Source organism: Triticum aestivum, chromosome 2A (assembly GCF_018294505.1).
Source record: "Triticum aestivum cultivar Chinese Spring chromosome 2A, IWGSC CS RefSeq v2.1, whole genome shotgun sequence".
In the NCBI taxonomy this organism is placed as follows: Eukaryota; Viridiplantae; Streptophyta; class Magnoliopsida; order Poales; family Poaceae; genus Triticum; species Triticum aestivum.
This window is the reverse complement of record NC_057797.1, coordinates 486,649,726-486,793,904: the sequence shown is the minus strand read 5'-3', so window position 1 is coordinate 486,793,904 and position 144,179 is coordinate 486,649,726.

The window sequence follows — 144,179 nt, the reverse complement described above, 5'->3', positions numbered from 1 at the left end:
TGGTCCTCCGGATTTTCTCCGGATTCATCTGCAACATCTATTGTTAGATCTGCAGCCACACCGCACACTATATGGTAACCATCATTCTTTAAAGTAAATGTTACCAGCGGGTGACTTTTTCGGTTCCTGCAATGCGGCAATAGCGGCCCGCAGTTGGGTCTTGCATTCCTCTAGCTCCTGTGATAGCCTAGTATTCTTCTCTGTAAGAACCCGCACAATAAAGATGATCCTTAAATCAATTCTGCTAACTGTTTCAAGTCTCAGGGGCTACTGATACATATAAATCGTCAGATTTACTTACCCGTACATCCTTTACATACTGATCCGTGGCTCTGGCTAGACCATCTTGAGTAGCTCGGAGGTACGCCTCTCCAGAATTGAAGGCATCAAATGCCTCTGGTGAGAAACAGGCGTCACAGAGTACGGCCCGGCGGCGCCTATGATTCATGGCGCTTTCCACTTCTGAGTTTGTAGCGGATAATCTATCAGCATCCTCTGTAGGGGGATTATCCGGCGCCCGCCCCATATCGGCTTCCGCCTCTATGTCCGGTCCTGGTACCCTACTGGTGGAAGCGTGATTAGTGACATCGCCGGACATATTCCGACGAATGTTTTTTCTGTTAAAGAAACATGGGCGTCGTTACATTTCGAGAAAGACGACAACCACGGAGAGGGGTTTTTTTATACCTTTGCGTCGGCGTCTCCGTCCTGACCGCCTTCCTTTTTGTCCTACCTGGCCTCGGTGCCTCTTGTTGGCGAGTTGATGCGGGTTCGGCAGGGCGTCCCGAATGCCTTCCCTGTAAAAATGCCAAATGTATATGGTGGGTGAAGTGTATAAAAGGGGATCCTAATTTTTGGAGTTGGGATTTTTGGTTTTTCTTACGTGCGATGCAGGGAGCAGTCCGGGATAGTCGGCCGTAATGGCCACCATGGCATCATCGCAGCTTAACTGATAGAACTGCCGGTCTATCAGCTCCACGAATATAACCAGATCTTCTTCAAGTCCGGAGTCGAGGGCCCGGTCAGGGTCCTCTAGTTGTGGAGAAGGGCTGCTGACCTCCTTTATGGCTTTTCGCAGTTCCTGCCGCAAAGTGGCAAGGTGAATACTTACGACAAAGAATGCGGGAAAAATGGGAGTAAGGAGATATAACTTACCCAGCTTGGAGGATTGTACATGGAGAATCCATCCCGTGGCTTGATGCGGGTAAACTCCTCTTTGTAGGATCGAAAGTATGTCTAGAGGGGGGTGATTAGACTACTTGACCAAATAAAAATCTAGCCTTTTCCCAATTTTAGTTCTTGGCAGATTTTAGCTATCTTAGCACAAGTCAAGCAATCTTCACACAATTCAAGCAAGCATGCAAAAGAGTATATGAGCAGCGGAAAGTAAAGCATGCAACTTGCAAGAATGTAAAGGGAAGGGTTTGGAGGATTCAAACGCAATTGGAGACACAGATGTTTTTGTCGTGGTTCCGATAGGTGGTGCTATCGTACATCCACGTTGATGGAGACTTCAACCCATGGAGGGTAACGGTTGCGTGAGTCCACGGAGGGCTCCACCCATGAAGGGTCCACGAAGAAGCAACCTTGTCTATTCCATCATGGCCGTCGCCCACGAAGGACTTGCCTCACTAGTGGTAGATCTTCATGAAGTAGGCGATCTCCTTGTCCTTACAAACTCCTTGGTTCAACTCCACAATCTTGTCGGAGGCTCCCAAGTGACACCTAGCCAATCTAGGAGACACCACTCTCCAAGAAGTAACAAATGGTGTGTTGATGATGAACTCCTTGCTCTTGTGCTTAAAATGATAGTCTCCCCAACACTCAACTCTCTCTCACAGGATTTGGATTTGGTGGAAAGAAGATTTGAGTGGAAAGCAACTTGGGGAAGGCTAGAGATCAAGATTCATATGGTTGGAATGGAATATCTTGACCTTGACACAAGTGTAGGTGGTTCTCTCTCGAAAATGGTTATTGGAAGTGTAGGTATGTTGTGATGGCTCTCTCCACGAATGAAGAGTGGGTGGAGGGGTATATATAGCCTCCACATAGAATCTAACCATTACACACAATTTGCCAAACTCGGTGGGACTGAATGGTTAAACTCGGTCGGACCGATTCAGCAAACCTAGTGACCGTTAGGATTTTCGGTGGGACTGAGATGCAACTCGGTAGGACCGATATGGTTAGGGTTAGGGCATAACGTAATCTCGGTTTGACCATTACACAAACTCGGTGGAACCGATTTTGGTAATAAGCTAACCAGAGAGTTGGTCAGGTAAACTTGGTGGGACCGATTCGCTCATCTCGGTGAGACCGAAATGTTACAAAAGGGAAACATAGAGTTTACATTGCAATCTTGGTGGGACCGATCGCTCACCTCGGTAAGACCAAAACGTTATGAAGGGAAATAGAGAGATTACAATCCCATCTCGGTGAGACCGAGATCCCTATCGGTGAAACCAATTTGCCTAGGGTTTGTGGCAGTAGCTATGACATTTGAAACTTGGTGGCGCCAGATAGATAGAATCGGTGGGGCCGAGTTTGACTTTTGGTTTAGGTCATATGTGGATGTGGGAAGGTAGTTGAGGGTTTTGGAGCATATTACTAAGCACTTTGAGCAAGCAAGCCATTAAGCAACACCTCATCCCTCCTTGATAGTATTGGCTTTTCCTATAGACTCAATGTGATCTTGGATCACCAAAATATAAAATGTAGAGTCTTGATCTTGAAGCTTGAGCCAAACTTTTTGTCCTTAGAGTTTTGAGGGATCCACTTTCCTCATCCATGCCATGCCATTCATTGAGCTTTTCCTGAAATATTAATCTTGGAATAATGTTAGCTCAATGAGCTATAAGTTGTTAGGAATTACCAAAACCACCCAGGGATAGTTGGACTTTCACTCTTCCTCTCCCTTGAAAAATTCAGACATAATTTTCTCTAAAGCGGCAGCATTGTCCGGACCCTTACACCCGTAGCGGGTGGCATTATCCGCCCCATTAAAACACCACAAGGGGTGCCCACGATATTGAAGTGGTTGCACTCCCCGCATTATGCAAATCGACATAACTTCGATTACTGTCAATCCTGATTGAGCCAGTGCTTTAATCCGGTTCATCAGATAGAGGACTTCTCCATTGTCTTCCACCTGGGGGCTCCGTGGGCGCCAACTTCGGCGTTTCTTCAGAGGAGCATTGTTGAAATCAGGAAGACCCCGCCGAACAGGGTCCGGATAGGGAACGTCCTCCATATAAAACCATTCTGAAGGCCAGTCTTCGGTCGATTTCTTCGGGGTACCGGACAGGTATCCGATACCGGCGATGCGCCATATTTTGGCTCCGCCCACTTGATAAAGTGACCCCCTCTGTGTGTGAGGGACGAGGCAAAATAGCCTTTTCCACAGCTCGAAGTGAGCCTCGCAGCCCAGGAACAACTCGCAGAGAGCAACATAGCCGGTGATATGTACAATGGAGTGAGGGGTGAAATTGTGTAATTGGAGGCCGTAGAACTCCAGGAGCCCATGGAGGAACGGATGAATTGGAAATCCGAGTCCCCTTAATAAATAGGGAACAAGGCAGACCCGTTCCCCCATAGAGGGATAGGGAAAGCTCTTCGCTTGCTCCCCGCCATTGTAGGTGGCAAGCCTGGCTCGAACGGGCACCATATACGCCGGAGGGAGAAATCCCTTAGTCTGCAGTTCGACTAATCAACTATGCGGGACTAAACACCTCTCCCAATCACCGGGCTTAGGGCTATGGGGGCGGGAGGAGGGGCTGCGGAGGTCGGCCATGCTGGAATGGATCTTTCCGGAACATGCTCTGATGGATTCTCGCTGGGGGAGGATGGTATGGATCGGATCTAAGGATCCCCATCCCTTTAATAGACAATTTATTTATCTGGCTAGGGAGGCGAATGTAAAAACGCCCTAGAGCCTCGTATTCATTCGACGCATGGGAGAAAGCCCTTGTTGGGCACAAAAGCCAAGAGGTCCAAACATTTATGGGACTGGACACTGCTTTTCAAACGTTCGAAAGATGGAGAAGAACCCGCCTTGCAATGCCGAAGACAACACTGCACGCCGGACTCATCGTCATTGAAGTCTGGTTCGGGGGCTACTGAGGGAGTCCTGGATTAGGGGGTATCCGGACAACCGGATTATATCCTTTGGCCGGACTGTTGGACTATGAAGATACAAGATTGAAGACTTTGTCTCATGTCCGGATGGGACTCTAATTTGCGTGGAAGGCAAGCTAGGAAATACGGATATGTATATCTCCTCCTTTGTAACCGACCTTGTGTAACCCTATCCCCCTCCGGTGTCTATATAAACTGGAGGGTTTTAGTCCATAGGACAACATACAATCATACCATAGGCTAGCTTCTAGGGTTTAGCCTCTCCAATCTCGTGGTAGTTCAACTCTTGTAATACTCATATCATCAAGAATAAATCAAGCAGGACGTAGGGTTTTACCTCCATCAAGAGGGCCTGAACCTGGGTAAAACATCGTGTCCCCTGCCGCCTGTTACCATCCGCCTTAGATGCATAGTTCGGGACCCCCTACCCGAGATCCGCCGGTTTTGACACCGACAGGGCACGATATCCATACTCAATTGAGCCGGCCTCAGGGCCCCAGCCTGCATCGTCGATGTAGAGCTTGCCGCGACGACTCTTGATCATCCGGCCCATGGCGTATCCCTTGATCCCTTCGAAGTAGCCCTCTAAGAACTTGAAACCATCATGTGATAGCCCCATGGTGGGTGCCAACTGTCATGGAATTGTCACGACAGATGTCCTAGTGTGAGGACTTAGTCGTGGAGCCATCGCAACGAGATTAGCTTAAAGGGGTTAATCAGGTCAAAGGACACGAGGAGTTTATACTAGTTTGGCCCCATGCGGTGAAGATAAAAGCCTAATCCACTTGGAGGTGGTATTGCTAGGGTTTCGATGACCAGGCAGCGAATATGCTTAACCTGGCTCTCGATATGTTGTTTCCTGTCCCTAAACCACCGTCGGGTCATCCCTTTATATACACAGATTGACCCCCGGTGGTTCACAGATTCCCTGCCAGCTCATAAACAAGTCCGGATCGGTATCTACTCTTTCCTATCTTACAATACAAGTCATACTCATATGGCGGTTTACATTTATGGGCCCTAATCCGTCTTCGGGCTTTAGGCCTTCTTATTAAGTCTCCTTCGTAAGTCGCCATCCTCTTATGTCTTCATGGGCTTCAATACTAGTAAATCATCATGAGCATAACCCGGCCCCTCCTGGGCGGTTTATACTTAATAGTTGTATCCCCAACAACCATCCATATTGCACTTGTAGCACCATCTCTTCACCGAACTAGTGCACCTATACAATTTACCATTGTATTGGGTGTGTTGGGGACACAAGAGACTCTTTGTTATTTGGTTGCAGGGTTGTTTGAGAGAGACCATCTTCATCGTACGCCTCCCATGGATTGATAAACCTTAGGTCATCCACTTGAGGGAAATTTGCTACTGTCCTACAAACCTCTGCACTTTGAGGCCCAACAACGTCTACAAGAAGAAGGTTGTGTAGTAGACACCACCACTCTGCCTAGCACGTGAGAAGAAGACGAAGGAGATGGCCAACTCAGCTTGCCAGTGGGCCCTCGGTCCCACCCGTCATCCTCTTGCTGCGCTGGCCGGTCCCGCCCATTGGGTTAAGTGGAGGCGTACTTCCCGAGTGTGCCAACCCTTTGATGGAAGCGTAATGGGAGAAATATGCCTACTACGTGACCCCGCACTGTGCAGTTGGGCTTGGCCCATATGCATAGTAGCAGCAACGGCAGTTTCAGCCCAGGACGGACCAGCGCAGCAGTGCACCTCTTCTTTTATCAGTGGATTTTCTGGCAAGGACCTGTAGGTAAATATAATATTTGCACAAAAGTCCCTGGCCGGAGAACCCTTATATCTTTTTGATCCCAACTCGAAATGAGGTGATTCCAAAGCCCACTTCTTCGTCTTGTCGAGCCCGTTCTGTTGGTATCATTCTCACCATGTGTTAACATTCTGAAAATTACCATTATACCCTTGCCCTTAATCAGCCCTCTCCGAGAGAGAAAGATTTTCGGTGGTTCGTTTCGCGAGTTTCTCGCATTTTCTCCTAATGAATCCTTCCACCTCAGGCAAGCCACACCCTCTATTTGTAGGATTGCAATGCAGTGACATGCTTTAAATTATTTGAACTTGTTTAAAATATTGTTTTAGCTACTTGTGATTTGTTCATGGCATTTCTCGGAGTATTGTTTGATCTTGCTATTGCCAAGATATTGTTTGGAGTTCTAGGTTTAATATTTTGCATCTTATGTGCATGACATGTTGCCTTTGGATTCTTAGTGGCTAATACGATTTTTTTTCATGATGGTATTATGGTTTGGAGTATTACTTTGGATATCACGTTGCCATTGGATTATTAGTGGCTAGTGTTATTTTCATCATGATGCTAGTTGATGTTATGTTTTGGAGTATGATTTAAGAGATGATGCTTGCATGTGGATCTTAGCTAGATAGGTTGTTATTGCTATTGGAGTAGTAATATTATTGTTCTTGGATTCATCATGATCGTAGTGTTAGGCTATCCTCGAAGTATTTTTGGTATGATGATATTATACTTTGGAATAGTTGTTGGATATTTCTATGACTTGAATTACAGGTTGATAGATGATATTGGAGTATCTATTGTCATTGTTATATTTTGGGGATAAATTCCGTCATTAAGTTGGTTAGGTGCCACTGAACCGGGCTTTTCCAGTGCAACCACATTTGCCTTTTATGGGGAAGGCCCTAATGCGGTCTATTGTCCACTAGTAGGAAAAGGCTAATTAGTGGCGCACCTGTTTTTGCCATTAATGGCGCACTACAGGTGCGCCACTATTATCACACCACTAGTAACAAATACTAATGGCGCACTATAGGTAAGCCATTACTATCTGTGATAGTAATGGCGAACCTATAGTGCGCCATTAGTATGCGTAGAAGTGCGCCATTACTATCTGACTTAGTAATGGTGCACCACATAGAAGTGCGCCATTACTAACAATTTTTTTTCAGAATTTTTTTTACAATTTTTTTTCATATTTTTTTCGCTTTTTTCTTAATCTCGGGTCAATATACTTAATCTCAAGTCAAATTGCACTAAGTGGTCAAACTTCCCGGAGGGTCACCCATCCTCACACTACTCCAGCCCAAGAACGCTTAACTTCGTAGTTCTATCCAACCCTAGCACCACCTCACTTAATAGGCACTTGTTGATATATCTATCATATCAATCCTATTAATCCTTGTTGATGTCTAGGACTTTGTTCATGTTCATGAGTGTGATGAAATTTTGAAAAAATATTTCAAACTTCCCGGTCATATTACGTATCATATTTTGAAAAACATTTCCAAAAAAATTTGAAACCAATTTTTTTCTGTTACTAGTGGAGCAACTAGCAAATGGTGCGCCACTAGTAAGTTTGAATTATTTTCCATTCTCCCCCTCTAGATCTTAAAAGCCCCGTATCTTTCGTTCTATTAGTTTTTTGTGGATTCTGAAAATCTTGAATAGGGTCCCCCCCTAGTTCAATTCGGATGTAACTTTTCGAGTAGATGATTTTTCATATAAAAAACTTTTTAACCCGAGTTTGTATGCAAAAAGTTATGCCCATTTTACTAAATTCTAGAGAGATTTTGCAAATAAAGTCGAAATTCATATTTGTAAATTTTCCTAACAACTAGACCACATATCACGTGGGAAACTTATTTTCTTTTTTTTGACATTTCCATCATTTTCTTTTATTTTTTTAAAACTAAAATGGCGGTCCACGGGGGGGGGGGGGATTTGATCAAAGCTACCAATGGCGCACCACCTACCAATGCGCCATTAGTAACCCTGGTTACTAATGGCACACCTATTACATGGTGCACCATTACTAGTTTTGCAAAAAAAATATGTTAGTAGTGGCGTACCGTGGTTGTGGTGCGCCATTACTAGTTTGAACTAGTAATGGCGCACTATACCCTGGTGCGCCATTACTAGTTTTTTAAAAAAAGTAAAAAAATCGTTAGTAGTGGCGCACAGAGTGTGTGGTGCGCCATTACTATGCCCTGGTGCGCCATTACTAGTTTTGGAAAAATAAAAAAAGATAAATTTGTTAGTAGTGGCGCACTGTGGGTGTGGTGCGCCACTAGTAATGAGGACACTAATGGTGCACCTGTATCTGGTGCACCACTGCTATATAGCAGTGGCGCACCACATACATGGTGCGCCATTAATGTCCATATTAGCTATAGCCCTTTTCCTAGTAGTGGTCATGCCTCTCGCCAGTGCCTCCAACGAGAGAAGGTTATGGGCATGCAGTACTCTGACCCGGTAAGCAGACATAACCTTTTGTGCCCGTAGTTGGATAGGGCCCTTTTTGTCCCTTTTTGGGACCATTTTTGTTTTGCCATGACGGTGGCCGTCGATGCCTTTGGTAGGCACGGTGCCACCCATGACTTAGCCCAGAAGGGAGTTGGTCGGAGTGGCCGGGAGAGTGTCATGGTAGTAGATCAGTTTTGTCGGAACGCCGTTGGTCCACCCGAATGGTAGTGCGAGGCCATGGTTTCCGTGGTGTGGGTAAAGTGCGCTACCTCTGCAGAGTGTGTGTGCTTATTCTATCAATAGTCGCGTCCTCGGTCATGGGCATAAGTTCATACTAGGTCACACCGTTCAATCAACACTCACATGACGGAATGACTTTAGATGATTTATATGTTGATATTGTGAGCACTAACAGTTTAGCAGGATGTTGATGATGTTGTTGGATGATCTCGAGGATGATCAGTATGTTTGTGATGTGGTAACGAGGTGATCATGTGGATGTTTTGATCATGAGGTGACCAGGTGGATCATGAGGTAATCGAGATGGTATATTGCTTGGCTGGATAGCCAAGAGTGAGATGGTTATTGAGATCTGAGATGTTGGTTTATCAGTATTGTAGTAGTTTCATATCAGGTTTAGTAGTTGCTTTCTTATCATAGTAGTTGATAATTAATTAACCTGCTAACGCTATGTTGTTGTCTTGCCTTGATGCTTTCAGTTGTTGTGAGCTTGCAAGTACATTTAATGTACTGACCTGGCGTGTCATGCCAGGTTGCAAGTGATGCCATGTTTGATTGATTGCTTGTCGAGGTTTCCACGCGTGCGATCTAGATCGTGTCCCAACCAGAGTCCCTATGGAGTGGCCTTCACCACCTTCATTGTTGTTCCACTTCTAGATGTATTCCGCTGCTACGAGTTGTTCCGCTACTAGCATAGAGCAAGTGTAGTATCGCAGGCGTAGTGTCGTCGTGCTGATGTACTTCTTTGTAACATCAGACCCATGTATTTATTATCCTTTGTAATAAGATCTGATTTATTCTATGTCAAGCAGTGTCGTATTCTAGAAGACTTCTCCCTGATCTTTGGGCTAGAATACGGGGCGTTTTGGTTTCTCTGAGCCGGGGTGCCACAGGCTTGGTATTAGAGCAGGTCTGGCTATAGGACGCCCTAGTCAGCGCGAGCGGTAGAAACCGGTAGTATAGAGTCTTCATTATTTGTTGCATTTGGTTGCTGCATTTTTTTGTTGCATAGCATGCACATAGTTTTATTTGTTGCTAACGGTTTATTTGGTGAGTGTAGTTGGCATCGGTTCGGATCCACTACAGCTCAACCCCTGCATTTCACCAGTTTTCTTTTCCTGTCTGTTCTTCGGTGTTTGGTGTCATTTCTATCCCAATAGAGTGATGCCAAGTGATCCCGACACTATTTGCAGAAATGGTGCTCAGGTATCGCACCGATATATTTATTTGAGCCCCACCTATTGTTTCGGTGATGGACATGCTTCTATCGAGGATCATCGTTTTTATCTTGTCGTGTTGGCAACCCTTAATGATCTTAGTAATCAAGAAAGGGCAATGCCAACAGACTTAGTTTTCCCTGCTATCCTATTCATTGGATGGGTATGGATCCCTTCCATCTACTTGATAATAATGTGGTCGCGACATTCGTGTCCCGCTACATAGTTATCGAGTACATCCTCGCCTCTGAGCTAGTCCAGGTTCCTATTTGGCTAAGCCAACAACTGGTGTAGCGATGTTTACACCAATTCTTCCACACATTGATTCGTCCTCGTGCACACCGGCACAACATGATAGATCATAGAACCGGAGATCCCGCGAGATTTGTGTGCTTAAGTAGGCATGCATATTGTGTGACTAGCAGCAATATGTGACATTGTTTGTGTGTGACTTGATTGTTGTGTGCTTTTGTTTAGTTGAGTTTTCTTTTGCTTCTTTCTTTTTGGGCCCTCGGTGTTACCTTATTTACCCTTATGGAAGTTGCTCATCCTCCGACACCGGACTCGAAGAAGCAGTAAGGATTTGAAATATTGTGAAGAAGCTGAGCTGAACATTATGGTCTGCCCAGTCAATTGCATTATCGTATTAATATCTGCTCAGGATACCAATGGTGTCTTGGATTGAATATCAGCATCGAGTCTACATCAGTACAAAATTGTCACAATAGTAATGATCAAGCCAGCAGGAAGACAAGTCAGTTGCAAGACCAACGGAATATTTCCTGTCAAAGGTATGGATCGTATACAAAGTTTTGGATCAACAATGAATGATGCTTGAAATATGTTATACTCCGAAAGAAAGTCATGATGTGCTATGATCAAGGAAGACAGTCAAACAAATTTTCTCATGCAAGTAATCAGCTACAGAATATTATGGGTATGAGTATGGTGTTCAGTCTGCATATCACAAGTGTGAAGCTTTGGATATGAGAAACTCAGTCTTCCTCCACACACCATCAGAAGAATCCTATGATGCAAGGACCCTCAAATTTTCTCAGTATGAAATACGGACAGATTCCGGTCCAAGATACCCTGTCTTTCTCAGCAAGATACCTTAGTAAAAGCTTCTGACAGATGGAAATGAATCTTTCCCAACATGCAACCTGAGGAGAAGCTTCTCAGATACAGAACCCAGACTTCTTCAGCACGCTACCCAGACAAAAGCTTCGAGTAGAAGCTAATGAGTCTTCCTCAGCAAGCTACTCGGATGGCTTCCCTCATAAGCCACTCAGTCTGCATCAGTACCACACTATTGCACCATCCTCAGAGATTATACGGTGAGTTGGCAGTATATGACCGCAGAGTTCAAGGATTAGATTTGCAATAATTATTGTCAAAAGTACAAATCAGTCAAGGCATATGTCTGCTTCGGAAATCAAGTGTTCGACTACAGATCTTTCCATCTATACGGTGAGAATACATCCTCGGACATGCAAGTTACTCGGATAGCTTTCAACCCATGACACCTTGCCTTCTTCAATACGACACCGCTTGTCACATTCAGTATTGCAACAAGATATGACACAATAAGTAGGTTGTATATGACAGTGCACTTCAAGGATCAAATTTGCAATAATTTTGTCAGAGGTATAATTCAGTCAAAATGGCCACGACCAAGGATCATGTGTTTGGTGGCACATTCACTACAAAAAATACACTTCCGTGATGATACGTGTTTCTCATAGTAGGTCACGTTTTTTGTCATGCATGTATATCCATGATGATTTTCTGACAGAATCAAGATAGTCAAAGATGTGTTGTCGTAGAAGTGTTCCACGACATTACTAAAATTATCATCATAGAAGTGTTCACTTCCATGACGATAAATGTCGCGTCATGGAAGTGCTTTCATCAAGGGTAACCGACACGTGGCATCCACCGTAACGGGTCGCCGTTAAGCTATTGGGTCCGGTTTTGGATCCGATAACCCGCTAACAGCCACGACCAATGACGATTTTCCACGTGTAAAATTCTCATTGGCCGACGAAACCACGTGTCAGCTCCGCCTTGGCACAGGTGTCACTCATCCAATGGGCGAGATGCGCCTATGATATGTCGACATGTGGACCGGCCCAACAATGGGCCGTTCAGGTTAAAAGGTCGGGCCTGTCAAAATAAGTGGGCCGACCCATTAGCTGCCTACTTGAGTCAGGCCCATTACAAGCACGGCCCATACAAGTTACACAGAATCTGCCCATCAAAGGCCCATTCTACATTTAACAATTTCCAGCCCATCATTAGTTTTAGCCCATTAACGGCCCACTGTGTCTTTGGGCCCAATTGCGGCCCGAGCTTCTTTCGGCCTGTTAGCGGCCCATCGTCAGTCCAAGCCCGTTAACGGCCCAGAACGTCTTTCAAACTTTTCTCGGCCCATTCTGTAGTTGGGCCAATTCTAGCCCGCTGTGACTTTAGGCCTGTACTCGGCCCATTCGGTAAATGGGCCAACTCCTAGCTCATTTTGTCTCTCGGCCTATTAACGGCCTGCACAATAGTTGGGCCTTTGACTTTAGGTCCATTAGGGGCCCATGTTCCGTGGGGCATCATTTCAGCCCAGCACGACGTTCGGCCTGTTAAAATCCGAGTTTGCAAATTGGGCCTCCTCTGCCCCATAACACTTTCGGCCTCTTACTAGCCCGTAAAGTAAAAGGGACGAGACAAAATTGACATCTATATCAGCCTGCTAGAGGTCCGCGGGCCTTTTCCATTTGTACGGCCCTATCGAGCTTTTGTCCTGTTAACGGCGTGCTAAGAGTCGTTGTTACGGTGGGCCACATCATTTGGGATCCACTTAATATTATTTTGACCAGCCCAATTAGGGCCCGCTTTGACTACACATGTTTGTTCATTTGTATGGTGTCCAGGAAATGTTTGGGCGTGTTGACCCCCATTTCAATGATATAGCATATTCAAGAATTATCCTACTCTATACTATCGCCTCTAAAAAACATACACTATACAATAAAAAGACTAAGGCATAGGAACGTAGAATAATCTTACACTATACAATAAAGAAATTACAGCTGAATATACCCACTAGGCATTATAGTTCGGCACCAGTGATAATAAAGCGTCCACAAACAACAAATTACATACACTAGACAAATAAAGCTCATACATCATGGACACGCATCAACATAACTTACCATTTGAACTATAATTTCTTCAGAAAATAGGATTGGCCGGATTCAGATAGCACAAATTTCAGTCTGCAAAATCTCTAATTCCTTCGTAGTTACCTCAGTGTCTCGTTTCATTTTTTGGCTCCTGCATCTAATACCTGCATGTCCAGTCTCAACTTGTTGATTGTTATGTTGAGAATCATGTGCATGTTGTCTTGCCACCTCTAGTTGATGCTCGAGAACATCAGCACATTCCAATTCCAATCCATAATCATTCGGTAATGGCCATGCTACACTGCTCACAGATCTTTGTGTTGATGTCACTTCATCCTAAAATGTTTCACTCATGAATCGGGACCCATGGGGGCATCGGTCCTAGTTCGTGAGGCCAGGGGGGAGGCCGGGCCTCGGGGGCCATTGGTCCCGGTTCGTCTGGCCCCTTTGGTCCTGGTTCCAGACACGAACCGAGACCAATGGGTCTCGCTCCTGGCCCACAACCATTGGTCCTAGTTGGTGGCTGGAACCAGGACCAAACGGTGTCCTTTAGTTCCGGTTCCAGCCACGAACCGGGACCAAAGCGATGCCTATATATACCCCCTTGCCCGCGAGCAGAGCAGTGGAGTGCTCTGTTTTTTTGGCCGGCCGTGGGAGAGCTTTGTGGTGCTCTAGCTCACCTCCTATGCACATGATGTGTTTGATGAAATGCTCGAACCACACTTAAGCTTTCTCCTATCGAAGCTCCTTGTCCAAGCTCAATTGTCCTCAAGATTTGTATAGGTTTGGCGGTCCGTCCTGTCCCGTCCCCGTCCTTACCGCCGTCGATCGCCCGCGCCGATCATGTCGCCGGCACCACCGTGGTGAGCCTCTTGATCTTATCTTCTTTCTAAAAGAAAAAAGTTCTTACTTGTATGATTTATATATATATATATATATATATATATTTGTGTAATTTTCTTACTTTTATTATTGTTTGTTATTATATAGTGCGATGGTTTTGGTATCTGCCTTCGTCGGCCCTCGTCCTCTCTATGATTCGGATGTCATATATATATTATCTTTTATAACTATTTGTTTCATTTAGTGTTGATGAAAATTATGCTGACAAACGTGACATAGTGTATGTGAACAGAAAATTCCAACTGACCCTATTGTCGAGAGGTTAAATTTAGTTGAAGAAGAAAACAATTACTTAAAGGAAAAATTGAAAAAATTTGAGGAGGAGAAGATAATATTGGAGTTGCATGTTGCGTATGTCGTTGATGATCACAAGATCAAGATGGATGCAATGCGCTTGAAGATTAGAAATATTAGAAAATATGCCATTTATATTGAGGCTTGATATCATTATGCCATTGGATAAATTGTTACCTTCACTACAAGAAAAATACACTTCCGTGATGATACGTGTTTGTCACAGTAGGTCATGTTTTCTGTCATGCATGTACATCCATGACGATTTTATGACAAAATCAAGATAGTCATACCTATGCTATCGTAGAAGTGTTCCATGACATTACCAAAATTAGCATCATGGAAATGTCCACTTCCATGACGATAAATCGCACGTCACAAAAGTGCTTTCATCAAGGGTGACCGACACGTGGCATCCACCGTAACGGGTCGCCGTTAAGCTATCGGGTCCGGTTTGCGATCCGATAACCTGTTAACAGCCCAGACCAATGGGAAATTTCCACGTGTAAAATTCTGATTTGCCGGAGGAAACACGTGTCAGCTCGTTGCTACCTCTTGAGCACTGTGTTGGTTTTCCCTTGAAGAGGAAAGAGTGATGCAGCAAAGTAGCGTAAGTATTTCCCTCCATTTTTGACAACCAAGGTATCAATCCAGTAGGAGGCCACGCACGAGTCCCTCGCACCTACACAAACAAATAAAATCCTCGCAACCAACGCAATAAAGGGGTTCTCAATCCCTTTGCGGTCACTTACAAAACTGAGATATGATAGATATGATAATATAATATTTTTGGTATTTTTATGATAAAGATGCAAAGTAAAGAAAGCAAAATAAACAGAAAAGGAAATAGCTTCTTGACGGAAGATTAATATGATGGAAACTAGACCCGGGGGCCATAGGTTTCACTAGTGGTTTCTCTCGAAAGCATAAGTATTACGGTGGGTAAACAAATTACTGTTGAGCAATTGACAGAATTGATCATAGTTATGAGAATATCTAGGTATGATCATGTAAATAGGCATCACGTCCAAGACAAGTAAACCAACTCCTGCCTACATCTACTACTATTACTCCACGCATCGACCGCTATCCAGCATGCATCTAGAGTATTAAGTTCAAAAGAACAGAGTAATGCTTTAAGCAAGATGACATGATGTAGAGGCATAAATTCATGCAATATGAAATAAACCCCATCTTGTTATCCTCGATGGCAACAATACAATACGTGCCTTGCCGCCCCTACTGTCACTGGGAAAGGACACCGCAAGATTGAACCCAAAGCTAAGCACTTCTCCCGTTGCAAGAAAGATCAATCTAGTAGGCCAAACCAAACTGATAATTCGAAGAGACTTGCAAAGATAACCAATCATACATAAAAGAATTCAGAGAAGATTCAAATATTGTTCATAGATAAACTTGATTATAGACCCACAATTCATCTGTCTCAACAAACACACCGCAAAAGAAGATTACATCGAATAGATCTCCACAAGAGAGGGGGAGAACTTTGTATTGACATACAAAAAGAGAGAAGAAGCCATCTAGCTAATAACTATGGACCCAACGGTCCGAAGTAAACTACTCACACTTCATCGGGGAGGCTATGGTGTTGATGTAGAAGCCCTCCACGATCGATGGCCCCTCCGGCGGGGCTTCGGAAAAGGCCCCAAGATGGGATCTCACGGATACAGAAAGTTACGATGGTGGAATTAGGGTTTTGGCTCCATATCTGGTAGTATGGGGGTACATAGGTATATATTGGAGAAAGAAGTACGTCGGTGGAGCAACGTGGGCCCCACGAGGGTGGAGGGCGCGCCTGGTGGTAGGCGCGCCCCCCTACCTCGTGCCCTCCTGGTTTCTTTCTTGATGTAGGGTCCAAGTCCTTTGGATCATGTTCATTCCGAAAATCACGTTCCCGAAGGTTTCATTCCGTTTGGACTTTGTTTGATATTATTTTTCTGCAAACTCTAAAATAGGAAAAAAACAGCAATTCTGGGCTGGGCCTCCGGTTAATAGGTTAGTCCCAAAAATAATATAAAAGTGTATAATAAATCCCAATAATGTCCAAAACAGGATATAATATAGCATGGAACAATAAAAAATTATAGATACGTTGGAGACATATCAAGCATCCCCAAGCTTAATTCCTGCTCGTCCTCGAGTAGGTAAATGATAAAAATAGAATTTTTGATGTGGAATGCTACTTGGCATAATTTAGATCCGAAAGATTCAAGACAAAAGTTCAATATTGACATAGAAATAATAATACTTCAAGCATACTAACTAACCAATTATGTCTCTTCAAAATAACATGGCCAAAGAAAGTTATCCCTACAAAATCATATAGTCTGGCTATGCTCCATCTTCACCACACAAAGTAATTAAATCATGGACAACCCCGATGACAAGCCAAGCAATTGTTTCATACTTTTGGTGTTGTCAAACTTTTTCAATCTTCACGGAATACATGAGCGTGAGCCATGGATATAACACTATATGTGGAATAGAATGGTGATTGTGGAGAAGACAAAAAGGGAGAAGATAGTCTCACATCAACTGGGCGTATCAACGGGCTATGGAGATGCCCATTAATAGATATCAATGTGAGTGAGTAGGGATTGCCATGCAATGGATGCACTAGAGCTATAGGTATATGAAAGCTCAACAAAAAGAACTAAGTAGGTGTGCATCCAACTTGCTTGCTCATGAAGACCTAGGGCATTTTGAGGAAGCCCATTATTGGAATATACAAGCCAAGTTCTATAATGAAAAATTCCCACTAGTATATGAAAGTGATAACATAGTAGACTCTCTATCATGAAGATCATGGTGCTAATTTGAAGCACAAGTGTGGAAAAGGATAGTAGTATTGTCCCTTTATATATTTTTGGGCCTTTCTTTTTTTTATTTTTTTGGGACAATACTCTATGAATGATGATCATCACACTTCTATTTATTTACAACTCAATGATTACAACTCGATACTAGAACAAAGTATGACTCTATATGAATGCCTCCGGCGGTATACCGGGATAGCAATGATGCATGAGTGACTTGTACGAAAGAATTATGAACGGTGTCTTTGCCACAACTAAAATGTCAACTACATGATCATGCAAAGCAATATGACAATGATGGAGCATGTCATAATAAAAGGAACATTGGAAAGTTGCATGACAATATATCTCGGAATGGCTATGGAAATGCTATGGTAGGTAGGTATGGTGGCTGTTTTGAGGAAGGTATATGGTGGGTGTATGATACCAGTGAAAGGTGCGTGGTACTAGAGAGGCTATCAATGGTGGAAGGGTGAGAGTGCGTATAATCCATGGACTCAACATTAGTCATAAAGAACTCACATACTTATTGCAAAAATCTATTAGTTATCGAAGAAAAGTACTACGCGCATGCTCCTAGGTGGATAGATTAGTAGGAAAAGACCATCGCTCGTCCCCGACCGCCACTCATAAGGAAGACAATCAATAAATAATTCATGCTCCAACTTCTTTACATAACTGTTCACCATACGTGCATGCTACGGGAATCACAAACTTCAACACAAGCATTTCTCAAATTCATAACTACTCAACTAGCACGACTCTAATATCACCATCTCCATATCTCAAAACAATTATCAAGTATCAAACTTCTCATAGTATTCAACACACTCATAAGAAAACAATTATTAATCTTGAATGCTTAACATAATTAATGCAAATTACCACGATGTTTTGTAGGACTCTCAAAATAATCTATATGAAGCATGAGAGAACAATAGTTTCTATGAAACAAATCCACCAATGTGCCCTAAAAGATATAAGTGAAGCACTAGAGCAAAAACTATATAACTCAAAAGATATAGGTGAAGCACATAGAGTATTCTAACAATTTCCGAATCATGTGTGTCTCTCTCAAAAGGTGTGTACAGCAAGGATGATTGTGGAAAACTAACAAATAAATACTCAAATAATACAAGACGCTCCAAGCAAAATACAGCTGCAAGTAAAGTTACCGATGGAAGTAGACGAAAGAGGGGATGCCTTCCGGGGCATCACCAAGCTTGGGCTTTTAGGTGTCCTTAGATTATCTTGGGGTGACATGGGAATCCCCAAGATTAGGATCTTGCCACTCCTTGTCCATAATCCATAAATCTTTTCACCCAGAACTTGAAAACTTCACAACACAAAACTTAAAGTAGAAAATCTCATGAGCTCCGTTAGCGAAAGAAAATAAAAGATCACTTCAAGGTACTGTAATGAACTCATTATTTGTTTATATTGGTGTTAAACCTACTGTCTTCCAACTTCTCTATGGTTTATAAACTATTTTACTAGCCATAGATTCATCAAAATAAGCAAACAAAACACGACAAACAAAATCTGTCAAAAACAGAACAGTATGTAGTAATTTGTAGCTAACGCAAGTTCTGGAACCCCAAAAATTCGAAAATAAATTTATGTACATGAGGAATTTATCTATTAATCACCTTCAAAAATAATTAACTGAATATCAATTTTCAAAAAAAATGGCAGCAATTCTCGTGAGCGCTAAAGTTTCTGTTTTTTACAGCAAGATTAAAAAGACTTTCCCCAAGTCTTCCCAACGGTTCTACTTGGAACAAACACTAATTAAACACAAAAAACACAACCAAAAAAGAGGCTAGATAAATTATTTATTACTAAACAGGAGCAAAATGCAAGGAATAAAAATAAACTTGGGTTGCCTCCCAACAAGCGCTATCGTTTAACGCCCCTAGCTAGGCATAAAAGCAAGGATAGATCTAGGTATTGCCATCTTTGTAGGCAATCCATAAGTGGCTCTCATAATAGATTCATATGGTAATTTAATTTTATTTCTAGGGAAGTGTTCCATGCCTTTCCTTAACGGAAATTGGAATCTAATATTCCCTTACTTCATATCAATAATTGCACCAATCGTTCTAAGGAAAGGTCTACCAAGAATAATAGGACATGAAGGATTGCAATCTATGTCACGAACAATAAAATCGACGGGCACATAATTACTATTTGCAACAATAAGAACATCATTAATTCTTCCCATAGGTTTCTTAATAGTTGAATCCACAAGGTGCAAGTTTAAAGAGCAATCATCAAAATCACGGAAACCTAGCAAATCACACAGTCTTTGGAATCGTGGAAACACTAGCACCCAAATCACACAAAGCATAGCATCCATGATCTTTAATTTTAATTTTAATAGTAGTTTCCCACTCATCATAAAGTTTTGTAGGGATAGAAACTTCCAACTCAAGTTTTTCTTTATAAGATTGCATCAAAGCATCAACGATATGTTTGGTAAAGGCTTTATTTTGACTATAAGCATGAGGAGAATTTAGCATGGATTGCAATAAGGAAATACAATCTATTAAAGATAAATTATCATAATTAAATTCCTTGAGATCCAAAATAGTGGGTTCATTGATATTTAAAGTTTTGACTTCTTCAATCCCACTTTTAACAATTTTAGCATCAAGATCCAAAGACTCCGAATTTTTGGAATGTCTTCTAGGTAAAGGTGGATCATATTCAGTACCATCATTATCAAGATTCATATTGAAAACCAAAGATTTAATAGGGGACACATCAATAACTTTTAGATCTTCATCTTTATTATCATGGAAACTAGAAGAACACGCTTTTATAAAGCATTCTTTCTTAGCACGCATCCTAGCGGTTCTTTCTTTGCACTCATCAATGGAAATTCTCGTGGTTTTGAGAGACTCATTGATATCATGCTTAGGTGAAATAAATCTAAGTTTCAAAGAATCAATATCAAGAGAAATTCTATCAACGTTCCTATCCAACTCATCAATCTTAAGCATTTTTTCTTCAATCAAAGCATTGAAATTCTTTTGCAAAGTAATAAATTCTTTAATATTAGATTCAAAATCAGAGGGTATATTGTTAAAATTTCCATAAGAATTGTTGTAGGAATTAGCATAATTATTAGAGGAATTACTAGGATACGGCCTAGGATTAAAGTTTCCTCTATACGCGTTGTTACCAAAATTATTCCTACCAACAAAATTCACATCCATAGATTCATTATTGTTCTCAATTAAAGTAGACAAAGGCATATCATTAGGATCAGAAGAAATACTTTTATTAGCAAATAATTTCATAAGTTCATCCATCTTTCCACTCAAAACATTAATTTCTTCTATCGCATGCACTTTCTTATTAGTAGATCTTTTAGTGTGCCATTGAGAATAATTAACCATAATATTATCTAGGAGTTTAGTAGCTTCCCCTAAAATGATTTCCATAAAAGTGCCTCCCGCGGCCGAATCTAAAAGATTTCTAGAAGCAAAATTCAATCCAGCATAATTTTTTTGAATAATCATCCATAAATTCAAACCATGTGTAGGGCAATTACGTATCATTAATTTCATCCTCTCCCAAGCTTGTGCAACATGTTCATGGTCAAGTTGCTTAAAATTCATGATATCGTTTCTAAGAGAGATGATCTTAGAGGGAGGAAAATACTTAGAGATAAAAGCATCTTTGCACTTATTCCACGAATCAATACTATTTTTAGGCAAAGACGAAAACCAGGCTTTAGCACTATCTCTAAGCAAAAAAAGGAAATAGTTTCAATTTAAAAATATTATTGTCCACATCTTTCTTCTTTTTCTTATCACACAAATCAACAAAGTTGTTTAGATGAGTAGTGGCATCTTCACTAGGAAGGCCGGAAAACGGATCTTTCATGACAAGATCCAGCAAAGCAGCATTAATTTCACAAGATTCAACATCGGTAAGAGGAGCAATCGGAGTGCTAATAAAATCATTATTGTCGGTATTAGTAAAGTCACACAATTTGGTATTATCTTGATCCATCGTGACAAGCAAGCAATCCAACACACAAGCAAACAAGATACGGGCAAAAGGAGGCAAATAGAGAAAGAGAAGGAGGATGGAGAGAGAGGGCAAAAAAACGGCAAGGGTGAAGTGGGGAAGAGGAAAAGGAGAAGCAAATGGCAAATAATGTAATGCGGGAGATAAGGGTTTGTGATGGGTACTTGGTGTGTTGACTTTTGCGTAGACACGCCGGTAACGATGCCAGAAATCCTTCTTGCTACCTCTTGAGCACTGCGTTGGTTTTCACTTGAAGAGGAAAGGGTGATGCAGCAAGGTAGCGTAAGTATTTCCCTCAGTTTTTGAGAACCAAGGCATCAATCCAGTAGGAGGCCACGCACGAGTCCCTCGCACCTACACAAACAAATAAAATCCTCGCAACCAACGCAATAAAGGGGTTGTCAATCCCTTCACGGTCACTTACGAAAGTGAGATCTGATAGATATGATAAGGTAATTTTTTTGGTATTTTTATGATAAAGATGCAAAGTAAAGAAAGCAAAATAAACAGAAAAGGAAATAGATTGTTGACGGAAGATTAATATGATAGAAAATAGACCCGGGGGCCATAGGTTTCACTAGTGGCTTCTCTCGAAAGCATAAGTATTATGGTGGGTAAACAAATTACTGTTGAGCAATTGACAGAATTGAGCATAGTTATGAGAATATCTAGGTATGATCATGTATATAGGCATCACGTCTGAGACAAGTAGACCGACTCCTGCCTGCATCTACTACTATTACTCCACACATCGACCGCTATCCAGCATGCATCTAGAGTATTAAGTTCAAAAGAACAGAGTAATGCTTTAAGCAAGATGACATGATGTAGAGGTATAAACTCATGCAACATGAAATAAACCCCATCTTGTTATCCTCGATGGCAACAATACAATACGTGCCTTGCTGCCCCTACTGTAACTGGGAAAGGGCACCGCAAGATTAAACCCAAAGCTAAGCACTTCTCCCATTGCAAGAAAGATCAATCTAGAAGGCCAAACCAAACTGATAATTCAAAGAGACTTGCAAAGATAACCAATCATACATAAAAGAATTTAGAGAAGATTCAAATATTGTTCATAGATAAACTTGATCATAAACCCACAATGCATCAGTCTCAACAAACACACTGCAAAAGAAGATTACATCGAATAGATCTCCACAAGAGAGGGGGAGAACTTTGTATTGACATCCAAAAAGAGAGAAGAAGCCATCTAGCTAATAACTATGGACCAAAGGTCTGAAGTAAACTACTCACACTTCATTGGAGAGGCTATGGTGTTGATGTAGAAGCCCTCCGTGATCGATGCCCCCTCCGGCGGAGCTCCGGAAAAGGCCCCAAGATGGGATCTCACGGATACAGAAAGTTACGATGGTGGAATTAGGGTTTTGGCTCCGTATCTGGTAGTTTGGGGGTATGTAGGTATATATAGGAGGAAGAAGTACGTCGGTGGAGCAACGTGGGCCCCACGATGGTGCAGGGCGCGCCCCTTACCACGTGCCCTCTTTGTTGCTTTCTTGACGTAGGGTCCAAGTCCTCTGGATCATGTTCATTCCGAAAATCACGTTCCCGTAGGTTTCATTCCGTTTGGACTCCGTTTGATATTATTTTTCTGCGGAACTCTGAAATAGGCAAAAAAAATAGCAATTCTGGGCTGGGCCTCCGGTTAATAGGTAGTCCCAAAAATAATATAGAAGTGTATAATAAAGCCCAATAATGTCCAAAACAGGATATAATATAGCATGGAACAATCAAAAATTATAGATACATTGGAGACATATCACTCGTTAGTGGGTCAGATAGACACCTATGATATGTCGACATGTGCGATGGCCCACCACTGTCCCATTTAGCTTACAAACGCCGGCCCGTTTGACTTGGTCAAAAGTTAGCGGGCTAGCCCATGAAAATCCTGTTAACGGTGTCTTTGCTAATAGCCCATTTTACGGCCCGGTAACTCATGGCCCATTAGGGCGTACACGAAATCGGCCCAACAACGTCATGTGGGCCGTCGGATATAACACCAGCCCATTTCACTTTCGTCCCATGTATGGCGCACGAGGCCACGACATCTTTCGGCCCATATGAGGCCTTCGTATCTTTAGACCCTTTAGAGGCCCAGGTGACTCTAACCCATAATGAACAGTAAATTTCTTTGTACCCGTTAACCGCCCATGATTCACATGGGCCATTTCCAGCCTGTGTTAGCTTTCGGCCTACTGACGGCCCATACGTTCTTGGGCTCCTTTTCGACCCTCGATTACTTTCGTCCCGTTACTAGCCTGTTCCCCTAATGGGCCAAATTCTGCCCATGGCGAGAGTCGCCCGTTTCTGGCCTGTTAACCCGTTGCGTCGTTTCCAGCGCGTCCTATATTCTGGCCCATCAATGACCCATTATGCCTGTGATAGAATTAAGCCTTTGTTGTCCTCTAGCCTGTTAACGGCCCGCTACCATGCTGGGCCGATACCAATTACGCCCGTTTACGACCCATGTAGACCCATTTATCCAATGGCCCAAGGCCCACCGATTCTACAGCCCTATTGGAGGCCCATTTATCGACGGCCCGTAGGAGGCCCATGGATCCTACGGCTCGTAGCAGGGTCAAGGTTACCACGGTCCATATATGGCCCATGGTTGTTGCATCCACTAGCAAACAAGGGAAAAAGAAGACTAGGAAATAAATAAGCCTGAAACTAATGCTAGGCTATTAAGACAATTGCACATATTACATCTACTGGGCATCAAAGATCGCCACTAGTGCAAATATAGGGACACCCTACACTATACAAAAATGGCTTGTTGTTTTCTTCAGCCGATGGCTGCATGTTAGGAACAAATTTTGTATCGCAACAAAACAAATTACAACTATAAAACAAAAGGAAGGTTGGCATAAAAGTTAACAGTCTGGCAGATAAATGCACCACCAGAAGTTCAGAAGCTCAGTTCATTTGACCTGACTGTTACGTTTTCATGTTGTATTGTCTGATGGAGCACCATAACCTTCGCCTTCATTTCTCATAGGCTCCTAAACAACATAGCAAATGTCTGGTAGTCTAGTTTCAAAACCATGCATATCTTGACGACATCAAACAATGTCTGTCCTTGTTTCACAAAGGGTCTCTGTTAGGGAATAGACTTGTGTCTGGAGCGCAGATATAACATTGTTTTGAGCTTGCATATCTTGATCATCAGGCAGTTTGGACGAGATTGCCTTAACAACCAACCCAGTATTGTGCAGGAACATGCTTTTGGCACTATTAGTGGACAGGTACTGACCCACTGTAGCAAGAGCTGGCATTGTGGTTATAGTTGCCTCGCCACCTTCAGAAGGTGGTGGTTCCACCATTTTTCCATAGCTTGCTGAAAACTTGAGTTTTACATTAGTAGTACCAGAATAGAAGATATTAAGGAGGCAGCAAAACCAAACAAAATAGCTTTGGTCTATATACATAACTTATTCTGGTGAACCCGTGTAAAATATTAGTTGTATTTTACTGCAAAGTACATAATAAAACTAGGTTCCAAACATATGATCATGTACCATGGCTAATGTATTGTCTATTTCTTCACATTGTATTGATAGCTAAGGAAAAAGAGAGAAAGTTTATAATACGGTAAGCATAGTATGACATCATTCATATCACAAAACAACTGAGAATAGACAAACATGCAATTGTAACGTTGTGTGGGAAAGTCCAGCATGGAACTAGATTACAGGTCAAGATTAAAGGAACATCACTCCTCTCTTTTAAACCTTGTAAGGTGCAATGATACACTAAGACAATTGTGTATAAAATTGAAAAGAGTAATAGACATTGGCTGCAAACCATGCAGTTCAAGGCACAAGTCGGAGTAAGTAGTAGTTAAAAGGCATGAGGAGTAAGGACTTACAACAACAACTTTGACTGGTGTAGTCATGCCCTTCGTCTTGCTAGTGTGACAGTCCTTGAAGATTTCCATAGCATTTGGTTCAGGTACTTTTTGGTCCTTGCGGGCTTTCCTCTGTGTTAGGAACAAGTCAATATAGATATGATAATATGGTACAACGAAAATAGTGAAACAACAGCTAATTACAAGAGCCTCGCAGTGTGCAATATAGCTACGAGATCCTGCCCTCTATTGGAATTTCACTTTCGTATGGTTAGCTTTGTTCTTTGAACAGTTCACCTACAAGAAGATAGATTTGTGTGGCACATGCATAAATAGTACTTCAACATGTGATCTGACCACACACACACACACACACATATATATATATATATATATATATAATGTACATGTTACTTTGGATCAGACCAGTGTTTAACGAGGCCTCTCCAGTCTTCATCCGATATATTTTCCACTGGAGATGTTTGGGCAAGTTCACTGTTAGCCTTGCCTTCAAAGTGAGTTTTCCTCAAGTTATACCAATACTATCACAGAGCAAACTTGAAAACATGGGTGTAAGCTTGTTTGGTTGCATCATCTTGGCTATCCAACTTGAACCTCATCTGTTGAAAATTATGAGAGTCTCATTATCAGCAACCTACAAAAGTATGGGACAAAGCAAGACGATATTACTAGTTTCCATACATAACCATACTTACAGGTAAATGGTCGAGGAAGGTGTTGAACTGGGTTTCGTCTTTGTCATTCCCTATACTAAATCCATGTTGGGAGGATACGTACATGACACCTAACGGCAACCGCTTCCTCCGATACTAACTTGGCTGACTCTATAGCATCACGTGGCCTTTTTAAACCTGCCTCAAAATGGATCTCCATTCTTCCTCCTCTAGATGTAGTTAACCTATCGAGCATTATCCCTGATGTTTGTTTCCTCTTGCACCTAGGTGCTAGTCCAACAACGAACATAGGAAGTGTTAGTGTACATCAAACTATGAGACTACATATAAAGAAGCATGCAACTGTAACTTGACTTCAGCAACTACCTTCTTGCTGTTGAAGCTCACAAAGTTCATCTAATCTTTCCAACTCATCTTGTGTCAAGAGTGCTTCAGAAGTAGTGTCAGGTGGCAAGGGAGCTTGGGAACATGCTGCTAGCTGAGTTAACCAACGAGTAACTCATGCAACTAGTGGTACTGTGGAAGGTGTTGCGACAACTAGGGCTATCTCTGCTTGTTTTGTGGTAGCTATTTGTTTCTGTTTGGCTTGTTCTGTGGCTCGTGTAGCACGGGATACCCTGTTTGTAAAATTTTCCGCACCATGAATACTAGCACAATCTGCAAGATTCTTCCGCTTCCCTTTCCCTATCATTCTGTGTTGCATTCTCTTTCTCTGTGCCATATTAAGTCAAGCCGACAAGAAAAACAGATAAAAATTTAGTTCTTCAGAACAAATTGATGCATGATACGGATGAACTGAACTTTGATGTTAGACAACCACATGATAGGAGGATGTAATATGTACGAAAAATAGGACGACATGATATAACCAGAACTATGATGTGTAAACTAAGCAGAAGACATTTCTCTAAATTAGAAGCAATGCAATGGAAGGTAGACACCATATGAAAGATGCTACAAATATCGCTCTGCCAAGTTAACAGTGTCTCATCATAAATGGTGTTTATACAAATGTGAAGCAGTACAAGAAATAAATCATATGCAAGATGCAAACAACATCACACTACCAAGTTAAAGGTCTCTCGTCATTAGTGCCATTGCATATTCACAGCATTGCATATTCACAGCTTATGATGTGGAAACTAAGGAGAAGGCATTTCAACAAATTACAAGCAATGAAAGCTAGACATCATATGAAAGATGCAATGAATATCACTCTACCAAGTTAAAACTGTCTCGTCATAAGTGCCATTTCAACAAATTAGAAGTGGTACAAGCTAGATAAGAATGCGAGATGTAACCTATATCACACTCCCAAGTCAAACGTGTCTTATGATAAGTGATTGTTGCAGGTTACACAACAGTAGTACTTTGATGTAATAACATGGCGTGATAGACAAATATTGTATGTTCTAGAAACAGGAACACGTGTCTTATTCACAAGTATAATGTGTAAAGTAAGCAGATGGAATTCAACAAAATTAGAAGCAATACAAGCTAGACATCATACATAACATGCAACCACATATAACAGTGCCAAGTTAGAGGGAGCACCTGTGATGGTGCACTAGGGGAGACATGCTCATCATCAACACAACTACGTTGAGTGTCTATGCATGTGTTGTCTTGCAAATCATCTTGGGGGGATGGAGGAGTAGAATCTATAGAGGCCCTCCGTTTGGAAGGAGCACTTTTATCCCTGACTTACTAACTTCCTTCCGCTTTGTTGATTTTGAATTGTCAATAAAACCAACAAGAAAAAGCAATAAAATTCACTCTTCAGAACTCATTCATGCATGATACTGACAATCACTACTTTGATGTAAGGAAAACACATGATACCAGGATGGAATACGTATGAAAAACAGGACGACATGGCATATTCACAACTGTTTGCGTAAGCTAAGTAGAAACCATTCCAACAAATAAGAAGCAATGCAAGCTAGACACCACATGAAAGATGCAACCAATATGACTCTGCCAAGTTAAAAACGGCCCATCATAAATGGCATTTCAACAAATTATAAGCAGCGCATGCTATAAATCATATGAAAGATGCAACTAATATTGCACTACATATACTAAAGTGTCTCGTCATATTGATTGATGCAGGATACAAAAACAACAGTTTTATGTAAGGATATGCTTAATAAACAAATGTACTATGTACTAAAAACAGGAAGGCATGTCACATTAATAGGTATAATGTATAAACTAAGCAGAATAGCACATGCAATTTAACCAGATTGGAAGAATTACAATTTAGACACCATATGCAACATGCAACCACATATCACACTGCCAAGTTAGAGCAAGCACCTGCGATGCTAGTGTAGGGGAAATGCAGTAATCAACTACAGAGCTACGTTCACTATCTTCATCTAGCCTTGTTGTTTCTTGAGAATCATGTCGGGAGGCTGACGCTGCATTCTTTAAATGGGGATCTTTACTCACAGTAGGCCACTGGCCTGACTGCCTCATCATAAGTGATTGATGAGGGATACACAAGAACATTAGTTTGATGTAAGAACATGGTTAATAGATAGATGTACTATTATGTACCAAAAACAGGAAGGCATGTCATATTCAAAGGTATAATGTGTAAGCTAAGAATATGCAATTTAACCAAATTGGAAGCAATACAAGCTAGACATCCGGCTGGAGTGGTGAGCATGGTCATCTAGGACTTGAGAGCCTGGTGGGAGGCGGGCTGCTTTGCCACCATTGTGGCTTTTTAGTTGGCTTCCAGGCGATGCCTGCCTGTGCTGGGGTTGTCACTGGCTCGGCCAGTGCCCTGACTAGCTATTTGTCTTCTAGTGCTCATGGGATGGTGGTTCATGTAAAATATATATTTCCTTATCTTAATAAAGATCAACTTCGGCCTTTCGAATACAAGCTAGACCATATGCAACATGCAACCACATATGACACCGCGAAGTTAAAGCAAGCACCTGGGATGGTGGTTCATTGTGAGCTAGGTCATCAACTCCAGAGCTACGTTTACCGTCTCCATCTGCTGACACTGCACCCTTTATAAGGCTGAAACATGTCTGACCTATCCGCGTACGACACTGGAGCGACTTCTCTCTTTTATTTTCTGCTTCTCTCATGGCAGCAGAGTCTGAAATACCCTTGCATAAAAACACAATAGTGAAAGTATGGGTGAAGTGTGTGCAGAACTACTACACTGTAAAAGTAGAAGATAGCAGGTGGCTAAAAAATAAATGACATGAGACATATGATAGCTTTACAACATTGCATGGCAAACAAAATTAGATCCTACTCCGTATGATTTTGTAATATATGAGCACAGGAAATGCAGGTACTCCTACAGCACACCACCACATGTGGTCCTATCAAGATAACAGTCGACTGAAAATAAATAGGTCAGTCGATTTTTTTATGAACCGTCCGATCCATAAGGAATTGCCAGATGGCCTTCGTCTACCTCCCGCCAGTCACTATTGATGATCTTTCTCGAACCACCAGCGACCACTAGTCCAGACCCCTGCCTCCGCCACCCCGCCCTCCCCTCGACCTCACACCACCACCGTGCTTGGCAGCGCCCCCAAGCCATCCCTTTACTCCCGGACGATCTCCAGATCGGGCGCCAGCAGCTCTAGGCCCCACACGCCCCTAAGATAAAAACAGAGGCGCTGCTTCCCTAGCGTAATAGGCGGACTAGCGCCTGTTACGCCGGGGAATGCTTCCGTTAATTGGGAATCAACTGACCAGGAATTGAAATCCAGGTGGCAACAGACCTCTAGCTAAGGTGACATAGTATAGGAGGAGAAACCTTGTGCATCACGAGTTACTAGGAACCTCTAGTATCAAAAAGAAGCGGTCAACTAGTGTCTTATGTGGGATGAATACCGTGCAAGCAGACACGTAAGATTTACACGAATAAGGGATGAGGAGTACCATTTCCGGTTGCTAGTGTGGTGTCCTCCGTATGTCGCGGCGATCTTCTTCTTTTTGCCGGGGGAACCGATGTTTTGGAGGAGGGTGCAGCCTTGAACGAACCCATGGCCAAATTGTTGACTGTGTTGCCGTGGCCGTATGTCGGCGGAGGGGAAGCATATCCGAGGCGACGAAGGATGGCGTAGCAGGAACAACTCCGGTGCGGTGGATGGTGGCGAAGTTGGAGCGGCCGCGGTGAGGCACAGGACGGCGTGGTTGAACTGGCTCGGGTACGGCTGGCTCGGCCTCGGCTTCAACTACTAGCCGTGGAGGGCATTGCGGTTGAGGTTGCGGTGGACGACGACATCGGGGTATCGACTCCGGTATGCTGGAGGAGGGCGGCAGCTGATGGGTGGGATGGGGTGGCGGGTGGAGGACGCCGAGGTTTCGCGGCTGGTGGAGAGGTAGTTTTGGCGCCCACAGAGTACGAATGGGGAATTGGACGGGGGGCGGGGGAGCTAAGGGAGAACCATGTTTCAGTCTGGGACGCGCTTGTTTTTGGCTTTTTTGAACAGATGGGACGCGCTTGTTTGAAATTTGGGGAAAGTACAAACTTTGCCCCCCTCTTAAACTTCGGACCTACTGCGGATCGGGGGTAGGATGGTAATCCTAGGTGTCCCAAATAGTGGGCGAGAGCAATTTCGGCCGCGCGCATTTGTGCTTAGGAGGCCATTATGCATGAATGTTTTCCGGAGGCGGTTGCGTGGCATCTAGATGAAGCTACAAACCTACCCCGGTTTAGACCTTTGGACATCGGGCTGGTAGGTTTCATCGGTCGGACTTAGAAAAGTACTTTCCTTCTACTACCAAACATTTGTCTCATGCGGTTTTGGGCGAGTAGAGGCTCTTTTGGCGCTTTGTTCGAAATTTTGAAACAGAAGCATTCATGTTTAGAGTACTCTTGAACTTTGAGGATTGACCTAAATAGACAATGCTAAATTTGACCTTGTATGTTTGAAAACCTCATTAAATTATCTGCTTCTTTTTGAAATTTTGACACTTGAAAATCCTATAACTATGATTATTTTGGAATGGAGGAGCTAAATTTGAATCTTTTTTGTACACGACTATATATGCTATTATGTACAAAATCAGAGCAAAGATTGGTGCCCCCATAATTTAGGTATGATTTACAAATGCCATGATATCAAATTCAAATAGTCGAATGGACTTCATGTTGAATTCATATTATTTAAACCACCTTAAGTTGAATTCAAATGTATGCTAGTTCATAGCTAGCTATTTATAATGTTCATTGTGTAACTTTCATATGTATAATGTGCTTTACACACAACATGAACTATACTCACCTTGCAAAAAAAGATGAACTATACTCACGTTTATATTCGATTGCTAAAGTGATGCATTGTCTTGTAACATCCCAATTTTCAATTTGGATGTTATACTTAGGTCATCATATGCATATCATGTTTTATTTGCATTTTGGTTGTGATCCTAGAAATCTTAAGCAACTTAAGGTTCCAAGGAGAGAGTTGGAGGTTTCACATATTTTCATATTTGAATTTTCTCAAATTAGAAAAGAGGATCAATTTGGTTTTAATATTTTTCTCTCCAATTATTTCCAATGTTAAAAATAAAAGAGAGAAGATAATATGACTTCTTCAAAAGAGAGGATTATTGGAGGAGAAATTTTAAAAATCAAATATATATTTTATTTGAATTAGAAAAATATGCATTTTTGAAAATTACATTTTTAGTCCAGAAAACCGTTCACTTTGTTCTAAATATTAGGTTTGGAGCGTGAAAATTGTTTCTGGTATTTTTTTAGATTTTTTATATTTATTAGGATTTTCTTCGGGTGAAATTCTATATTAAAAAAAAACTTCCCGCCTGACTGGGCCGAAGGCCCAGCCGAGCAGGCCGGCCCGCAGCGCTGCCGCCTTCCTTCCGCGCGGGAGATACCCCGCCGCCGCCGTCTGAGTCCGGCCGGGCACGACTCACGAGCCGCCCCGGAGCTCCCTCCTGCAAGCCACACCCCCTCGGCCTTTATAAGGCGGAGCCGCCGCCGCCCCTCCTCCTCACCTCACACCACCGTCGTAGCCGCCGCCTCCTCGCCGTTGCCGCGCCGCCGCCTTGCAGCCGCACTCCGCCGCTGCCACCGCCCAATGCCGCACCGCAGCCCGTCGCCGCCGTCCGCCGGAGCCACCGTCTCGCCGAAAAACCCATCGCCGACCCACCGGTTTTAGTTAAAAACCTAGATTAGTTTTTTTGAGGGCTTCGTCGGTTTATTTCGGTTTTCTCGGTTATTTCCGATCGGTTCTAAGTTGTGAACTTTCTCTGTTTAATTCGTTTTAACGAACACGTTTGTTCATTTGGTTCTATTAGCGAACGTTCGTTCGATAGGTTTTTATTTTTATTTTTTTTGGCCAGGGACCTATCCACGATTTCTTTGATCACAGATTAGTCCCTGATCTTCAAACCCTCGCCACTTTTTGCTCATTTGTCCAAATCCAGTGAAACCTACACCAAAATCTTCGTCTTGTTCCCCTCTTTCCAGATAATCAACTTGAACATGGTGTTGACAATTTAAAATTTGGTATCAGGAAGATTTGAATGCAAACTTCTTTTGATCGTAGTTTGAGTTTCGTTGCTCCGATTTGGTTGATTCTTTTTGCAAATTGAAGCTCTTCAGTTGAAATTTCAGTTTGGATCTTTTTCATTTGAGTTTTACCCTTGCATCTTATGCTTGAGTGCTTATGTATGCTACTGTTTGTTCACGATAGAGTTTCCAGGGTGCGAAGCGTGCTACTACGAGTCACTAGGGTTTTCAGATTGTGAGCAAGGCAAGTAACACTTTGATCATACCCCTTATTACACAATTTTTATGCATTAGTTTCAATCCTCACACACTGCATGGTTAGGACTTGAATACTTGTGGGTATTGGGAAGTATTTGATGAGGTAGAACCTATTGTCTTTATTTCAAATCCTGGGAGTCTCTTCTACGTTATGCTTATTTTAATATGCTATGCTAGTAGACGCGGTTTGGGTTTGAGAGATGCATGACAAATGTGATAGTTTTAATTAATGGTTAAACTTAAGGTGGCTACTTTGATACACATCTGGGTGGATTGGTTGAGGCACCCTGGAGCACCCAGTGGTTGTCTGGGCACCTGGAGCAATCCAGTGTTGTCCTAGGATATCCCGGAGTACCTGTGTGATCATCCTACGGTTTGCCACCCAGGCTCAAAGGGATCATAAGATTATTCATGCTGGAAACTTCCGTGTGCAGCCACAAGCCATTATGGGCTCTGGCATAGTTGAGTATGTTGTGTGACCTCTTTGAGTGGTAGGCTAGCAGATGTAGGGGATGTAGGTGGTACTATCTACCCAGAGTGAAGAGTTAATGCTTCTAAAACACTGTGTCTCGGTCATCTGTTTCTCAAACACCGTGTAGTGCAAGAAATCCAATGGAGGAGAATGAGTCTTGGGTAGCCGTGTCCCCGGTTATGGACATCTTGAGTATCTGGTACTTGAATTACTGATTCGATCTCATCACTCTATTTAATTAATTTTTTGGGTTGATGATTATTAATTTGAGATTGAGTTGGAGGAACCTTCTCAATGTTTTCAACAAACTTTGTAGTTAAATAAAGTCTATTCCTTTGTTGTAGGGAAAAACTAGCTTTCTGCAAAAATAGCCATAGAGCCTCCACCAGCCAAATATGCATATAGTTATAGGTGTTACATGTTCTTTGCTCTATAGTGTTATTTTGCCAGCATATTCCATGTGTTGACCTACATAGGCTGCAACGTATTATGTTGCAAAGTTTTCAGACGAAGACTAACGCGCGCTAGGTCGTTGTCGTGCACTCAGCTATGCCGTTGGAGTTGATGGACTCATTTACCTCGAAGCTTCCGCAGTTAGCTTATTTAGATGGCCTTCAGCCATATTATTGTAATAAGTACTCTCTTTGAGACATTCAATGTAATAAGTGTGTGATTGCACTCTGCTATAAATCCTCGAGTACTGTGTGTGTCACCATTACCGATCCAGGGATGACACTTATACACAGAGATTTGACCATTTGAGGTCGGATCGCTACAAGATGGTATCAGAGCACACGTTGAATGTAGGACGCGACCATTCAGATGAGCCATAGGACACTCTTCTCTACTCATTTCTGACTCTTCTCCACTTTCTACTCTATAGATGGCAGACCCAAGGAACAAGTTTTCTCAACCGGATGAAGATACCCCTTTTGGACAACACTTGAAGGAGGCCACTAGATACCTGAACATCAGAATACCAATCTTCACGGGGACCTACACCGCACTCTACCGAAAGCAGAGCGCTGGACGATTCGAGTACATGTTCTAGGAAGGACATTCAAACTAGTTATGGAGCCCATAGAGTTTTCCTTTGACGCACCAACCCGGAGTTTAGGAAAGAGCATGGCAGCTCACATCGCCATGGGACACATCGGCGAAGTATACCACAAGGATCTTAAGGACACCAACTACCAGATATGTGGACGCCGAGATGAGCAATGGGAGATGATTTGCACTAGGAGGGACAAGTCCATTGCAGCCTACATCCAGGAGTTGAACCAACACATTCGTCGTCGGGAGAACCAGATGTGTGCCAGCATGATGGACCTGAAGAAAGTGATGAACCAGAACATGGAGCTAGAAGAGGAACTCAAGTCTACCCACGATGGATATGAAGAGGAGATTGCAGTACTACTGGAGAAGAATGAAGACCTGAAGAAGAAGCTAGGGATATCCGTGGGAGATCCCAAACCAGAGGAGGACAACCACCCCGAGGACTACATCATCATCGACGACACTAACTCCAACCCCGACAGTGATGATGATTATGAAGATGAAGCTGGACAAGATATCATGGAGTCTTCTTTCGATGAAAATTTCCCCATGTATATAGTAGTAGTCCGAGTATTTTGTAACGGTAGTTAGATCGATTGTATGCCCTTGTTTGAATTGAGTGGTGTGGATGTGTTTGTCTCATGTGCATATGGGTAGTGATTTTCTCCTTAGACACCACTCTATCCTAATCTCTCTCCTCTAAACCTATCAGATGCCTCTGAGACGTGACCCCGGATTTGTCTTCCCACCAGAGCTCACTCAGTTGATCCAACAACATAATGCCTTGATGCAGCTACTAGTCCATAACCAAGGCAACACAAACAACAACAACCCACCGCCTCCACCTCCAGTTGACAACTTAGCCCGTTTTCTGAGGTTGAATCCGTCAGTGTTTTCCAGTAGCACCAAGCTGATTGTTGATGATGACTTGCTCCGCAGGATTGGAAGGGAGCTGACCACCGCAAGTTGCACAGATGCTGGGAAGGTGCGCTTTGCTGCACATCAATTGGATGGACCCGCAACCTCATGGTGGGAGAATTACACATCCACTTTTCCCATAGCCAATGTCACATGGGATCAGTTTCAGCAAGCTTTCCATACAACCCATGTCTTAACTGGAGCAATGACTACGAAGAAGCCTGAGTTTCGCAACTTACACCATGGAAATCGTACTGTGGGGCAGTACGTGGATGAGTTTAGTAAGTTAGCTCGCTATGCCCCAGATGATGTGGCCACTATCGGTGTCAAAACCGACGGATCTCGGGTAGGGGGTCCCGAATTGTGCGCCTAAGGTCGAGGGTAACAGGAGGCAGGGGACACAATGTTTACCCAGGTTCGGGCCCTCTCTACGGAGGTAATACCCTACTTCCTGCTTGATTGATCTTGATGAATATGAGTATTACAAGAGTTGATCTACCATGAGATCGTAATGGCTAAACCCTAGGAGTCTAGCATGTATGACTATGATTATGATTGTCTATATACGGACCTAGTCCTCCGATTTATATAGGCACTAGGAGAATCTAGGGTTACACAAAGTAGGTTACAGAAAAAGGAAATATTCATATTTGGTCGCCAAGCTTGCCTTCCACGCCAAGGAGAGCCCCTATTCGGATACGGGTAGAATCTTCGATCTTTGTATCTTCACAGCCCAACAGTCCGGCCCATGGCGAACAGGCCGGACGCCCGAGGACCCCTTAGTCCAGGACTCCCTCAGTAGCCCCCGAACAAGACTTCACGAGGTGTCCGGCACACAGATTGTCTTCGGCATTGCAAGGCAGGTTCCTCCTCTGATGACTTCAGAGTGATGTATTCGGCTTCCCATTTAATGTCGCACCCCTCGGCTTCTGTGTATCACCAACTTCAGTTTCCACAAGTCGAGCGAAGGTGAGAGGTCAGGATGTCTTACGCATAACACCCTGGCCATGTAAGGAGGAGCGTCTATGTAAAGAGATTGGATCTTAGATCCATTCACCACCATCCGGAAAAATCCTCTGTGTGCGCTAGGAATGTCCATCCCAACATGGCTGACGCTCCCAGCTCTTCATCCCACCTCTGCGTCCATGAAAAAGGCGAATGGGAGAGATGTTCTGTATCCCATAGTCAGCTGGTGAAGCTGCAAACATAGGTATACCTTCCCCCCCCCCCCCCCCCCCGAAGATCTAGTCCCTGTCTGAGCAGGATTGACCTCCTACAATGGCGGGGTTCAGGATAAAAATTTACCCAATCCATCTAGGGGGGAACGAGTATGCTTCGTCCCTTATCTGCTAAGAGGTGTCGAATTTCCAATTCATCCATTCCTCCGAGGGCTTCTCCAACTGCACAACTTTACTCCTGCCTCCATCGTGCATATCGCGGGTTACGTCGCTCTTTGTGAGCTGTTCCTGGGTTGTGAGGCCCACTTTGAATTGTGGAGAAAGCTATTATGTCTTGTCCCTCGCAACCACAAGGGGTCAATATTTGAAGTGGGCGGAGCCGAAATATGGTGCATCGCCGAGACCGGATATCTATCCGGCACACCAAAGAAGGCATCCGAAGAGTGGCCCTCCGAATGGTTCCATATTGAGGATGTCGCACTTCCAGACCCGGTTCGGAGGGGGCTTCCCAAATTCACCAGATCCCCTTTGAAGAAACGCCATAGCTAGCGCCCTCGGAGCCTGGAGGAGGAAGATAGTGCGGAAGTTCGTCAACTCATGAGCAAGATAAGGACATTCGCTCAGTCCGGATTATCAATAGTCGAAGTAATGGCAACTTCCATAGTACGGGGTGTTCAGCCACTCCAGTACAGAGGTCTCCCCATGTGGCACTACAACGGGGAAGATGATGCCTCCCGCTGCGGCCGGAAGGGTCTGGATACCCCTGCCGCTCTGGCCAAAATATTGGCCGAACTGTTCAAAGGGGAGGAAGAGGAATTTCTACGTATCAAGCGCAGAGATGGATTTTCCATGTACGGTCCACCCAGCTGGGTAAGTCCCAACTCCTCTGTTCTACTCCTTTCGCTCTCTGAGCTACTTTCAATGAGTATTAACCCGTCCGTTTATAACAGCACTGGCGAAAGATTTCTGAAGGGCTTTACAGCCCCGCCTGTAACGCCCGCCGTCCCTGGCGCTAAGTTATATTTATTTCTCGGGTTGGGTCTTTGTCTCCGTGTGTTGTTTTTCTTTTTCGTGCATCTCTTATCATGTCATCACGTGCATTGCATTTGCATACATGTTCATCTCATGCATTCGATCTTTTTCCCCGTTGTCCGTTTTGCATTCCGGCGCTTCGTTCTCCTCCGGTGGTCATTTCTACCTTTCTTTCTTGTGTGGGGTTTAAACATTTCCGGATTGGACCGAGTCTTGCCAAGCGGCCTTGGTTTACTACCGGTAGACCGCCTGTCAAGTTTCGGGTCATTTGGACTTCGTTTGATACCCCAACGGTTAACCGAGGGACCGAAAAGGCCTCGTGTGTGTTGCAGCCCAACACCCCCCAAATTTGGCCCAAAAACCCACCAAACTCTGCTCCATGTCCTAGAGCGTTCGATCACGATCGTGTGGGCGAAAACCGCACCTCATTTGGACTCTCCTAGCTCCCTCTATGCCTATATATACACCCCTCCGTTTTCGGATCTCTCCCTCTCCCCGAAACCCTAAAAAAAAAAAGGATCTCCTTCCTCCGCCGCCGACGGACGTGTCCGGCCCGCGCCGGACAGCGTCCGCTCCACCCCGCCGCCCGCCTCAGCCAACGCCGTGCCGCCACGTGGGCGCGCCCACATCGCCGCGGCCGCCGGCCCGCAGGCCCACGCGGGGCCCTCCCAGCCCGCGTCATCGCCCCGCCGCCTCACGCCCGCAGCCGCCGCCATCCTCCTCGCGGCCGGCCACCCGGGGCACCGGCGCCGCCGCTCGCCATCGTCGCCGGCCCGCTCCTCGAGCCGCGGCCCCGCCGTCCGCCGGCGCGCCCGCCGCCGCCGAACCTCGCCGTGGCCACCACCGGGCCCCGCCGCCCTCGTCCGTCTCCTCCGGCGGCCGGGTCGGGCTCCGGCGAGCCTCCCCACGCCCCTGCGGTCCTCCTCCGGCGAGCTCCAACTCCGGTGAACAGTGCCCCGCGGTCAACCTCGAAGTCCGTGCCCGCGAGATCCCGATCTGGATCTCAGATCCGAAACCCTAGGGTTGACTTTTGCCTCTCTCCGTTAATTTTTTTATGCATACATTGTCTGCTCGTATCTCCGCAACCGTAGATCCGTTTTAGGCGTATGATATATCAAAATCTTCGCCTCGACATGTACATCATTTCATTCCATTGCATCATTTGCATTTGAGGTCATCTTGATACCCAAAATGCTGGTAGAAGGAGGCTTCGTGAGTTAAACTGCAGATCCGTTAGTTCATCATGCACTTTTGTCATTTTTTGCTATAATTAATTCGTGCATGATATGCCTGTGCCCCTTTGGGATGATTTGTGAAGCATTTTGTCTTCTTTCCAGAGGTGCCACCCATGCATTTTTAGGATGTGTGTGTTGTCTTGTGCAAGCTTGCGAAGTAGGGTACCTGAGATTGCAGATTTCAGGGACTTAGTGATTCTCACTAAGTCTGGGATATTTTAGTTCATGATGCTATATGTCCAGCTTGTTTCCTAGTGATCCGTGCCTCTTTCGAGGATGATCAGTAAGGGAGTTTTGATATTTAAGTTATACTCTATCCATCCATGTCTTTGTTGGCATTTGTGGAGTGCTCTAGGTTGACTCAATCGAGCTCAACTTTTGCTTCGTTGTTAATCTGGGCAGATCGTTAACTTGTTTGCGATTTCGCCGATGCTACCGTTAGTGTTCCATGCATGCTATGCCTTCGTTCTTGCCATGTGTAGCTAGAACTTTGTGCCTTCTTGCTGGTTATATGCTTTCCTTGCCATGACTTGCACCGTAGTGAGTGCATCGAGCTCGTTTACATGCCTTCGTGAGTTAAATTTCAGCATGTCTCAGTTTTCACTAAGTCTGAAAACTGATTGTGTTCGAGCGATGTTCGTGAGCTCGGTAGAGTATTTTGTGAACCCTTTTGGCCCCAGGTCACTTTGGGTGTTTTGTTAAGCTTGTTGAGTAGCTCCATGCCATGTTCTTACTTGTCATGTTCAGATGTTCTATCATGTTGTTTTGCTGCTCTGAAGAGAGCTTCGTGATCTGAAATTTCAGACTAGTGTTAATTTCACTAAGTCTGAAATCTGTTTTGCATTTGCGTTTTAGCCATGCTTGTTTGAACCTCTTAGTGGATGAATTTGCCTATGGCTCAGTGCTAGTGTTTTGTCAACCATCTTGTGTACTTCGCTGCCATGTATTTTGTTTTCATGTTTGGTGGCTGTAGCATGTTCATTTAGTTGCATTTAGATGCCTACTTGCTGTAAATCGCAGACCGGTGTCATATCTTAAAACGCTTGCCATTTCCAAACCGTAGCTCCGATTCCTATGATCTTTATATCGTTTTCAAGCAATTTCATCCCCTCTATCCAGTGGCACACTTGGTTTTCCAAGTTGAGGCCAGGTTCATGCATTTCCTGTCATTCTTGCATTTTGCATCCCGCATCGCATCCCGCATAGCATATCGTCATTTCATCATATTGCTTGGTCTTGCCGTGGTTGATTGTGTCCTTGTTGCTTGTTTGTCTTTGGGTAGAGCCGGGAGACGAGTTCGCTACCGAGGAGCCCGTTGAGTTTGCTTGTGAGGATCCAGTCAACTCTGACAACTGTGCAGGCAAGATGATCATACCCTCGAAATCACTACTATCTTTGCTATGCTAGTTTGCTCGCTCTTTTGCTTTGCCACTGCTACGATGCCTACATTTTGCTTGTCAGCCTCCCAATTGCCATGTTGACCTTCTAACCCACCTTTGTCCTAGCAAACCATTGATTGGCTATGTTACCGCTTTGCTCAGCCCTTCTTATAGCGTTGTTAGTTGCAGGTGAAGATTGGAGCCGTTCCTTGTTGGAACATTTATATTCTTGTTGGGATATCATTATATTGCTATGTTATCTTAATGCATCTATATACTTGGTAAAGGGTGGAAGGCTCGGCCTCTCGCCTAGTGTTTTGTTCCACTCTTGCCGCCCTAGTTTCCGTCATACCGGTGTTATGTTCCCGGATTGTGCGTCCCTTACGCGGTTGGGCTATAATGGGAACCCCTTGATAGTTCGCCTTGATTAAAGCTTTTCCAGCAATGCCCAACATTGGTTTTACCTTTTGCCACCTAGCCCCTTTTCCCTTGGGTTTCCGGAGCCCGAGGGTCATCTTATTTTAGCCCCCCACGGGCCAGTGCTCCTCTGAGTGTTGGTCCGAACTAGAGCCCTGTGCAGCGCCACCTCGGGGAAACTCAAGGTTTGGTTTTAGTTGTACGGATTGCTCATCTGAGTGTGCCCTGAGAAAGAGATATGTGCAGCTCCTATCGGGATTTGTCGGCACATTCGGGCGGTGTCGCTGGACTTGTTTTAACCTGTCGAATCATCTTGTTGTACCGAGATACCGAGTCTGATCGGTGTGTGTTGGGTGGAGGTCTATTCCTTCGTTGACCGTGAGAGCTTGTTATGGGCTAAGTTGGGAACCCCCTGCAGGGTTTGATCTTTCGAAAGCCGTGCCCGCGGTTATGGGCAGATGGGAATTTGTTAATGTCCGGTTGTAGATGACTTAAACTAAACTTAATTAAAATGAATCAACCGTGTGTGTTACCGTGATGGCCCCTTCTCGGTGGAGTCCGGGAAGTGGACACGGTGTTGGAGTTATGCTTGCGCAGGATGTTCCTTTAGCTTCTCGCTCGTGCTTCGCCTTCTCTTCTCGCTCTCCTTTGCGTATAAGTTAGCCACCACATATGCTAGTCGCTTGCTGCAGCTCCACTTATATCTGCCTTATCCATTCCTATGAGCTTAAATAGTCTTGATCGCGTGGGTGTGAGATTGCTGAGTCCCTGTGGCTCACAGATACTACAACTCCAGATGCAGGTCCAGGTGATTCTACTCCAGTTGACGAGTACGAGCTCAGGTGGGAGTTCGACGAGGACTCTCAGCGATACTACGTGTCCTTTCCAGATGATCAGTAGTGGTGCCTAGTTGGGGTTATCGATTCAGGACCTTGTCGCATGTTGGGGGTCTTTTTCTATTTTGGCACCGTAGTCGGGCCATGAGTGATTTGTTTGATGGATGTTATTTATGTAATCTGATGTGACGTGGCGAGTGTAAGCCAACTATGTTATCTCCCCCTTTTATTATATATTACTTGGGATGTTGTAATGATTGCCTGACTTGCGACATTGCTTTCAATGCGGTTATGCCTCTAAGTCGTGCCTCGACACGTGGGAGCTATAGCCGCATCGAGGGCGTTACAAGTTGGTAATCAGAGCCATCCCCGACCTTAGGAGCCCCATTGCTTGATCGTTTTTAGCAGCCGAGTAGTGTCTAAAAAAAATTGTTTTGAGTCCTTAGGAATTATATATCGGAGAGCTTAGGAATTCTTTTACTTCCCATTCTCCTCATCGCTCTGGTAAGGCATCCTGACGTAGAGTTTTGACTCTTCTCTTCTCAAATTTCACTAAAAATTTTTTAGGTTCACGCGAGTATCTTGGTTTTGTTCCGATGGTTTTGTGACGAGAACATTGTTCTTGGTGCCTCCTGTCTTTAGGGGTTGTGGCAGTGTCCCGGGGAGTTGAGCTCCGAGGTGTTGTCGTCACAATTTTATCGTTGCAATTCTGGTATACTTGAGATATGTTCGCCGACATCGAAAAATCTCTTTTATGCAGTTCGTTGGTGAGATAACCTCGACGCCACCCAGTACTGGGGCGGGAGTTCGGGAGTATCGCCATAACTTGTATAACGGATGCTTTTCGAAGGTTGAGGTAGATGATTTCCGAAGTTTTCCTGGTTATGTGTTGAAGGATGGATACAGCTGGATGTAGGATTTGCTAGTTTGGGTGAGATATTGTGCTTCCCCTGTATCCCCAACACCTGATTGCATAACCGGAAAGGTTCGGGAGTTTCATAGGTGGGAATTCTAGTAGCTCTAGTTCTTCTTCCACGGATATTGGTTTGAGATTGGGATTTCTTACCGATTATTCGTTCTTGATCCGTACCTTGTTGATTTATTTCTCTACCTTAATTCTTCGTGGCCTCTCAATTTATGGATATGTGATCATTTGAAGAGGAATGCATTCGTTCATTTTGTTCGGATGTGAAGACTATATGTTGCAAATTTTCATTCCGTTGGATTCAGCTCCTATATTGTTGTCTATCTATGTGCTAATGGTGGTCAACCTCTTCAGGATGGCTCCTCCAACGCGCACGACTCCGAATCCTAATCCGCCTCCACCTCCGCCTCCTCCGGAAGCATGGCAAGCTGTGATGGCCGCTACTAATGCAAACACACAGTTGATCATGCAAATTCTCCAAGAGCGCAATCAAGGCAGTCAAGGGAATCAAGGCCATAATCAGCACCACTTTGCTACTCTGAACCAGTTCCTTGCTAATGGCCCAAAGACGTTCAGCGGTTGTGTTGAGGCTACCGATGCTGACGATTGGCTAGTGGATCTGGGCAAGCATTTTGAATGCAGCAACGTCAGGCCTGAAGATTTCGTCAAGTTCGCTTCTTTCCAGCTCAAAGATCAGGCTGCAGAGTGGTTCCAGCAGTACAAGGATTCCAGAGGTGGACGTGTTATCACTTGGGACGATTTCCGTCAAGATTTCCGCGCTCATCACATCCCTCAAAGTGTGGTTGAGAGTAAGCGTCAGGAATTCCGCAATCTGAAGCAAGGCTCTTTGTCTGTCTATGACTACAACAAGTTGTTCCAGAAGCTCGCCCGTTTTGCCAAGCAGGATGTTCCTGATGAGAAGAGCATGATCTATCAGTTCAGGGGTGGTCTTCGTGAGGAAATTCAGCTCGCTCTTGTCCTCTTTGAGCCGTTGAGATACGATGAGTTCTACAACATGGCACTGAAGCAAGAGGCTGCTCAGATGAGATGTGATGCTTCCAGGAAGCGTGCCAGAGATGTTACTCCGTCTTCCTCTACTCAAGTGGTCAAGAAGCAGAAGTATTGGCTTCCTCCTCCTCCGTTCCGTCAGCCGTATCAGCAGAAGAGCAAAGGTAGCAGTGGTTTCTCCCACCCACCCAACCCAGGCTTTCAGAACAAGGCTTCGTCTCAAGCTCCAAGATCGAGTGCTCCGTATCACCGTCCGCTTTCAGAGGTCACGTGCAACAAGTGCCAACAGAAGGGTCACTATGCCAACAAGTGTACCAACCAGAGGCGTCTTCCTCCTCCTCCTGTCAGATCGGCAAGTACAGCTGTGGTCAAGCACAATCCCAAGCACGCCAAGGTCAATATGGTGAATGCAGCTCAGGCAGAGGATTCTTCAGATGTGATCATGGGTAACCTTCCTGTTAATGATATTCCTGCAAAAGTTCTTTTTGACACTGGTGCATCGCATTGTTTCATCTCGAGACCTTTTGCTTCCAAGCATGATTTTGTTACTCAAATGTTGCCGAGACCGTTGTCTATTGACTCTCCGGCCAGCCTCTTGACATCTCGAGTGTGTGTTCCGGATGTTACAATCACTTTGGGCGACTGCAAGTTTCTCTCTTCTCCGGTGGTTCTTGGCAATTCCGATATCGATCTTATTCTCGGGATGGACTGGCTCTCTAAGCATAAAGCTCAGCTTGATTGTGCAGCCAGGCAGATTCAACTGACTCATTCGTCTGAGGATGTAATTGTCTTTGCCGCTCGGGATAATTCCATCCGGTTGTTTTCTCTCAATGAGAAGGGTGAATTGGATGCTATTTCGCAGATTCCTGTCGTTTGCGAATATCAAGACGTCTTTCCAGAAGAACTTCCAGGGATGCCTCCAACCGGCCGGTTGAATTCGTTATTGAACTTGAGCCCGGTACGGAACCTGTGTGCAAACGTCCCTACAAGCTCGGCCCCGAAGAGTTGAAGGAGTTGAAGAAACAACTCGATGAGCAAGAAAGATTGGGTCTCATTCGGCCTAGTACTTCTCCGTGGGGTTGTGGTGTTCTTTTTGTGAAGAAGAAGGATGGATCGAGTCGACTTTGTGTTGATTACCGTCCAGTAAACAAGAAGACCATCAAGAACAAATACCCACTTCCCAACATCAATGAGCTGTTCGAACAACTCAAGGGTGCTCAAGTATTCTCCAAGCTTGATCTCCGTATGGGTTATCATCAGATTCGTATTCGTGAGCAAGATATTCCCAAGACGGCGTTCAGAACAAGCTTTGGTTCATATGAATACACCGTCATGTCTTTTGGCCTCGCCAACGCTCCTCCGACGTTCTCTCGCATGATGAACTTCATCTTCAACCCCTACACCAATGAATTCGTTTTGGTCTATCTCGACGACATTCTGGTTTTCTCGAAGAACAAGGAAGATCATGCCAAGCACTTGCGTTTGGTTCTTGACAAGCTCAGGGAACATCAGTTCTACGCCAAGTTCTCCAAGTGTGAATTTTGGCTCGATGAGGTTCTTTATCTTGGTCATATCATCTCTGCCAAGGGCATTTCCGTGAATCCTGAGAAGGTGTCCGCAATTGTGAATTGGGAACCTCCTCAGAACGTGAAGCAACTCCGCAGTTTCCTCGGTCTCGCAAGCTATTGCAGAAGATTCGTTGAAAACTTTTCTAAGATCGCCAAGCCTCTCTCAAATCTTCTTCAGAAGCACGTCAAGTACGTTTGGTCTCCGGAGTGTGATATTGCTTTCAACACTTTGAAAGAGAAATTGGTCACTGCTCCAGTTCTGACTCCGCCTGATGAAACCAAGCCGTACGAGGTCTTTTGTGATGCCTCTCTCCAAGGTCTCGGTGCTGTACTGATGCAAGAGAAGAAAGTTGTTGCTTATACCTCTCGCCAGTTGAAACCTAATGAGAAGAACTACCCCACTCATGATCTCGAGTTGGCGGCAGTTGTGCACGCTTTGTTGACTTGGAGACATCTTCTATTGGGAAGGAAAGTGGATATTTTCACTGATCACAAGAGTCTCAAGTACATCTTCACTCAGCCTAATCTCAACCTCAGGCAGACTCGATGGGTCGAAATGATTCAAGAGTACAATCCGAGTATCGAGTATACTCCAGGCAAGGCTAATGTGATTGCTGACGCTTTGAGCAGAAAAGCATATTGCAACAGTCTGATTCTCAAGCCTTATCAACCCGAGCTTTGTGAAGCTTTCCGCAAACTTAATCTGCAAGTTGTTCCTCAAGGTTTCCTCGCCAACCTTCAAGTCTCTCCTACCTTAGAAGACCAGATTCGCCAAGCCCAACTTCTTGATGCTATGGTGAAGAAGGTGAAGATTGGTATTGCAAAGAGTCAGTCCAAGTACAAGTGCTACCGACTTGATGACAAGGACACTCTCTTCTTCGAGGATCGAATTGTTGTGCCCAAAGGTGAACTCCGTAAGGTGATCATGAACGAGGCTCACAACTCTCTCCTCTCCATCCACCCTGGTAGTACGAAGATGTATCAGGACCTCAAGCAAGCTTATTGGTGGACTCGAATGAAGCGCGAGATCGCTCAATTCGTGAACGAATGTGATGTCTGCAGAAGAGTGAAGGCAGAACACCAAAGGCCAGCTGGTCTCCTCCAACCTCTTGCCATTCCAGAATGGAAGTTTGACCACATTGAAATGGACTTCGTGACTGGGTTTCCAAAGTCCAAGCGTGGCAATGATGCTATATTCGTCGTCATCGACAAGCTCACCAAAGTGGCTCATTTTCTGCCTATCAAAGAGTCAATCACTGCAGCTCAATTGGCGGAACTCTATACCTCTCGCATTGTCTCTCTGCACGGTATTCCTCAAGTGATATCTTCAGACCGTGGCAGCATCTTTACCTCCAAGTTTTGGGATTCTTTTCAGAAGGCCATGGGCACCAACATCCGCTTCAGCACAGCTTTCCATCCTCAAACAAGCGGTCAAGTCGAGCGTGTCAACCAAATTCTTGAAGATATGCTCAGGGCTTGTGTGATCTCCTTCGGCATGAAGTGGGAGGATTGTCTTCCTTATGCTGAATTCTCATACAACAACAGCTTTCAAGCAAGTTCGGGCAAGGCCCCCTTCGAAATTCTATATGGCAGGAAGTGCCGTACCCCTCTCAACTGGTCTGAAACCGGTGAACGTCAGCTGCTGGGTAATGACTTAATCACAGAAGCAGAAGAAATGTGCAAAGTCATTCGTGATAACCTCAAAGCAGCCCAGTCCCGCCAGAAGAGCTACTATGATAGTAAGCATCGTGATCTGGTTTTCGAGATTGGAGATCATGTTTACCTCCGCGTCTCTCCCATGAAAGGTACTCGTCGCTTCGGTATCAAAGGGAAGCTTGCCCCTAGATACGTGGGACCTTTCAAGATTGTCAGCAAGAGAGGCGACCTCGCCTATCAACTCGAGCTTCCTTCAAACTTTGCAAATGTTCATGATGTGTTCCATGTCTCTCAGCTTCGAAAGTGCTTCAAGACTCCTGACCGCACCGTCAACTTCGAGGACATTGAGCTCCAAGAAGATCTCTCCTATCGTGAGCACCCAGTTGCTATTCTCGAAGAGACTGAACGCAAGACTCGCAACAAGTCAATCAAATTTCTCAAAGTCAAGTGGTCACACCATTCCGACCGTGAAGCTACCTGGGAACGCGAGGATCACCTCCGTTCTGAGTACCCGGAGTTCTTTCAGTCCTAGATCTCGGGACGAGATCTTTTCGTAGTGGTGGAGTGTTGTAACGCCCCAGATGTAACTTTCCATATTTGTATCCAACTCTTGCCGTCCCGGCGCTAAGTTATATTTATTTCTCGGGTTGGGTCTTTGTCTCCGTGTGTTGTTTTCTTTTTCGTGCATCTCTTATCATGTCATCACGTGCATTGCATTTGCATACATGTTCATCTCATGCATTCGAGCATTTTCCCCGTTGTCCGTTTTGCATTCCGGCGCTTCGTTCTCCTCCGGTGGTCATTTCTACCTTTCTTTCTTGTGTGGGGTTTAAACATTTCCGGATTGGACCGAGTCTTGCCAAGCGGCCTTGGTTTACTACCGGTAGACCGCCTGTCAAGTTTCGGGTCATTTGGACTTCGTTTGATACCCCAACGGTTAACCGAGGGACCGAAAAGGCCTCGTGTGTGTTGCAGCCCAACACCCCCCAAATTTGGCCCAAAACCCACCAAACTCTGCTCCATGTCCTAGAGCGTTCGATCACGATCGTGTGGGCGAAAACCGCACCTCATTTGGACTCTCCTAGCTCCCTCTATGCCTATATATACACCCCTCCGTTTTCGGATCTCTCCCTCTCCCCGAAACCCTAAAAAAAAAGGATCTCCTTCCTCCGCCGCCGACGGACGTGTCCGGCCCGCGCCGGACAGCGTCCGCTCCACCCCGCCGCCCGCCTCAGCCAACGCCGTGCCGCCACGTGGGCGCGCCCACATCGCCGCGGCCGCCGGCCCGCAGGCCCACGCGGGGCCCTCCCAGCCCGCGTCATCGCCCCGCCGCCTCACGCCCGCAGCCGCCGCCATCCTCCTCGCGGCCGGCCACCCGGGGCACCGGCGCCGCCGCTCGCCATCGTCGCTGGCCCGCTCCTCGAGCCGCGGCCCCGCCGTCCGCCGGCGCGCCCGCCGCCGCCGAACCTCGCCGTGGCCACCACCGGGCCCCGCCGCCCTCGTCCGTCTCCTCCGGCGGCCGGGTCGGGCTCCGGCGAGCCTCCCCACGCCCCTGCGGTCCTCCTCCGGCGAGCTCCAACTCCGGTGAACAGTGCCCCGCGGTCAACCTCGAAGTCCGTGCCCGCGAGATCCCGATCTGGATCTCAGATCCGAAACCCTAGGGTTGACTTTTGCCTCTCTCCGTTAATTTTTTTATGCATTCTTTGTCTGCTCGTATCTCCGCAACCGTAGATCCGTTTTAGGCGTATGATATATCAAAATCTTCGCCTCGACATGTACATCATTTCATTCCATTGCATCATTTGCATTTGAGGTCATCTTGATACCCAAAATGCTGTTAGAAGGAGGCTTCGTGAGTTAAATTGCAGATCCGTTAGTTCATCATGCACTTTTGTCATTTTTGCTATAATTAATTCGTGCATGATATGCCTGTGCCCCTTTGGGATGATTTGTGAAGCATTTTGTCTTCTTTCCAGAGGTGCCACCCATGCATTTTTAGGATGTGTGTGTTGTCTTGTGCAAGCTTGCGAAGAGAGGTACCTGAGATTGCAGATTTCAGGGACTTAGTGATTTTCACTAAGTCTGGGATATTTTAGTTCATGATGCTATATGTCCAGCTTGTTTCCTAGTGATCCGTGCCTCTTTTGAGGATGATCAGTAAGGGAGTTTTGATATTTAAGTTATGCTCTATCCATCCATGTCTTTGTTGGCATTTGTGGAGTGCTCTAGGTTGACTCAATCGAGCTCAACTTTTGCTTCGTTGTTAATCTGGGCAGATCGTCAACTTGTTTGCGATTTCGCCGATGCTACCGTTAGTGTTCCATGCATGCTATGCCTTCGTTCTTGCCATGTGTAGCTAGCACTTTGTGCCTTCTTGCTGGTTATATGCTTTCCTTGCCATGACTTGCACCGTAGTGAGTGCATCGAGCTCGTTTACATGCCTTCGTGAGTTAAATTTCAGCATGTCTCAGTTTTCACTAAGTCTGAAAACTGATTGTGTTCGAGCGATGTTCGTGAGCTCGGTAGAGTATTTTGTGAACCCTTTTGGCCCCAGGTCACTTTGGGTGTTTTGTTAAGCTTGTTGAGTAGCTCCATGCCATGTTCTTACTTGTCATGTTCAGGTTTTCTATCATGTTGTTTTGCTGCTCCGAAGAGAGCTTCGTGATCTGAAATTTCAGACTAGTGTTAATTTCACTAAGTCTGAAATCTGTTTTGCATTTGCGTTTTAGCCATGCTTGTTTGAACCTCTTAATGGATGAATTTGCCTATGGCTCAGTGCTAGTGTTTTGTCAACCATCTTGTGTACATCACTGCCATGTATTTTGTTTTCATGTTTGGTGGCTGTAGCATGTTCATTTCGTTGCATTTAGATGCCTACTTGCTGTAAATCGCAGACCGGTGTCATATCTTAAAACGCTTGCCATTTCCAAACCGTAGCTCCGATTCCTATGATCTTTATATCGTTTTCAAGCGATTTCATCCCCTCTATCCAGTGGCACACTTGGTTTTCCAAGTTGAGGCCAGGTTCATGCATTTCCTGTCATATCTTGCATTTTGCATCCCGCATCGCATCCCGCATAGCATATCGTCATTTCATCATATTGCTTGGTCTTGCCCGTGGTTGATTGTATCCTTGTTGCTTGTTTGTCTTTGGGTAGAGCCGGGAGACGAGTTCGCTACCGAGGAGCCCGTTGAGTTTGCTTGTGAGGATCCAGTCAACTCTGACAACTGTGCAGGCAAGATGATCATACCCTCGAAATCACTACTATCTTTGCTATGCTAGTTTGCTCGCTCTTTTGCTTTGCCACTGCTACGATGCCTACCTTTTGCTTGTCAGCCTCCCAATTGCCATGTTGAACCTCTAACCCACCTTTGTCCTAGCAAACCATTGATTGGCTATGTTACCGCTTTGCTCAGCCCTTCTTATAGCGTTGTTAGTTGCAGGTGAAGATTGGAGCCGTTCCTTGTTGGAACATTTATATTCTTGTTGGGATATCATTATATTGCTATGTTATCTTAATGCATCTATATACTTGGTAAAGGGTGGAAGGCTCGGCCTCTCGCCTAGTGTTTTGTTCCACTCTTGCCGCCCTAGTTTCCGTCATACCGGTGTTATGTTCCCGGATTGTGCGTCCCTTACGCGGTTGGGCTATAATGGGAACCCCTTGATAGTTCGCCTTGATTAAAGCTTTTCCAGCAATGCCCAACATTGGTTTTACCATTTGCCACCTAGCCCCTTTTCCCTTGGGTTTCCGGAGCCCGAGGGTCATCTTATTTTAGCCCCCCACGGGCCAGTGCTCCTCTGAGTGTTGGTCCGAACTAGAGCCCTGTGCAGCGCCACCTCGGGGAAACTCAAGGTTTGGTTTTAGTTGTACGGATTGCTCATCTGAGTGTGCCCTGAGAAAGAGATATGTGCAGCTCCTATCGGGATTTGTCGGCACATTCGGGCGGTGTTGCTGGACTTGTTTTAACCTGTCGAATCATCTTGTTGTACCGAGATACCGAGTCTGATCGGTGTGTCTTGGGTGGAGGTCTATTCCTTCGTTGACCGTGAGAGCTTGTTATGGGCTAAGTTGGGACCCCCCTGCAGGGATTGATCTTTCGAAAGCCGTGCCCGCGGTTATGGGCAGATGGGAATTTGTTAATGTCCGGTTGTAGATGACTTAACTAAACTTAATTAAAATGAATCAACCGTGTGTGTTACCGTGATGGCCCCTTCTCGGCGGAGTCCGGGAAGTGGACACGGTGTTGGAGTTATGCTTGCGCAGGATGTTCCTTTAGCTTCTCGCTCGTGCTTCGCCTTCTCTTCTCGCTCTCTTTTGCGTATAAGTTAGCCACCACATATGCTAGTCGCTTGCTGCAGCTCCACATATATTTGCCTTATCCATTCCTATGAGCTTAAATAGTCTTGATCGCGTGGGTGTGAGATTGCTGAGTCCCTGTGGCTCACAGATACTACAACTCCAGATGCAGGTCCAGGTGATTCTGCTCCAGTTGACGATTACGAGCTCAGGTGGGAGTTCGACGAGGACTCTCAGCGATACTACGTGTCCTTTCCAGATGATCAGTAGTGGTGCCTAGTTGGGGTTATCGATTCAGGACCTTGTCGCATGTTGGGGGTCTTTTTCTATTTTGGCACCGTAGTCGGGCCATGAGTGATTTGTTTGATGGATGTTATTTATGTACTCTGATGTGACGTGGCGAGTGTAAGCCAACTATGTTATCTCCCCCTTTTATTATATATTACTTGGGATGTTGTAATGATTGCCTGACTTGCGACATTGCTTTCAATGCGGTTATGCCTCTAAGTCGTGCCTCGACACGTGGGAGCTATAGCCGCATCGAGGGCGTTACACCGCCCCACAGCCCGAGTGACACAATCGGGACCTTGATCCCGGATTCGAGGAGGATCCGGATATATTTGTGGTGCTTGAGGATGGGGTTTTTTACCAGGAGAGCTATGACGGCACAGAGGTGGCTATCACCGCCGATTACCCCAGCCTTCTCCCAACTTCACACGTAAGTAATCAGGAGATATTTCATCGGAAAGAGTTTTCTCATACTGCCTCACTCACCGCACTATCCTGTGCTCAAAAGGGGAGGCTTTCGGAGCGCCATGCTGCCCCAGGGGTATCTCCGCAGAGAGAGGCCCCCATGCCAGGCAAGCCTTCGAAGAGGAAGACAAACGAAGATACGGCCGATCCTTCATCAAAGAGGTATGGATTTGCAAATATGTACCTTGGCAGTCACATCCAACTATGACCTTTCTGTTTATCCTGTATCAAGAAAAGAGTGTAGCCTGGCCGGCCATACTTCCCACAGCCAGGATCCAGATCCTGTCGTAAAGACGGGGGCTGATACGAGGGTAACGCCAGACTGTCCTCCAGCCGAGGATTCGGATGATGTATCCGTCACTAACTCGGAAGTGGGGAGCGCCATGAATCATCGGTGCCGAAGGGCCATTTTACAAGATCCAGGCTTTTCAGAAGAGGCATTTAACACCTTCAGCTCGGCTAATGCATACATCCGAGCTGCTCAAGATGGGCTTAACAGAGCCACCAAGTAGCATTTAAGAGATGTGTGGGTAAGTTTACTTTGTGTGAATATGATAAGCATATGCCAGTAGTCCCCGAGACTTGAAGCAGTTGGTACAACTGATCTAAGTATCGTTGTATAACCAGGTTCTTACGGAGAAGAAGGACCTGCTAGCCCAAGAGCTAGAAAAGTGTTAGACACAGCTAACTCCTGCCCATGCCGAACTGGAGAAATCCAAGAAGGCGTCTCCTGGTAATGTTCCTCTCCGTCGAGAAAACATAATGGTATACCAATAATGCTAACACGGTTGCTCACCTCTTATTAGGATCACTAGATCAAGTGCAAGAACAACTGAAAGCTGCCCATGGTGGAGAACGAGAAGCCATGAAACTGCTAGCTGCGGGCGAGCGTGTGCTCACAAAAGTCATGATGGAGAAAAACAAGCTCCAGGATTCGAATACCGATTGGGCAAGGAACTGAAAGATGTACGGGCCCAGCTAGCTGACTCCGTAAAGGATAATAAAAGGCTACGAGGCGGCATATTCGGTATGTGGTTGAACTTACCTTCGAATAACTCGGAGATGGAGGAGACTAGCAGTGTTATGTCTACAAGTATGCTGACCGGTCGTCCCGAAGAGGAGATGTCCGGATTCTCAGGCGATCTACTACAAGAGTTGTCGCTAGTGCACGAGCAGGCTCGGCAGGCGATGCGAAGTGTTGCCAAGGCCTTATGGCCATCCTCCTCCCCTCTAGGAAAGATGGAGGAGCTTATACATCTTTTCAAGGGAGCACGGCGACACTTTCGATTGTGGAAGATATCAGCCTGCCGGGAAGGTGCACGAGAAGCCTGGGCCATGGTGAAAACATGGTATACACCAAGCTTAATCCTAATCATATGGCTTGGGTCGGACCTCTAGGGTCAGATGGAAAAGAAGTTCCAGTTAATTTTGTATTTGACCAAGTAGAAATAGCCGCCAAGTATTCCCACCAGGATTGTAAGCTAGACAGCCTACTGGACGGTATAGAGGAGGAAATTTTTGAGTCCGAATGACTATGTACCTTTCTTGACATATGTAACTCTAGCTGAATTGTAAAATGATTGTCATGGCAGACCTTTTCGCTTCGACCTCTGGACCCGAAGGTGCGGAGTGTTTCTGAATAACTGAGCGGTAAAATAGACTGGGGTATGTGTGGAAACCAGGCGTAGGGGTCATAGTTGCTTGAACAGACAAGTTGTATCCGGCTAGTTATGTTATATTACATTATGTAAGAAACATCTTCCAGAGAGAATAGTTCCGTTAAGGGTTCCTTCCCCTGGGTGTGCATGCGTTTCATGTGCATGTCCGAACTGTGATAAAAAAAATCACAGTATATGTAACTTCTGGGGGTTCATGATGGAGTGAAAGCGGAAACATCTTTCATTCACCGACCGAATATTCCCTTAAGAACACAAGCTTTCGGCTTCACCCAGTCTGAGGTACACATCCCGATGACCAGACAGTAACAATCGCAGAGGTGCTCCCTTTATGCCCTAGCCGAATTAATGGGAACGTAGGGCATAAGCACATGAGCCAATCAACCCAGCTTGGCCAAAACTTAAGTCATATCGATGCATATAATGGCGAAGAAAAGGTACATATAGGAAAGGATGCATATGTGATGAGCTTAATGCTCGGAAAATAATAATAGCAAGCTTCTGTCCAAGAAGCCTCCAGGTGTAATGGACGTACCTATTTGAAGATGTATGCATCAGGGGTGTACGATCTAGCCACACGAAAGCTTTAAAGCTAAAGAGAAAGAAAACGAAAAGAGAGAAAAAATAATGGAAACAACAGGAGGATGGAGACGAACACAGGGTTCGGTGCTAGGCATAGAATCATCGGAGTCTGGCCGCGTTCTAGGGGTTCAATTCTAAGCGATTGTCTGACATGTCATGCAAGCGGTACGCTCCTCCAGTGAGAACTTCATCAATGATGAAGGACCCTCCCACTTGGGCTTGAGCTTATCCTTTTTCTTCTCCGGCAGGCATAGAATGAGTTCGCCAACATTATAAGTCTTGGACCGCACTTCTCTGCTTTGGTACCTGCGAGCCTGCTGTTTATAAAATGCGGAACGGGCTTTTGGGACATCGCGCTCCTCCCCCAGGGCATCTAAGTTGTCTTGCCGATCAAGCTCGGCCTCTCTCTCTCTCTCTTCGCACATGCGCACTCGAGGTGAGTCATGAATAATGTCGCAGGGTAACACTGCCTCTGCGCCATACACCATGAAAAAAGGTGTATATCCGGTAGTGTGATTGGGCGTGGTCCGCAACCCCCAGGTATAGAGTCGAGCTCCTCAACCCAGTGCTTGTCTGATTCTTTCAAAGACCCCACTAGTCTAGGCTTGATGCCGCTCATAAAAAGACCATTGGATCGTTGGACTTGACTGTTTGTTTGTGGATGATAGACAGATGCATAATCGAGTTTGATGCCCAGATTAGCGCACCAGGTTTTAACCTCATCGGCTGTGAAATTGGAGCCGTTATCGGTGATGATGCTCTGTGGGATGCCATAACAGTGTACAACATCGGATATGAATTCTATCATCCGCCTGGACTCGGTCGTTTTAACTGGTTTGGCCTCTATCCACTTGGTGAATTTATGCACCATGACCAGCAAATACTTTTTCTTATGGCTTCCTCCATTAAGGGGTCCGACCATATCGAGCCCCCAGACTGCGAAAGGCCAAGTGATTGGGATTGTTTGTAAGGTGGTGGTCGACATATGGCTTTGGTTGGCAAAGAGTTGGCATCTGATGCAACATTGAACAAGGTCCTGTGCATCTGCTTGGGCCGTCGGCCAATAAAAACATGTACGAAAGACCTTGCTAACAAGGGCCCGAGTTGCGGCGTGGTGCCCGCTGAGAGGCGGGAATTTCAGCTAGGATTTGCCGCCCCTCTTCCTCGGAGATACATCTTTGAAGGACTCCGGTAGCGCTTTTCTTGTAGAGCTCTCCGTTGTGAACCTTGTAGGCCTTCGAACACCGGACAAGCAGCGGGCCTTGTTCTGATCCTTAGGGAGTTCCTTCCTATTGAGGTAGGCCAAGAAGGGTTCAGTCCATGGGGCAATGACTGCCATAATGAGATGGGCCGACGATGTTATTTTGGTGACTGAGCCCCCGATGATATCGGTGTGTTCGGAATCTGGGGTTGTGTGCGGATCCGTACTGGTGTTGCCGCTCTCCCCTTGCCACACCACGAATGGCTTAAAAAGCTTTTCCAGAAAGATGTTAGGTGGGATGGGCTCGCACTTGGCACCGATGCGAGCAAGGACGTCCGCAGCTTGATTGCTTTCTCGGGCCACGTGATGAAACTCGAGCCCCTCGAACCAGGCTGACATTTTTAGGACGGCACTACAATATGCTGCCATCTTCGGATCTTCGGCATCAAAGTCTCCATTTATTTGTGATATTGCGAGGTTTGAGTCCCTGCGCACTTCCAGGCGTTGTATGCCCATGGAGACGGTCATCCGAAGGCCACGAAATAAGGCCTCATATTCGGCTGCGTTGTTGGAGTCTGTGTATAAAATTTGGAGTACATATTGGACGATGTCTCCAGTGGGGGACGTTAAAACGACGCCCGCTCCTAGCCCTACCAGCATTTTGGAACCATCAAAATACATAACCCAGTTGGAATATGTGCCGTACTCTTTAGGGAGTTCAGCCTCTATCCATTTGGCGACGAAGTCAGCCAGTACTTGGTATTTAATGGCTCGACGCGGTTTGTATGTTATGTCAAATGGAAGGAGCTCAATGGCCCATTTGGTAATCCGGCCCGTGGCATCGCAGTTGTTTTTTATGTCATTGCGTGGTACTTTAGAGGCCACTTTGATAGAACACTCATGGAAGTAGTGGCATAGCTTTCGGGATGCCATGAAGACCGCGTATGCTATGTTTTGATAATGAGGGTACCGGGATTTGCATGGTGTGAGGACAGTGGATACGTAGTATAACAGCTTCTGAAGCGGGAATTTGTGTCCGTCTTGCTCTCGCTCAACGACGAGCACGGCACTCACCACCTGGTGTGTTGCCGCTATGTATAATAACATAGGTTCGCCGACATTAGGCGCGGCCAGGATTGTGTTGCTTGCTAGAAGGGTTTTTATTTCTTACAGTCCAGCCGTTGCCGCATCCGTCCACTTGAAGTGATTGGTGCACCGCAGAAGGCGATAGAGTGGCAATGCCTTTTCTCCCAGTTTAGAGATAAAGCGGCTTAAAGCTGCCATGCAACTGGTGAGTTTTTGGACCTGTTTAAGGTCCGTTGGCATAGCCAATTGTGACAAAGCTCGGATTTGGCTGGATTTGCTTCAATTCCTCTATTGGAAACGATGAAACCTAGTAGTTTTCCCACGGGGACGCCGAAAACACACTTTTCTGGATTGAGCTTGATGTCATATGCACGGAGGTTGTTGAATGTGAGACGTAAATCATCTATGAGTGTTTCAACGTGTCTAGTTTTGATGACAACGTCGTCCACATATGCTTCAACTATCTTGCCGATCTGTTTCTCCAGGCATGTTTGAATCATGCGTTGGTAGGTGGCACTAGTGTTTTTGAGCCCGAAGGGCATGGTGTTGAAGCAGAATGGCCCATATGGGGTAATGAATGTGGATGCGGCTTGATCGGACTCCTTCATTTTAATTTGATGGTATCCGGAATATGCATCGAGGAAACACAATGTGTCATGTCCTGCGATAGCATCATTGATCTGGTCGATGTGGGGGAGGGGGAAGGGATCCTTGGGGCAAGCCTTATTGAGGTCTTTGAAATCGATGTATAGGCGCCAGGATTTGTCTTTCTTTGGCACCATCACCAGGTTTTCCAGCTAGTCTGGGTGTTTTATTTATCTAATGAATCTAGCCTCGATTAGTTTGGCTAGCTCCTCTCCCATAGCTTGACGTTTGGGTTCAGAAAAGCGCCATAGTGTTTGCTTGACCGGTTTATAATCCTTCAATATATTGAGGTTGTGTTCAGCCAACTTGCGTGGGATTCCTGGCATATCAGAAGGGTCCTAGGAGAATATATCCCAGTTCTCGCGCAGGAACTCTCGTAGCGTGGCATCGACCATTGGGTCTAGTTGTGCTCCAATAGATGTTGTCTTCTTGGGGTCCGTTGGACAGACTTGGAATTTGACTATTTCTTCTGCCGGTTTGAAGGAGGTGGATTTGGGTCGTTTTCTAGGATCACATCGTCCCTGTCCACCGTGGAGCGCAGTGTTGTTAATTCTTTGGCTGTGAGGGCTTCAGATAATGCCTCGAGGGCCAGAGATGCGGTTTTATTTTCGATGTGGAGTACTATGTCCGGATCACTGGCGAGAGTGATTATGTCATTGGGCCAAGGCATCTTAAGCTTCATGTATCCGTAATGAGGTACAGCTTGGAAGCGTGTAAATGCATCTCGCCCCAAGAGGGCGTGATATCCGTTGTTGAAAGGGGCCACTTGGAAGGTTATCTCTTCGGACTGATAATTCTCCGGCTTGCCGAATACCACGTCAAGTGTGATTTTTCCCGCACACCATGCCTCCTGACTGGGAATGATTTCTCGGAAGGTCGTGTTACTTTGCTCGATGCGGCTCCTGTCTATTTCCATTTTATGGAGTGCATACTCATAGATGAGGTTTAGTCCACTACCTCCATCCATGAGAACCTTGGTGAGCCGAAAGCTGTCCACGATTGGGCTAAGGACCAAGACGGCTGGTGCTCGGGCTGTCCTGTATTTTGGTTCGCCGCCGGCATTAAAAGATATAGCCGTGTCGTTCCAGGGGTTTATTGCTGCGATTTGGCAGACTTCGGCGAGTTCGCGGAGTGCCCTTTTACACCTATTGTTTGAAGCGAATGTCTCGAAGACCGTCGATACTTTGAGGTCTTCGTCTTCTAGGGGGTGTTGTTCTGGGGTATTACTAGTGAGGATATCTTCACCGCTCTTGGGAAAGATGGCTCGTTCTGGAAAGGGCTGCCTGAGTTTTCCAGACGCTTTCCATTGTGATGTACTTCTGTATGATAGTTGCCAAGTTAGCGAAGTGTAATATGTGACGGCGGTTAATGGCATTGAGGATTCCTTCGTCCATGCAATTGTTGCAAAACGCTGAGATCGCGTCTTCGTCGTGGCAGTCTTTAATCTTGTTTCTGACAAGGAGGAATCTGGCCCAAAAGTTGTGGACCGTTTCCTGAGACTGATGTTGTATGCTCAATAGAGCGCTTATGTCTGGGTGGGTGGGTGGATTTGAATCCGAACCCTGACCCAATTTTGGATCCGGAGTCTGAAGATCTTCCGGACTTAGCAGTCCGGGCTCCGGGATATCAACTGATTTTTTGAGCTTATCGTCCGATTCTATGTTCGGAGGACAAGGCATGTCTTTCTGCCGGTAGGTGTCTGGCTCTTCTGGATCGGAGATCCGAACATAGTTCGTCCTCAACATAGAGGAAGAGTTGTCTTGCTCCTCGACTACCGCTATCAGGTGGGTGATCGGCGGAGTTTCAATTTCTCTCTCGTCGGGTTTAAGCCCAATCCGATCGTAGTCTATCATGACCCCCAAGGCGGCAATGCGATCAAGGAGCTTGTTTAAAGACGATAACTCCGTCGGATCCATCCGTTTGGCATACTCGGAATCAACGCGGAGACGATTCTCGATGACTTGAGAGGTCATCGTCGGCTTAAGGGTCGAACGGGCGGTCATGACGAAGCCGCCCATCCGAAGGGTTTGGCCTGAGGCCAGGGAACCTCCGGAGGTGATATTGTCCTTGACGACAAGGCGAGCCATCAACCCTTTTGACGACTGCACAGTGGAACTCTCAATGAAAGAATCAATGTTGGTGTCAAAATCGGCAGATCTTGGGTAGGGGGTCCCGAACTATGCGTCTAAGGTCGAGGGTAACAGGAGGCAGGGGACACAATGTTTACCCAGGTTCGGGCCCTCTCTACAGAGGTAATACCCTACTTCCTACTTGATTGATCTTGATGAATATGAGTATTACAAGAGTTGATCTACCACGAGATCGTAATGGCTAAACCCTAGGAGTCTAGCCTGTATGACTATGATTATGATTGTCTATATATGGACCTAGTCCTCCGATTTATATAGGCACCCGGGGAATCTAGGGTTACACAAAGTCGGTTACAGGAAAAGGAAATCTTCATATTTGGTCGCCAAGCTTGCCTTCCACGCCAAGGAGAGGCCCTATCCGGACACGGGTAGAATCTTCGGTCTTTGTATCTTCACAGCCCAACAGTCCGGCCCATGGCTAACAGGCCGGACGCCGGAGGACCTCTTAGTCCGGGACTCCCTCAGCCACAGATGCCGCAAAGCAGCAGAACTTTATGGAAGGGCTGAATAATGAGCTGAGTATGCAGTTGATGGTGGCAACATTCAATAACTACCAGGAGTTGGTAGATAGGGCCATTATGATTGAAGGTAAGCAGCAATAGATAGAGAGCCGGAAATGGAAGTATGGACAGGGGAAGTACAATTTTGGAGCTCAGCGGAGGCCTCGCTTTACGCCTAACTCGGGAGGTTACACCCATAACCATGGAGGCCATACTCATAATGGAGGGAGTTCGCATAACCAAAGTGGCTCTAAGAATGGGAATGGGAACGGAGGAAACAACGGACAGAACCGTTCCAACCCAGCAACACCCGCAAGGAAGGATCTAAGTCACATTACTTGTTTCAAGTGCGGGAAGACTGGACACTACGCCACTAAATGCCCTGAAGCAAAGAATGGAAATGGCAATGGAAGCTCAGGGAAGAAGCCAAACCCTTTCACCAGAGGTTAGGTGAACCACATCAATGTGGAGGAGGTTGAAGAACAGCCTGACGAAGTGATCGGTAGGATTTTGATTAAGTCATTTACCGCTCCGTTCTTTTTGACACTGGTGCATCACATACATACATATTAAGGGGATTTGTGGACAAGTTTAAGTTGCCAACCTTAGCCCTTAGGTCACCCATGTTAGTAAGCTCGCCAGGAGTAGAGTATATGGCCAGCCGATGGTGTGATCGGTTACCCCTGACCATTGGTAGCCACGTTTTCCCCTCTGACCTAATAATTTTGGAGTCCCAAGGATTGGATATAATATTAGGCATGGATTGGCTATCAAAGTATGGATGAAACATCTATTGTGCTAGTAAGTCAAATCTACTCACCACCCCGGAGGGAAAGAGGATCATGTATGTATCACGACATGCACAATGGAGGACCCAAGTGAATTCTCTCTCGGGAGTTGTTCAGGAAGAAGTGCCTATTGTGAAGGATTACCCGGATGTATTTCTAGAGGAATTACCAGGCATGCCGCCAGATCGAGACATAGAGTTTTTGATAGAGTTGTTGCCAGGCACCGGACTAATATCGAAGAGAATGTATCAGATGCCCGCAAATGATCTGGAGGAAATTAAGAAGCAGATTAAGGAGTTATTGGAGAAAGGTTATATCTGACCAAGTTCATCACCGTGGGGAGCCCAGTGCTCTTAGTTGAGAAGAAGGATGGATCTTTGAGAATGGTTGTTGATTATCGAGCTTTGAATGAAGTGACGATCAAGAACAAGTACCCACTATCGATGATCAATGATCTGTTTGACCAGTTGCTAGGAGATAAAGTATTCTCCAAGATCGATCTTTGATCGGGATACCACCAGTTGAAGATCCGAGAATAGGTTATACCTAAGACAACTTTTACCACAAGGTACGGGCTATATTAGTACACGGTCATGTATTTTGGATTGACTAACGCCCCTGCCTATTTCATGACCATGATGAACAAGGTGTTCATGGTGTTTTTGGATAAGTTTGTTGTGGTGTTCATTGATGATATTTTGGTGTACTCGAAAAATGAAGAGGAACACAAGGAACACTTGCACTTAGTTCTCGAGAAGCTCAGGGAGCATCAGCTATATGTCAAGTTCAACAAGTGTGAGTTTTGGTTGATGGAAGTTGGATTTCTTGGACATGTTATATCAGGAGAAGGTATAGTAGTAGACCCTACCAAGGTTCAGTCTGTCACTTAGTGGTTGGCACCCACCTCAGTTGGAGAGATCCGCAGTTTTCTGGGACTCATAGGATATTATAGGAGGTTCATTGAGAATTTATCCAAGATTGCGAAACCCATGATAGAGTTGTTGAAGAAGGACACCAAGTTCAAATGGACTTAAGATTGTGAGGCCAATTTTCAGGAGTTGAAGAAATGTTTGGTTACAGCCCTTGTGCTGATTCTTCCGGATATACGCAAGGATTTCCAAGTGTATTGCGATGCTTCTCGCCTAGGACATGGAGGTGTACTTATGCAAGACGGAAGAGTTGTTTCATATGCCTCACGGCAGCTTCGACCTCATGAGTTGAATTAAGCCATGCATGATTTGGAGTTAGCAGTCGTAGTGCATGCACTCAAGACCTGGAGACACTTTCTTATTGGAAATCGTTGTGATGTATACACGAATCATAAGAGTTTGCAGTATATCTTCATGTAGAAGGACTTGAATCTCAGGCAGAGGAGATGGTTGGAGCTCATAAAGGATTATGATATGAAGCTGCATTATCATCCAGGAAAGGCCAATGTCGTAGCAGACACTTTGAGCCGAAAGAGTTATGTCAATACCCTTGTAAGCGGAGGATTACCGCAGGAGTTAGTCAACGATCTAAAGGAACTTCATTTGGAGATAGTTCCAAGAGATTTTGTTGCAACAATGGAGGTTCAGTCTACATTATTGGGAAAGATTCGAGAAGCTCAGAATGATGATAAGGAAATCGCTGAAATAAAGGAGAAGATGATCAACGAAAAAGCCAAGGGATTTCGTGAGGATGAGCATGAAACTTTAGGGTTTGAGGATCGTGTATTTGTGCCCAATGATGCGGAGATCGGAAGTTAATACTTTAGGAGGCCCATGACTCGCCATACTCGATTCATACCGGAAACACCAAGATGTATTTGGATTGGAAGGAACATTTCTAGTGGACAGGAATGAAGAAGGATATTGCCGAGTATGTTGCAGTATGTGATGTATGTCAGAGAGTGAAAGGAGATCATCAGAAGCCAGCAGGATTACTTCAACATATGCCAATACCAGAATGGAAGTGGGACAAGCTTGGCATGGATTTCATCACCGGATTACCCAAGACACGATCGGGATATGATTCTTTCTGGGTAATAGTTGATTGCTTGACCAAGGTAGCTCACTTTATCCAAGTGAAAACCACATATACAAGCATGAAGTTGGCCAAGATATATATGACCAGGATCATATGTATGCATGGAGTTCTGAGGACCATCGTATCAGATAGAGGGACACAGTTTCCCTCGAAGTTTTGGAATCAGCTGCACCATACTATGGGTACTAGGCTAGAGTTCAGTACAACCTTTCATCCATAGACAGATGGATAGACTGAAAGAGTCAATTAGATTCTGGAGGACATGTTGAGAGCTTGTGCGCTAGATTATAGATCTAGTTGGGATGAAAATTTGCCTTATGCAGAGTTCTCCTACAACAACAGTTATTAGGCTAGTTTGAAGATGGCACCTTTCGAAGCCTTGTATGGAAGGAGGTGCAGGACACCGTTAATGTGGGATGAAGTCGGAGACCGTCAGTTGTTTGGACCAGATTTAATCAAGGAATCTGAAGAGAAGGTTAAGTTGATTCGAGATAGACTAAAGGTAGCTCAGTCCTGGAATAAGAGTTATGCCGATACAAAAGGCAAGGAGGTAGTCTATGAAATTGGAGACCGAGCATATCTTCGTGTGTCACCACTCCGAGGAGTTAAACGCTTTGGATTTAAGGGAAAGTTAGCCTCGAGATTTGTAGGACCATACCGAGTTCTGGAACGTATGGGAGAGGTTGCCTACAAGTTGGAGTTACCCAAAGGATTGTCAAGAGTTCACGATGAGTTTCACGTTTCATTGTTAACGAAGTGCCATGCTGAGATGGCCGATATTCCTTTGAGAGATACAGTGCCCCTGGAAGCAATTCAGTTGGAGAGTGATCTAACCTACGAAGAGAAACCCGTCAAGATTCTCGAGTTTGCAAGCCGAGTTACACACAGCAAGGTTATCAAGTTTTGCAACGTTCAGTGGAGCCACCATACCGAGGATGAAGCCACCTGGGAGCGAGAAGAAGACCTTTGGAAAGACCACCCACACCTATTTTCTAGCCAACCCAAATCTCGAGGGCGAGATTCATCTTAAGGGGGGGTAGGTTTCTAACATCCCAATTTTCAATTTGGATTGTTATACTTAGGTCATCATATGCATATCATGTTTTATTTGCCTTTTGGTTGTGATCCTAAAAATCTTAAGCAACTCAAGGACCCAAGGAGAGAGTTGGAGGTTTCACATATTTTCATATTTGAATTTTCTCAAATTTGAAAAGAGGATCAATTTGGTTTTAATATTTTTCTCTCCAATTATTTCCAATATTAAAAAAGATAATATGACTTCTTCAAAAGAGAGGAATATTGGAGGAGAAATTTAAAAAAAAAATTATATTTTATTTGGATTTTAGTTGCTATTTTATTTGAATTAGAAAATTATGCATTTTTTAAAATTGCATTTTAAGTCCAGAAAAATGTTCACCTTGTTCTAAATATTAGGTTTAGACGGTGAAAATTGTTTCTGGTATTTTTATAGAATTTTTTACATTTTATTAGGATTTTCTTCGTGCAAAATTTTATTTAAAAAAAAAGTTCCCGCCTGACTGGGCCGAAGGCCCAGCCGAGCAGGCCGGTCCACAGCGCTCCCGCCTTCCTCTCACGTGGGAGAGACCCCGCCACCGCCGTCTGAGTCCGGCCGAGGCACGACTCCCGAGCCGCCCCGGAGCCCCCTCCCGCAAGCCACACCCTCCCCCTCGGCCTTTATAAGGCGGAGCCGCCGCTGCCCCTCCTCGTCACCTCACCCTATCGCCGCAGCCGCCGCCTCCTCGCCGCTGCCGTGCCGCTGCCCGCCGCCGCCAGCTGTCGCCGCTGCCGCGCCACCTTGTCGCCGCACTCCGCCACTGCCACGCCCGACGCCGCACCACAGCCCCACGCCCCTATCCACCAGAGCCGCCGCCTCGCCGTCTCGCCGGAAAACCCACCGCCGACCCGCCGGGTTTTAGGCAAAAATCTAGATCGGTTTTTTTAAGGTTTTGTCGATTTATTTTGGTTTTCTTGGTTTTTCTTGGTTATTTCCGATTGGCTCTAAGTAGCGAGCGTTCTCTGTTTAGTTCATTTTAACGAACACGTTCATTCGTTTGGTTCTGTTAGCGAATGCTCGTTCGATAGGGTTTTCTTTTCATTTTTTCGGCCAGGGAGCTATCCGCCATTTCTTTTATCACAGATTAGTCCCTGATCTTCAAACTCTCGCAACTTTTTGCTCGTTTGTCCAAATCCAGTGAAACCAATGCCAAAATCTTCGTCTTGTTCCCCTCTTTCCAGATAATCAACTTGAACATTGTTTTGACAATGTAAAATTTGGTTTCAAGCATATTTGAATTAGAACTTCTTTTGATCGCAGTTTGAGTTTCGTTGCTCCGATTTGGTTGATTCTTTTTGCAAATCGAAGCTCTTCAGTTGAACTTTCAGTTTGGATCCTTTTCATTTGAATTTTACCCTTGCATCTTATGCTTGAGTGCTTATGTATGCTACTGTTTGTTCACGATAGAGTTTCTGGAGTGCGGAGTGTGCTACTACGAGTCACTAGGGTTTTCAGGTCGTCAGCAAGGCAAGTAACACTTTGATCACACCCCTTATTACCCAATTTCTATGCATTAGTTTCAGTCCTCAAACACTGCATGGTTAGGACTTGAATACTTGTGGGTATTGGGAAGTAGTTGATGAGGTAGAACCTATTGCATTTATTTTAAACCCTGGGAGTCACTTCTATGTTATGCTTATTTTGCTACGCTATGCTAGTAGACGTGGTTTGGGTTTGAGAGATCCATGATAGATGTGAGAGTTTAAATTAATGGTTGAACTTAAGGTGGCTACTTTAATACACATTTGGGTGGATTGGTTGAGGCACCCTGGAGCACCCAGTGGTTGTCTGGGCACCTGGAGCAATCTAGTGTTGTCCTACGATATCCCGGAGTACCCGTGTGATCATCCTACGGTTTGCCACCCAGGCTCAAAGGGATCATAAGATTATTCATGCTGGAAACTTCCGTGTGCAGCCACAAGCCATTATGGGCTCCGGCATAGTTGAGTATGTTGTGTGACCTCTTTCAGTGGTAGGCTAGCAGATGTAGGGTATGTAGGTGGTACTGTCTACCCAGAGTAAAGAGCTAATGCTTTTGAAAGACTGTGTCTCAGTCATCCGTTTCCCAAACACCGTGTAGTGCGAGAAATCCAATGGAGGAGATCGAGTCTTGTGGGGAAAAGTGCGTAAACCTCTGTAGAGTGTATAAACTAATCATTGTTAGTCGTGCCCCGGTTATGGACATCTTGAGTATCTGGTACTTGAATTATTGATTTGATCTTGTCACTCTATTTAATTAATTTGTTGGGTTGATGATTATTAATTTGGGATTGAGTTGGAGGAACCTTCTCAATGTTTTCAACAAACTTTGTAGTTAAATAAAATCTATTCCATTGTTGTAGGGAAAAACTAGCTTTCTGCAAAAATAACCATAGAGCCTCCACCAGCCAAATATGCATGTAGTTATAGTTGTTACATGTTCATTGCTCTATAGTGTTATTTTGCCAGCATATTTCATGTGCTGACCTACACAGGCTGCAACGTATTATGTTGCAGAGTTTTCAGACGAAAAGTAAGGTGCGCTAGGTCGTTGCCGTGCACTCAGCTATGTTGTTGGAGTTGATAGACTCATTTACCTCGAAGCTTCAGCGGATATCTTATTTAGATGGCCTTCAGCCATATTATTGTAATAAGTACTCTCTTTGAGACATTCGATGTAATAGGTGTGTGATTGCACTCTTCTATAAATCCTCGAGTACTATGTGTGTCAGCATTACCGATCCAGGGATGACACTTATACACAGAGATTTGACCATATGAGGTCGGATCGCTACATGTTTGGAGTTCAAAATACTAACTATGTGGATCAATTATGTCGAATAATAGCATAGACATGCTCAAATTGGATAGAATCTAGATATCTGATGGATCAATGACCGTTCCTTATGCGAATTGCAAATATCACGATCCCATCCTAATATTTGGATACAATTTATATCTTTAATCAATATGTACATCAGTCTTTTACGTGTAGTTTCACTCTCCCTTGGTGGTCTTGATATGTCTTCGTCGTTGAGGGAGTCCTGGATTAGGGGGTCTCCGGACAGCTGGACTGTTGGACTATGAAGATAGAAGATTGAAGAATTTGTCCCGTGTTCGGATGGGACTCTCCTTGGCGTGGAAGGCAAGCTTGGCAATACGGATATGTAGATCTCCTCCCGTGTGACCGACTCTGTGTAACCCTAGCCCCCTCCGGTGTCTATATAAACCGGAGGGTTTAGTCCATAGGACAATGACAATAATACCATAGGCTAGCTTGTAGGGTTTAGCCTCTATGACCTCGTGGTAGATCAACTCTTGTAATACTCATATCATCAAGATCAATCAAGCAGGACGTAGGGTATTACCTCCATCAGGAGGGCCCGAACCTGGGTAAACATCGTGTCCGCCACCTCCTTTTACCATCCGCCTTAGACGCACAGTTCGGGACCCCCTACCCGAGATTCGCCGGTTTTGACACCGACATTGGTGCTTTCATTGAGAGTTCCATTGTGCCATCACCATAAGGCTTGATGGCTCCTTGGATCATTAGTAACGATGCAGTCCAGGGTGAGGTTTTCCTCCCCGGACAGATCTTCATATTCGGCGGCTTCGCACTACGGGCCAACTCGCTTGGCCATCTGGAGCAAATCAAGAGCTACGCCCCCGGCCATTAGGTCAGGTTCGGAAACTTAAACTACACTGCCGACATCCGCGGAGACTTGATCTTTGACGGATTCGAGCCCATGTCAGGTGCGCCGCACAATCACGACGAGCATGACATAACTCTGCCATCGGACAGTGTTCGGGAGATCACACCTGCAACTACTCCGGCCCTCAATCCGGTGCAAATTGCGCCAGCCGAGGATGGGGGGATAGACCCCGCCATGGAGGCTGCACTCTCAGTGGCGATGGAGCCGGATACTGACTTCACCCCTTACGAGAGACATGTTGCCGAACCACTAGATTCGTCTCCAGCCACGGACTCCGAGCCACCTGCGTCCGTGCCTATCGAATCTGATTGGGCGCCGATCATGGAGTTCACCTCCATGGACATCTTTCAGCACTCACCTTTCGGCGACATGCTAAATTCATTAAGGTCTCTCTCCTTGTCACGAGAACCTTGGCCGAACTATGTCCGGCTAGAATGGGATGCGGACGACGAAGAAATTCGCTCCCCACCCACGACCCACTTAGTAGCCACTGTCGACGATTTAACCGACATGCTTGACTTCGACTCCGAAGACATCGACGGTATGGACGACGATGCAGGAGACGAACAGGAAGCACCGCCCACAGGGCGCTGGACCACCACCTCATCATATGATATATACATGGTGGACACCCCCAAAGAAGGCAATGGCGACGAGACAGCGGAGGACGACCCCTCCAAGAAGCAAACCAAGCGTCGTCCTCAGCGGCGCCGCTCTAAGTCCCGCCATTGCAAAAGTAGTGATACCGGCACAAGATACAATAACAATCCGGATAGTGCCGAAGACGACAACAATCCCCTCCAGCACGATTTTGAGCGGGAGGGTGAACAAGCTAGCCCACCAGAGCGGGCAGCAGATGGAGAATCGGAGGAGGACAATTACATGCCTCTCTCCGAAGACGAGGTGAGCCTCGGCGATGAAGAATTTATCGTGCCTGAGGATCCCGTCGAACAGGAGCACTTCAAGCGTCGGCTTATGGCCATAGAAAATAGCTTGAAGAAAAAGCTACAACAGCTTTAAGCTGATCAAGATTTGCTAGCAGACAGATGGACCGAAGTCCTTGCGGCCGAGGAATACGAACTTGAGCGCCCCTCCAAGAGTTACCCAAAGCGCAGGTTGCTACCTCACCTTTAGGAGGAAGCATTGAAACCTACATCACCAGCATATGATGCGGCTGACGGGCCACCTCGTGGCCGAGACATAGAGGCATTTCAGCCCGAAGTCTAGCCAGCACCCCGCCGCCAATCAAATAAAAATACCAAGGCCCGGGGCAACACGCAGGACCTGCGAGACATATTGTAAAACAAGGCAAAACATGCAAGATCGATGTATGGATCACGGGGGCACGCACCAACACGCGACGATGATCGTCACGCCGGATACACTCAAAGCAAATCCGGCCGAGCCGAACACGGCAGACAAGACTCGTATGAACCGCGTCGTGATATAGACCGGCACAGAGGCCCCGCACACCCCTTATGCTTCACTGATGAAGTAATGGATCACGAATTCCCAGAAGGGTTTAAACCCATAAACATTGAATCATACAATGGTACCATAGACCCCGCGGTATGGATAGAAGACTTCGTACTCCACATTCACATGGCCCGCGGGGATGACCTACATGCCATCAAATATCTCCCGCTAAAACTCAAAGGGCCGGATCGGCATTGGCTCAATAGCTTGCCGGCAAACTCCATCGGAAGTTGGGAGAACCTGGCAGAGGCATTCCTGGACAATTTCCACGGAACTTATGTGCGACCACCGGACGCTGATGATTTAAGTCATATAGCTCAGCAGCCAGGGGAATCGGCCAGAAAATTCTGGACCCGGTTCCTAACCAAGAAGAACCAAATTGTCGACTGTCCGGTTGTAGAGGCCTTAGCGGCATTTAAGCATAATATCCATGACGAATGGCTCGCCCAGCACCTCGGCCAAGAGAAGCCAAAGTCCATGGCAGCCCTCACGACACTTATGACCCGCTTTTGTGTGGGCGAAGATAGCTGGTTGGCTCGTAGTACCAATACAGCAAGCAAACCTGGCATATTAGAAGCCAGTAATAGCAATGGCAAACCACGACGCAACAAACACAAGCGCCGCAAATATGGTGAAAACGCTGAAAATACGGCAGTTAATGCCGGGTTCAGGGGCTCAAAGTCCGGTCAGCGGAACGGGCCACCCAAAAATAAAAATCCGGGTCCATCCAGTCTGGACTGCATACTCGATCGCCAATGCCAAATTCATGGCACCCCAGGAACGCCAGCCACCCATACCAACAGAGAATGTTGGGTCTTCAAACAAGCCAGCAAGGCAGGCGCCAAAGACGAAGAGGGGTCTGAAAGCGACGATCACGATGAAGAGCCCAGATCACCGAACACGGGAGGGCAAAAGAAATTCCCCCCCCCCCCATATTTAATCGGTGAATGTGGTAAATACCACCCAAATTGCCAACTCGAACCAGATATGCACCCTTAGGGATGGAAACTTGTCGGTGTACTAGAGTAGGGGTACCCTATTACCCCGAACTCATGCACGGGCAGTTGCAGCGCCCCGCGGCAGGGCTTGCCGGGTGACCGCCAGGACCCTCCGTGGTTCCCTTGAAGACCATTCAAGAACAAAGTACTCAAACCAAGGCCCTGGTAAGAGGAGCTTGCCGGGAAGGCCAACCGAGGCCCCGGTAAGAGGAGCTTGCCGAGAAGGCCAACCAAGGCCCCGGCAAGAGGAGCTTGCCGGGAAGAGACAAGACCCCGGCAAGAGGAGCTTGTCGGGAAGGCCACTCAAGACATACCAAGAAAGCTTGCCGCGACGGCCCTGCGTCCCGGCAAGATCCGGCGAGCGACAAGCTTCCGGACGCGACAAGATGACGGCCGCGGCAAGGAGCTTGCCGCGGGAAACCCCCACTGCGTGCCCGCGCTCCAGCTCACTTGCTAACGTGTCGCTCTGGGACTCTCCCAGAGCGCATGTGGCGGGAGGCCGTGCAGCTAGGGGTACGTGGTGGCAAGCGGAGATGAAGAGAAGCCCATCGTGGCAAACGGTGGCACTCCTAACGGTCACCTTTTGTACTGTTTAGGAGACTCAGGCAGGCATTTAATGCCCTTGTCCCCTGCCGTCAGAGTTAGGTAGGGTGCACTGTATCCACAGTAGCGGTAGCTGCACCTACCACATCCTTTTCCATTTTTACCCTTCTTGTCTACGGTGCCCCCTGTCGATGACCCCTTGAGTATAAAAGGAGGCCCAAGCGCAACGTAGAAAGGGTTCCGGAGGGTCGGAGAGTTCAGAGGCTCGGCTAGCTCGGCTCGTTCAACACCAGAAACACTCTTACGCTCAGTCTGGTAGCGTCCATCGCTCCTGAGCAAGAATCCAATATACACAAACAAGCAGCAGTAGGGTTTTACGCATCCGTGCAGCCTGAAGCTGGGTAAAAAATCTCCCCGCGTGCACTGCCTCGATCTGCTCTTTGTGCGCTCTCCGCCCCCACCGAACCGAAAAGGGGCCCTGTCCCCATAGGTGTTGGCGGGAATCAGCATCGCCCCCGACATCTCTGGCGCGCCAGGTAGGGGGCGTCGAGATCATGCGAACCCGATCCGGCGTGCACGCAAACTAGATCTTCATCGTCTTTATCGACATGCCACCGAAGAAGAAGAATTCGGAGGCAGTTGTTTCGTCCGCGTCGCTTCCACCGCCTCCGGAGCAAACGGATGGTGGAGTGGACGCCGGCGGAGGAATGGGCGTCGACGAGGGTGCCCACAGCGCTGCCAAGTCCAAGGACAAGGCGGCACAGACCTCGGCGTCCATGCGCGCTCCGCGTCTCTCTCAAGAGGCGCGGGACCAGCAGCGTCATAGCGTTCGCAGTGCCATACGTCCGCTGACCCAAGATCAAGCTGGTGGTTCGCGCGGCGCTCAAGACCAGCATGCACGCCAGCATGCTGGCCCCAGCGAGGTATGGTCGCCGGGACGGGACGCTGCTCCTTCTAACTTGGTTAGGAGTCCGAGCACGCCCCTCTCCTTGCACCGTTCACCTCTGCCGCCCACCACCCCAGCAGAAGCCTTGGCGCGGGCCCAGCTGCTCCTGGACTATCCTCCGACGGCGGACAAGACCGACGAATGGAGGGCCACTATCCAGAGCCTCATCGGCTTCGCTAACGGCGACACTGCACGGCAACCAAGCACCTCGCTGCCGCGGCAGGACAACCAGACGCGAGCCGATGGCAACAAGACTGAGGGAGGTGCGACTTCCATGCACTCTCCACTACGAAGGCCAAAATCGCCGATTTGCCGGGTCCACCCCAACAACGGCTCCACCGCGTCGTCGGACCCACGAGCTCGTCGCGACCAGCGTCAAGTTCTCCATGAACGGCAAAAAGAAGACGCTCGAACCCGCATCGAGCGCCGAAGAGAAGCGCGACGTCAATCCGACAAGCGCGCTGGGCTCTCTGTTGACATGCATGCGCCAGGGGAACCAGGCGATCTACCGTATGCAGTAGGTTGTCCTGCGTTCACCCGTGAGCTGCGGCAAGTCCAGTGGCCCAGCACAAAAAATTTCAAGCCAGACGTGCCGGAGAAGTACGACGGCAAGACGCATCCGTCGGAGTTCCTCAGCATCTACACCATTGCAGTGCAAGCTGCCGGGGGACGAGATGACAAGATCCTTGCCAACTACTTCCCGCTGGTGCTCAAGCCCAATGTCAGATCCTGGCTCATGCACTTGCCGGACAACTCCATATCTTCCTGGGCTGATCTGTGCCATCAGTTTGTCGGCGCCTTTACAGGCGGCCACAAGCCACATGGCTAAGAGAGCGATCTTCATCTGCTCGCCCAGAAGGAAGGAGAGCCACTGCGCAAGTACATTCAAAGATTCAGCCGTGTACAGCACAACATCCCAGACGTCCACCCCGCCACGATCATTAGCGCGTTCCATCAGAACGTGCGAAATTGAAGTATGAGGGAGGATATGGCGATGTGTAAGATCAGAGACGTCAGCGAGCTTTATGCCCTGGCTGACAAGTGTGCACGCGCTGAAGAGGGGAGGAGGCTCCCCGGAGAGAGTACAGGAGCAGGAGGATCTGACAGTGAGGATGCCGCCCGGGCGAGGAAAGGCCGGCGGCGGAACTACAGAAGGAATAAGGGTAAGGAAGTGTTAGCTGTTGAGCAGACCGACAATGGAGGTGGCGCCAAGGAAGCTAAGGCTGGTGGCTCCGACAAGGAGGCCCGTCCTGTGGCGGCCGCCGACAAGCAGGACAGCTCCGGCAGGCAGTATTGCAAGATTCACCGCACCAAGGGTCACGATCTCCAGAACTGCAAAAAGGTCGAACAGCTTGCTGAGCAGCAGAAGGCTGAATACGAGCGACGCGACAAAGAGAAGGCCCAGGAAAGAACTGGTGAATCCGGCAAGAAACGCCCCGGCCGGGGGGGACACCGCGGCAAGGCCAAGCAGCGGCAAGGAGACAGACCTCCCCGCGGCCGCGACAAGGATGAAGATGACGACAATGATGAAGACGTGGATGATGATGAGGCCGATGAGCAGGAATTTCAGAAAGCCACAGAGGTCTTGTGCATTGACGGTGGCGCCTCTCTGCATACTTCGCACCGCCAGCTCAAACAGTGGATGCGGGAAGTGAATGCAGCAGAGCCATCCATAGAGTCACGCAAGCCCCTGAAATGGTCCAGCACGCCTATCATATTCGACATTGGGGATCACCCTGATCGCGTAACTGCGGTCGGGTGCTTGCCGATGTTGGTCTCACCAACTATCCGCAACCTCAAGGTCACAAAGATGCTAGTTGACAGCGGGGCCGGCTTGAATCTGATCTCCTCCGCGGTCCTTCATGCACTCTCCACTACGAAGGCCAAAATCGCCGATTCGCCGGGTCCACCCCAACAGCGGCTCCACCGCGTCGTCGGACCCACGAGCTCGTCGCGACCAGCGTCAAGTTCTCCATGAACGGCAAAAAGAAGACGCTAGAACCCGCATCGAGCGCCGAAGAGAAGCGCGACGTCAATCCGACAAGCGCGCTGGGCTCTCTGTTGACATGCATGCGCCAGGGGAACCAGGCGATCTACCGTATGCAGTAGGTTGTCCTGCGTTCACCCGTGAGCTGCGGCAAGTCCAGTGGCCCAGCACAAAAAATTTCAAGCCAGACGTGCCGGAGAAGTACGACGGCAAGACGCATCCGTCGGAGTTCCTCAGCATCTACACCATTGCAGTGCAAGCTGCCGGGGGACGAGATGACAAGATCCTTGCCAACTACTTCCCGCTGGTGCTCAAGCCCAATGTCAGATCCTGGCTCATGCACTTGCCGGACAACTCCATATCTTCCTGGGCTGATCTGTGCCATCAGTTTGTCGGCGCCTTTACAGGCGGCCACAAGCCACATGGCTAAGAGAGCGATCTTCATCTACTCGCCCAGAAGGAAGGAGAGCCACTGCGCAAGTACATTCAAAGATTCAACCGTGTACAGCACAACATCCCAGACGTCCACCCCGCCGCGATCATTAGCGCGTTCCATCAGAACGTGCGAAATTGAAGGATGAGGGAGGATATGGCGATGTGTAAGATCAGAGACGTCAGCGAGCTTTATGCCCTGGCTGACAAGTGTGCACGCGCTGAAGAGGGGAGGAGGCTCCCCGGAGAGAGTACAGGAGCAGGAGGATCTGACAGTGAGGATGCCGCCCCGGCGAGGAAAGGCCGGCGGCGGAACTACAGAAGGAATAAGGGTAAGGAAGTGTTAGCTGTTGAGCAGACCGACAATGGAGGTGGCGCCAAGGAAGCTAAGGCTGGTGGCTCCGACAAGGAGGCCCGTCCTGTGGCGGCCGCCGACAAGCAGGACAGCTCCGGCAGGCAGTATTGCAAGATTCACCGCACCAAGGGTCACGATCTCCAGAACTGCAAAAAGGTCGAACAGCTTGCTGAGCAGCAGAAGGCTGAATACGAGCGACGCGACAAAGAGAAGGCCCAGGAAAGAACTGGTGAATCCGGCAAGATACGCCCGGGCCGGGGGGGACACCGCGGCAAGGCCAAGCAGCGGCAAGGAGACAGACCTCCCCGCGGCCGCGACAAGGATGAAGATGACGACAATGACGAAGACATGGATGATGATGAGGCCGATGAGCAGGAATTTCAGAAAGCCACAGAGGTCTTGTGCATTGACGGTGGCGCCTCTCTGCATACTTCGCACCGCCAGCTCAAACAGTGGATGCGGGAAGTGAATGCAGCAGAGCCATCCATAGAGTCACGCAAGCCCCTGAAATGGTCCAGCACGCCTATCATATTCGACATTGGGGATCACCCTGATCGCGTAACTGCGGTCGGGTGCTTGCCGATGTTGGTCTCACCAACTATCCGCAACCTCAAGGTCACAAAGATGCTAGTTGACAGCGGGGCCGGCTTGAATCTCATCTCCTCCGCGGTCCTTCACAAACTTCAGATCCCTGACAGCGAGCTCGAAGAGACCGGCACATTCCAAGGAATCAACCCGGGAAGGAGCAAGCCGAAAGGGAAGATCACGCTGCCGGTCACGTTTGGCAGCGAGCTGAATTTCAGAACTGAAAGGGTCACATTTGACGTTGCCGATTTTCCATTGCCCTACAATGGGATCCTTGGCCGTCCTGCACTCGCCAAGTTTATGGCAGCCTCTCACTATGCATACAACGTGCTCAAAATGCCAGGCCCGATAAGTGTCATCTCTGTCCCCGGCGACAAGAAGGATGCCCTTATCTGCGCCAACAAGATCTACCGGGAAGCAGCAGCCGCAGCTGATCACCACACACTTGCCGCTGAAGCTCCCGGGGAGAAGAAGAAGGCCAAGTCGGCAAGAGCTCTGATGCCCACTCCGGCAAGCGCACCTCTTCAGAGTGCTACGCTACCGTCGAGGACGCTCCATCGAGCTCCACCGGCAAGTGCAAGAAGACGATGGCAGCTCCACCCGAGACCAAGAAGGTGTCCGCCAAGGAGGACGGCACTGGTGCTACCTTCACCATCAGTGCCACGCTTGACCCCAAATAGGAAAGCGTGCTTGTTGCTTTCCTGCGGGCGAATGTCGACGTGTTTGCATGGCAACCGTCTGATATCCCCGGTGTTCCCAGGAGAGTAATCGAGCACCACCTTGCTGTCTGTCCTCATGCGCGGCCCGTCAAGCAGAGAGTCAGGAAGCAAGCGGTGGAGCGCCAAGAGTTCATTGCAGAAGAAATCAGGAAATTGGAAGCAGCAGGCCTTGTTAGAGGAGTGCTCCATCCCACGTGGCTGGCCAATCCTGTAGTCGTGCGCAAGGCGAACGGGAAATGGAGGCTTTGTATAGACTTCACTGATGTCAAAAAAGCTTGTCCCAAAGATCCATTTCCCTTGCCGCGCATTGACCAGATTGTTGACTCCACAGCTGGATGTGATTTGCTTTCATTTCTTGATGCATATTCAGGATACCATCAAATCTTCATGGCAGAAGAGGATGAGGAGAAAACCGCATTTATCACCCCTTGTGGCACATACTGTTTTGTATGAATGCCCTTTGGGTTGAAGAATGCTGGTTCAACATTTGCAAGAGTAGTCCACGTCGCCTTTGAGCCACAGATACACAGGAATGTGGAAGCCTACATGGATGATATAGTGGTCAAGAGCAAGGACAAGGCTACCCTGATCCAAGATTTAGAAGAAACTTTTACAAATCTGCGCAAGATCAGCCTCAAGCTCAACCCCGAGAAGTGCGTGTTTGGAGTCCCTTCCGGCAAGCTTCTCGGGTTCTTTGTGTCTCAGCGGGGAATTGAAGCCAACCCCGACAAGATTAAGGCCATCGAGCAGATTGAAGCACCGAAGCGCGTCAAGGATGTGCGAAGGCTTGCCGGTTGCGTGGCTGCTCTCAGCAGGTTTATCTCTAAGTCTGCTGAGCACGCCTTGCCATTTTCCAAAATATTGAAAAAGGCAGGTCCAATGAAATGGACTCCGGAAGCGGAGGCTGCGCTGCAGGATTTGAAGAGGTACCTGTCCTCCACTCCAATACTTGTCGCACCTAAGCCACAAGAAAAGTTGCTGCTGTACCTAGCGGCAACCAATCAAGTGGTTAGTGCTGCGTTAGTAGCGGAGAGAGAGGCAGACGATGAGCCAGCAACCGCAGCAAGTGAATCCAGTGACAAGCAGGGGGCTTCTCCGACAAGCTCTGGTCCGGCGAGCTCTGGTCCGGCAAACTCTGGTCCCGACGAAGATGAATCTGCGCAGATGTGCAAGGACGTGTAGAAGAAGATGGTGCAGCGCCCAGTTTACTTTGTCAGCTCCCTTCTCCAGGGGGCTAGGTCGAGGTACTCTGGTGTGCAAAAACTGCTTTTCGGCCTTCTCATGGCCTCGAGAAAGCTGCGCCATTACTTCCAGGCACACGAGATCACAGTCGCCACTCGCTTTCCGCTAAAAAGGATACTGCAGAACCCAGAAGCAACAGGCAGGATTGTCGAGTGGGCCTTGGAACTGTCAAGCTTTGGCCTCAAGTTTGAGAGCACTGCAACTATCCAAAGCAGGGCATTGGCAGAGTTCATAGCAGAGTGGACGCCAACTCCAGACGAAGAAGTTCCAGAGACGAGCATTCCCGTCAAGGAGACAAGCAAAGAGTGGCTGATGTACTTTGATGGTGCCTTCTCGCTGCAAGGCGCCGGTGCTGGCGTGCTGCTTATCGCACCCACCGGAGAGCACCTCAAGTACATAGTCCAGATGCACTTTCCCAAAGAGCAAGCAACCAACAATACTGCAGAGTATGAAGGATTGCTTGCTGGTCTCAGAATAGCAGCCGACCTTGGGATCAAGAAGCTCATTATCAGGGGTGACTCGCAGCTTGTCGTCCTCCAAGTGAACAAGGACTACCAGAGCCCGTTGATGGAAGCATATGTTGATGAAGTGAGGAAGCTAGAAGAGCACTTTGACGGCCTGCAAATGGAGCATATCCCAAGAACTCAGAATGACATTGCTGATGGCCTGTCAAAATGCGCTGCACTAAAGTTGCCTGTGGAACCAGGGATCTTTGTGCTCAAGCTAACTCAACCTTCCGTGACACCATCAACTGGACAGAATAAGAAGAGGAAGTTGGTTTTTGGTGACTACTTTCCGGCAGAGCACCCCGAAGCCGCCGCCAAGAAAGTCCCCAAGAACAACGCCAACAATGCTGAGGGGCAGTCTGCTCCGGCAAACCTTATGGTTTGTTCCGTCGAAGCAAACGCTCCCGACAAGTTTTGCTCCGGCAAGCTTGCCGGGGAATATCACGCTCCGGCAGAACCACAAGTTCTTGCCGTAGAAGCGGATGTTCCCGCAGCAACAGATATGCCTTTAGTCCTTGTTGTCGAGCCGCAAGCTCCAGCATGGGTGCAGCAGATTGTCCGTTTCCTCCAGACAGGAGAGCTTCCCGAAGAGCAAGAAGAAGCTGAAAAGGTAGCCCAGCAGTCAAGTATGTACAAGTTTGTCGACAGCACACTGTACAGAATAAGACTCAACGGTGTGAAATTGAAGTGCATTCGCCGGGAAGATGGGCAACAGCTGTTGGCAGAAATACATGGAGGCATATGTGGTCACCACATTGGCGCAAGAGCACTTGTCGGCAAAGTGTTCCGACAAGGCTTCTTCTGGCCGACAGCCCTCCAGGATGCAACTGCACAAGTAACCAAGTGTGAAGTGTGCCAGTTCCATTCCAAACAGATACACCAGCCAGCTCAAGCTCTCCAGACGATCCCTTTATCGTGGCCATTTTCGGTCTGGGGGCTCGACATCCTCGGCCCTTTCCCCCGAGCTGTCGGGGGCTTTGAGTTCTTGTACGTTGCAATCGACAAGTTCACAAAGTGGCCGGAAGTGGAACCAGTGAGGAAGGTGACAGCACAGTCAGCAGTCAAGTTCTTCAGGTCAATTGTTTGTCGTTTTGGGATCCCGAACAGGATCATCACCGACAACGACACGCAATTTACGAGCCGCACCTTCATGCAGTACGTCCGAGATCTTGGCGCCAAGGTCTGCTTCGCTTCTGTTGCTCATCCGAGAAGCAACGGTCAAGCGGAGAGGGCAAACGCTGAAGTGCTGCGAGGCCTCAAGACCAGAACTTTCGACAGGCTACACAAGTGCGGAAGAAACTGGATCGAGGAGCCGCCGGTGGTTCTTTGGTCGATCAGGACGACGCCAAATCGAGCCACTGGCCAGACACCCTTCGCTCTAGTCTATGGAGCGGAGGCAGTTCTCCCCATGGAACTCGTATACGGGTCACCTCGAGTGCTCGCTTATGATGAGCTCGAGCAAGAGCAGCTGCGGCAAGATGATGCGCTGCTCCTTGAAGAAGACCGTCTCCAGGCTGCTGCGCAAGCCGCTCGCTACCAGCAAGCTCTGTGCCGCTACCATAGCCGCAGAGTCAATGCCAGGAGTCTCGAGGAAGGCGACCTTGTTCTTCGGCGCGTTCAGTCGGCCAAGAATTCCAACAAGTTGACGCCGAGGTGGGAAGGCCCTTATCGGGTGAAACGAGTCACTAGGCCCGGCGCTGTCCTCCTTGAGACCGAAGATGGCATTCCGGTGAGCAACTCCTGGAACATTGAGCATCTTCGTAAGTTTTACCCATAAGGCACGATTGTCGGACCCTGTCTGGCAACCACCTTTCTGTACAAGTCTTGCCGCTGTTGCATGTAATCCTTTGTACAGAGCCGGGCGCAGACCCCGTGCACTAGTAAAGTTCATGTGCCCTGCACATCTTGTCAGTTTCCTTATGCTAAGATCCTTTTTCGCATATATTATCTGACATTTTGTGCAGCACAAGACCCCGGTAAGCGATAACGAGCCCAAGGCTCCTTATCATTGTTTTATTTCTCTGTCTCTTTCTCAAAAGAAGGAAGGTTCCCTCGCCCACAAGGTTTACCGGGGGGGAAGGAGAGGATAATGGTGTGGACCAGGTCGTTCAAAAAAAAAGAGTTTCTCCTTGCCGGGAAGCAGACGACAGAAAAGCTAAGTTGCTAAAGCTTGAGCAATCAGTTATTGATTTATTTTCCTTGAACGACCGTGCTTTGTATGGAAAACCTATGCGCGGAGGAACCAATTCACAGCTAGCTGCGCCCTTACTCCGTTTCGAGTCCGCTCAACAACTTAAGTGAGCTGCTAGCGCCCTTACTTTGCTTCGAGTCCGCTCAGCAACTTAAGTGAGCCGCTAGCGCCCTTACTTTGTTTCGAGTCCGCTCAACAACTTAAGTGAGCTGCTAGCGCCCTTACTTTGCTTCGAGTCCGCTCAGCAACTTAAGTGAGCCGCTAGCGCCCTTACTTTGTTTCGAGTCCGCTCAACAACTTAAGTGAGCGGCAACTACTTGTGACAAGGTTGCTTGTCGGTAGCGACCCCGCTAGCAGGCTGCTGAAGTTCCGCACTCGGCGCTCGCGGCAAGGGTACCTGCACCGGCAAGTTTCCCTAGAAAGCATAGGGCAGGACCATACAAAGCCAAGAGTCGAGTAAAGGAAGTAACACGGCTATTTGTTGCCTAAGATAGAGTTATATTACAAGAATAACTTGTCCTGCCTCTAATAAAGTGTCCCCGTGACATGACTGGCAACGACAAGAAAAGAAGAAAACGGACGGCCTAATCTATGCGACCGCCGTCAACCCTTTTGACCTCGTTCACCCTGTCGACGATGGGTGCTACGAGGGCCTTAAGTGCGTCAAGATCAGCGTCCATCGGCAGCTTCCTGAGGACGTTGGTGAGGTTGAGGCCCGGATTGCGGAAGGCCACCTTCACCAGCACCTTCTCCATAACTCCAGCACAAATCGAGCGTGACTCATCGGCCAACTGTTTTGGGATCCGTTCCCGGAGCTGCTGGAGCGCCGCCGCCACGCCTTTGAAGAACAGAGTGAGCTTGGCGCTGGGTTGGAGGTTCTCATCGGAGGAGTATCCGAAGCCTTCCACCCCCAATTACACCAGCTCCTCTTTGATAATTGCAGCAATGTCCACGAGGCCCTCCATCCAGAGCTCCACAGTATCTCTGAGAAGATTCTGGGTTTCGGCGGCCCTCGCTAGCAGCGCCTCGTTGGCCTCGATGTCCTTCTTCAAGTCTGCCTCCCGTTTCCTGGCGCTGTCCAACGTCTCCGTCAAGGTGGCCAGCTTCAGCGTCAGATCGGCGTTGGAATCCTTGGCGGCGCTCAATTCCTTGCCCCTCTCGGCGAGTCGGCCCTGCAGCTCACCGTGGGCAAGGGCGTCCTTCTCGCGCTCTAGCTTGAGGGCGGCAAGCTCTTCGCCACCACCCTTCAGATCAGTTTCTAGCTGCGCCACCTTTGCCTCCAATTCTCTCTTGGCGGCCTCGGCAGTCGCAGCCATATCCTTTGCCTCTTGGAGCGTCTTGCCGAGTGCCCGTTCGCGCGCGGCAAGCTCCTCCTCGTGGCTGTCGAGGTTCACTTTCCGCTGAGTCAGCTCGCCTTCTCCCGCGTACAGCTTCTCGCCGGTGAGCCGCTGCTGCTCTTCAGCTTCGGCCTTCTCGAGGAGGAAGGCCTTCCGTTCCTCGGCAAGCTACTCCCGCTCCTCCGCCAAGGCCCGGAGAGTTTCTTGACGAAGACCCCGTAGCTCCTCTGCACGCTTCTCTATGTCCACGCTCGCCCTCGTGGCAAGCGCTTCCCGGGACTCCAACTTGACTTGGCGGGCGCGGTAGAGCGCCAGCAGCCTCCGCAGCAGCCGCTCCTCCTCGGGCTCTTCACTGCTGCTTCCCGGCGCGTCGACGATCGACAACCCGGCGGAGGCAAGCACCTCCCCATCCAGAGCTTCTCCTTCCACCGGCGCCCTGGAGCTCGACGCCCAGGGGAGCTTGATGAAGATACCCTCGCCAGCCTTCAGATAGGCGCCGGGCTGGGGCTCCTCGGCGCCCGGCACTGCAGCAGCGGCGGAGGGATCGGCGGTCGGTGCAGCGCCTGACGCTCCTGCGGCCTCAGGGCCGTCAGTGCGATCGCCAGATCCCCCGCCAGCTTCCTCGGCGGCAGCCTTGGCGGCCTCTTCGCCGGCGGGCACGTTAGCGCCGGCTCCTTCTTCGGTGGCCGCGGCATCATTAGTATTGCCGCGCGCGTCTTCTTCGCCGCCCGCCTCGGTCTCCATCGGATCCGTGGAGGGTGGGTCTGACGACCAAAGAAGAAGGAAAAATCAAACAAGTGTTTGAAGAGAAATCAGCAGAAGACTACAAGGAAAGTTTCGGGCAAGAAGGGCTACTTGTGCTAAGATCTGCCGTCGTGGCCTCCACCACCGGCAGATCGTTAGCATTGTCCCTTGCCGGAGACTCCTCCCTTGCCGGAGGCTCCACCCTTACCGGAGGGCGCTCCCTTGCTGGGGAGTCCGCCCTTGGCGGCGTAGTCGAAGCAGACGACGAGTCGGAGGAAATCACCATGCCCTCCTGATCAAGCTGTTCTGCTCCTGCACAAACAAAACAGAGATCGGATGTCAACAAAGGAAAAGAGCAACCACGCGCGTCCAGAAGCAGAAAGTAAACCATATGCTTACGCTGGGGGCTGCGCTGGGGGCTGCTCTGCGAAGTGATGGCCGGGTCCGGTAGAGTAGTCTCGGACGCGCCTCCTGTCGTCACAGTGGGCTCGTCCTCGATGACCACCACCTGAGCCTTGGCCCTCTTCGCCGCCGTCTGGGCCAGAGTCCTGAAAAGGAGAGCCCAGGGTGGATCAGATCTGATGCAAGACAAGATCAGCAAGTTGAAGAACTACAAGAACAAGCAAGGGAATCTTACTCTTCTTCATCTTCCTCATCGGAGCTGAGCGCGGAGAGGTCGAAGTTCGGCCCACTTCCGGCGCGGCGAAGTGGAGGGGTGGGATCCCTTGGCCGCTTGGCGGGGACTGCGGCGCCAGCCCGAGACGTCCCCGCCCCAGTTGCCACTGTGACGGGAGGCGCCCCCGCGGTGACCGTACTTTCCGCGGTGGAGCGCGTTGTGCGGCGCTGCGGCTGTTGACCAGCTTGCCGCCCTGCTGCATCCCCGATCCTGCTGAGGCGCCTTCCTGGCTGCACTGGGGGCTGCATTCTGGGTCCTGCTCCTGGCAAGCTCCCCGAAGGTGGCGGGCCGCTCGTACCCTCGGCGGGCTTGTTCGACTCGGCGTCGGGCGCGGCGAGCTCTTCTTCCTCTTCGGGCTGCTCCCGTTCGGCAATGCTCATCGCCAACGCCGCGTCCGCTTCCTCCACGGTGAACCCGAATTCACCCGCGGCTGCGGCTGCCGCCGCCTCTTCCGCCCTGGTGGCGATGCGCTCCATATCTTGCTCAGTGGTGTCGCGGGTGAGGAGCTTCTTCTCGTCAGCATTGACCGCCACCTCCACTAGGCTGTCAAAGAACTGCTGCACGACGTCGCCGGCGGTCTCTTGCCAAGTTGGAGCGATCCTGTGCGAGTCACACAACGGCATCATTGCGCAGATGCGGTCGCGCGAGGAGTTGTTGCACAGAGGAACGACGCCTGCCGGCAACCTGAACCACTCGGGATGTTGTGGGTCATGCTTGAATATCTCCTTAAGCATCCCGTCCAACTCTAGGACGGTGAAATTGAAGTTGAGGCCTGGACGCAACCTCATTATATCCGCCGGGCCTCCAAATTCCCAGGCAGGTCTCCCCCTCGCCTGCAGAGGGGCGATGCGCCAGCGAAGGAAATCTGCGCCGACAGCTCCTACAGTCAACCCGGCAAGCCTGAGACGCAAGATCCGAGTGGTGGCGATCGTCAGCTTGTCGTCCTCCGCGGACAGAGCGCTCCAGTCATTGCCGCGCACTGCTGAGGCTTGGCGCAGGGCGGTGAACGGCTGCGGGCTCTCTTCTACAATCCAGCACCAATCTGCTCTCCACTCGTCCCACTTGCTGCGGAGTTCCCCCTCTAGATAGGTCTCCTTCTTGCCGGCCCGCGAGATCCAGGCAATCCCGCCGGCAAGAGGTTCCCCTCTCTCGACATGAGGCATAGAGAAATGGCGGAAGAGAGCTACGTTGGGGTGGACCCCGACAAAGTTTTCGCATAGATGGGCGAAAACTGCCATGGTCAGAACAGCGTTGGGGGTGAAATGAAGGAGGTGGAGTCCGTAGGTGTTCATGATATCACAGAAGAAATCAGAGAATGGCGGGCAGAGCCCGCAGTAGAAGAACACGGCGAAGAAAGGATACCCGTTAGCTGGAGCTGCTCGCGAGGCGACGGCGGAGAGTACCTTTGTGCGCGGATGCGCCCGCGTCTCCGTCGACCAGAAGAGATAGTACCACTCCCTCAGCTCCTCCGCGGAGAGGTCGGGGGGGGGGGGGAGTGGCCCGCTCCTTCCGCAGCGCCTCAAGCCGTTGCGCTTCGGTCGACTTCACAGCTTTCGCGGTCGCGGCCTTCGTAGCCTTCCCCTTTCCAGGCTTCGGAGGCATGGCGAAGGCGATGGGGGAGATCGACGGCGCTGGTGGTGGCGGCAGCGACGGGAGCAGAGCGCTGCCCTCTTTCGACTTTGGAAGCGGAGGGGGGCGGCGAAGGCTTCTGAGATTGCAACAGCGAATGGCGAGGATGGATGAAATGCCCCTGTTTCCCCTGCTTATAAAGAGGGACGGGGCGGACGTTTCGGCCTTCCAAGTGAACAAACTCCCACGATCTCTCCCACGACGCCGTGTTTGACGCGTGCTGTTCTGGGCGTGCGCGGTGGGAGCAGAGTTATATTCGGCGTGACCTAGGCCGCGTGTGCCCGTGCACTGTTTTCGGCCTGGCCCGACAGCGCTCGGCACCGTGTATGGCCCAGGCCCGGGGGCTCCTGTCGGTGTACTAGAGTAGGGGTACCCTATTACCCCGAACTCGTGCACGGGCAGTTGCAGCGCCCCGCGGCAGGGCTTGTCGGGTGACCGCCAGGACCCTCCGTGGTTCCCTTGAAGACCATTCAAGAACAAAGTACTCAAACCAAGGCCCCGGTAAGAGGAGCTTGCCGGGAAGGCCAACCGAGGCCCCGGTAAGAGGAGCTTGCCGGGAAGGCCAACCAAGGCCCCGGCAAGAGGAGCTTGCCGGGAAGAGACAAGACCCCGGCAAGAGGAGCTTGTCGGGAAGGCCACTCAAGACATACCAAGAAAGCTTGCCGCGATGCGCCCTGCATCCCGGCAAGATCCAGCGAGCGACAAGCTTCCGGACGCGACAAAACGACGGCCGTGGCAAGGAGCTTGCCGCGGGAAACCCCCACTGCGTGCCCGCGCTCCAGCTCACCTGCTAACGTGTCGCTCTGGGACTCTCCCAGAGCGCACGTGGCAGGAGGCCGTGCAGCTAGGGGTACGTGGTGGCAAGCGGAGATGAAGAGAAGCCCATTGTGGAAAACGGTGGCACTCCTAACGGTCACCTTTTGCACTGTTTAGGAGACTCACACAGGCATTTAATGCCCTTGTCCCCTGCCGTCAGAGTTAGGTAGGGTGCACTGTATCCACAGTAGCGGTAGCTGCACCTACCGCATCCTTTTCCATTTTTACCCTTCTTGTCTATGGTGCCCCCTGTCGGTGACCCCTTGAGTATAAAAGGAGGCCCAAGCGCAACGTAGAAAGGGTTCCGGAGGGTCGGAGAGTTCAGAGGCTCGGCCAGCTCGGCTCGTTCAACACCAGAAACACTCTTACGCTCAGTCTGGTAGCGTCCATCGCTCCTGAGCAAGAATCCAATATACACAAACAAGCAGCAGTAGGGTTTTACGCATCCGTGCGGCCCGAAGCTGGGTAAAAAATCTCCCCGCGTGCACTGCCTCGATCCGCTCTTTGTGCGCTCTCCGCCCCCCACCGAACCGAAAAGGGGCCCTGTCCCCATAGGTGTTGGCGGGAATCAGCATCGCCCCCGACACAACTCAATGGAACTAGCCGTCCCACAATATAAACTAGGGCCGGTCACCTTCAACCGCACGGATCGTCCGGCTAACGCCAATCAGGGCAATCCAGCCACACTAATCCTCAACCCAAAAGTAGACGGGTTCCACCTCACTCGAGTCCTTATGAACGGAGGTAGCAGTTTAAATCTGCTTTACCAGGACACAGTGCGCAAGATGGGCATCGATTATTCAACGACCAAACCCACTAAAGCCACTTTTAGAGGCACCATACCAGTGATTATCAAGCACTGCTCGAAAGAACCGCATTCACTCGATTCAATGCGGTGCCACATTATGCCTACTGTAAGCTCAAGAGGCCCGGTCCATGCGGCGTCATCACGGTTCATGGCAAGGCCGAACCTTCCCTCGGCACCAACAAATACAACACTGCCTTAGCAGCAGAAACAACGAGCAGCACCTTGCAGCCGAACCTCGAGTCGACGTCCAGGCTCCCGGACACCGTCAAGGGGCTCCGAACTACTTCGCGGAAGGATACCCCGGCTCGCCTAGAGCTCAACTAAACACTCCGGCGAAGGCCATGACAGGCCGAACTCAGCGGTTTAACCGCCCTCCGGCACGTAAACATTTCTTATATTTCCTTCATAGGTTCACCTTTGCACTGACCAGGGCGGACTACACAGAGGCAGCTTGAACGCGTTATGGAATCCTTGGACATTCCTCGCAGTGACCGTCCGGCTATATTACGGATCCGCACTCAACCTCTTCCCCCTGGTCACAACAGGTTATGCTATCACAACCCTTTTTTATCACATTACTTGTACCCATACGCATAGACGTATTATTCAAATACAACATGTGGATTTATATGATGTTTACCTGCTGATTATTTCCTATCAAAATCATTTTGTCAAGTGGCATCCGTACACAGCGATATGCATTAAATATGGTAGGGGATTCGTTTTTCCTGTAACACGGCAATAAAAGTCCGAACAACTTCATGGAAGTTCGGCACCCCGAACCTATAGCATTATATGCATCAGCTCCGAATCATGTCTTGGGTCAATAGTTGGGTTTGTCCGGCTCCCATGTTTTGGTACCTTACGTTCCGCTATATCGGCTAAGGTAGAACTGGGAGAACTACTGCGATTGTGTCCCGGTTCTTCCGGATGAGCACCTCAGTAGAGAAAGCCGAAAACTAACTGTCATGATACGGCGAGATCTGGTCAGCTATTCGAGCGGTTACCAAATCTTTAAGGATTTCTCTAGCATAATGCCATAACCAATGCAGCGTGCGATGGATCGGTTTTTCTCTGATCAGGCGCTTATAAAGCCCCTAGTACGGTCTTCCGAACACAAGGGGCTGCGCTGGCCATACTAAAGCTCCTATGGCTAAGTGAGAGTGATAAAGCCCTATAGTCCGATTGCCTGGTTCGTTGTGCTAAGCACCTCCTTTGAAGGACCCAAAACTGGGATAAAGAGTGCTCAGGTTTATCCTGAACACCCCCATACTTCTTACATGGGGGCAGAAGCCGATGACTAGCCAACTCTCAGGTTTAATATAAAAACGGCCGCATAGGAGGGTAAACTTTTATATAACATGCGACAAATAAACGACCTTGTTCAAACATTACAAAGGACAACATGATTGGCATTCATGGAAATATAATGCCCTTGGTGCATAGCTCCGCTGCAAGGTAGGATCTTTTCAGGATACTCTCAGAATATAATTCAGGCTTGCGGTGCTCCTTCCCCTCTGGCGGTCCTCCGGTCATCAGCTTTTCGGCATCCATCTTCCCCCAGTGCACCTTTGCGCGGGCGAAGGCCATTCGTGCTCCTTCTATACGGACCGACCGCTTGATGACGTCAAGTTGAGGGCAAGCGCTTACAAGCCACCTCACGAGCCCGTAGTAGCTACTTGGAATCGGCTCGGCAGGCCATAGCCAGATAACCATATCTTTCATGGCTAGTTCCGCCACCTTATGCAGTTCGGTCAGCTGTTTCAATTGATTGACAAAAGGCACCGGATAATTCGGCGCCAAATACTGCGACCAGAAGAGCTTATCTGCGGTGTACTTTTCTTCGGCTCCGTAGAATTGGGCGGCATCTGATATGCTGCAAGGTAGCTCGGCAAATACACCTGAGAAATCCGGATCCAAATCAGAAACATAGCTTTCCCTTCAAATACTTGCTTTACATGGGACAAGCCTTACCCACCGTGATCTTTCTCGCCTCTTGGATCCCCTACAGGGTGCTTTGGGTTTCCCCCCAGGCATCGCTCGTGGCTTGACGCGCCTTGGTGAGTTCAGACTCTTTCTCCGTTAAACTCTGCTCCAAGGTCTCGCCTTTACTTACCGCCTCTTGCAGCTCCTGCCCAGCTTTAATAACTCTGGCCTCATGTTTCTCACGAAGTGTCCGCTCTGTGGCCGCCTTTTTCTCAGCCTCGGCAACGGCCCTTTTGAGGGCCTCGACTTCGGTCATAACCCCTAGCACAAATTATGCGGCTTATTTCATACTGAACATTTATTTCACAATAAATGCGCGCAACGCTTGTGCATACCTTGTTTATCCCTCAACTACATTTTCAATTGGCCAAGTTCTTCTATGGCCCGCTCCAGACTTTGATTCAGTCCGGAGATCTCCACAGTATGAGAGGCAGCAGCAGCTACAGGTACCTTCTTGAAACAGAAGAGAAATCAATGTCATTCAATGAGTCTTCCTGCGATCATCAATTTGATCCCCTGTCCGGTTCTTTCTTTCACCGAACAGTGTATCAGGGGCTACTATCTATACTATGACACTCTTCGACAACTCATAAAACATACCTCAAAGCCTCTTATAAGGCTGATACAGGCTTCGTTCAGTCCACTCTTAGTTGACTGAATCTTCTCAATCACCGCACCCGTAAGGGCACGGTGTTCATCAACGATGGAGGCGTCTTGCAACGCCACCAATAAAGCATCCGACACTTCTGGATGGACAGAGGTCGCCGGCGGAACAGGCACGCCCCCTCCAGCCGAAGGAGGCTGCCTTCTTGATTCTGGAGCCGTATAGGTCTCTGGAATCGCACTCGGTGGGGAGCCGAACAGGATCGCCCCCGCCATCAGACTCTATGGGAATCTATTCCCCCACGTGTCTGGCCCCTGTGGTTTGACCTCCAGGCGCCACCTTCATGGTTTCTTCATTTCCTCCTTGGCCGGAGTGCTTCTGGGACGAAGCCTCGGTGTTACGCACCTATTTGGAGGAAGGGGCCTTTGGGGGCGTCCGCTCTCCATAGCATTTGAGCTCAGCAGGTCCTTTGATGAGGATTGTTTGGTACGGGACCTCGCCGGACTACAAAAAATATAAGCTCAGGTTAAAATACTAAGCCACGATGAGTCCGGACGCTTAAACGTACGCGGATTTTATATGCTTACGAGTTCACCAGGGGCTGGGCCCTGGGATCCCATGCCGGGCTTCTGTCGGCGACGGCAGTGGACTCCTCCGGAAGAGGAGCCTTTCCCCTTTTGGGCGGTTCGGCCTCCAAGGGTGCGGAGGCCGTCCTTTTCCTTCTTCCCCCTGTAGGGGATTCATCTTCCTCCTCCTCTTTGTCCTCTTCGGAGACGGAATGGGCATCAGAGCCTTCGGGTATTGTGTCCGAAGTACCGCGGCGACGAAGGCCACCCCGGGTCTTTTTGGCCTCCTTCTCGGCCGTCTTCTTCGGCACCTTGTAAGGCGCCGGGACCAACATCTTCGTCAGAAGTGGGATGGCCAGGTATTCGGGCAGCGGGTCCAGACAATGGATCCACTCCGCCTTCTTTGTCCAGCCCTGGGAGAGTTGAATAAACACGCGTTAAGCGCTTCCTTTGGGTCATCCGGATAGAAAAGTTTGACAAACTCACCGAACTTGCAGGGCGGGACAGTTGGTACCCGCGGTCCTCGACGGAGTCCGGCCATGATTTGCTGGACTTGAAAAGCACCTTCCAAATGTCCTTGTGCGAGGATCCGAAGAACCCTCGCAAGGTTTAGTGCCTGGCCGGATCGAATTCCCATAGATTGCAAGTCCAGTGTTGGAAAGGTAGTATCCTGCGGACTAACATCACCTGGACTACATTGACAAGTTCAATGTTCTTATCTCCCATATCTTTAACGCGCGTCTGGAGTACCGACAGTTCGTCGGACGAGGACCAGTCCAGGCCTTTCTTAACCCAGGATGTAAGCCGTAGAGGGGCACCGGATCGAAACTCGGGAGAGGCGGCCCATTCCTTGCCGCACGGCTCAGTGATGTAAAACCACTGTTGTTGCCACTCCTTGACAGAATCATTAAAGGTTCCCGTTGGCCATATGATGTTGGGCATCTTGCTCACCATAGCGCCCCCGCACTCGGCGTGCTCGCCGCCCGCCACCTTGGGCTTCACATTAAAAACCTTCAGCCATAAACCGAAGTGCGGCGAAATGCGGAGAAAGGCCTCGCACATGACAATAAATGTCGAGATGTTGAGGAAGGAATTAGGGGATAGATTGTGAAGATCGACCCCATAATAATACATGATGCCACGAACGAACGGGTGGAGCGGAAACCCTATCCCACGGACAAAGTGAGGGAGGAATACAACCCTCTCGTGGGTTCCGGAGTGGGGACAATTTGTCCCGCCGTCGGGAGACGGTGGCTGATTTTCTTGGCCAGATACCCGGCCTGCCGAAGCTTTTTGATATCCTTCTCTCGGACTGTAGAGGCCATCCATTTGCCTCCTGCTTTGGATCCGGACATCTTTGGAAGACCTTTTGTGGGCAGAGAAGGTGAGCGCTTGGGCGCTGGAGCCTGATCAGAAGGGAATGAATCGGGAAGAAGGCGTGGGTGAAAAGGGTGAATCCTTGTCCTTTTATAAGGGCGAAAGAGGCGATGCGCCTCCCCACTCACTTGGTAAGACCTCTTATTCCCCAAGTGCCATAATTGATGGCGCGGTTTTTTTACCCACATCCATATTGATGAGAATCCCGTGATAAGGGGAAAGGATCTCTGCTTCAACAAGATGTGCCGAGGAAACCACCTCGTGATATGTGCAGTAGCTGGTTGAGAAAAATGGTTCGAATAACGACCGGGCCGTGGTATTATGTCATGTTGTCAAACGTGTCAGTAGATTAGATTTGTGGAAATATTATTCTCTCTATTGTGGTATGTGGAACTTGTTTTGGAGAGCCGGACACTATCCTTGTATTCAAAATCTTCTATGGAGTATTTGGAGGAGGAACCCGCCTTGCAATGTCGAAGACAAATCTGCGCCCCGAACTCATCGTCATTGAAGCCTGGTTCAGGGGCTACTGAGGGAGTCTTGGATTAGGGGGTCTCCGGACAGCCGGACTATATCCTTTGGCCGGACTATTGGACTATGAGGATACAAGATTGAAGACTTCGTCACCTGTCCGAATGGGACTCTCGTTGGCATGGAAGGCAAGCTTGGCAATACGGATATGTAGATCTCCTCCCTTGTAACCGACTCTGTGTAACCCTAGCCCCCTCTGGTGTCTATATAAACCAGAGGGTTTAGTCCATAGGACAATGACAATCATACCATAGGCTAGCTTCTAGGGTTTAGCCTCTACGATCTTGTGGTAGATCAACTCTTGTAATACTCATATCATCAAGATCAATCAAGCAGGACGTAGGGTATTACCTCCATCAAGAGGGCCCGAACCTGGGTAAACATCGTGTCCCCCGCCTCCTGTTACTATCCGCCTTAGACGCACAGTTCGGGACCCCCTACCCGAGATCTGCCGGTTTTGACACCGATAGTCATATCTATAATTTTTTTTGTTCCATGCCAATATTATACAACTTTCATATACTTTTGGTAACTTTTTATACTATTTTTTGGACTAACATATTGATCTAGTGCCCAGTGTTAGTTCCTGTTTGTTGCATGTTTTTTATTTTTCAGAAAATCCATATCAAATGGATTCCAAATGGGATAAAAACTGACGGAGATTTTTTTGGAATATATGTGAATTTTGGGAAATGAAATCAACGCGAGATGATGCTCGAGGGGGCCATGAGGAAGGGGGGAGCCCTAGGGGGCAAGCATGCCCCTGACCCTCATGGCCACCCCTTAAGGCGGTTGGTTCCCTTCTTTAGCCGCAAGGAAGCTAATATCTGGATAAAAATCGTGTCCAAAATTCAGCCCAAGAAACGGTGAAAGGGCAGAATTAGGGAGCGCGGAAACAGAGAGAGACCGAGAGACAGATCCAATCTCGGAGGGGCTCTCGCCCTCCCATGCCATGGAGACCAAGGAACAGAGGGGAAACCCTTCTCCCATCTAGGGAGAAGGTCAAGGAATAAGAAGAAGGGGGGCTCTCTCCCCCTATCTTCCAGTGGCGCCGGAACGCCGCCGAGGCCATCATCATCACCGCAATCTACACCAACAACTTCACCGCCATCATCACCAACTCTTCCCCCCTCTATGCAGCGGTGTAACCCCTATTTTACCCGCTATAATCTCTACTTAAACATGGTGCTCAACTCTATATCTTATTTCCCAATGATGTATGACTATCCTATGATGTTTGAGCAGATCTTTTTGTCCTATGGGTTAATTGATGATCGTGATTGGTTTGAGTTGTGTGTTTTATTATTGGTGTTGTCCTATGGTACTCTTCGTGTCACGCAAGCATGAGGGATTCCCGCTGTAGGGTGTTGCAATACGTTCATGATTCACTTATAGTGGGTTGCTTGAGTGACAGAAGCATAAACCCGAGTAAGGGGATTGTTACGTATTGGATAAAGGGGACTTGATGCTTTAATGCTATGGTTGGGTTTTACCTTAATGATCTTTAGTAGTTGCGGATGCTTGCGAGAGTTCCAATCATAAGTGCATATGATCCAAGAAGAGAAAGTACGTTAGCTCATGCCTCTCCATCAAATAAAATTGCAATAATGATTATCGGTCTAGTTATCGATTGCCTAGGGACAAATAACTTTCTTGTGTGACAAAAAGCTCTCTACTAAAACTAACTTAGTTGTGTCTTCATCTAGACAGCCCCTACTTTTTATTTACGCGCTCTTTATTATCTTGCAAACCTATCCAAAAACACCTACAAAGTACTTCTAGTTTCATACTTGTTCTAGGTAAAGCAAACGTTAAGCGTGCGTAGAGTTGTATCGGTGGTCGATAGAACTTGAGGGATTATTTGCTCTACCTTTAGCTCCTCGTTGGGTTCGACACTCTTACTTATCGAAAGAGGCTACAATTTATTCCCTATACTTGTGGGTTATCAAGGCCTTTTCTGGCACCGTTGCCGGGGAGTTATAGCGTGGGGTGAATATTCTTGTGTGTGCTTGTTTGCTTTATCACTAACTAATTTTATTTTGTTCTCTTGTTTTCTAACTTTAGTTATGGATAGGAAACGCAAATACCAAAAAAATTAGTTGTACCTACTACACCAATGGTTGAAGAACCACTCAAAATCTATCACACTACTGAAGCTTTTTACTTGAATCATCTTCGATCCCTATGTGCTCGTGCTGAAACCCCAACTAGCATAGTTGAGGGCAAATCTTTAGATGAGCACGCTTGTTATGTGCGACACCACATAACTGAAAAAGGGAAACTTTTACTAGATCAAATTCATCGTTTGCAATGCTATGCTTGGAATTTATGTGAAATATATGATGTTACTTGTTGTTCTGAAAACCCTAAGAAACACCTTCCCTACCAATGTGAGTTTAGTGATAATGGAATCGTATCTTCGTATGCTAAGGGTGTTTATAATTACTATGATGTTCAACAAATTGAAGAATTCGTTGGTTTTAAGGGTGCCTATGAAATTTCTTCTTTGATTGAAAAGTATGATGCTACTCTTTATAAATCTGAATTTTTTTGCCATACTTAAATATTGCTATGATAATTATGCTTCTAATCCTTATATTAAACCATATATTGAGGACTCCTCCGCTGTCCAAGAAGAGACTAATATTTTGCAAGATTCTACGGAAGAAGAAATTAATGACAGTGTGAGCTCATTGGATGAAAAAGATGATGAGGAGAGCGAAGACAAAAGGAGGAAGAGCGGATTAGCTATCCGTGCCCACCTTCTAATGAGACTAACTCTTCAACTCGTACATTGTTTAATTTCCCTTCGTGCTTACCGAAGGATGATTTCTATGATGATTGTTATGATCCCGTTGATTCTTCTGAAATATCCCTTTTTGATGATGCTTGCTATGCTTGTGGCCAAGATGCCAATATGAACTATGCTTATGGAGATGAACTTGCTATAGTTCCTTATGTCAAACATGAAATTGTTGCTATTGCACCCATGCATGATAGTCCTATTATCTATTTGAATTCTCCCGACTACACTATATCGAAGAAGTTTGCCCTTATTAAGGATTATATTGATGGGTTGTGTTTTCCTACTACACATAATGATTTTGATAGATACAATATGCATGTTCTTGCTCCTCCTACTTGCAATTATCATGAGAGAGGAAATACATCTCCGCCTCTCCATGTTTCCAATATGATAAAATTGCAAGAAACTGTTTATACTATGCATTGGCCTTTACTATGTGTGCATGAATTGTTCTTTTATGACATGCCGATGCATAGGAAGAGAGTTAGACTTCGTCATTACATTATATATGTTACTTTGTGCTCACTACTAAATCACAATTCATTGTTAATTAAAATTGGCTTTGATATACCTTGGGATCTGGATGGATTCATTACTTGAGCACCTTATGCCTAGCTTAATGGCTTTAAAGAAAGTGCTGCCAGGGAGACAACCCGTAAGTTTTAGAGAGTCATTTATTTCTGTTGAGTGCTTTTACATAGTTTAAAAACAAAACAAAAATAAAGAGGGGAACCCAAAACTTTTTAAAAAGGAAAGTGAAAGTGAGAGAGACAAGCATTGTTGAAGTGGGGGAGCTCCTTGAACTTTGTTCATGCTCACGAAAACTTTGTGAATCTTGATTACAGAAAATTTTCAATAAAAATAAGTATCCCCTTTTACAATTCCATTGTATTATAAAAATAATGTGCCAAGATTTGCCATTAGGATGTTTACATTGCTTGTTGGTTTGTGCGGTGCAGAACAAAAACTTTGGCTGTAGTGCGCGATTTTACATTTTTTTTACTGGAACGTCAAATGGTTCTGAAACTTTTTGCACTGTCTTTATATACAAATTTTTTATCTATACCTACTATTAAAGGAAGGTGATATTCTTGGTTTCGTCCCGCGATTATTATTTTTACCGTTTGTTTTGGTCACGTACAAGGTGGCGAGGTGGTACTAAACGCTGATCACAAGTTTAAGTCCGTTGCTGGGTTTGGTCGCCCTGCCTGGGCCTTAGCCCATCTATTGCCCAAAATAGTAACGTGGCCCAACTACCACGAGAGACAATGCAAAAAAGTTGTCTTTAACTGGAGTCAAAGTGGCACCCTTACGCACGGGAAATATGTGTCATTGCCAACTGAGCTAGCTCACATTTGTGTGCAATGGTTGGCTTGCTATTTCTACTAAAAATACTTGTCAGCTCGGCAGCAACGCCTCGACTTACAACGAGGGCAAAAAATAGTTTAATGCATGTTTATTATTTTCATCACAATGGTCTCACCTCGCCCTATTAAATTGATTTTCATCAGTTTACATACGTTTTGAAGTTCTTTGTAACATCAACCAGCCGCCTCATGGTACAAACAATGATATGAGAAAGAGAAAGGAAGCACAGAAAAACGAGAGAAAGGAAGCATGGTCGGTAGTGCGGGGCTGCTCGGACAGTGAGTCAACACAACAAGGACGAGACGCCGGGCTGCTCGAACACAACAACGAGGACATGTTGATGCAGTCCTGCATGCTGGAGTTATTGGCGGACACGACAAGGACGGGACGCCTGGCTGCTCGGACACAGCAGTGAAGACAAGTTGATGCAGTCCTACACGCCGAAGTGGTAGTCGGACACGACGACGGCAAAGACATATTGATGCAGTCCTACATGCCAGAGTTGTTGGCGGACACAGCAAGGACGAGACGCCTGGCTGCTCGGACACAGCGGCGAGGACAATGTTTGATGCTGCATGGCAGAGTTGTAGGTGAACTCGGCAAGGACGAGACGTCGGGCTTGCTCGGACATGACAGCGAAGATGCACTGCTGTACAAACTTTTGGTTGGCTGCCTAAACACGTACGTATGGCCTCGATCTTCAATCATCTGCTTCCCCAATTAATTCTCTCATCCTATTCCTTTACTTATTTTTCCTAAAAGTTCTTAACTAGAAAATAGTACATCAGGGCCACTTAGTTCATAAAAATAGACAATTAGCTTCTGAGAATCATCTTATGTGCATATATCGGTTGTGCCATCATAAGCATTTTTTATCCAAAAATCCGACAGTAGCAATGTGCATTCTCCATGAAGAATTTTTACTTCGCTATTTCCTGTGTGTATAGCCCTAAAAGAAACGGCTATTTTTTGGATATCGGTTGTGCCATCATAAGCATTTCTTTATCCAAAAATCTGACAGCACCAATGTGCATTCTCTGTGAAGAATTTGTACTTCACTATTTTCTGTGTATATAGCCCTAAAAGAAACGGCTATTTTTTGGAGATTGCGTTATTGTGCAATAAGCTCGTGCTCTTATGCATAATTAGTTTTTCTAGAGAAGGTGTTATTATGGAGTCTGTTTCTTTTACTTAAATTTTGTATTTAAAACAAGTACATGTCCAACTATTTTCCCATAACATAGTAGCCCTGCCTATGGAGTCATACAGTTGTGGTTGTGTGAACATCAACGCAGCTGGACATGGAAGTTTCTGGTAGAAAATTTGGAGCACTAGCACACAATAGACCATGTTCGACCTGGCAAATTTTGATTCATAAGAACCAGTGTTTTCTCCCGTTGCAATGCACGGGTATTTGTGCTAGTTTTTCCTAATTTTTTCAGCATTTTTGGAGTACCAGAAGTATGGTGAATGTTCATATTACTACAGACTGTCCTATTTAAGACAGATTCTGTTTTTGATGCATAGTTTGCTTGTTTTGTTATATTACAGTAGCTACAATGCAAAAACAAGATATGAATTGGTTTGCAGAAGTACATAGAATGGTGATTTGCTTTATTATATTAATGGACCTTACCGAACTTTCTGTTAAGTTTTGTGTGATTGAAGTTTTCATGTTTTGGGAGAGATCGCGATGGATGAAGGAATAAGGAGTGGCAAGAGCCTAAGCTTGGGGATGCCCGAGGCACCCCAAGGAAATATTCAAGAACTCCCAAGCAACCAAGCTTGGGGAAGCCTCGGAAGGCATCGCATGTTTCTTCTAATGATCATCGGTAATTTTACTTGGAGCTATATTTTTATTCGTCACATGATATGAGTAAATCTTGGAGCGTCTTTTGCATTTATTTTCACTTTTCTTTGATGCACCATGCTGGTATGAGACAGTCCATGGTTGATTTATAGAATGCTCATTGCACTTCACTTATATCTTTTGAGTATGGCTTTATAGAATGCTTCATGTGCTTCACTTATATCTTTTGAAGTTTGGATTGCTTGTTTCTCTTCACATAGAAAACCGCCATTTGTAGAATGCTCTTTTGCTTCACTTATATTTGTTAGAGCGTGGGCATATATTTTGTAGAAATAATTAAACTCAATTGCTTCACTTATATCTATTTAGAGAGATGACAGGAATTGGTCATTCACATGGTTATTCCTAAAATCCCTACATAAAACTTGTAAATCACTGAATATGATGTGTTTGATTCCTTGCAATAATTTTGTGATATAAAGATGGTGATATTAGAGTCATGCTAGTGGGTAGTTGTGGATTGTAGAAATAATTGTGTTGAAGTTTGTGATTCCCGTAGCATGCACGTATGGTGAATGGTTATGTAACGAAGTTGGAGCATGAGGTATTTATTGATTGTCTTCCTTATGAGTGGCGGTCGGGGACGAGCGATGGTCTTTTCCTACCAATCTATCCCCCTAGGAGCATGCGCGTAGTACTTTGTTTTGATTACTAATAGATTTTTGCAATAAGTATGTGAGTTCTTTATGACTAATGTTGAGCCCATGGATTATACGCACTCTCACCCTTCCATCATTGCTAGCCTCTTCGGTACTGTGCATTGCCCTTTCTCACCTCGAGAGTCGGTGCAAACTTCGCCAGTGCATCCAAACCCCGTGATATGATATGCTCTATCACACATAAGCCTCCTTATATCTTCCTCATAATAGCCACCATACCTACCTATTATGATATTTCCATAGCCATTCCGAGATATATTGCCATGCAACTTCCATCATCACCATATACATGACTTGAGCATCATTGTCATATTGCTTTGCATGATTGTAAGATAGCTAGCATGATGTTTTCATGGCTTGTCCCTTTTTTGATGTCATTGTTATTCTAGATCATTGCACATCCCGGTACACCGCCGGAGGCATTCATATAGAGTCATATCTTTTTTCTAGTATCGAGTTGTAAAATTGAGTTGTAAGTAAATAAAACTGTGATCATCATCATTATTAGAACATTGTCCCATGTGAGGTTATCAAAATAAAAGTGGCCAAAGAAGCCCCCAAAAAAGAGAGAGAGGCCAAACAAACCTACAAAAAAGAAAAAGAAAGAAAAAAGGAGAGAAAAAATAGAAAAAATGAGAGAAAAGAGAGAAGGGACAATGTTACTATCCTTTTACCACACTTGTGCTTCAGAGTAGCACCATGTTCTTCATATAGAGAGTCTCTTGAGTTATCACTTCCATATACTATTGGGAATTTTCATTATAGAACTTGGCTTGTATATTCCGACGATGGGCTTCCTCAAACGCCCTAGGTCTGCATGAGCAAGCAAGTTGGATGCGCACCCACTTAGTTTCAGTTTGAGCTTTCATACACTTATAGCTCTTAGTGCATCTATCGCATGGCAATCCCTACTCCTCGCATTGACATTAGTTGATGGGCATCTCCATAGCCTGTTGATTAGCAGTGTCGGTGTGAGACTTCCTCCTTTTTATCTTCTCCACACAACCTCCGCCATCATATTCTATTCCACCTATAGTGCTATATCCATGGCTCATGCTCATGTATTGCGTGAAAGTTGAAAAAGATTGAGAACATCAAAAGTATGAAACAATTGCTTGGCTTGTCATCGGGGTTGTGCATGATTTGAATACTTTGTGTGGTGAAGATGGAGCATAGCCAGGCCATATGATTTTGTAGGGACAACTTTCTTTGGCCATGCTATTTTGAAAAGACATGATTGCTTTATTAGTATGCTTGAAGTATTATTGTCTTAATGTCAAATGATAGCTATTGCTTTGAATCACTCGTGTCTTAATATTCATCCCATGATTAGATTACATGATCAAGATTATGCTAGGTAGCATTCCACATTCAAAATTTTCTTTTTTATCATTTACCTACTCGAGGACGAGCAGGAATTAAGCTTGGGGATGCTGATACGTCTCTGTTGTATCTATAATTTTTGATTGTTTCATGCCAATATTATACAACTTTCATATACTTTTGGTAACTTTTTATGCTATTTTTGGGACTAACATATTGATCCAGTGCCAAGTGCCAATTCCTGTTTGTTGCATGTTTTTTGTTTCATAGAAAATCCATATCAAACGGAGTCCAACGGGGATAAAAACTGACGGAGATTTTTTTGGAATATATGTGAATTTTGGGAAGTGAAATCAATGCGAGACGATGCTTGAGGGGCCCACGAGGCAAGGGGCAGGCGCGCCCTTGACCCTCGTGGCTACCCCATAAGGCGGTTGGTGCGCTTCTTTCGCCGCAATAAAGCTAATATACGGATAAAAATCATGTCCAACATTCAGCCCAATCGGAGTTATGGATCTCCGGGAATATAAGAAACGGTGAAAGGGCAGAATCAGGGGACGCAGAAACAGAGAGAGACTGATCCAATATCGGAGGGGCTCTCGCCCCTCCCATGCCATGGAGACCAAGGACCAGAGGGGAAGCCCTTCTCCTATCTAGGGAGAAGGTCAAGGAAGAAGAAGAAGAAGAAGAAGAAGGGGGGCTCTCTCTCCCCCTCTCTTCTGGTGGCGCAGAAACACCGCCGGGGCCATCATCATCACCGCAATCTACACCAACAACTTCACCGCCATCATCACCAACTCTTCCCCCATCTATGCAGCGGTGTAAACCCTATTTTACCCGTTGTAGTCTCTACTTAAACATGGTTCTCAACTCTATATATTATTTCCCAATGATGTATGGCTATCCTATGATGTTTGAGTAGATTTGTTTTGTCCTATGGGTTAATTGATGATCGTGATTGGTTTGAGTTGCGTGTTTTATTACTGGTGTTCTCCTATGGTGCTCTCCATGTCGCGCAAGCATGAGGGATTCCCGTTGGAGGGTGTTGCAATACGTTCATGATTCGCTTATAGTGGGTTGCTTGAGTGACAGAAGCATAAACCCGAGTAAGGGGATTGTTGCATATGGGATAATGGGGACTTGATGCTTTAATGCTATGGTTGGGTTTTACCTTAATGATCTTTAGTAGTTGCGGATGCTTGCTAGAGTTTCCAATCATAAGTGCATATGATCCAAGAAGAGAAAGTATCTTAGCTTATGCCTCTTCCGCAAATAAAATTGCAATAATGATTATCGGTCTAGTTATCAATTCCCTAGGGACAAATAACTTTCCTGTGTGACAACAAGCACTCTACTAAAACTAACTTAGTTGTGTCTTTATCTAGACAGCCCTACTTTTTATTTACGCGCTCTTTATTATCTTGCAAACCTATCCAAAAACACCTATGAGGTACTTCTAGTTTCATACTTGTTCTAGGTAAAGCGAACGTTAAGCGTGCGTAGAGTTGTATCGATGGTCGATAGAACTTGAGGGAATATTTGTTCTACCTTTAGCTCCTGTTGGTTTCGACACTCTTACTTATCGACAGAGGCTACAATTGATCGCATATACTTATGGGTTATCAGGTCTCTCACACATGCTCACACACTCTCTCTCGAGGTGCCTTTCTCGCAGACATGCTCTCGATATAACCCTCCCTCCCTCTCGTAACCATTTACGACTGTTTTCACTAACCTTTATCACAAGCACTCTTCATCTCACAAGCATACACACAGACAATCCCCATCGACCCTTTCTATTTACATAGACCTGCCTATGTGTCTCCTGTACGCACATTATCTTTAGGCATGTCTCTCACGCATTGTCTCACACCTCTCTTCCTAATCGACGAGTATGATTCTAGAAGAGCATTCTGTAGGATGCCCCTTAAAGTTAGGTTGGCTGAATAGTAATATCAAAGATAAGGGGTTACCTTAGTCCGAGGACCTAGGGTTACAAATCCTAGCCGGCTTTGTCAGTGGACACAGAGTCCTTCATGATTCTGCTATCTTTGTCTTGTACGACTAGTCATCCATGGGTCTCCCTAAATGCGCAGGACAGAACCGAACCAAGGGCCTCACCTCGACCCACCGGACCTCACGCGGTGACACACCCTATGCCCGCAGGTCTCGTTATCTTCTCACACCCACACATACCAACACAGACACCACAAAAAAATTCTCCTCGTGCCTCTATCCCCTCCCCCCTTTCATATACACACTCAAGGGAATCTCTTGCCGTGACATCATATTCGCCTCTCTCTCTAGACCTCTCTCATTTCTCGTGCTATCTCTCCCACGCCCCCTCCCCCGCTGGCCCCTCTATCCATGTCTCTCTCGAATACGTAATACACACGCATACCTCTCTAGGCCCTGCCAAATACATCAACTACACATTCAGACATGTTACATCACGTACCCCATTGATCTAAAAAGCCCTCTCTTCACATTTATTTCGCATACAACATTCCTTTTGAATAAAGTGTGGCCAAAAAGTTATTTTAGAATTTCTACATATATACAACATTAGAAAGTTATATGGAGGAGTATGAACGTTAATTTGCATTGCATGGTGCCCACAATGATATTTATTCCGCACTGTGATTTTTTATATTTTTATACTATATATAAAGTTAGTCATAATAAAGAGAAACAAAGAACATCTCTCTCTCTCCATCGCATACACCCCCTCTACGCCCTTTCACGTACGCACACAAACTATCTCCAGGTCCTCTAAAAGTAAGCCCCCAGCACATTCACGCATGTTTCATCTTTGTCTCATGATATATACAGTGACGATCATTGTATTTGAAGAGAAAGCATGATACGTACATTGGACTTCAGAATCTACTCGTTACGGTCACCATTTATGTTTTGTGGTTATTATAGAGTCACGGGCTCATCGTCCAGCTCTGCATTTGCTCAAGACACGACTAGTTGACCAGTTAAACGCTCCACGTGGCACCTCTAGTGTTGCATCACATTATCTCACTACCATTGGGCCACCTGTCGGCTTGTATCTACTCTACACTCTTATAAAAACAGAGTTGGTGATGATGGTGTGCCTGCCATCCTGCAATATAGCCGTCCGATTTATATCTGATGGATAGGAAGGAAACTATGGCAATTTTGCAAAAAGGTACCCACACACCTCTCCACATTTGCAAATAACGCCTTCCCTCGTTCATCCTTTTCTCTCACAAGATAAACTTTTCATACAAATGCATCTTGATGTTACGTGCAATGCACGGGCATCTTGCTAGTAAAAATGAAAACAAACGACAAAAAAATATTGGACAGTGGTTCGAAGTCATGACCGCGGGCACAACGGACAAGGTGGCCTTGTATTGGTATGTTGAGCCGTCTTTTTTAACACACATGAGTTGGTGTGGTGATTATACACACACACACACACATGCACACGAACTGCATGCACGCAACACTCACATGAACACATGCAGCCACGTACGCACGCAACACTCATACGTACACATGCATCCACGCACGCATGCAACACTCACACGCACACACGCATACATGCACACACCACATGACCAACACACACTCTCACGCTCAAGTGCTCAACCTACACGTGCATGCGCACACATCAGGCCCTGACAGACACATACACAACTAGGTGATTCCCGCGCACGGGTTGGATTCTTGTCGCGCCTATGTAAATTTGTGTTTATCTGACCTTTTTCTTATGCAAACTGACAGGTGTGACCCACAAGGAACATGGTCAATTTAACTACTCAACATGGTGCCACGCAGCCTATTTGGTCGGTCAACAGAGTGCAATCCAATGCTGAACGGTGAGCAAGTGACCATATAATCACTGCAAAATGTATATAGTGACTGTAATGAGCGTATTCTGAAGTTAGGTGACCGTATTACGCGTTTCTCTCTGTAGGCCCTCCAAAACTACATCTCTACATGTTCTCACATGTTACATCTAACAACTATGCAATACAGCACTACTACTACACTCTAACACGATAAATCTTATGTGTTTTTAGTTATACTAGATATCATAATGTTACTTAATTATTCAGTTTGCATACATTAAAATTGCCTTTGAAATGTATGGCCAGTATCATCTACCGCACGGGAAAAATCCCACCCTTTCATGTTTAATCGGGTTTGTATCGATGGATCGTGCGAAACAGCAAAACTATAGTACTATATGTCGGCATTCTAGGAACGGGGCTCCCCAGACTTGCCTGCCTGCAGCCCATGGCGTGGCTGTGCTGGCAGGTCTGTAAGGCCCATCATTGTCAACAAGGCATTCAAGACCCTCGCGAGGGGCCAAGCCTCGCGAGGCGGACGATGCAAGACCTCCTTAGGAGCGGCCTCATGAGGCTGCCTCGCGAGGAGTGGAGATATCAAGGTAGGGCGAACCTCGCGAGGCTCTCGTGATGTGAGCCATGACAATCGACACCAGGCGGGCGCCAGCACGCGCAACATCCTTGTTTCCTCTTTGGTGCTAAGGAGGCAAGCGCAGGCGCAGAGGACCGAGGCATCAGGCAAAGGTTTCCATATCAGTGCAACGAGACGAAGACCAGAAGGATGGCAGGACGGAGGTCACCATGGAGCCCAGGACGGCGTCACCACCAGAACCTTTGGCAGGCGAAGACCACCTTTTGTTAGGATATCTTGTACTAGTTGTCCCCTTTAAAATTGGTCGCCGTTGTTGGATCCCTTCCCGCTCAATATTTGGGGAGAGGACCAGGGCCTATATAAGTAAGACTAGCCACCACCAAAGGGGGGATCTTATCTCGGAGAGGGCCGATCTGATCAAAGGGCAACCCTTAGCACACCAAGCACAAGAACACCTCAACCTCAGGAGGCTGTTCTTCCCCTTTGTACTATTCATCATCAGCCCAAGAGGCAATCCACCACCACCGCACTAGAGTAGGGTATTACACCACATCGGTGGCCCAAACCTGTATAAACCTTGTGTCTTTGTGTTGCGAGTGCGCCGAGTTCATTCGCGAGACCTTAGAGAGCTAGGGCGTAGATCAGTAGGAGGGAAAGAACTTCGCGCGCACCCCGGAGTTCGAATCTCAAGGGTTTGCCAGAACCCGTGAGCCGACACTATAGTACTATATAGAGTACAAGTAACAGTTCACTGGGCCGCCGTGTCATGTCCTCCTTTGTCGTAAGAGTGGAGCGCTCGCTTTCATAAATGTTCTAGTCCCTTTCGCCGACATGTGGGACATCAAGCTACCGGGTCCACGTGCCATACCGAAATATAGTGCAGAGCAACAGGGGTGAAGTACCCCAGTCATGGCACCGGCGTAGTAATGAGTAATGAGGCGTCAAATTACAAAGGTGCACCTTTCCCGCAGTTAAGTTGGAGGGAAGAAGTAATAATGCTAAAAAAAGAAGTTGGAGGTACGAAGTAACCATCATTTCACTTGTTGCTGAATCCGCTTCTCCCTCATCTTCTTCAAGTTAACCACGTGTTGCTTCTGTCGTTGTTCTGCCTCATGTGGGACGCGGATCGGCTTGGTAAAGCACTGAGATGTGGGACCGCATGTTAGCAAACTGCCAGGCCAACGTCCTCTAAAAATAAGAAACCTCCCCCGCCATCCGCGCGACAAAATCACCTCCTTATTACTAATCTTGATTCTATAATTTTTTAGATCAATATAATTGAGATTTGTATAGATAACACGCAGGAGCAAAACCAACTGGTACAATTAAGGGCAACCACAATGTGTAGCCAAATGTGAAAATAGCTTTTGGCATCGATGGGAACCATTGTGGATGGTGCTTGCAAAGCCAAAAAGATGGAACTGAAGCTCCCTGATTGATTGATTAACTGAAGGAATAGAAAAATGCAACGTCTCTCCTCTTTCTCCTGTGCTTGGACACTTGTATAGTATAGAGCACAGAGTCTACTCCCCTGTCCCTTCTATCACAAATCACAAAGCAGTGAGGCGTAAAATCACAAAACACAGATGAAGCAACCATCATTTCACTCTTCGATGACTCCTCTTCTCCATCGTCTTCTTTGAGAAACCACCTCACTTCACTAAGATGGACAGACGGCAGTATTGTATAGTACTACTAGTACATTTACGGGTCCTTTGTTTCAACGGACTTCCTGGATGCAAACAAGGCGGTTGTCTCAGCTTGCAGGCGGCACTTGCGAATGACTTACCGTGGTCTCCCTCAATGGTGTTCTCCGTCGAACGCACTTCGTCAAACCACAACGTTCGAGATATCGTCGACGTCACCGCAATGGGGAAGGAAGTCAAATAGTTACCACCTCCATTTTTTGTACACAAGGCCAGTATATCAAAGTTACACTTTGCAAAAGTCCACTAACACTAATCGAGGCAAAATGATGGGGTTTACCTCGTACTAGCAACCAAGGACATTGATATACGCTTGCATCCATGCGGAAGTGAGAAGGTTTGTTTGCATGGCGCTGCATTAATCAAGCGATGAGGAGTGAGATGGTTGGCTCTTTGGTCTTTGGAGAAAAAAATACGCATTAATTGACACGTCAAACGAGGATTTGTATCGATTAATCCCGTAAAGGAAAACCCCGCCTTTCTTTTTTAACACTAGTACTCCTAGTACGTACGTACTTGTATCCTGTTTGGGTCTAGGCCTTGCATTGCCATACTTCGCCACACATATTTGCCAAGCTTCCCTAAAGTTTTCAAAATTAAAAGGAGGTACACTTGCACACGACTATCGCGGTCGCACCGCACCCTCACACAGTCGCTCCTGCACGCTGCGGTCGCACTGCACCCTCACACAGCCGCTCCTGCACATCGCAAACCCAAGCAAGGGAACGCACCCTCACTGACACGTGCTACCGCATGTGAACAAACCAAACTCAGCCATCCTACCACTAACACATAATTTTCGTTCATACAGTATGTTTATCCAACCGCATATTGGGGATGATCTGTACAGCCTGTGCGGTGGTCTTTTGGGGAAGAAGAAGAGGTGAGGAAGAAGGGTTAGGAGACGTAGGATATTCATCCAACTACCTGAAATGGTAGACTGGCCCAAATGATGAAAGTCAGGCGACTTGCATAACAATATATGTTTTTACATAGCAAAAGATCCCTAAAAACAACAACATAAAGAAAAACTATCACTGCTCGCGGAACGAGACGGCATCATAATCTTTGGCTGCCGCGTGAACCAGCCATAGCTGCCGACGTGTATGTCCGCACCGTGGTTGTCCTCGGCCTCCAGCTACTCGTTCACGCGGAGTGTGCGGGCGCTCTGCACGGACGAGAGCACCGCCCGGTTCAAGTCCAGTACGTCCAGTTCCTCCTGCGGGAAGGCCTCGATGGCAGCGCCATCCGCGCGCTCTATGTCGAGTTGAGCCTCCGCCGCCCGGTTCAAGTCCAGGAGGGCCTCGATGGCAGCGGCATCCGCGCGCTCCGCGTTGAGTTGAGCCTCCGCCGCCCGGTTCAAGTCTAGTACGTCCGGTTCGGCCTGCAGGAGGGCCTCAATGGCAGCGGCATCCGCGCGCTTCGTGTCGAATTGAGCCTCCGCCGCCCGGTTCACATCCACGACATCCGGTTCCGCCTACAAGGAACGTATGGTTTGGTTTAAGCGCGTATGGCATTAATCCTTTTGGGGAGCAGAGCAGCAATCACAGCACCTGGCCCATGACTCTATGTATCTATAACCTTCCTCCTTGGTTGTGCATGAAGTGGAAGTTCATTATGATGCCAGTTCTCATCCAAACCCCTAAGCAACCCGACAACGACATTGATGTGTACCTAAGGCCATTAGTTGAAGAAATTTTATAGTTGTGGAATGGAAACGGTGTATGTGTGTGAGATGAGCACAAACAGCTGGAATTTGACCTACATGCATTGCTGCTTATAACCATCAATGATTGGCCTGCTCTCAGTAACCCTCAGGACAGACAAACAAGGGATACCATGCATGCATGCACTGTTTAGATGACACCAAAAGTATATATCTAGACAAATGCGGGAAGAATGTGTACCTAGGGCATCATCGATTTCTTTCGACCAACCATCAATGTCGAAAGAAAGGCAAGCAATTCAAAGGCGAGGCAGATCACTGGAAGAAGCCCGCCGTCCGTACCGGTGATCACATACTTGCTATAGTCAATGATTTACAAGTAATCTTTGGAAAGGGTCTCTGAGGGAGTCCTGGATTATGGGGTCCTCGGGTGTCAGGGCTACGTGACGTGGGCCGGATAGATGGGCCGTGAAGATACAAGATAGAAGGCCTTCCCTCGTGTCCAGATGGGACTCTCCTTGGCGTGGAAGGCAAGCTTAGCATACGGATATGAATATTCCTTTCTCTGTAAACCGACTCTGTACAACCCTAGCTCCCTCCGGTGTCTATATAAACTGGAAGGTTTAGTCCGTAGACAATCATAATCATACAGGCTAGACATCTAGGGTTTAGCCATTACGATCTCAGGGTAGATCAACTCTTGTAACCCCTATATTCATCAAAGTCAATCAAGCAGGACGTAGGGGCTTACCTCCATCAAGAGGGCCCGAACCTGGGTAAACATTGTGTCCCCTGTCACCTGTCACCATCGATCCTCAGACGCACAGTTCGGGACCCCCTACCCCAGATCTGTCGGTTTTGACACTGACACTGGTACTTTCATTGAGAGTTCCACTGTGCCGGTCGAAAGGCTCGATGGCTCCATCAATCATCTACAACAATGCTTTCGCGAAGGAGATTTTTCTTCCCGGCCAGATCTTTGTATTCGGCGGCTTCGCACTGCGTTCCAACTCGGTTTGCCACCTGGAGCAGATAGAAAGCTACGCCCCTGGTCACCAAATCAGTTTTGGAAATCTGAACTATGTCGTTGATATCCGAGGAGACTTGATCTTCCAAGGGTTCGTGGCCTCAACCACCGCTGCGGCCTTAGATCCGGAGCGCGTCATCAGATTCAAAGACGGGAGTCTAGAGCCTGCCGGACTCTCTGCGGCCTTAGAGCTCAACACCGAGAGAATAGCGTCTCCGGCAATCATTGCAAGGCCGGACTCTTCTCCGGATACTACCTCCGAACCCTGGAGGCCCGCGTCATGCGAGCTCGGCCCAAAAACTTCCGACCTCATCCAAACCCCGCTCTTAAACGAGGCTCTGCACTTAATGTGATCCCTTCGCATCACATAGGAACCACTTTTAAATCACGCTTAGCCCGGACTAGGGGCTGGAAATAGGGAATTTTACTTCCCACCCACCACCCACTTCATAGCCACTATCAAGGACCTAAACGGCATGCTTGATTACGCCTCCGAAGACATCGATGGTATGGACGACGATGTCAGAGAGGAGCAGGCCCAAAACCCGCCGGTCACCGGACGTTGGACGGTCACGTCCTTGTATGACATATACATGGTGGATACACCTAAAAACGGCGACAGCAACGATGAGAAAAACCCACTCGAGTATGAACCTCCTGAGATACCGCCGAAACATCGACGTCAGCGGCGCCACTCTAAATCGCGTCGCGGTAAGAACAGCAATACCGACACCGAAGACAATGATACTCCGGAGAATGCCGAAGACCAAGAAAACCCCATCAAACCAACATCCGAACAGGATGATCGGGAGGACGGGAAGGTTGACCCTGACGAACAAACAGGGAACAACGACTCGGAGGACAGCAACTATCTGCCACTCTCCGAGGATGACATAAGCCTCGGCGACGAAGATTTTATCGTGTCAGAGGAACCCCTCAAACATGAGCACTTCAAGCACTGGCTAATAGCCATGGCTAGAAGCCTAAAAAGAAACAATAGAAGCTTCACGCCGAACAAGATCTGCTCAACGAAAGATGGACTAACATCCTGGCAGCCGAAGAATACGGCCTTGAACGCCCAGCAAAGAGTTACCCAAAGCGTAAGCTGCTACCCCAATTCGACGATGAGGCGTTGAAGCCCATACCACCCGTGTGTAATGTGGCTGACGGACCTGATAGACCACCACGTGGCCGGGACAGAGCGGCAACTCAAGCCGAACACCAGCCCACACCACCTCGTCGTAAAAGAAGAGAAACAACAGCTCAGGGATATACATACGACCTACAACAGGACCTAGAAAATAGGGCAGGTCAGACCAGGTCAATCTACGGATCACGGGGCCATGCTCCGATGTGAGAGGCGGGCTATCAAGCCTGGTGCGATAAACACAACCAACCCCGGGCTGAAAACAGCATACGGACTCCATCCGAACTGCGCCGTGACATGGCCCGATATATGGGCGCCGCACACCCCCTATGATTCACCAATGAGGTAATGGAGCACCAGTTCCCAGAAGGGTTCAAACCCATGAACATCGAATCATACGACGGCACAACATATCCCGCAGTATGGATTGAAGACTTTCTTCTCCACATTCACATGGCTCGCGGTGACGATCTACACGCCATCAAATACCTTCCCCTCAAACTTAAGGGACCAGCACGGCACTGGCTGAACAGTCTACCAGAAAATTCTATTGGTAGTTGGGAGGACCTAGAGGATGCATTCAGAGACAACTTCCAATGTACCTATGTTTGGCCCCCAGATGCCGATGACCTTAGCCACATAATTCAGCAACCCGGGGAATCGGCCCGGCAGCTTTGGACAAGGTTCCTAATAAAAAAGAACAAGATTGTGGATTGTCCGGACGCAGAAGCCCTCGCGGCCTTCAAATATAGCGTCCGAGATGAGTGGCTCGCCCGACACCTCGGCCAAGAAAAGCCGAAGTCCATGGCAGCCCTCACCGCACTTATGACCCATTTTTGCACGGGAGAAGACAGCTGGCTTGCTCGTAGAAGAAATAGCACCAGCGACCCTGGTACCTCCGAAACTAGGGACGGCAATGGAAAGCCACGATGCGAGAAGCATAAGCGTCAAAATAACAATGAAGGAACGCAAGACACGACGGTTAACGCTGAATTCAGCGGCTCCAAACCCTGTCAACGGAAAAAGCCATTTAAGGCAAACAAAGATGGCCCATCCATTCTAGACAGAATACTTGATCGGCCTTGCCAGATTCATGGCACCCCCAATAAACCCGCCAATCATACCAACAGAAATTGTTGGGTCTTCAAACAAGCTGGCAAGCTTAACGCCGAACACAAGCGAAAAGGGTCACCAAGTGACGACGATGACCAAGAGTCTCGTCAGCCGAACACAGGCGGACAGAAGCAATTTCCCCCCGAGGTAAAAATGATGAACATGATATATGTCGCCAATGTCCCTAGGAGGGGGCGCAAACACACACTACGAGACTTCTATGCCATAGAGCCGGATGCCCCCAAATTTAACCCATGGTCGGCTTGTCTGATCACCTTCGATCGAAAGGACCACCCAACTAGTATCCATCACAGAGGTTCGATAGCTCTAGTCCTCGATCCAATCATCGGCGGATTCCACCTTACGCGAGTCCTCATGGATGGCGGCAACGGTCTTAATCTACTTTATCAAGACACTGTCCGCAAAATGGGCATTGATCCATTAAGAATCAAGCCCACTAGAACTACCTTCAAGGGAGTAATACCTGATAACCCACAAGTATAGGGGATCGCAATAGTTTTCGAGGGTAGAGTATTCAACCCAAATTTATTGATTTGACACAAGGGGAGCCAAAGAATATTCTCAAGTATTAATAGTTGAGTTGTCAATTCAACCGCACCTGAAAGACTTAATATCTGCAGCAAAGTATTTAGTAGCAAAGTAATATGGAAGTAACAGTAACGATGGCAAAAGTAACACTATTGGTTTTGTAGTGGTTGTAACAGTGGCAACGGAAAAGTAACTAAGCAAAGATCAATATGTGAAAAGCTCGTAGGCAATGGATCAGTGATGGATAATTATGTCATATGTGATTCCTCATGCAACAATTATAACATAGGGTGACACAGAACTAGCTCCAGTTCATCAATGTAATGTAGGCATGTATTCCAAATATAGTCATATGTGCTTATGGAAAAGAACTTGCATGACATATTTGTTCTACCCTCCCGTGGCAGTGGGGTCCTATCGGAAACTAAGGGATATTAAGGCCTCCTTTTAATAGAGTACCAGAACAAAGCATTATCACTTAGTGAATACCTGAACTCCTCAAACAATAGTCATCACCGGGAGTGGTCCTGATTATTGTCACTTCGGGGTTACCAGATCATAACACATAGTAGGTGAATATTTACTTGCAAAATAGGATCAAGAACTCACATATATTCATGAAAATATAATAGGTTCAGATATGAAATCATGGCACTCGGGCCCTAGTGACAAACATTAAGCATAGCAAGTCATAGCAACATCAATCATGGAACATAATGGATACTAGGGATCAAACCCTAACAAAACTAACTCGATTACATGATAAATCTCATCCAACCCATCACCGTCCAGCAAGCCTACGATGGAATTACTCACGCATGGCGGTGAGCATCATGAAATTGGTAATGGAGGAAGGTTGATGATGACGATGGCGACAGATTCCCCTCTCCGGAGCCTCGAACGGACTCCAGATCAGCCCTCCCGAGAGAGATTAGGGCTTGGCGGCGACTCCCTATCATAAAACGCGATGAATCCTTCTCTCTGATTTTTTTTCTCCCCGAACGTGAATATATAGAGTTGGAGTTGAGGTCGGTGGAGCCTCAGGGGGCCCACGAGACAGGGGGGTGCGCCCCAGGGGGTGGGCGAGCCCCCACCCTCGTGGACAGGGTGTGGGCCCCCTGGTGTTGATTCTTTCGCCAATATTTTTTATAAATTCCGAAAATATTCTCCGTGAAGTTTCAAGTCATTCCGAGAACTTTTATTTCTGCACAAAAATAACACCATGGCAATTCTGCTGAAAACAGCGTCAGTCCGGGTTAGTTCCATTCAAATCGTGCAAGTTAGAGTCCAAAACAAGGTCACAAGTGTTTGTAAAAGTAGATACGATGGAGACGTATCAACTCCCCAAGCTTAAACCTTTGCTTGTCCTCAAGAAATTCAGTTGACAAACTGAAAGTGATAAAGAAAAACTTTTACAAACTCTGTTTGATCTTGTTGTTGTAAATATGTAAAGCCAGCATTCATGTTTTCAGCAAAGACTATGAACTAACCATATTCACAATAACATTTAGGTCTCATGTTTACTCATATCAATGGCATAATCAACTAGTGAGCAATAATAGTAAATCTTGGATGACAACACTTTCTCAAAACAATCATAATATGATATAACAAGATGGTATCTCGCTAGCCCTTTCTGAGACCGCAAAACATAAATGCACAGCACTTTTGAAGTTCAAGGATTGACTAAACATTGTAATTCGTTGTAAAAGAGATCCAGTCACAGTCATACTCAATGTAAACTAATAGTAATGCATGCAAATGACAGCGGTGCTCTCCAACTGGCGCTTTTTAATAAGAGGGTGATGATTCAACATAAAAGTAAATAGATAGGCCCTTCGCTGAGGGAAGTAGGTAATTGTAGAGGTGCTAGAGCTCGATTTTGAAATAGAGATAAATAATATTTTGAGTGGTATACTTTCATTGTCAACATAACAACCGAGAGATCTCAATATCTTCCATGCTACACACATTATAGGCGGTTCCCAAATAGAATGGTAAAGTTTATACTCCTCCACCACCAACAAACATCAATCCATTGCTTTTCCGAAACAACAGGTGCCTCCAACTAACAACAATCCTGGGGGAGTTTTGTTTACAATTACTTTAATTTAAGCATGGGACTGGGCATCCCGGTTACCAGCCATTTTCTCATGAATGTGGAGCGGAGTCCACTCCTCTTGAGAATAACCCACCTATCATGGAAGATATAGACAACCCTAGTTGATACATGAGCTATTCGAGCATACAAAACAGAATTTCATTTGAAGGTTTAGAGTTTGGCACATACAAATTTACTTGGAACGGAAGGTAGATACCGCATATAGGAAGGTATGGTGGACTCATATGGAATAACTTTTGGGGTTTATGGAGGTGGATGCACAAGCAGTATTCCCGCTTAGTACAAGTGAAGGCTAGAAAGAGACTGGGAAGCGACCAGCTAGAGAGCGACAACAGTCATGAACATGCATTAAAATTAATCAACACTGGGTGCAAGCATGAGTAGGATATAATTCACCATGAACATAAATATCGTGGAGGCTATGTTGATTTTGTTTCAACTACATGTGTGAACATGTGCCAAGTCAAGCCACTCGAATCGTTCAAAGGAGGATACCACCCTATCATACCACATCACAACCATTTTAATAGCATGTTGGCACGCAAGGTAAACCATTATAAACTCCTAGCTAATTAAGCATGGCATGGGCAACTATAATCTCTAATTTTCATTGCAAACATGTTTCATTCATAATAGGCTGAATCAGGAATGGTGAACTAATCATATTACAAAAACAAGATAGGTCGAGTTCATACTAGCTTCTCTCATCTCAATTAGTCCATCATATATCGTCATTATTGCCTTTCACTTGCACGTCCGAACGGTGTGGATAATAATAATAGTGCACTTGCATCGGATTAAGCTGGAATCTTCCAGCATTTAATACATAGGAGAAGACAAGGTAATATGGGATCTTGGTTAGATCAACAATAATGCATATGAGAGCCACTCAACATTTTCATCATGGTCTTCTCCTCTCGACCCCCAAAGAAAAGAAAAGAAAAAAAACTATTTAATGGGAAAGCTCCCAACAAGCAAAAGAAGAATGATAAATCTTTTTGGGTTTTGTTTTAATTTCTACTATAGGCATGGGAAGTAAACTAGCTAAGAGCTACAACTAATATTTTTGGTTTTTGTTAAGGTTTTTCAAACACACAAGAAGAATGCTGGAAAAGAAAATAAACTATTAGTACAATGAAAAAGTATGAGCACCGACGACTGGCATGAGTGTGTGAACATGAATGTAATGTCGGTGAGAAATACGCACTCCCTCAAGCTTAGGATTTTGGCCTAAGTTTGTCTATGGCCATGGCTCAAAGCTGCCCTCTCTAGTGTACGGAGGAGTGTCCTTTGGGTGCCACTGGTTGGCGATCTCCTCCAGATCCCACTGATAAACAGACTGTCGATAAGGGTCAAGGGGTGGCTCCGGCTCATGCTCTTGAGTTGGTGTCCGGCTCCAGTATGCATGAACGGCCTCCGGCAAAACGAGGTACGTGCCTGAAAATATGTTAAACAACGAGGGCGTAGGCAAGGTAATAATCTCATAGTAGTTTTTATCAAATATCAATCTATACTTAAGCACCTTCTTCTTATCCTTAACAATAAAATCATGTGCTACCTTACTCTTATAATCTAGAAAAATAGGGGTCAACAACTTTTCCTCTTTCTCATAATGCCTAATAGGTATCCTAAAGTGTGCAGCAATGCACGAAGCAAAGATGCCTCCGAAGATGGGACCCTTTGTTCGGCTCAGATTTAATCGTTTAGCAACAATAGTGCGTAAACTGAAAGTGGTATCACAAAACAAAGCATGGGGCAAAATAACAATATCAGGGACACTAAGATTTCCACTGTTCCACAACCAATTAAGCGTCTACTAGAAAATATTGCAAAGTAGCATAGAATAGGAAAATGTATGCTAGTAATTCTTGCATCGGGAACTATCCTCATTTCCCCTACAACAATCGTATCAATAAACCCCTCCACATCATTATGATTTGGTTCCTCTATGCTGCCCTCAAAGGGTATCTTACAGACCCGACAAAATTCATAAAGTGTCATCTCCATAATCTCATAATATAGATGAAATTCCACTGAAGGTGGTGATTTCTTAGCATGAAAGTAAAAATTTTGCACGAAAATATTAGTGAGGAGGAGATATTGTTCGCACTGGTCATGGAGGAAGTCGATGAGGCCTGCATTCTCACCCAAATAATAAAAGTCATCATAAATCCCGAGTGCTCTCAAGAACTCGTCACAAGGCCATTCGCATGGCCGAACCTCCATAGTGCGAGGGAGATTATATTTGGGCTTCTTATTCTCTTCACTTTGCTTATCCTTCGAGCTTCGGCTTGAAGAGCCCCTCAACAATCTCTTCATCATTTACTTTCCCTGAAAATTTCTAAAATTTTTAGTGACTCAAAATAAAAGTGAATCAAACTCAACAAGAATGATAGCAACTACCCCCACAAGTGCCTAGAGACCATATCATGCATTAAAACTACTTTTGACCACATAAATTTGACATGCAAGCTCAAGAACAGTGGCACCTAAGCAGCAAAAATTTGCAATAAATAAAGCAGTAGAACAAAAACTATTAGACCATTGGAGGAGTCACATACCGAAGAACAATCCCCCAAAGCAGTTTTGTGAATGGAGCTTTGAGCAAGGAGATCGAAAATGGCAGCAAGATGGGCTAGAAATCAGGTTTGAGCTGGTGGATGATTTCTTCTGGAGGAAGATGAAGTGTGTGGGTGCAAGAATAAGTAGAGGGGGCCTGCATGGGGTCCACGAGGCAGGGGGCACGCTCTGGACCCTCGTGGCTAGGTGGTGTGGCCCCTAGGTGTCTTCTTAGTGCCAAATATTCTAAAATATACTAAAAATCATCTAAATTTTTTAGGGCATTTGGAGAACTTTTATTTTCGGGGTATTTTTTATTGCAAGGATAATTCAGAAAACAAACAGAAAATACTATTTTTGCTTTATTTAATCGAAATAACAGAAAGTAAAAGGAGGGTACAGAGAGTTGCGCTTTCTAACTTCATCCATCTCATGCTCATCGAAAGGAATCCACTAACAAGGTTGATCAAGTCTTGTTAACAAACTCTTTCCGAATCGCATGAAACCGGAGAATTTTCGAATGACACTAAGTTACCTCAATGGGGATATGCACAATCCCAACAATAAGAATATCATATTTCTTCTTGACAGTAGGAAGAGGGAATTCAAAACATCCAATAGTAATCATTGGAATTTTTCCAATAGAATTGATACTATGGACTTGAGGTTGTTTCCTCGGAAAGTGTGCCCTATGCTCATTAACATTAACATGAAAAGTTACATTGCCTTTGTTTCAATCAATAATAGCCCCCGCAGTATTCAAAAAGGGTCTACCAAGAATAATAGACATACTATCGTCTGATACGTCTCCAATGTATCTATAATTTTTTATTGTTCCATGCAATTATATTATCAGTCTTGGATGTTTTATATGCATTTATATGCTATTTTATATGATTTTTGGGACTAACCTATTAACCTAGAGCCTAGTGCCAGTTTCTATTTTTCGTTGTTTTTGAGTATCACAGAAAAGGAAAACCAAACGGAGTCCAATTGACTTGAAACTTCACGGGACTTGTTTTTGGACCAGAAGAAGGCCAGGAAGTAAAAGAATTAGGCCAGAAGAGTCTCGGGCTACCCACGAGGGTGAGGGGGCGCCCACCCCCTAGGCGCGCCACCCTTCCTTGTGGATAGGCTGGAGACCGCCCCTGCCTTGTTCCCGACTCCAACACCTCTTATATATCCCAAAACTTCCAGAAGGAAACCTAGATCGGGAGTTCCGCCGCTAGAAGCCTCCGTAGCCACCGAAAACCAATCCAGACCCGTTCCAGCACCCTGCCGGAGGGGGGGAATACCTCTCTGGTGGCCATCTTCATCATCCCGGCGCTCTCCATGACGAGGAGGGAGTAGTTCACCCTCGGGGCTGAGGGTATGTACCAGTAGCTATGTGTTTGATCTCTCTCTCTCTCTCGTGTTCTTGAGGTGGTACGATCTTGATGTATCGCGAGCTTTGCTATTATAGTTGGATCTTACGATGTTTCCCCCCCCCCCTCTACTCTCTTGTGATGAATTGAGTTTTCCCTTTGAAGTTATCTTATCGGATTGAGTCTTTAAGGATTTGAGAACACTTGATGTATGTCTTGCATGTGCTTATCTGTGGTGATAATGGGATATCACGTGATCCACTTGATGTATGTTTTGGTGATCAACTTGTGAGTTCCGTGACCTTGTGAACTTTGGGGCACTCTTTGAAGTTTTCGTCTTGACTCTCCGGTAGAAACTTCGGGGCACTCTTTGAAGTTCTTTGTGTTGGTTGAATAGATGAATCTGAGATTGTGTGATGCATATCGTATAATCATACCCGCAGATACTTGAGGTGACATTGGAGTATCTAGGTGACATTAGGGTTTTGTTTGATTTGTGTCTTAAGGTGTTACTCTTGTATGAACTCTTGAATAAATCGATCAGAAAGAATAACTTTGAGGTGGTTTCGTACCCTACCATAATCTCTTCATTTGTTCTCCGCTATTAGTGACTTTGGAGTGACTCTTTGTTGCATGTTGAGGGATAGTTATATGATCCAATTATGTTATTATTGTTGAGAGAACTTGCACTAGTGAAAGTATGAACCCCAGGCCTTGTTTCCTAGCATTGCAATACCATTTATGCTCACTTTTACCACTTGTTACCTTGCTGTTTTTATATTTTCAGATTACAAAAACCATTATCTACTATCCATATTGCACTTGTATCAACATCTCTTCGCTGAACTAGTGCACCTATACAATTTACTGTTGTATTGGGTGTGTTGGGGACACAAGAGACTCTTTGTTATTTGGTTGCAGGGTTGCTTGAGATAGACCATCTTCATCCTATGCCTCTCACGGATTGATGAACCTTAGGTCATCCACTTGAGGGAAATTTGCTACTGTCCTAAAAACCTCTGCACTTGGAGGCCGAACAACGTCTATAAGACGAAGGTTGTGTAGTAGACATCATCGTCCTCAGGAATATCAAGAATAACAAAGTCTGTTAAAGTAGTAACGTTTGCAAACACAACAGGTACATCATCACAAATACTGACAGGTATAGCAGTGGATTTATCAGCCATTTGCAAAGATATTTCAGTAGGTGTCAACTTATTCAACTCATGTCTACGATATAAAGAGAGAGTCATAACATTAACACCGGCTCCAAGATCACATAAAGTAGTTTTAACATAGTTTCTTTTAATGGAGCATGGTATAGTTGGTACTCCTAGATCTCCAAGTTTCTTTGGCATTCCACCCTTAAAAGTTTAATTAGCAAGCATGGTGAAAATTTGAGCTTCCGGTATCTTTATTTTATTTGTGACAATATCTTTCATATACTTAGCATAAGGATTCATTTTAAGCATACCAGTCAAACGCATACGCAAAAAGATAGGTCTAATCATTTCAGCAAAGCGCTCAAAATCCTCATCATCCTTTTTGTTGGATGGTTTAGGAGGAAAGGGCATGGGTTTCTGAACCCATGGTTCTCTTTCTTTACTGTGCTTCCTAGCAACGAAGTCTCTCTTATCATAACGTTGATTCTTTGATTGTGGTTTATCAAGATCAACAGTAGGTTCAATCTCTACAACATTGTCATTGCTAGGTTGAGCATCAATATGAACATCATCATTAACATTATCACTAGGTTCATGTTCATTACCAGATTGTGTTTCAGCATCAGAAATAGAAATATCATTGGGATTCTCAGGTGTGTCAACAACAGGTTCACTAGAAGCATGCAAAGTCCTATCATTTTTCCTTTTCTTCTTCTTAGAAGAACTAGGTGCATCAATATTAGTTCTCTGAGAATCTTGCTCAATTCTCTTAGGGTGGCCCTCAGGATACAAAGGTTCCTGAGTCATTTTACCCCCTCTAGTCACAACTCTAACAGCATTATCATTTTTCTTATTATTTAATTCACTGAGCAAATCATTCTGAGCTTTAAGCACTTGTTCTACTTGAGTGGTAACCATAGAAGCATGTTTACAAATAAGTTTAAGCTCACCTTTAACTCTATACATATAATCACTCCAGTATTCAATCATATAAGCATTACGTTTCAATTGTCTACAAACATAAGCATTGAAGTTTTCTTGCTTAACAATAAAATTATCAAACTCATCTAAGCCTTGCCTAGCAGACTTATTACGAGGAATATCACCATCATCAAGTCTATAGAGAGAATTTACCTTTACTACTTGTGTAGGGTTATCAAGACCTTGTATTTCTTCAATAGGCGATAAATTCTTAACATCTTCAGCTTTAATACCTTTTTCTTTCATAGATTTCTTTGCCTCTTGCATATCTTCAGGACAGAGAAATAGAATACCCCTTTTCTTCGGAGTTGGCTTGGGAGTTGGTTCAGGAAGTGTCCAATCATTATCATTACTCAACATATTATTCAATAGCAATTCATCTTGATCAATAGTTCTTTCCCTAAAAACATAACCAGCACAACTATCCAGGTGGTCTCTGGAAGCATCAGTTAGTCCATCATAAAAGATATCCAGTATTTGATTTTTCTTGAGAGGATGATCAGGCAAAGCATTAATTAATCATAGAAGCCTCCCCCAAGCTTGTGGGAGACTCTCTTCTTCAAGTTGCACAAAATTATATATTTCCCTTAAGGCAGCTTGTTTCTTATGAGCAGGGAAATATTTAGCAGAGAAGTAATAAATCATATCCTGGGGACTACGCACACAACCAGGATCAAGAGAATTAAACCATGTTTTAGCATCACCCTTTAATGAGAACAGAAATAACTTAAGGATATAGTAGTAACGAATTTTCTCCTCATTAGTGAACAGGGTGGCTATATCATTCAATTTAGTAAGATGTGCCACAACAGTTTCAGATTCATAACCATAAAAGGATCAGATTCATCCAAAGTAATTAACTCAGGATTGACAGAGAAATGATAATCCTTATCGGAAATACGGATAGGTCAAGTAGCAAAAGCAGGATCATATTTCATTATAGCATTCAAAGACTTTTCTTTCAACTTAGCTAACATTTTCTTAAGATCATATCTATCATTGCAAGCTAAAAAGTCTCTAGCAGTTTCTTCATCCATAACATAACCCTCAAGTACAACAGGCAATTCATATCTAGGGGGAGAATCTTCATCATCACTTTCATCAATATTATCAATCTTAATAATTTTATTCTCTCTAACCCTAGCAAGTTGTTCATCAAGAAATTCACCAAGTGGCACAATATTATCAAGCATAGAAGTAGTTTCATCATAAGTATAATGCAAAGCAGAAGTGGCATCATCAATAATGTGTGACATATTAGAATAAATAGCAGGAGTGGGTGTTGCATGTTTACTCAAAACAGAAGGTGAATCAAGTGCAGAGCTAGATGGCGGTTCCTTACCTCCCCTCGTAGTTGAGGAAAAAATCTTGGTTCTTTCATCTTTCTAGTTCCTCATAGTGATCAATGGATATAAATCCCAAGTGACTCAAAGAATAGATCTATGCTCCCGGCAACGGCACCAGAAAACAGTCTTGATGACCCAGAAGTATAGGGGATCGCAACATTTTTCGAGGGTAGAGTATTCAACCCAAATTTATTGATTCGACACAAGGGGAGCCAAAGAATATTCTCAAGTATTAGCAACTGAGTTGTTAATTCAACCACACCTGGAAACTTAATATATGCAGCAAGGTATTTATTAGCAAAGTAATATGATAGTAGTGGTAACGGTGGTAAAAGGTAACAGTAGCAAAAGTAATATTTTGGTGTTTTATAGTGATGATAACAGTAGCAGCGGAAAAGTAAATAAGCGGCGAACAATATATGGAAAAACTCGTAGGCATTGGATCGGTGATAGAGAATTATGCCAGATGCGATCGATCATGTAACAGTCATAACCTAGGATAACACAGAACTAGCTCCAGTTCATCAATGTAATGTAGGCATGTATTCTGAATATAGTCATACGTGCTTATGGAAAAGAACTTGCATGACATCTTTTGTCCTACCCTCCCGTGGTAGCGGGGTTCTATTGGAAACTAAGGGATATTAAGGCCTCCTTTTAATAGAGTACGGGACCAAAGCATTAACACATAGTGAATACATGAACTCCTCAAACTACGGTCATCATCGGGAGTGGTCCCGATTATTGTCACTTCGGGGTTGCCGTGTCAGTGATGGATAATTATGTCGGATGCGATTCCTCATGCAACAGTTATAACATAGGGTGACATGGAACTAGCTCCATTTCATGAATGTAATGTAGGCATGTATTCCGAATATAGTCATACGTGCTTATGGAAAAGAACTTGCATCACATCTTTTGTCCTACCCTCCCATGGCAGCGGGGTCCTATTGGAAACTAAGGGATATTAAGGCCTCCTTTTAATAGAGTACCGGAACAAAGCATTAACACTTAGTGAATACACGAACTCCTCAAACTATAGTCATCACCGGGAGTGGTCCCGATCATTGTCACTTCGGGGTTAGCAGATCATAACACATAGTAGGTGACTATTGACTTGCAACATAGGATCAAGAATTCACATATATACATGAAAACATAATAGGTTCAGATCTGAGATCATGGCGCTCGGGCCCTAGTGACAAGCATTAAGCATAGCAAAGTCATAGCAACATCAATCTCAGAACATAATGGATACTGGGGATCAAACCCTAACAAAACTAACTCGATTACATGATAAATCTCATCCAACCCATCACCGTCCAGCAAGCCTACGATGGAATTACTCACGCACAGCGGTGAGCATCATGAAATTGGTGATGAAGGAAGGTTGATGATGATGATGGCGATGGATTCCCCTCTCCGGAGTCCCGAACAGACTCCAGATCAGCCCTCCCGGGAGAGATTAGGGCTTGGCGGAGGCTCTGTATCGTAAAACGTGATGAACCCTTCTCTTTGATTTTTTTTCTCCCCGAACGTGAATATATAGAGTTGGAGTTGAGGTCGGTGGAGCCTCAGGGGGCCCACGAGACAGGGGGCGCGCCCCCACCCCCGTGGACTGGGTGTGGGCCCCCTGGTGTTGATTCTATCGCCAGTATTTTTTATAAATTCCAAAAATATTCTCCGTGAAGTTTCAGGTCATTCCGAGAACTTTTATTTCTGCACAAAATAACACCATGGCAATTGTGCTAAAAACAGCGTCAGTCCGGGTGAGTTCCATTCAACTCATGCAAGTTAGAGTCCAAAACAAGGTCAAAAGTGTTTGGAAAAGTAGATACGATGGAGACATATCAATACCTGGCAAAGAGGCCCGATGTACGGGCTCAATCACGCTGGAAGTAGTCTTCGGCTCGTCAGGCAACTCCTGAAGCGAAGACTTGATCTTCAACATCGTCCCCTTCCGTAGTGGCTATCACGCACTCCTCGGACGAACTGCTTTTTCCCTCTTCATTGCGGTCCCGCATTACACCTATTTGAAGCTCAAGATGCCTGGTCCACGTGGCGTCATTACAATCAATGGAAACATGGAGCGCTCCCTCGGTACTGAGGAGCACATGGCGGCCATTGCGGCTGAAGTACAAAGCGGCCCTATCAAGCCACACATCCCTTTGGCTATTAGGCTATCGGGCTTCTCCACGCAGGACCGGTCAGTTCTACATACCGGTAGTCTAGCAACTTCACGGCTGGATTAGTAGCCTAGCCTCCGTCAACCGCCACATACATCAGCAAAATTCGTACCGCGCGTGCACAATTATGCACTCAAAATACCTTGGGCATCGGCGGAGGCAATATACGGACATGACTACACAAAGGTTCGACCTTACACGGCCTTGCCCTTTCTTTAATCATATTTTCCTTTTTACCACAAGTGAATCAAAACCTACTCATTCTTCGGACCCGCGAGGACTCTTTCCGAGCCCGGTTATGTATACATGGCCGAAGACCATTCCTTTAAAGGAATCTTTCTTATTTGGGCAAAAGCAGCGCAGACGTGCGGCAGGAAGGTGCAAAGCATTTTGCACACCACAACTTCGCTCAAGAAGCTGTGTAGAGCTTTTTCCTTAGCCCTAGACCCCCGGCATGTAAAATGGCCTTGGTGATTATGGTACCTTCTGTAAGGTTACATTTTGACGTATCAATCAGATTTCAGTGAACTAAAATTCTTATTTGGTATCTTTTTTATTCCGCCTGTTAAGTGGTCTCACGTACACACCTCGGCATAAAAAATTGCCAGGGGCTCTACAAGGAAACATATGTGTTGCCAAACAAAAGTCCGAACAGCTTTACAGCACAATTCGGCATCCCGAGCTCGGCATTATATGCATCGGCTCCGAATCATGTCATTGGTCAATAGTTGGGTTGCCCGGCTCCTATGCTTGCTGCCTTACGTTCCGTCTAATCGGCTAGGGTAGTAAAGGGAGAACTACTGCGATTGTGTTTCTGGTTCGTCCGGTTAAGCACCTCAGTAGAGAAAGCCGAAAACTGACTGTCATGATGCGGCGAGAGCTGGTCAGCCACTCGGCCATTCACTACAATCCTTAGTGATTTTTCCGTATTACACGAAGGACCGTTTCCCGGTCACATATGTAACGCATCTGCATCTGTGTAGCCGCGTACATACTAGGGGCTACCTAATAGACCCATTGTCAAACTACTATAGCTAAGTGAGAGCAATAAAACCGAATAGTCTGATTGCCAGGTTCGCCGCACTAATACCTCCTTCAAGGACCAAGACATTGGGTTAAGTGTAGTTATGTGCAATTCCGAACACCCCAGTAGCATCTACATGGGGGCTGAAGCCGACTAGGAACTCTCAGATACAATAAAACGGCCGCACACGAGGATAAAAGTTTTTCATCAAGGAATGAATATATTACAAAACACTTCGTTTATAACACAAATCCCCGGACAGTTCGGACTCTTTTATTCAAACACTGCGTCCTTAGAGCACTGGACCTCTATAAGGCGAGCACCTTCACTACAAAAAAATACACTTCCGTGATGATACGTGTTTGTCACAGTAGGTCGCTTTTTTTGTCATGCATGTACATCCATGAGAAATTTATGACAGAATCAAGATAGTCATACCTGTGATGTCATAGAAGTGTTCCATGACATTACCAAAATTATCATCACGGAAGTGTCTACTTCCATGACGATAAATCACGCGTCACAGAAGTGCTTTCGTCAAGGATGACCGACATGTGGCATCTACCGTAACGGAACGCCGTTAAGCTATCGGGTTGGGTTTTGGATCCGATAACCAGTTAACAGCCCCAACCAATGGGGATTTTCCACGTGTAAAATCATCATTGGCTGCAGGAAACACGTGTCGGCTCATCGTTGGGACAGATGTCAATCACTCATTGGACAGAAGGCGCCTATGATACGTCGACACATGGCACGGCCCAACAGAGGCCCATTCCTGTGAAAAGGCCGGCCCGTTTGACCTGGTCAAAAGCTGGCGGGCCGGCCCATGGAAAGCTTGTTAATGCTCTGTTCGAATATAGCCCATTTACAGCCCGCTAACCCAAGGCCCGTTACACCCTATCCGAATTAGGCCCAGTAGCGTCATCTGGGCCATCCAATATGATTCCAGCCCGTTTTCACTTCTGGCCCATGTATGGCCCATGATGTCTTTCGGCCCATATGAGGCCCTATGTAACTCTTGGCCTACTAACGGCCCGTGGTGAAACTGGGCCGTAATGAACAGTGTATCACTTTACACCCATTAACGGCCCATGGTGAAACTGGCCCGTAATGAACAGTGTATCACTTTATACCCATTAACGGCCCGTTATTCCGTTGGGCCATTTCCAGCCCATGTTATCTTTCGGCCTTCTCAGAGCCCATTTATTCTTGGGCTCATTTCCAGCATTCGTTTACTTATGGCCCATTACTGTCATTTTTTGCTTGTGGGCCAAATTCAGCCCGTGGTTATAGTCGGTCCATTTGTGGTCCGTTAATACGTTGGGCCGATTTCATAGCGTCATCAAATACGGCCTATTAATGATGGCCCATTATGGTCGACCCATGAACGGACAATTCCAACTCTAGCCCATTTACGACCATAATGCGGTATGTTTGGCCCATGTTTGGCCAATCGATTATACGGCCCGTATAAGGCCCATTGATAATACGGCCCGCAGAAGGCCCATTTTTTTCTACGGCCCGTAGAAGGCCCATTGCTTCTACGGCCCATAGAAGGCCCATTGTTTGTACAACCCGTAGAAGGCCCACTGTTTCTACGGCCAGTAGGAGGCCCAGTGTCACTACAGTAAATATTAGCCCATGGTTATTGTGGCCTAGTTTTAAAAAATTGGTTATTGCAGCCACTAGCTAACCGCGGAAAAAGAACTGCAATGACTACAAGCAAACAAATAAACAAGACAACAAGGAAATAAATAAGCAAGCAACTAACGCTAGGCTATCACGGCTATTACACGTATTACATCCACTGGGCATCAAAGTTTGCCACCAGTGCAAATATAGGGAACAAAGCAGCATATCATATACACTGGTTGTCAAAGTTGGCGACCAGAGCAAATAAACGCCGCAGCAAAACAAATCCAGAACTGAAACCACTTCAGAAGATCTCAAGAAACAATATCCTTTGTACCCATAATGCTGGCAAGATGCTTAGCAAGCTTATTAACTTTCTCTTGTTTGGCGCTTAAATCCTCCAACGCTTGCTGTTGCACCAGAAAATATGCATCTGAATTCTGCAGGGACTTCCTTAGTCCTTCAGCTTCCTGTCGCAGCACATCTGATCAATGTCTTTCAACTTGAAGTTGAGACTCAAGAAGATGAACTAATTCAGGAAGCGAGTTCGAAGAGCTTATGCCAGCAGTAGTGGCTAGTAACTCGAATACATCAAGAAAGGACTTTTCGGTTCCCTCACTGTCGTCAAGATAGTTTTTATCAGCTTTCTTGGAGACCAACAGGGATGTCTCACTATCTTGAACCTTATCTGCATTACTTCCTTTACCATTGGATAGCGCGGTACTGTTCTCCAATATTTTGTCCGCATTCTAAAAGAGAAACAAGTAGACACATCACATGTTTACCATGTTGTATATGAAACTCATTTTGGTAAATGAGTTCAGTAGTAAAGTGGACAGGATAACAACATGAAACAAACATATATCTATGTACCATGGTCAATTTATGGTCTATACCATTCTAGTTTTTGTTGCCAAATCAAGATAGAGACACAGTTCAAATAATATTTGTTCAAGACAAAGCAGAATAGACAGAATATAAGTGTTGGTAACTATAGAGCAATAACAACACTTGTAATGTGCATGACATGAGAACATAACTGTTTATTCAATTGAAACTTAAATCAACATAGAGCAGGTTACAACAGCAAACCAGTTAAAGAAACAGGTTTAAAACATACCTATTGCACCATTGGAGCTTCAATTCCATCCTTCAAATTTGAAAATAGTTGGTATGAGTAAATACAGTCATGCAAGAGCAAAGGAGTATGAACCATAGCTACAGAACCTAACCTGAGAACAAATCTTCTTCTCCTTTAAGCATTGAGTTGGGATTCAGAGTGGTGGTCCTCGTGCTTTGGGCACTACAGTTCCCTTACTAACAGCTCGTGTTTGGTGCTCTGTGGTGGAGACGGTGCTGTGTCAACTGGAACTGGGTTACTATCTGCCGGGGTTGGGGTTAGAAGGGGTGTAGCTGGTTCTCTGTCCAACTGGATAGGGGTACAATCTGCGAGAGTCTGGGTTATGTGTGGTGGATCTGGTCCTTGGGCAAGTACAACCGTGGTTCTATCTGCATCAACTGGTAGCACTATCTTTTCTCAAGACCGTGTTGTTACTCCCTTAGATACTGCCATCACGCTCTCCAATTCAAATGGCTGATAAACAAGAAAAGTAATTGAAAGTATAGACATTGTATGATAGACAGGTGCAATGGATAGTGGGGAATAAAAGAGGGCATGAAATAATTCATATTTATGTTGTCTAACCAAACAGGATAGCATGACACAATTTCACATATATGATGGCTAACTAAATAGGATAGCATGACACAATTTCACATTATGATGGCTAACTAAAAAAGATGGAAAGACATAGTTCAAAATATGAGACTATGTAAACAGGATGACATGACATAACTATATAATGTGTTTATTAAATAGGTTGGCATGCCATAATTCACATACATTCACAGATAGAATGCCATAATTCAAAATATGATGACTGTAAACACTAAACAGGATGAGATGATATAACTATATGATGTCTTTATTAAATGGGTTGCCATGCCATAATTCAGATAGATGATGTGTATGTACTATGTAAACATGATGGCATGATATAATTCAAATATATGATTTATATAGTAAGCAAGTAAGCAGATGGCAATCCATATATGATGTAAAAACTAAGCAATGCAAGACAACATGCATGACATGGGTAATATAACCCTGCCAAGTTTGAGCATAGACCTCAGGGGGAAAATAGGAATGGTCATCAGTCTCTGAATCCTCCTCTGAGGAGCTCTCTGTAACCAGCAAGATTTCTGCTTCAGCGGGTAGCATTGTCTGCTCTGAATACCTTGTTTTCACTCCAGATACTTCCATCACTGCTTCAAATGGCTGATGCACAGGAAGAGTAGTTGAATATACAAACGTTGTCGCCAAATGGAACACGTAATACAAAAAAATGATAGCATGATATAATTCACATACATGATGATTGGCTAAACAGCATGGCATTGCATAATTCACATATATAATGGCTTTGCAACAAGATAGCATTGTATAATTCACATATATAATGTCTTGCAACAAGATGGCAATGCATAATTCACATATATGGTAATTAGACACTAACCAGGTGGCATTCACACAAAGCATGTCTAAACTAATCAAATGACATAGCAATGCGAGACACCATACACACGATATGAGCAACATAACCCTGCCACGTTAGAGCATACACCTCGGGGCGGAATATGACTGGTCATCTGTCTCTGAATCCTCCTCTGAGGAGCTATCCGTAACTAGCGAGATATGCGCTTCGTCAGATAGCATAGTCTGCTCCGAAGACCTTGTTTTCGCTCCAGAATTTGCCATCACCGTGTCAAATGGCTAATGCACACGAAGAGCAGTTGAATGTAATAACATTGTTGACAAATGTAATATGTAACGAAAAAAGGATGACCTGATATAATTTACATATAAGATGACTGGCTAAGTAGGATGGCATTGCAAAATTCACATATATGATGCCTGGCTAAACAAGATGGCGTTGCATAATTCACATAAATGATGAATAAACTAAACAGATGGCATTCGCACAAAGGATGTCTAAACTAAGAAGATGACATATTTGATGTATAAAGTAACCAATGCAAGACACCATATGCATGATATAACCAACATCAGCATATCAAGTTAGAGCGAAGACCTCAGGGGGTAAATAGGAGTTGTCTGCTCCTTCTGAATCCCCCTCAGAACAGATATCTTCCTCTCGATTACAATCCAAAATGCATGGAGGGGGGATGCCTTTGCGCCTACCATGGTGCGACGTCTGCATGAAATTTTATTGCCACACAAGGCTCATCTCTTTTGCTCTACATGTTCATTTCCATTGTTTACAATAACTGTCATGCATAGGAATAAAACATAGTGAGATTATGTAAGGAGTGCATGCAGAAATCTAGAGTGATGGTAGCAACCTGTGGATAGACCCAAAACCAATAATAGCAGGCAGATAATGGCTTCAGTTAAAAAATACAGATAATGGCTTATTTACTGTTTGTTTCCGACCCAACATGAAACTCATAGTAGACACCGGAGATTACCCAGATGGTAGATAGATACTATTGATAGCGGCCCCGATATGTACCCCACAACCATTTAAAAACTCAAGTTTGACCATTAGTTTGGAGCTGACTCAGAGTCTAATCGGTGAACAGGATGATAAAGTAGCATGTAATATTAAGCGATGCATAACATAAGCAGACACGAAAGAGTGCGACCTCTCTTGCGGACCCATGTAGTCCTCGAGGTCATCTGCTCGGTTGATGATGGTAGTGCAGTTTTCATGGCTGCCAGCGGCGGGGAAGAAGATCTGAGGCGGTGAAAGATAGTCTGGAGGTCGGATCCCTGCTGTGCTAGACCCTTCTGTCATTGGAGCAGCTGAGCTGGGGTGGACGACTGCGCAGCAGGAGCGGGACAAACCACGCAAGGTTTTCTTTGACAACTATCTATAAGAGAAGTAATTCTGTAAGGGCTCGTTTGAATTGGAGGATTACAACAATGCAGGGATAGGAAATAGACATGAATAGGATAGGAATGCACGTGCAAAACAGAGAATTTAAAAACACAGGATTTCTGCCAATCTGGGTGTTTGATTCACAACAATTGGAAGATCACAGGATGCAAAGAAGCATGCTGAGATTAAGTCAAACCACAAGAAAATGTACGGTTATAATGCTATTATGCTACTATCTCTTAGTTTGTGCTTCATGAATAGGAATTTGAAAAGGAGGACAAGTGAAAATTAAAATTCCTATGTTTTTTCTTTCAAGGAGACACTAAAGGAACAAATCTGTGTGCTCAGTGGACAATATATATAACATGTAGAGTAAAAAAGAGATGCAACAAGTGTACAACCTCTTTGGCGAAGCCATGTCGATCTCAGTGTGATTGGGTTGGCCGGTGAGGATGCTCCGGCTGACTTGGCTGTCGAAGGAGGGGAAGAAGATCTTAGGCGTTTGGAGATGGAGCCCGAAGTACTTCTCCGCTGTGATGGAGGGTTTCGTCGTTGGAGCAGCTCCGGTGAGTTGTACGACGTCGAGGCTGAAGCAGGACAAGAGAGACAACGAACAACGTTAACCTGAGTGGAATTCTAATAGCATCTCCAATACATGACGTAAAATACATAACCACAAAGTGCTAGATGTAAAATACTTCAGCCGCTCATCTCTGAACTTAACTGTCGAAACTGAATTTAACTGTCAAAACTGAACTTAACTGTCGAAACTGAACTTAACTGTCGAAATTGAATTTTGTTGTCGAAACTGAATTTTGCTGTCGAAACTGGACGCACTAGCAAGGTGAGGCTACACGTCGGTCGACTGACTTTTTCATCTCTAGTGAGTCGATTTTGCAGCCATTGGATACGAAATGAAGGGCCTGTGGTTCATCTTCAACCTCCACCCCCCCTGAGCCAGCCAAACAGCAGCCCCCCGCCGCCCGCGGTGCGCTGCCCCGAAAACACTCCCCACCGCTGGTCCGCCACCACCCCGGCCATCCCTCTAGGCCCCCCCGTGTCGAGCTTTTTCTCCAGCGATCCCCACGCCATCGCCCCGCCAACGCCCCACCACCGCCAGCGACCACCGCCCCCATCCTGAACCCTAAGATAGATAGTTGGGTACCTCTCCGGTGAGCCCCCTCCCCACTTCGGCTGGTTCTTCCTTCACCCCGGCGGCATCGGAGTGAAGTGTAGCTAAATCGGAGCAGAATCGCAAGCAAGAGCAAGAGCGAGAGCAGCAGCGCGAGCAAGAGCAATAGCAAGAGCAGACCAGGCAGGGGACCGAAAGCAAGAGCAGAGCAGCAGCGCGAGCGAGAGCTAAAGTAGCAGCAGGTCCTACTGATGTGGACGTCGCCGCCGAGGGAGCGACACCGAGGAGGAAGTGGCCGGTGATGCCGCCGTGGATGGAGTCGCGCCGTGTCAGCTCGGGACCGAGCGCCGGCAGCATCGTGAGATTGAATCAAGAAGAAAATGCGGCGATTAGTGTACAACCTCTTTGGTGGCGCCGATTAGGCCGCAGCTTCATCCGAGGAAATGGTGATGATGATGCTCTTCCAGTGGTGCAGGTGAAGACGGCGGTGTGGGAATGGAGGTGGCGCGAAAGACGAGGGGAACATCGGGGCAGCTCCTTGGAGGTGGAGGGCGGGGTGGCTGAACCGGCGGGACGATGAGATCAACGACAGATCCTCATCCGGTACGGTGGATGAGGGACGTCGAGGTGTTGCTGTGGACGATGTCGTCGGGGAAGAGGCTCCGGCTGGGTGGCGGACAGAGCAGGGTGTGGGGTTTCGTAGCGGGTTTTTGTGGCCTCGGTGTACGAATGGGTGGGCGGATGGGATGGCAGTGGGGAACCATGGCTTAGAGACGCGCTTGTCCGAAATGTGGAGTAAGTTACGAAAGTACCCCCACCAATTTGAGGCGGTTCTTTCGGTTCAGGGGTACCACGGGCATTTCGCATGTCGGGATTTCACAGGAGGTGGGAGTTTTCGCGCACGTTGTAATTTCGGAATAGCAAGGCGTGGGTTGAGATGGAGGGAGTTGTCAGAGCACAACGAGACAAAGATATATCTTAAATATTTCGGGCTAACAAGGCGCGGGTTGAAATTTCCGGACAAGCCTAACGTGTACTGTACCAAATCAATGCGCCCTACAAATGTCATTCAAAACTTTGAATTCATGTTATGTTCAACTAAAATATTTCGCTACGTGTATAATGCATGCAACCTACTACTCAAATGAACGTTTTAGTGCATTCCAAACGTATATACTACCGCTTCAATATGAACTAAATTTGAATTCGTTTCTCTATTTGAATAAGATCTACAGTAATGATTGTTGTGAAGTCAAAGCATTTGAATTCATTTCTCTGTTTTAATAAGATCTACAATCATCATTATTGTCAAGTAAACCATCGTCTGTGTATTATCTTCACACCACACCACATGATTAGTCTCAAGTTACATATGAACTATGTGTAGTATATGAACTTGAACTAGATTTTTTGAATCCACTTTATTTTGATTTCAAATCACATTACATTTCTAGCTCTAGCTAGATCTTCATAATCTAAACCATGTCTCATATGTATAATGTGTTTATCACATTATGTATGGTGCCCCGCCCCATACGCCTACAAGTATTTAGATGTGAGTTGCAAACACCACACACTACCACAAATTCAAATAAAATGTGAGAATTTTCAATATATAGTATTGTTTAGATTGTTTGATATTTAGTTGTAAGCTGCAAATGCCACACATTATCACAAATTCAAATAAAATGTGAGATTGTTTGATGTATAGTATGGTTTAGATTGTTCGGCATTTAGCTGTGAGTTGCAAACACCATGCATTATCACATTATGGTATAACATGTGCACAACACGTGTATCACCGCTATATTCATGCATGCAATGTTTAAAACACTATGATCTCCTATTCAAATATATGAATCCGCTTTCATATCAAATTATGATCTTTGTTAGTCTTTTACACCCACACAATCCTCTAACCTTTGTAGCTACCACTAAATTTCTCTCGTGCATGCACACGCCCTCCTCGCCCTCCCCCTCCCTCGGCATTCTATCCACCGGGCACATTCATTTTTTTTCTTTAGGTCGTTCTCCCAGAGTCTCCACAACTCCTTTCCGACACACACCGATCGATAAACCTCTCTAGCGATGCCTGCCTACAGCATACAAACACACCTTCAATCTCCTCCTTTATGTGTCGTTGCCTCGTGTCTCTCATACGGTCAGGCACACGTGTAAACTCTCGCCCCTCTTTTCATTGCTCTCTGACAACCGCACACTCCTCCCCCTATCTAGCTAGTAGTTGGGCCTCTCGCACCACCTCCTAGCTCCATTCTCTATGTCTATCCGTCTCGCTGGGCCTTATTAGCCTCTAACAAATGGACGTACACCGACCGATCTCTCGCTATACATATAGCTAGCTAGGTCCTTATAACTGGTTTTTACCCACACGTCAATTGATCTACCTCATTAGTTGTGTCTCTCCCTTCCTCCGACAAACAACAGTTGATCTACCGATCTAGTTAGGTTTGCTTACCAAACACATGGTTCCCCTTCATCATCCATGGATGCGTCCCGACAGATCTATCACGCACAGGCACACACAGAAACACATCCCCACTCTTATTGATAACATTGCAGTTCCACCCTCAGTTTGTCTAGTAGGCCTCTCCCACCATCTTCGAGAAGCAACTCCATCACCCATCCAGCACTCTACCCCTCTTCCTCCCTCTACCTCCCTCTCTCTCTCCTCTATCTCTCTCCCATCATATTTCCCATCCTTCCGTTATGTATGGATGTCAACCGATCTCCCTCAAGACATAGCTGGGTCTCTCCTTCTCAACACATATACGAGTCGTTCTACCTCTACAGTTAGGCCTCTGCCTACCCCTCCCACCACCCCCTCCCCCTCACACACACAGATACATCAAGCGCTCTAGTCATGTCTCCCTGCCACACACAAACTTGATGTGTCCCCTCTAACGTTCCGGTAGGCCAGTCGCCCTATATCTTTGACTTATACACACACACAATTTCGATGGCTCTCTTCATCGATCTCGCACCCACCCACTTGATCCTCTCTTCGACTCTATCGATAGCTATGACCCCTCCCTCTCTTCTCGTGGATTGCCCGACCCTCTATGTATGATATGGATAGGCCTCCATTTCACACATTGCATGCAAAATTTTGTTTGAGATGTCATCGACACATATTCCCACAAATAATTCACGAAATCAGCCCCCCACCCCACCCCCACCCCAAAACAAAAAACACTCATGAACGCGGTTTGTATCTCTCACACACACCCACGTAGGTGGGGAACGTGCACGAAGAGAAGAGGTGCATGCACGGCGCACGTACTCCCGTCTCTTTCCCAACCACACCCGTGCGGGTACACGGTGGAGCTCATTTATGTACGAAAAAGGCAGCCCACATGGTAATTTGGCACGTGTACTGGTTGTCCACTTGGTGGAGGGAGGATCGTCTATCACGGGTGAACAAACAAATCGCGACTTGACGTGTTATGTTAAAAAAAGAGGCAAACCATGTGGGGCCTACCTTAGAGGCAAGGCTCTATACACTGGAGTACTTTTGATGTGTCTCGTCAACTCGCAGAATGAGGAGAAGCTTGCTTGGTACGCCATCTCCCCCGCCCACGGGCGCGGTGGCTCGCAGGATGAGGTGAAGCTTGCTTACTACGCCTTATGCCCACTCCCTCTCCCATGCGCGCGGTGGCTCGCAGGACGAGGAGAAAATTTTACTACTCCCTCCGTTTACTCCTTGTCCCTACTACCTTGGTTATAGAGATTATATCATATTGTTTGGAATATATATGTCCTTTAGTAGATTTCAATATGAACTACTAGTACATACTCCAAACATTGATGTGTATAGACGTATTTTAGAGTGTGGATTCACTCATTTTGCTCCGTATGTAGCACTCTCCCTCGCCCCTCGACCCTCGCCCACGTGGTGAACGTGCAGCAATTCATTCGATCTCATATAGCTAGAACGATATATACTGCACTACCATTATTGCTCGACTTCCTGAAGAGGCGAAGAGCCAATCGCAAGGTCAATATTTTGGAGATGCCAAGCGCAAGGTTATAGGAGAACGAGTAGTAGGTGCCGCGTCATTTATAAATAAAGTTTTTTCTTCTTCAGTGGCACGTACGCAATATGATAGGTTCATATGGAGAGAAAAGGAGTACATAGTCAGGACGGGCCAGCATACACGGTTGCTTGCTGGGGTTGCTCTCTTGACACTCTCTCGCACAAAATGACTATGGCCACATCTCTAACATCCCGGCGGATCACGTCCGCTTGGGGAAGGGGTGGATGCTTAGTGTAGATGTGGTGGCCGTCGCCGACGGTAAAAACCCACTGTTGGCACGTCCCGATCAGGGGTCCCCGTTGTTCTCTCTCACAAAGCCGGTGAGGTTGCCTTCGTCCCTTGCTCACTGTCGCGACGTGGGCAGTTGCCGCCTCCCGCCGCCCTCCTCAAGGTTGAGCTACGTCCCTCAGGTACAACTCCCTTTACAGCCGGCTTGCACCACTGCTCCAGCTGCCCACATCACTCCATGTGGATATTTCTCTACTTCTTTGCCCCGCACATACCTCTACTGGCTTCTATGTACTGTATTTGTGATGAGTTTATGTCTCATCAACTAGTCCCAGTAATCTTATTATAATCACGCTTGTTCAATTTCTTTGCCACAGGGATGCTCATCTCGATTTTGGTGAAACTGCACAAAATGATCCGATGGTCAAAAGGTTGCAAACTTCATTTATTAGGAAGCTCGAACGTTGCCAGCAAATTGAAGCCTGGTCAGGGTTCATGATTCAAGGGCTAGGGACTGCATGGATCATTTTTTTTCTTTAGCTGCCTCTGTTCCAAAATAAGTGTCAACTTTAGTAGTAGTACAACTTTGTACTAAAGTTTGCACAAAGTTGAGAAACTTATTTTGGAACAGAGGGAGTACATATTTGCTATCATCTATCAATCATTGACATGCAATAGCATGCATGTTAGTCTCCTTTGTATTTGATGAAATGTTGCAACGGGCAACCTTCGACGCAAGATACATGTAACAGAAGCTGGAAGCTTCATAGCATTGTACAAATTTATCTCGCTGAAAAATTACAATACGTACTATACTAGTACTTCCTCCGTTCCTAAATATAAGTCTTTGTAGAGATTTCACCATGAACCACATGCGGATGTATATAGATGCATTTTAAGTGTAGAATCATTCATTTTGTTCCGTATGTAGTGGAATCTCTACAAAGACTTATATCTACTAGAAATAGCTAGCCCCCACTACTAGGAATTCTCTATCCTCTCCTTGAGCCACGTCATCAAAATTGATGTAGCCGTTAGATGAAGTAAATCAGTCCATAATAGCCGTCTGATCTTGACGTTGAGAGGCTCCGCACTAAGCCACATGCAAGCATGCAGAAAATACCGTGCCACATGCATGTGAGTGGGTTTTAAATCACATCAACATGTCTGCATGCAAGCATGCACCGGTAGCATGCATGTAAGTGAGCTTTTAAGTCCCATTAACATGTCAAAAAGAAAAATATAATCCCATTATGCAGTAGGAGTTCAGGAGTTGGCTGATCTTTTTTCCTTACGTGGGATGATCTAACCGATGATGGGAGTTTATTTAGTTTGGCTACCACATTTGTCATGCGGTTATAGAGTTTTTTTTGTTCTATGATATCGATAATTTTGCGCAGAGAGATATACCGCTGTTCCACGCCAACGCGCGGGGACTGATCTAGTAATATTTAGGAACGAAGGGAGTACTATGTAAAGAGTTAGGTGTCACACGATGATAGTAGTGTGAGGTGGGCCATGTAATCATTGAGCCTACGTGTTTTCACTGCTCTTGCACGCCTCCGCTGTAAGAATGGAGAAAATTGTAATCTAGTAGTAGTAATATACCTCCTTTCGCCGAAAGCGTGGGACATCTAGCAGTCCTACCACCTCAATAATAAAGAACAATGAGCCGTCAAATCACATAGACCCAACAGTAAGTTGGACGGACGAAGCAACCATCACTCTTGCGCCAGTGAGAGGTCGCGTCCGCTCTGCCCGGGCATGAATGCGGCACCGATTCTTTGGAGCGGCGCTGACCATTTCGGGCGGGAAGCGCGCGCGGGTGATGGAGGGGCTTTGGGTCGGCCAGGCTGGTCAGGAGCGGGCGTGGCAGCTGTCCGCATGTTCCTACTGGACACGCCCGGAAACGAGAGGATGCACCGACTCTCGTGGCTAAAATCGTACACTGCACAACATCTCTCTGTAGGAGTAGGTCGATCTGTCACTCTCTCTAACACACACATGGTGTTAAACACACACACACACACACACGCACGCACCTTGGTCCCGTTGCACCTTCTAACATGACTTATTACACCTAGATGGAGGGAATAGTAAGTATACGAGATACGGTGGCACACTGACTTAAGTCGAATACAAGTGGCCAAAATTTGTGTGCATGTTATAATAAGGATTCACTTAAAATGGTACGTGAGCGAACAGAGGGATCAATTGGACAGTTTTCCCGAGCAGTAGCGAGATGTGTGAGGTAAGATACACCGCTGGCGCTTTTAATTTTTCTTATTAATTTGTTTATTTCACCCTCTGACTGGTGGGACCCAACGTACTACGTGGAGAGAGGTAAGGTGACTAAGGCTACATTATTTCTGCACCACTGTGGATAGTCTTACCACCAAAGCCACATGACACGATTATGATTGAAATCCCAATGACTCCCACACACACAAAAAAACACGGCATGCTTGTCACATGAATGCATGAGTGTATAAAAGGTTATTTCCCTCTCGTTGAACATAACGGGAGGGTTGTGTAGCTGGTTAGACTGTTCGCTCACTCTCTCGCCCTCTCCCGCTGGAGCATCAGCGCTTGTAGTTGCTCTCTTCACACTCTCTCGCCCTCTCCAGATCTAAACAAGACTTCGTTGGCCTCTCTCTCCCCTCACTGCTGATAAAAGAGCCGGCAGGATCCATCCACCGGGAAGGGAAGGAGGCTTAACGCTGTCGCTGTCGGTGAGGGACTACCGACGCAGCTGTTCACTTTCCACCCAGCGGCGGCGCGGGAGGGCCTCCGACCCCTTCTTCTTCGCCGTCGTCCCGTCGCCCACCGAACCACACCCCAAGAACCTTAAGGTATAATTTACTTACTCCACATGCATTGCTCTAGCTGCATGTATACCATGAATCTAGGACGTGGTTCAAAGAGGAAAGGAGTGGGGAAATTAGTGGGAAAAGTTGTATATAGCATGAATCTAGGACGTGGTTCAAAGAGGAAATGAAGGGGGAAAGTTGTATAGCATTAATCTAGGACGTGGTTCAAAGAGGAAAGGAATGGGGGAAAGTAGTGGGGAAAGTTGTATCGCATAAAACTAGGACGTGGTTCAAAGAGGAAAGGAAGGGGCGAAAGTACTAGTTCAAAAAGGAAAGGAAGGGACAAGGCTGTAGAGTTTGAGCAGGACTGGATTTGCTGCGCTCACATAGGGAAAGGCGTCTAAAGATAACAAAACTGGGACCAACACAAATATGCTCCTTGGTTGCTTGTTCTTTGTTGCAACAGACTGTGCATGACCACAGTACATCAGTAGATGCACATGGTGCTGGTGCGTCCACTGTCCCGTGCAACTTATTAGTTGTTGTTAATCTAAGGCCCTATTTGGTTAAAAACTCCCTAGTCCCTACCTGCTGGGTTCCAGGGACTAAACATGGACTAGAGGTTATTAAATGACATGCTAAAAGACCATGTTACCCCTAGTAATGAACTAATAGAGACAAGGTGCCATGCGTGGCAGGGGCAACTGTTGGAAAAAGTCCCAAAAAGACTCCCTCGGGGTCTTCTTTCTTTAGTCCCAAATGCCCAATTTTAGTCCCTAAAAGTCCCTCCTCTTTGGTTTAGATGGGACTGACACGGAGTTTTTTTAGTCCCTACACCAAAATGTCCCTGTAAACAAACACCCTCTAATAATGCCACTGGAAAATTGATGCAATGCCACAGTTAAAAGAAAATTACATGTTTAACAAATTTTATTGTTAATATAATCTCTATGTTAATATTAATCAATGCCACCGTTTGAGAAATGCTACTGTCTTGCTTTATTTCCCATTTAGATAAGGTAGATGCTTCTTTTTGTTGGCTTCTGTGTCATCCACCATTATTACCACTAATTGTTTCCTTTGCACCTCCGTGTAAACAGGGTTATCTGCTTCACCTCGTTGCCATTGTGACCTTTTGTTGCACTGCACAAAACACTTTTGTTTTAAGAGTGTTTTGTGTAGTTCAACCAAAATGTCACACCGACAACGTTGCTTGATTGATTGATCTTAGTGGAACTGCACAAGAGGAGATCTTACTTCCTATCCGTTAAGGCGAATTTGGTTCAGATCTTCTTCTTGTGAGTTGTTTGAATTCCGCATCATGAGAGGTCGGTACTAGCCTTCTTTCACATGATTCTGGAGTGTGCATTCATATGTTGTGCTACTTGTACGATAATGTTGCTTGATTTTAGTGAACTGCACAAATGGAGACAAGACTTCCAATCTGTATGTGCACCGTAATATCCCATTGAGGAAAGATAAGGATATTTCACAACTGCTGGCATGTATTTTGCCATTTTCATCAGAAAATTAAGTTTAGTACTATACGTGTGCTCCCTAATTAACATGCCAAATCTTACATTGAAGGCTAAACTTGTTTGTTATTGAACCAAGTGATGAAGGGGAAGAACAAGGGGAAGAAAAACAAAAATGAACTCCCGGTGCTGTCATGAAAAAGTGGTATTGTCCTTGAGAAGTGCTTCATCTGTGTTGTTTTAAATATTTCCTTTCCTTTTTTTCAAGCAAACAGTGATGCTAGAATTTAGTAGTCCTCTTGTCTTTGCACAACAGGATCATCTTCCTTTGAAGAAGAATATGGAGTACGTGAAGTGACTAGTTCCGATTATGTCAGGATGAAGAAGCCATGTCTATCTTATCATCAGAAGGAGCAGTTGAAGGATGGTTACATTACTCCCCACAAGACCAAACTAACTTCAGCTCATAAGGACTGACAAAATCTCCATTTTTTTGCTGTGATGCGTGAGTACAATGTTGTTCTAGGATTCTTTCTGGCGAGTTCCATTTTTCTAAAAGTGTGCTCTACATGGACCATGTATGTGCCTGTTGAAACTGTCAATTCATAGTACAGTTTTCTCTATACTAATCACTTTTTTGTATTTGTGCAAACAGGGGTGCTCAGCTTGATTTCAATGGGAACTACACAAAATGTTCATGAATACATCAAATCATTCATTTCTACCACAAGAAAGGAGGTGCCGATAAGTTCAAGGTGTTGCAACATATAAGGGCGAAAGCATACAAGCTACGCGCGAATTTGGTTGATTTTGGTGGAACTGCACAAAAAGAACAGCTGGTTTATTTAGCACGAGGTGCCATGTCAATGTCCGAACTGATGGCAAACCCTGCCCATTCCACAATCGTAGGCATTTGATATTTTGGAATGGGACAACCTTGTCAAATTTTGCTCATTGATTTTAGCAAGACATGCGTTTGATATTTTCGAATGGGACGCCCTTGCTGTCAGCAGCGTCGATCAATTTTTTGTTTATTCTTTAGTTGTGAGGTAAATATTTCCTCCCACATGTGAGTCGCTAAGATGCATAATCATCGATTGTTTTGAATGTTCTCTATGAATTGCCAGGCCTGTGTGTTTGATTGCAATGTACAAAAACGCTAAAAACCTGCTCAAACTCTTTGTACTCCTTCTGTTCCTTTTTACTTCGCACATTGTGAAAGTGCATACTTTTTTGTATAAGATTGGTCAAAGTAGAGATACTATGACTGCAGACAAAACTTGTATGCAGACTAGAAAGGACCGGAGGGAGTACATGTGAAATTGCTGCAAACAAGGTGATCACCCTGGGAATAATGCTAGTACATATTGTTTTGCATGTTCATCCAATGTCAGTGATACAGGAATTTGAACTAATCGAAATAAATTCATTCATACACGGTCGGATTTCATATAAACATGCCAGATTTCATTACATTTCATACATTCTTCAACTAAAAAGGGGTGCGCTGGAGGTATAATTAATTAACCGAAGCTACCCACTTGTGTCCCGCTGAGCCGAATAGAAGCTTCAGTGACTTAACTGCAGGTGTAGTTGTGTAACTGACATGTGGCCTGTTGGGCCCACATGTCAGTCAGCCAACTACACCAGCAGTTAAGTAGAAGTAGCGTTATTCTCGAGCAGAACTACCCGACTCCACGTCGCCGCCAAGAAGCTAACTGGTCGTCAATGGTCAACCCGCCTAGCTTGGCTTCAATAGGAGGGTAGCAGCGGTGGCCTTACTTGGACCCGAGCGGCAGCGACCTACCGTGTTCTACTCTTCCTCGTTTTCTGTGTGGCGCGGCCTCGTTGGCAGCGGGGCGGGGCCTCGGCGGAGCCGGCAATGACCTCTGTCTCGTTGCCGGCGGGCGGCGCCTCAGCGGAGCGGTGGAAATCCTCCCCCGCGTTGCCAGTAGGGTGGGGCCTCGGTTGAGCCGGCGATGTCCTCTGCCTCGTTGTTGGCGGGGCCGGGCCTCAGCGGAGCCGGCGGTGTCCTCTGCCTCATTGTTGGCGTCGCGGGGCCTCGGCGGAGCAGGGCCTCGTCGACGCCAGCGGAGCGGGGACTTGTCGGAGCCGGCATTGTCCTCTGCCTCGTCCTCGGTCTCGCCAAACAGCGCCTTGCCCGCTTCATCGCCCACTTTGCTAGCCTCTTTGTAGGCGGCCGCAGCCTCCGCCACCTGCATGCGCTCCCGCCAGCGCTCGAGGTGGCCCTTGCGGGCGGAGAGGTACGAGTCAAGCAGCGCCTCCTTCTCCGCCTGCTCCGTGGCGATCTGCTCCTCCGCCTACAGATGCTCCTGGAGGAGATGGTGGTTGTAGGCGGCGTCGGCTTGCGCCTCTCGGAACTGCTCCTGACGCATCTGCCTCACACTGTCCATATATTGGGCATGGGCCTCGCCGATGGTCATGGTGCAATGCACCGGCAAGGATGGCGCAGAGGAGGGGGTTGGCACCGGATCATCGACTACCATGTTCTCCATTGGGACGCCGTCGTCCTCCGGCTGCCTGCTGGCCAGCCGGTCAGCAGCAATGGCTGCCATCTCCTTGTGGTCCGTCGTCCGCCCGTCTTGAAGAGCGTTGGAGAGCGAGGAAGCCATGGTGGGCAGTAGTGGTGTGGACAGGAGAAAGGGAACGGATGCGGATGACTGCTGCTATGGCCGGCGCAGCAGTTTATATAACAATGGTGGGCAGGCGGAGGGACGGACGTGTGGCGCCGGAGTAGCTGCCTCGGCAACCTCGTATCATTAATGTGGGCGGCAGATGGACGGACGGACGGCACTTGTGTCGTTTGAAGGAGGAGCAATCGCCTGCACCGGGAAGCGGGGTGGGTGGCGCTGACTGTTTTGGGCAGAAAGCGCGCGCGGGCGAGGAGATAACTTTACTTGGAGAGGATGACAATGGGGACCCACCAGGTCCATAGCCTCACGTACGCAAGTGCCTCCTTATTATATATATATATATATATATATATATATATATATATATATATGTGTGTGTGTGTGTGTGTGTGTGTGTGTGTGTGTGTGTGTGTGTGTAAAACTATACTCCCTCCGTCTAGGTGAATAAGTCGTATTAGAAGGTGCATCACGACCTAGGTGCAAGCAGATTGGTGGAAAAGAAGAATATTTCTCTCTTCTAAACACAACATTTAATCACAGCAGTTAAGAGGATGCCTTATTAGCTACCCATGCAGGCCATCGTAATTCATAACATGCAAAGTGCTTTTATTTCTTGCCTAATAACCGCATGGACGTGCTGCATGCATTGGTCCTTGCCCGAGCAAAAAAAAGGGAGGAAAGGGGTTTCCACGGGAGACAACGAGGCATAGGTGGAAGCGCTCGCTGGAGTTATTTATTTTTCTTCCCCCTGGTTTCCTGACATCACGGTCCCACACCATTGTCAACCTATGTAGTACTAGTCAATAAATGAGAGAATTGCACATGAAGCGGCCGACAGCTGGGACCAAGCAGCTCGAGTAGTATTTGTGTTTTTGAGGTGTGAGCACTTCAGAGTTTTTTTATGTTTAGCCCAGATATTAATTTTTCTCCTCTAAACAACAACGAAAACATCGATGCATGTATTTGCTGGGCGGGCTGTGGCCCGTCTAGCCCAGGCCAGATATCCAGCCCAGATATTAAATTTTTTCAAGCTGAAAATGGCTAGCCCAGCTATACTTTTTTTAGGAATACCCAGGCAAGGTCAAGTTGTTATTCTCCGCCCCGCTGGGCTGCAAATCTTTCCAATGAGGGATGCATTAGGCTTAACAAGAAAATGGGCTTTAAGAAATAATAAATGGGATGTAATTATAAAAACTGGGCAGTAACTATAAAAAATGCACCAAACACGTGATTACTTTATAAAATATTATTTTTGGATATTGAAAATTTTAATTTCATTAATTGTTGCAAGCGCAATGTTTCGTTGGATTTTTACATAATATAAATTTATATTGAAATTGTATTTAATCTGACTAGAAATTTTGGGCCAAAAATATTTCGGATCCCATCAAAATGTGGGAAATTTTATTGAATTCTGTTTTGAACGGTTGGTTGAAATGGGCTATACTTTTAACAAACTGTAAATGGGTTGAAGTAAATTCCATTAGAATTCAAAAATGGGCTACACATTCTTACAAATCTCAAATGGGCTATAAGTTCTCTTCCACACACTTCTGGCCTTACTAAGTTGACGCGTACCCTAAAGAAACAGAGTTGACGCGTATGCAAGGCTTTGTCAACTTATAGTCAACACACGGTTCTAGCAGCAGTGGCCATTGGATGTCCATCCAACGGATGTCGTGCTTCTTCTTCAATCTCGGATATTCTAGCTTCACCCGCCCAAAAAATGATTCCTCCCCCTGACATCTGGGGCGCACCATTTCGGAAGCTAACCTATGGGCCTACTAAGTTGACGTACCAAGGGCTTTGTCAACTTAGTCAATATAAACGATTCTAGCTGCAGTGACCGTACGATGTCCATCCAACGGCAGTAGTGCTTCTTCAATCTCTGGTCTTCTTGCTCCAGCCGCCTAAAGCAGCGCCGGTCGTGCCGCCTGCTCCCGCCTCCCGTGGCCAGCTGTGCTGCTGTGGAGGCCTCATTGCCCCTACTATTCCCGCCGCTAGCCAGGCCATGCGGCAACCGCAGCCTCACACCGCAGCCGAACGAGTGAGCCCTCATACTCCTCTCCGCGTGGGCATCCACTGCCGCGTCTTCACCGACTCCGCATCGTCCCCTTCGTAGGCCTCACCGTCGTCCACCTCCCTAGTGCTCACGGCGCGGCGTGGTCAACATGGAAGGAACGACTTCCATCGGACGTGGACTGTACATGGAGAGGCTGACAGATGGGTCCACAGTGGCAGCAAGGAAGTGCCTCCTTATTATGTGGAAAATAATGATTCCTCCACCTGACAGCAGGGACCCACCGGACGGGCCAACAGTATTTTGCGAAAAAAATTGTTTCCCCCTGACTCCTGGGACCCACCGGATGAGCCACCATATTTCACGAAAAAAACGTTCCCCCCGCTGTCAGCTCGGACCCACCGAAAGTGCCTCCTTATTACACACAAAAAAATGAATACTCCCCCGGCTAGCTGGGACCCACCTTGCTGGGAGGCTGACTTGTGGGCCTACTAAGTTGATGGGGACGAAGGGCTTTTTCAACTTAGTCAATATGAACGATTCTAGCTCCAGTGATCGTACGATGTCCATCCAACGGCCGTAGTGCTTCTTCAACCTCTGGTCTTCTTGCTCCAGCCGCCCAAAGCAGTGCCGGTCATGCTGCATGCTCCTGCCTCCCGTGGTCGGCTGTGCTGCTGCAGAGGCCTCACTGCCCCCTATTATTCCCACCGCTGGTCAGGCCCTGCGGCGACGGCAGCCTCACACCGCAGCCGAACCAGTGAACCCTCGTAGTCCTCTCCGCGCGGGCTTCCACTGCCGCGTCGTCCCCTTCCTAGGCATCGCCGTCGTCCACCGCCGTGGTGCTCTCCGCGCGGCGTGGTCAACGTGGTCAAGGAATGACTTCCATCGGAAGAGTACTGTATGTGGAGAGGCTGACAGCTGGGTCCACGGCCACAGCATGGTTTTTTTGTGATTTGCCAAGTAAGTCGCTTTGTCAGGCCTGTTGGGCTGCAAATCTTTCAAGACGAGGAGAGCTTTCATTCGGCCGGCCGAAAAAATGGCCCATCAGTAATGAGAAATGGGCTGTACATTTCTAAAACACATCAAACCGGCAATTAGTTTCAAATATCTTTTTTTTTATTTCAAGATTTTAAATTACATTAATTTTTATGCATGGAGAATTTGTTGGATTTTATATTGATATACATTTATTTTTAAAATTAGTTTGAATGTGAGTCGAAATTTCGGGATTAAAAACAGTTCGGACCGCAGCGGAATATGCAAAATTTCGTATAATTTTTTAACCGTTGCCACAATATGGGCTGTAATGCTAAAAAAAGAATATGGGCTCCAAAAAAACCTTAAGAATTAGCGAATGGGCTGTAAATTATTAGAACTAATGGCAGACGGGTTGTGTGCTGTTTTCCACAGATTTGAGGCTTTCCTAAAAAAAAGGTTGACACACAAGCACTGACTGTTGGATGTCCATCCAACGGCCGTCGTGTTTCTTCAATCTCTGCTCTTCCTGCTCCAGCCGCTCAAACAAGCACCGGCGGGACTGCCTGCTCCCTCCTCCTCGCAGCCGGCTGTGCTGCCGCGCAGGCCTCACCGCCGACCGTACACCCATCACTGGCCTAGCCATCCCTCTACTCACCCACACCTACTGTTATTCTCCGGTGACGGCAGACGAACCAGTAAACCCTCGTACAGTCGTACTCCCCTCTGCGTGGGAAACAACTGCCGAGTTTTCCCTGCCTCTGTGTCGTCCCCTTCCTAGGCCTCGCCGCCGTCCACCACCCTGGTGCTCTCGGCACGGCGTGGTCAACGTGGTCAAGGAACGACTTCCATCGAACGTGGACTGTACGTGGAGAGGCTGACAGTTGGGTCCATGACCGCAACAAGGAAGTGCCTCCTTATTAGGCGGAAAATAATGATTCCTCCACCTGACAGCTGGGACCCATCGGACGGGCCACTGTATTTCGCAAAAAAACATTTCCACCTCATTGCTGGGACCCACCAGCTACATCTTCGCAGGCAAGGAAGTGCATCTGGGCAAAAAAATGATTCGCCCCCTGACTGCTGGGACCCACCAGCTACATCTTTGCAGGCAAGGAAGTGCCTGACAGTCGGGACCCACCTGGTTGAAGTGTAGGTAGCGTTGTCATTCTGGTCGCGAACGTGTATGTACATACTGGTCGAT